At 46.5% G+C, this 144,179-nt stretch overlaps 1 protein-coding gene and 2 long non-coding RNA genes across 4 annotated transcripts; all 3 read right to left on the bottom strand.

Moving 5' to 3' along the window:
- Positions 1 to 1,732: 1,732 nt before the first annotated feature.
- LOC129481844 (uncharacterized) lies at positions 1,733 to 5,090 on the bottom strand. Its single transcript, XR_008657534.2, has 3 exons — positions 5,027 to 5,090; positions 4,770 to 4,884; positions 1,733 to 3,162 (listed from the first exon to the last, which is right to left on the bottom strand). It is a non-coding gene; the product is annotated as an uncharacterized lncRNA (long non-coding RNA).
- Positions 5,091 to 31,657: 26,567 nt separating this feature from the next.
- Positions 31,658 to 42,204, bottom strand: LOC134736831 (uncharacterized). The gene is made up of 3 exons (XR_010121194.1): positions 37,316 to 42,204; positions 34,333 to 34,462; positions 31,658 to 33,008 (listed from the first exon to the last, which is right to left on the bottom strand). It is a non-coding gene; the product is annotated as an uncharacterized lncRNA (long non-coding RNA).
- A 4,017-nt stretch (positions 42,205 to 46,221) lies between these two features.
- Positions 46,222 to 142,943, bottom strand: LOC134736830 (uncharacterized). Of its 2 annotated transcripts, XM_063640598.1 has the most exons (3): positions 142,755 to 142,943; positions 138,047 to 138,182; positions 130,971 to 131,032 (listed from the first exon to the last, which is right to left on the bottom strand). In XM_063640598.1, exons 1-3 carry the CDS (start codon positions 142,859 to 142,861, stop codon positions 131,000 to 131,002), a joined length of 276 nt encoding a protein of 91 aa, XP_063496668.1. In that variant the 5' UTR covers positions 142,862 to 142,943; the 3' UTR covers positions 130,971 to 130,999. The 2 variants fall into 2 exon arrangements, with proteins under 2 accessions (XP_063496667.1, XP_063496668.1); XM_063640597.1 differs by lacking the exons at positions 130,971 to 131,032; positions 138,047 to 138,182; positions 142,755 to 142,943 and adding exons at positions 46,222 to 48,816; positions 50,086 to 50,274.
- Between the last annotated feature and the right edge of the window lie 1,236 nt (positions 142,944 to 144,179).

Here is a 144,179-nt window from a genome sequence, read left to right as displayed (position 1 = left end):
GCAAAATATCTCAATACAGCTGCTTGGGGTGGAAATTAAGAATATGAGGACACGGATCAGTGTAAAAGAAATCACTGAATTGTGGCATTAGGAATTATCTTAAGAATTTGAGAAAGGGGCCCAGCACAGTGGCCCATGCCTATCATCGCAGCATGTTGAAAGGCCTAGATGGGAGGGTCACTTGAGCCCAGAAGTTCAAGATCAGGCTGGGCAATATGACAAAACCCCATTTATACAAAAAATACAAAAATTAGCTGGGCTCAGTGGTATGCACCTGTGGTCCCAGCTACTTGGGAGGATGAGGTGGGAGGATCACGTGAGCCCCAGGAGTTCAGGGCTGCAGTGAGCCATGATCACACCACTGCACTCCAGCCTGGGCAACAGAGTGAGACCCCCATCTCAAAAAGTGAAACCAACCAAACAAACAAAAACAGAATTCGAGAAAAGGAGAAGAGCAAAGTAGAGAGGCAGGAGAGACAAGGGGCCAGAGAGCTGAAAACCGTGAAGGGAGATGGGAGGCTGGAACCTAGAAATGGCCCATGAAGGTTGCTTTTAAGCACAGAAATACGTTTCCCAAAGTTGCTGGTGTTGCTGCAGCATAAATGCTCCAGCTCCCCAAGCCATTGGCCAAATCTGCACACACACAATGCTTTGTGTGAATGTATTTATAATGGAGGGACCTGGAAGTCCATATCTCAGTAGACACAGAAAGAAATGGGGATTGTGCATGTGTGTGGGTGATGAGATGGTCCCGAAACAGAATCAACTCAGCTGAAGCAGGAATTCAGAGGAATTGGACTTCCCATGACCAGCAGAGTGGGTTTGATGCAGCCTAGAACTTAAGAGGCCGAGTTACCACAGTTGACATCTGGGAACAGATGCATGAATGAACTCATGTAACATTCAGAGAGGACCTGATGTGTGGGCTCCATTTGTGATATAGGAGTCAACACTGGCCATGGGATAGAGCGTCAAAGAAATACCAATCGAGGCAGAAGCCGTACGGAGAAAGGAGGCCCTGGCAGGTCTGTCTGTTCCATTGTATTTTGCTAAGGAGACTCAACAACGACTTAATCTACCCCAAATGGGGAGAACTTGTAGGGATTTGCAGCCACAATCAGTCAGCCATGAGCTAGGCAGCCATGCAGATGGAAAACAAAGACAATCTGACCACTGGATTCCTGGCCAGCCTCCTGTGTGGGTCTTCCGGGAACCCAGGGTGACTGGTCCTCTCTGGAGGACAGAGACTGGGCTCAGGAATGGCCAGGAGTGGGACCACCTGCCTGGATCATCAGCCCACTCTCACCTGGGTGCAAGACTGGACTGGCTCTGCTGCCCAGAATTGATTAACCTGGGATTAAAGAGCTAAAGAGTCAATCTTCCTCTCTCTCTCTGTCTCTCTCTCTCTCTCTTTCTCATTTCTATTATTTCTTTCCTAGAGCCACAGTTCTGAGAAGGCTGCACCCTCATATCCCATCTGTAAATCTTCTAGCTAGACGTCCCTTCAATAATCGCATTATTCAATGCGAGGAAGAAACCCAAGATATTCCCCCAAATACATAATACAACATTAATGTAGCTGCTGGGAGACATCACCAGAGATTGCATGGAAACTCTACAAAAGCAAAGCAAATCCAAACAAAAAACCCTCTGCACAAGGCCAAGGAGCTGAAGTAAGTTAAAATGAAACATCGGTAATATTGTTTGGGAAAACAAAGAATCATATAACACATGGCTTCTAAAAGAAATTTATTGAATGCTTTCAAACAACTTGAACAACAGTGCTTGGCAGATTAACAGCCGTAACTGTACCTGCAGGTGTATATCAAGTTCAGACATCTGATGCCAGGTCCCAGGTCCTGGCAAGGCCAGAAGGCCCAATATTAGACATAATCATTCTTGCTTAATGCCTTTTTCAAAGCCCGTGTAATTCATTGCTGGGGTTGTATCTCATGTTTAGGTTGTCTGGCTTTCTTTGTTCTTAAGAAAACAACCAACCAATACCAGCAGGCCAAACATTCTTTAGAATTATGAAACCATAGAATGTTACCACTGGGAGGCATCTTGGAAATTCAGACTCCAATTCTTCTGTTTTTCAGAAAAGCTAACTGGGGCTCAGGGAAAGAAAGCAAGTGGTCTCTTGGGCCAGAGGAAGGAGGAGTCCAAAAGAGGGAAGGGACAGCCCTTGGCAAAGAACCGGATTCCAGAGGGCACACAAAATACTGCTTCCTGGTTCCACACCACCTAGACTTCATGATAACAATGACACCCACTGTGTGATTTTTATTTCCAGTTTATGAAGAGCTCTCAATTGGAATTTCTTTTGACATTCACGATCTGTCTCTAAATGCATGGATATGACCTGCATATTTCAGAGTAGGAAACAAAGATGCAGAGAGATTGGACCAAGATTCCAAGGATTGGGGCTTAGAAGTAAGTTAGCCACATCCTTTACAGTTTTGAGAGTTGAATAGTCACTAGTATGAATGATGACTGTCCCAGGGAAACCAGAGGGCCAAGTCACCCCACCTGTGCCCCAAGCCCATGCCAGTCCCATTCAGCCCTGTGGCTCCCAATCCCATCCTCTACTGCATTTGGCCTCATATTTTTCAAAGCATTTTTATGGTTCTCTTGTGCCAAGTAACCCAGTGAGTTGGGCAGGGTGGGTATGCTGTGCCATTTACACAAGAAGAAATGGAGTGTTCAAAATCTGCTTTTCTGAGGCCATGTAAACCACGAGGACCGTGCAAAGACAAGTTTCCTTAATTCAAATGCACATCCAGGGATCTTTAGTCCTGGGTACAGCGAGGGCACCTCGGGCCTGCTGTAGATCCAGATGTCTTAGCAAATCCGGGGTTCCTTACTCCTGCTCTAGAATTCTCTTTCCCACATACATTTACTCCACCCAGGGAAGAAGAGAGGAAAGAAGTATTTAATAGATCGTAACATATGAGATCCCCCAAAAAAGTGTTTTTAAGTTAAAGAAATAAATGATGGGGGGAGGGAAGAGGGACCTACCTTCAGTTCAGCCTCCAGGCAAATTTCCAAAAGGCCGGCATGTTGGAGTCAGCTCTGGAACAGCAGCCCCACCCCACTGAGTCTTGGGGGAGATAAGAAGGGTCTCAAGTCCCGACAGTCATGCAGCCCGCAGCTAGTGGTCTCCTAAAAAGAATAAAGCCTCAGCTTGGTTAGGTTGGCTCTCTGGGCCAAATGACAACCTGAACTGGGGTCCCCAAATCTGGCAGCCCATGGAAATCACTTGGAAGCAGGGGTTATTCCAGATCTGCGGAATCAGAGTCTGGTTTGAACCAGCTCTCCAGGCAATTCCAATGAGCAGGCAGATGGGAAGCAGGGATTTGAACAAAGCTTCATTACTATTACAATTATGTAAAGTAATTTCTAAAATCTCCCTCTTCTTTCACATGAGATAATGAAAGAAACCCATTTGATACATTTTTTCTACATAAACGATATGATTGCTTTTTTTTACAATGTAGTTTTAGGGAATTTAGGGTCAGGTGTGGGTTTGGGAAGCAAGACATGGGTTGAGACTCTGGCCTTGACCCTAATGAGCAGTGAGACCTCAGGCAAGACATGTGACCTTCCCAAACCTCGGTTTTCTTAACTGTGAAATGGTGGTGATGATTGGATGAGCAGTGCAGGGCTAATGTGAGACTCAAATTAAATAGTTCTTATCAACTGCCTTGTGCACTGGGAGCATTTGGAAAATGGAAGCTTTCAGGAACATTGTCGTGTTGTCTCTATCCTTGGTAATGTGGGCAATTCACAATGTGAAGGGTAATTTTTGCTTCTCTCACCGTATCACCGTGTCAGCAGCCCAGTTAAAGCCAGCACAGTAGACCATAGACTCCCTACACTCTACTCCCAGCCCTGCAGTCTAAGACAGCATCTTGTGGGGCTGAGTCTAACGCAACTGCAGGGGGCACAGATAAGTCCTTTTATTGGGCATTTTCCCCAGCTCAGGGTCAGACACGGATGCTCTTGTGTAACAAAAGAGTCCAGTGAAATCCCCTCCCAAGAGTAAAGTAGGAGAATTGCCATGGCAACCCCAACCTGAAAACAACATATGCATGCCAATGGTGCAGTAGGGGTTCAAGGGCATGATAGGGAAAGTGTTATGGAAGTGCCTCATCTAGACTTTGATGAATGCATGGGATTCGTGCAGGTAGAGATGGCTGGAAGGGCTCTCCGGGTAAAGGAACCAGCACAAAGAAGAGCTCAGAGATGGGTTGTGGTGGGTCTGAGTTAGGGTGGCCATGAGACTTCATCAGACCGGTTGGTGCTGCTCCCACACTTGGGGGAGGGGAAGCATGTCGTCAGCCCTACCCACCCCATGCTGCCTCCGCAGCAGATTGGGGCTGCCAGGGAGCTGGGATGGGCCCTTCCTCATCCATGCAGGGTGTTTCATTCCACAGGATGTGGCCGACCTGAACCAAGGCCACGGCTTTGGCTCTACAATTAAGAAACCACCACAGTTCTGACTCTGCGAACAACAGAGGTGTTTATCCTGAGAGTTATCCAAGTTAGACTGGAGGGTACCTGTATGCTAGAAGGTTCTATGGAGGCACTGAAGAGGGGTGAAGCCACCATGATGTAAATTAAAGGTGACATCCTAGTCATGTGGTCTTTCTGATGGACAGCACCAGAGTCAGGTCTGGATTGGTTTAAAAAAGTGGAGTTGGTTTCAAGGGCCACAAAGAGAGCCTTCATAACTTTAAGACTCATTCCATATGGGTTTAATACTTAACAGTTCCTGAGAGCTAGGTGCTTTGCTTAGGCACTGAATGCATTGCCTTGCCATCCGAAGCCCTGCATTCAAGACCATGAACTGTGAGTCAAATTAAATGTTAAGTGTTCCTTTTTCTGCAAGAAAACGGATGCCTCAGTTGAAGAGACAGGTAAGAAGTGCAGAAAAAGAAAGCAAAGCAATCAGCGTTTCAAGATAACGATCCCATTCCATGGAATGTGGGTTCCAGAGGCAGGCATGGGGTCCAGTCTCATTTACCTTTTTGTCACCTGTGTCTGGTACCTGGAAGTGCTCCATGAACAGTGGTTCAAGGAACGAAGTAAGAGAAACTCCTCTCCAGCTAATGAAAGTGAATGTTTCTGTGGGGATGTGGCAGTTATGAGTGGCAGGGGCACTTGCTTTGTATTTAGGCTTTTGCATTTCCCTTAGCCCTTAAAAGAACATTCTCTAGGTAGAACATTTATCAGGACAGGCCCTATTTTGAGAAAAATTGAACTATTGGCACTTTGTATCAAAAGCACAGGAGAACATGTGGTGTTTGGTTTTCTGTACTTGCGATAGTTTGCTCAGAATGATGGTTTCCGGCTTCATCCATGTCCCTACAAAGGACACGAACTCATCCTTTTTTATGGCTGCATAGTATTCTGTGGTGTATATGTGCCACATTTTCTTAATCCAGTTTATCATTGATGGACATTTGGGTTGGTTTTATTTTTATATTTTATTTAGAATAATGTACATGTATATTAATGAGATTAATTAAAAAAAAAAAAGCACAGGAGAGCTACCATGCCCTCTGGGACAGTTTCATATGGAGGAAGCTTGCTTTCCTGACCCTCAGCAGGGTTCCCCAACCTGGAGTTCACTTGGAGGTGCTCATTAGAATGCAGGTTCCTAGGCCTACCAAACCAGATTCCCTGGGACAGGGCCAAAAATCTGCATTTTAAAAGATAATTTCAACTTTTATTTTAGATTCGGGGGTACATGTTCAGGTTTGTTACATAGACATATTGCATGACACTGAGATTTAGGATGGGAATGATCCTGTCACCCAGATCGTGGGCATAGCATCCAACAGTTGGTTTTTCAACCCTTGTCCCCCTCCCTCCCTCTCTCCCTTTGGAGTCCCCAGTTTCTATTGCTGCCATTTTTAGGTCCATGAACACCCATTGTTTAGCTCCCACTTATAAGTGAGAACATGAGGTATTTGGTTTTCTGTTTCTGCATTTCGTTCCCTTAGGATAATGGCCTCCAGCTACATCCATGTTGCTGCAAAAGACATGATTTTGTTCTTTTTGATTGCTGTGTCGTATTCCATGATGTGCTTGTACCACATTTTCTTTATCCAGTCCACCATGGATAGGCACCTAGGTTTAGTCCCTGCCTTTGCTATTGTGAATAGTGCTGTGATGATCATATGGGTGTGTGTCTTTTTGGTAGAATAATTTTATTTTGGGTATATACCCAGTCATGGGATTGCTAGGTCAGATGGTAACTCTGTCTCACGTTCTTTTAAAAAATTTTTTAATTTTTAATTTTTGTGGGTACATAGTAGGTGTATATATTTATGGGGTACATGAGATATTTTGGTACCAGCACACAGTGCACAATAATCACATCATGAAAAATGGGGTATCCATCCCCTCAAGCATTTATCTTTTGTGTTACAAACAATCCAATTATACTGTCTTCTCTTTTTAAAAAATTCGAAATATATTGGAAAACATGGCTTTTGTTTAGTTTTTTATTTAACTTTTAAGTTCAGGGATACATGAGCAGGTTTGCTACACAGGTAAACTTGTGTCATGGGGGTTTGTTGTACAGATGATTTCATCTCCCAGGTATTAAGCCTAGTATTCATGTCAAGTTCTTTGAGTAATCTCCAAGCTTCTTTCCTCAGTGGCTGAACTAATTTACACTGCCACCAACAGTGTATAAGCCTTCCCCTGTCTCCCCAGCCTCGCCAGCATCTGTCGTTTTAGCCATGCTGCCTGATGTGAGATAGTATCTCATTGTGACTTTGATTCACAGGGAATCTGCATGTCTGAAAGTTCCTCAGATGAATCGAGTGAATACTAACACTTGTGAGCTAGCACCGACTTCTTCAAGCAGCATACCTATCACCTGTGACAGCTCCTTCTGGGGGATGTGGTGCCCACAGGACACAGCCACCTCTCCCAGGACCACCATTTGACCTCTTTCAGTGGTGAAACCATCCCAGCTACCAACAAGTGCAGAGGCAGCAAAACCAAAGTAAACCAGGAAGAGAAGTAGGCAAGACCATATATGTGACTAATAACAAAGTTTCTTGCAAAATAAAAAAGACCTGTTATTTTTGTCTGCAGTGACCCTGACCACACAGTCAGTGAGTGAGCAGGTTTACAAGTTCTTGAAATAAATGTAAGCAGCACTATGGTATAATTATCTTCTCAAAACTGCATTTCATAACCAGAAGACTGGCCTCTACTGGGGCCATTCCCAAGGCACCATCTACCCACCCCTGGGAGCAGCCCCCAGTGGGCTTCAGATAATCCGATCGCCAACCTTTGCAATCAGCTCTTTATTCTCTCCTGTGTTCCCTCACACCACATTCCTTCAGCTAATTGTGGCATGTCTCCTTACCCTTGGCAATTAGCCATTATAAAGAAAAACGTTTCACCTCCTGCAAGAAGCCTTCCTAGATTACAAGAGCGCCAGTTCCTCCCACCTCATCACCCCAGCATCCCCAGTGAACATTTGCAGATCCCTAAGTTACTGAAGCCATGCAGGAAGAATAGAAAAACAATTAAAGGAGAATCTAGAAGCAAATACCAATTTTTTTTCTCTGTTTCCTGGTGGGCTTCAGCAGACGTAGGCTGAAAATGCATAGGCAAGGTGACCTGTGGGCTGACATCCCAGGGTCAGCCTATGGGACATGGATGCAACTTGGTGCAGGGAACCATATTGAGTGCAGGATGCGGATGGGAAAGGATACTCAGGCCTTGTCCAAGGGCTGGGAGGGGTGCCTCTGCCCACTGTCCATGTGTCTGGGCACCTGGGTGATGGAAGATGCCCCATTGGGTCGGGTGACAGGGCTGCCAGCACTGAGCCCCCAGGAGGCTGAAGAAAGCATTTCCCCACCCCACCCCAGGCTCTGTTTGTGGATGTGACCAGGTGACCTCAGAGAGCCGGCTGATCTGGGTGGGTGCAAGGGGTGGTTGTATAAGTTCAAGGTTCTTGCCTCTCTCCCCTCCCCATGGTGCCACTCTGCGGGGGATTTATTGGCATTTTGACAAATCTCAACTTGGTTCACTGCTGCCTCTTCTTCCTAAAGACTTTCCAGGACTTCTTGGAGTGTGGGGGTGTTTTCAGAAGGAATCTGAGAGCACCTCCCCACCTCCCACACACATACGCTCGCCTGCAATGGTCTCTATCATGCCAGGTTAGAGGAACCAGGCATGCTGAGTGACCCGGGCATGTCCCCATGTTTTCAGGAAAACCGTACAACTCGACAGAGAGGCGTTGAAGCCACTCTTTCATGAACGAGTCAGGATGACAGGTGGAGAAGGATGTCCCCACACCCCAGGGTCCCAAGCCCTTCACAGGAGAGATGGGAGCATCCACTGAGCCCTCCCTTAAGAAAAGTCCACCTGCCACTGCAGTTTGGCTTATACCACAATATAAAGTCTAAAACAGCAACTTCTCTCTGAGAAAGCCAACCAGGGGACCCAAGGCACAAAGGACAGGGGGAAGGTACCTAGAATGGCCCCACAGGCCCCCGGCTGCCTTGTGGCTCCAGAGCCCCTGAGGACAGCAGCCCAGGGATGGACTTCAGCGCACTGTCATCCTGTGACTCCCACGCTTTCCCGTGGGTGCGTTCTGGACCTTGATCACAGGCTTCCTCAGTTTCCCCAGCTGTCAGCAAGAACACGGAGTGGGTGATTCTTGTCTGGACCAAGGTATGCACAAAGGTGATTACTATGGCCTCCAAGACTTGCCTACAGCTTGAACCTGCCTCGCCTAAAAGGGCACAGGTTATGGAAGTCACCCTGTGCACCTGCCAAGCCCCAGCCCCAGTCAAAAGTGCTAAGCAACCCTGGGACAGAGCCAACTCCATCTCTCCTTTCAATGCATGCCAGCCACAGTGAATCCCTTAGCTCACTGGTGTCTTCTGCAGCCCCTCTCCATGCCCCGTTCTTCCAGCAGCTCCCTGTTGAGGAACCAAGTGTGCCCAGCCAATTTCCCCCAGCACCCACTCCCTAACAAGCCCTGCTCAGGCTGTCATGGTTGGAACATGAAAGAGTCACCTCCCTTTGGAACTTTTTTTCACTAGCATCATTATAAAACACAGATCAATGTTCAAGAAATCCCCCAACCATGAGGAAATGAAGGAATTGGGGTTCAGTGGCCAGCAATTGCCCTTCCCCCAATCTCTGAACACAGTTAAAACTCAATCAAGTGAAATGCTCAAAAATGAGGAGTATAAGCTCATTTTCCCATCTGGTTCAAGGAAGCCATTGCAGTCTCTGCACATCAGTGGAGAAAATCAGTCTATCTTCTTGCCTTAGCAAGGGCAGTAGAGTCTATATAATTTTTTTTTTTTTTTTTTGAGACGGAGTCTTGCTCTGTCGCCCAGGCTGGAGTGCAGTGGCGCAGTCTCGGCTCACTGCAAGCTCCGCCTCCCGGGTTCACGCCATTCTCCTGCCTCAGCCTCTCCGAGTAGCTGGGACTACAGGCGCCCGCCACCACGCCCGGCTAATTTTTTGTATTTTTTTTTTTTATTAGAGACGGGGTTTCACCGTGGTCTCGATCTCCTGACCTCGTGATCCGCCCGCCTCGGCCTCCCAAAGTGCTGGGATTACAAGCGTGAGCCACCGCGCCCGGCCGAGTCTATATAATTTTATCTTGCTTGTTTGAATGTTGGAGTCTGTACCTGGGGGGTCACATTTCTTTTTTTTTTTCTTTTGAGACAGGGTCTCGCTCTGTTGCCAGGCTGGAGTGCAGCGGTGCGATCTCAGCTCACTGCAAGCCCCCCTCCTGGGTTCAAGCGATTCTCCTGCCTCAGCCTCCTGAGTAGCTGGGATTACAGGTGTGTGCCTGGGGGTCACATTTCTATGGCAATCCCACAAGACCCCGAGATGGTGCCACAGTCGGCTGCTCCCTGGCGTTCATTGGAATGCGGCTGCATTTTCTAAATTCCTTGGTCCACTTGTCTGCCTCTCCTTTGCTTCTTTCTCCACAAAATTATTTGTCCAAAAAAAAAATGTTGAGTTAACTGAGGATTCTGGTTAGCTGTTCTGCAGTTAATGCAGGTGTAATTATACAACACACGTGAACATTGGTCTAGAGCAGCGCCATCCAGTGGAGCTTCCTGTGCTGATGTTCGTGATGCGCCCTATCCGTGCTATGCGAATGGTAGCCACTCACGACAATGGCAATGGAGGAATTGGATTTTAAATTTTATTTAACTTTATTTTATTTTATTGTATTTTCGAGACAGAGTCTTGCTCTGTCCCCCAGGCTGGAGTACAGTGGCACGATCTTGGCTTACTGAAAGCTCCACCTCCCGGGTTTAAGCGATTCTGGTGCCTCAGCCTCCCGAGTAGCTGGGACTACAGGCGCGTATCACCGCTCAAGCCACCACGCCAGGCTAATTTTTTGTATTTTTAATAGAGATGGGGTTTCGCCATGTTGCCCAGGCTGGTCTCGAACTCCTGAGCTCAGGCAATCCACCTGCCTTGGCCTCCCAAAGTGCTAGGATTGCAGGCGTGAGCCACCGTGCCCGGCAACTTTAATAATTTTAAATCTAAATAGCCACATGTGCTTTGTGGCTAGCTTCCTGGATGGGGCGGGAAGGACATTGATAGGCAGCTCACGGGAGCACTGGGCAGGAGGCTATCTAGATTCAAACACAACAGCCCTGTGCTGTCCACGTGTGGTTGTGGGAATTCACTGAGACGACTTAGCGGGAGCCCCATGCTCAGTGTCGGGCACAGTGTAGATTCTCAGGAAAGCAAGGCTGTGTTGTTCTGATGGAACCCAAGCTTTGGGGTCAGCTTCAGCTTCTCCATCCCCCTGGTTTCTATACTCCTTCAGGCTCTTCCTAACTCAGGAGTTGTAGCAGGCTGGCTTGTGTCCCCAAAAAAGATACGTTTAAGTCCTAACCCCTAGTACCTGTGAATGTGACCTTGTTTTGAAATAGGGTTTTTGCAGAATGTGATCAGTTTAAAGGTCTTGAGTTGAAATCACCCTGGATTGAGGGTGGGCCCTCCACCCAATGACTGGGTGCTTTTATTTTAAGTTCAAAAGTACAACTGCAGGTTTGTTATATAGGCAAACTTGTGTCGTGGGGCTTTGTTGTACAGATGATTTCATCACCCAGGTATTAAGCCTAAAACCCATTAGTTGTTTTTCCTGATCCTCTTTTTCCTCCCACCCTCCAAAAGGCCCCATGTGTGTTGTTCCCTTCCATGTGTCCATGCGTTCTCATTATTTAGCTCCCACTTATAAGTGAGAACATGTGGTATTTGGTTTTGTTTCTGTGCTAGCGTGCGAAGGATAATGGCCTCCAGCTCCATCCATGTCCCTGCAAAAGACATGATCTCCTTCTTTTTTATGGCTGCGTAGTATTCCATGGTGTGTATGCACCACATCTTCTTTATCCAGTCTACCATTGATGGGCACTTAGGTTGATTCTGTCTTTGCTATTGTGAATGGTGCTGCAATGAACATTCACTTACATGTGTCTTTATCATAGAATGATTTTTATTCCTTTGAGGATATACCCAGTAATGGGATTGCTCGGTTGAATGGCATTTCTGTCTTTAGGTCTTTGAGGAATCTCCACACTGTCTTCCACAATGGCTGAACTAATTAATACTCCCACCAACAGTGTAAAAGTGTTTGAGAGGGGTTACATTCCTTAGCCTCATCATGAGGACCTGGTTCAGTGAGCAGAGTTGAGGGAAGGTAAAACAGGACCTAGAAATGGCCACAGCTACAGCGCCACCCAAGCTGCCAGGACCAGGCTGGACTCTGCACACAAGGTTGTCCAGGGCAGGGCAGGGCCAGCACATGCCTGGAGCTGCCACCACTGTAGCACAGAACACGGGGTCTTAACCTGGGTGAGGAGTCAGGAGATGTGTGAACTTAGATAGGAAAGAAATTCCATTTTTATTTTCCCTGACTTCTAACTACACATTGGCCTTTTCTTCCATCAGGAGCACAGGCAATGAAGCACACTGTGGGGGACACACCTGTGATTGTCGAAATCACGGATGTTTTCATACTGCATTGCAGCTGTTGCCGGTATCGTCAATGACTTTCATCCTTCCCTCTACTTTGCAATTATGGTAGTTATAAGGCAGACAACTCAATCTTGTCTTAAACTATTAATAAAAAAGCACGTGCACTATCATATCACAGTTGGGGGGGCGGGGTGGGGATTGTTACATCTTGTTACATTTTGTTAGCTGTATTTCAACATACTGGTTTCCTTGGGAAGCCCATGTACTTTATTTCATGCATTTGCAGTCTGAATTCTGAGAAAGAGTCCATAGGCTTCCCCAGGCTGCCACAGGGGTTCATGACACAGAACAGGGTAAGAGCCACTGGCATGGACACTAGAAACCTACAGCGATGCTGTTGTATCACTTTTCAGACAAGCTCTGTGCAATTGGAATTTTTTTAAAGATGCACTGTCACTTGAGGAAGACAGGTGATCTTCCTGTGGCACAAACAGAAGCAAAGAGATTTCTCTTCTTCTCTGTAGAGCAACGCAATTGATAAATGGCCGATAATCTCCACCAAATTGGCAGCAGTAGGCTGCCCAAAGGCAGCAGGCATATTCGTATTTGTGAATTGTTTTACTATGACGCTGTCTCATTTCCAGGAATCAGACGGTTAAAATGATATATTTTTGTGGTTTGGCATTTGCAGCTTTGCTCTGGCTTTGCTGGTAACTGCCAACATCTGCAAATTATTACGTGCTTAAAAAAAATCAACCGCCACCGCAGACTGCCCCCACGGTCCCTGGCTGGGCCAGGCCTCCTGTCAGGCCACAGGGCAGAGTTCTTGGACCAGGAGGCAGCAGGGTCAAAACCTAGGTTGCCTAGGAAGCCCCCAAAGACAGTTATGGATAGAGCTGGGAGCCCGAAACACACGTGGCAGTCTCTCAGTTTCCAGTTACCAGTTCTCACATCATCCACGCATGTGTCTGAGAGACAAAAAAAATCAATGGTTGCCAAAAATAAAAATGCTCCCATATCAAAGATTATCAGTGTCAATGTCAAGAGACTTCTGGTTCGTAGACTCATTTTGTCTTGAGGCCACCAGAAGTGAACTCTGGTTTCTAAATGCAGAAGCAGAGGCACCGGCTGATCACGGAAGATGCATGGAACTGTTCGAGAGGCCCAAGCCTGGTGCTCAGAAACTTGGCAGGATCAAGCATCTCACCCAGGAATTCATCCCCTGCTTGTCTAAGCCAGCTGGCTCTCGTGACTGACTCGGAACAACAGAGCAGATGTTTGCGTGGGAGGCAAGCCTCACCCAACATCTGTCCTGCGGCTGGAAGGCCTGGGTGTTCACAGATAGAGCTGGAGTTCCCCGGTGGGTGGCACAGACAATTAGCTGGTGCTGCGTCACATGTAATCTAATTACAGGGGGAAATAGGCTCAAAAACCGGATGATAAGCAGTGCAACTGTTTCGGGTGACTGTAATTTTTCCTCCGTTAATTTTCTCCATAACGCACGTGATTGTCATAAGGGTTAATTAAAAAGAGCGTGAGTGGCCTCATGTCACGTGTAGCTGGACCAGAAAGTGTTGAGTACCTGCTCATGCGTGCAAGGGAGGAGGGAGGAGCACATCACTGAACTTCACATGAAATTGAGTACCCAGGACTAGAGACAGTAGAGGGTTTTGGTGAAATCGGATACACATTGCAAAGCAGCACACCACGATAATCCAATTCGGATATACTCAGATGGACTGTATAAACAAGGAGAATGGAAGGCAAAAGGGTGATTCCAGGGAGGCTTCCTGGGGGAGGTGAGCTCTTCAAAGAGGTGATGTGCACAGGTAGAGGAAAGAAATAGGAAAAAAAAAAAAAAAAGAGCACTAGAGCCAAGGACAGGGAGGATCACAACCATAGAGATAAGGATCCAAAACCATGAGGTTAGAACCTGAAGACAAGGAACCAGACTCAAGGAAAAAGTTTCCTTCAAAGACAACGGCTGATGGGTGCAAGGAGGTATCGAGGGATAGAGGATGCCCAACCCCAAGCTATAAGCAAAAGTCCAACAACTGATATCTCTTGCTTGCAACCCATCTCAAAGCCAAGCCTTGTGTAAATATCACCCAGAGTGGCCAAGACACCAAGTGAGCAGAGCCTGGTGACATCTAGGATTTGCACATAGCAGGTGATGAATAAACCCATGCTGTCTGACTTGGGGACTTTGACCTCAGGCTCATCACCTCTATTATTTGTGGATGGAGTCAATGATAGAGTTCGTTCTCGCTTGTTCATGAACTGGCTGGTGCATCATTCTAAGCAATGCATAACATATCTGTTTTTGAAATGTTTTTATATGCGTCTCGGATCACATTAAAATTACTTTGCATTTTGAACCATACAACAACTGATGGGGTTGGGATTAGGGAGGGGACAACTCCAGCCCTTCCTGCACTGAAAGAACGGTTGTGCAAGCCACATGTTCTAAGAGGGTGGAGGCATCCTCCTACCTAAATACCAGACTGGCATCAGCAGCTGCAATCCCCAATCTAGTTGCCTTGCTGACAGTCTCTCAAGCAATTGTTTTAATTTGAGACTTCATAATGACAATCCAAAGCTCACTTGATTATGATCATCACTGACGAAGGCATTATTCAGAGTGTAGCAAATAGATAATATAGCTTTATCTACACAGCATCACTCAGAGTGTGACAAGTAAATCATATGGCTTGATCTACACACACACAAACACACACACGTGAAGTCAGGAGTATCTGACAGTGCAGTTCTATGTCCCCAAGCCTGTGACGGGTGTGCAAGATAGCACCGTCCTGGGTCTGGCCCAATCCACGGGGGTTTGCATTCTGGGTTTGTTCATCCCCTGGGCTTTCTCTGCTTCTGTGGATCCCACTCCAGAGAGTGCTGGCATCGCCTCTTTCTTCAGGCTCTGAAGCCTCTTTCAATTCAGTACTTGAAATTCATTGCAGAGAACCCTCAGTCGTTTTGTCTGCAATCAAGTGACGGTGACTGCATTAGCCCCTGGGGCTGCCATAACAAAGCACCACAAACGGGAGGCTTAAAACAACAGGAATTTATTCTCTCACCGTTCTGGAAACCAGAATTCTGAAATCAAGCTGTCGGCAGAGTTGGTTCTCTCCAAGGACTGGGAGGGAGAATCTGTTCCCTGCCTTGCCTTTAGATTCCGCTGCTTCCAGCAGTCCGTGGCTGTCATAGGGCCTTCTCCCTCTGGAGTGTGTCTCTGTGTCTGTCCTCCTCTTCTTGTGACATCACGAGTCATATTGGAATAAGGGCCCACCAGACACCAGCATGATTTCATCTCAGCTAACTGCATCAGCAGTGACCCTATTTCCAAATAAAGCCAAATGCCGAAGCAGCAGGGGTTAGGACTTCAATGTATCTCTCGCAGGGACACAATTGAACCCACAGCAGTCAGTCAAATATGTAGTCCTCATTAACCATACATATAGGTCTGCTTTCTGCTGTGTCTAACAGATGCGCTTTTCTGTCCGAGGTTGAAAATTAAGGCAGCTCCCTCCCTGCCAGGGTACCCCACGCACAGGCCGCTGCCACAGCTGGTGGTTACTAGAAGTCTTTCATACTCTTCAGTCCTGCGACAATAATTTCGTGTTTCCATGCACCCATATATAGACCCTAGCGCTTTTGGCAGGAAGAGAAGAATTTCTAAGTTGAGGCTGTTTAAAAGTGTCTCCCCAGTGAAGGGTCACCAGATTTAGCAAATAAAAATACACGACACCTAGTTAAATTTGAATTTCAGATAAACAATGAATAATTCTTCAGGATAAGCATGTCCCATGCAATATTTGGAACACACTTACACTATAAAAATTACGAAAGTTCATGTTGCTGGGTGTCCTGTATTTCATCAGGCAAGGCTACACTGCCGGCACCAGCAAGTCCTTGAAGTGAGTCTCCTGATCCTTCTCCACCCCCACCATCAGTCCTGGCTCCATCTGCCCTAGAGGCTGAGGGCTTTCTATGTAACCCCCATGGAGACAGGGCATTATAAGATACAAGGATGTGCACAGAAAAAATCACAAGATCTATACATCTGGAAAGGGGATCTTTATTTCTTCTAAAGGATTACAGCCTGCAGAGTGGCCATTCTGACAGGCTGGGAGACGCAGCCTCTGGCAGAAACAGCTGGCAGGCACCTGGAAGGAGGGGGCGTTGCGGCAGGAGCCTCATGCTGAACTGAGTTGGCCAAACATACATATTCAGGTTCCAGGAGGAGCTATGAATATTCACAGAGAGTCCTGAGCCATGCCCCCTGAACATGCACATTACATGTGTCCCATGTTCACTTTGGGGTGGAGGCTTCACATTTAAAGGCATTACAATGAGTCCCTACACGTCAAAAGGTGAGGCAGGGACTCGAAGGCGTACAAGTGTGCAGCTTCTACAATCAGCCTGAACCAGGTCTATGGTTGGTGGTCTCTTACCAGGAGCCTGAAATCAGCCTCTTGTCCAATCAAAGCTATGGTCACAGCTGTGGAACGGGGTCAGCCAGTGTCTGCATGTGGATGAGCTGCAGTCGTTTGAATCTTGCTCATCTCGGGGCCGGTGCGTGTTTAGCTGCTGGAGAAAAAGATGCTGTGGTGTGAGAGCAGAGTCCGTTCTCTAAGTGTAGAGTGTGCAGCTCAACCCTTGCCTGGAGTGGCCTGAGGTGCTGCTTATAATTTGGTGTCTTATTGCCATGAAGAGTCTGTGCTGTTGGTCTCGTGGTCTCTATTTTAGCATGACAACCGATCATCGTGGTCTAAACTACAAAAGGGAGGGACTGTGATGAAGCATGTCCGATAGCCCATCCCATCATGGCTGGGAGCTCAGATTTCAGGTTTCTCTGGGGTCCCCTTGGCCAAGAGGGGATCTGTTCAGTCACTTGGGGGACTTCAGATTTTATTTTAGTTCTAAAGAGTAGCGAATGGGGACCAACATGGAATTTAAAATGTGTAGCAGGTAATTCCCAAAGTAAACCACTCCGTGGACATGATTCAGATCTGACTCCACGACAGTGCTGTCCCCTCCCCTGCCACCGTACTCCTCAAGGAGCTGGACGCGTCCTCGCAGGAGCGAGAGCTGCCTCATCCACACCCACAAAGAAAGAACTCAGCTCACATATTTCCCTGCAAATACAGGGGCTCTCTATGTAATTAACTGACAAAAACGTGGGTGGAATTGCAGGTTTGGAAATGAAGTATAAGGCTCTATAACTCAGCCTGGCCCCACACACACAAGCCGTCAACTGACACCTGAGCTGGACTAAAGCGGGAAGGGGGCTGGTCCCTGGTCAACACACGGTGAACCCAGCAGCCGGTACACACCCTGCTCAGCTGACATGGGCTCTGCAGAGAATTCCAGCTCCCTCTATTCCCCACCCCTCACACACAAAAACCTCTTATCCAGTTTGAGAGAGGTGTGTGCATGCATGTATGCACGTGCGTGTGCAGGCATGTGTGTGTGCCTAATGAAAAGCAGCTTGTTCAGAGTTAGTCAAAGGCTTTGGGAATGAAACGCGGCTTTAAGTCCTTCTACAGCAGCTCTGAGGGGAGGCGTGTGTTGGTCAGAGCATGAAACCAGACGCCCGGAACACCGCCCTGCCAAACCCACCCGCAACTCTGATGCAGGAGCTCGCACAGAGCATGACACGTTTCTCCGGGTTTGTTTTTTCTTTATCTACAAAGAGGTAGAAGGAGAAGGGAAAAGGATAGGCGTCCTAAAAGTCTTATTACTGCCCAAGAGGGTCACTGGAATTGACTCAAGTCAGTGAAACGCTTTGAAGATTAACAGGCCCATATAAATGTTAATTTGTTATGAGGTTTCTGCTAGGACGTTAAACAGAGCAGGGAAGACTTGCCTATAAAACACAGCATGGAGTCCTTGGTTATAACTAGTGCCTATAAAGGTCTCTGTATTGGATTCAGTCGAGGGCCTGGCAGGAGGGCAGTAAGGAGCCATTCCAGCTCCTTTTAGAGGCGAAAGTGGAGCTGTGGACGAATAGCTTCATCAGAACAGTCACTGCCTGGGAAGCAAAACCACAGAATGAAAAGCTAGGGACAGTCCCCTAACGTTGGGGTGGGGCAATTAAAGGGAGCCGCCTTTGAAGAGCCCTGAGTCCCTTGAGGGGAAGGCGGCAACAAAGTGCCGCTTGTCCACCATCACCTGCAGCATGCTTTCCTTAATGAGGACAAGACCCAGGTGGCTCGGTCACTGCAGCTCCCTGGAAGGGACCCTCAGGCCCCCAAACTGGGAAGTCCCCACCTTCTCGCAGACTCAGGATGCTTCTTGTGGGAAAGCACACCCACACTTACAGTGACAGCTGTCACGCTGACCTCAAAAATCCTCTAGGAAAATCAAAATTACACCAATTCACAGGATGTTCCCCAAAGTTCTAGCTTCCCAGACTGGAAAACAGCGCGACCCAGCTGTGGTCCAGAGGTCCTGGTGACCTGGCAGCGACAGAATCTTCTCAGGCTGCCTCTGTGCTGCCCTTCTGTGCTGGGATGCACCTGTTGGGGGAAGCTGGGATTAGGAAACCCAGTGGGTGACCAGGGAGAACTCAAGAACCAGCAAAGAAAAGCAACAACAGGCATATTCACATTTTAAAACGCTTCAGGTGTAGTTTACATACTCTGTAGAGGTTGGTAAAAGTTACACAAATTATGCAAATACCGTGTGGCCCACCTACTGTCATGGGCAATATTGTGCCCCCACAAAATTAATATGTTGAAGCCTAACTCCCAGTTAGGGGCGACTGTATTTGGAAGCAGGGCCTTTAAAGAGGTGATTAAGTTAAGATGAGGCCGTTTGGTGGGCCTTAATCCAATCTGACTGGTGTCCTTATAGAAAGACAGAGACCCCAGGATGCATACAGGAGGGGCCTCTGCAAGCTGAGGGGACTCAGGAGAAAGCAAACCCACAGGTGCCTTGACCTTGAACTTGTGACATTGAGCTTCCAGAACTGTGAAAAATAAACTCTTGCTGTTTAAACCTCCAGTCTGTGGTCCTTTGCCGTGACAGTCCCAACAAACCAACACAAAGACAATCAGAGAGCCAGAGGCCACGGGGCTCCCACCGGCCTGGGTGCCTTAGGCAACACGCCCCATCCCTGGGGTCCTGGACGCACCAAACCCACCGCTGGCTCCTGGATACCACCTCACGACCACAGCTCCATTCATCCAGAGGCCAAGTGGGCAGCCTGAGGCAATAAGAAGAACACTCACTGGAATGAGCCGTTCAGGGCTTTGGGATCCCCTCCTCCAGGCAGCCTTCTCTGGCTGCAGCCACCCTCCTCTGAGCCAGGTACCCTGCACTACTCCTCCAGGCTCTCAAAGAACCCTGGAGTCCCACGTATCGGAGCACTTTCCACACCGTGTGCTGACTTCCTGGCTCCCAGAGCCCAGCCCCAGGAGACCCTTGTTCTGGGGCACGTTTCTGCCTTTCCTTATCCCTGTCTTTCTCCTCCTCACTCAGCACCTGGCCCTCGATGAGCAGGGTTCTCATATTTAACAGCTGTCCACTGGTCATGACACCTGGTGCTGGAGGGAGCAGGAGCACGGGCACTGAAGCCTGCCGGGGGCTCCGGATGCTACTGAGCGGAGGAGGAAAGGTGTCTTGGCAGAGTGCACAGTGTGTGTGCTGGCCCAGAGGTGAGCCGCAGCAGCTGCGGTGGCTGGAGAAGTTCAGGAGGATTGTGGAAAAAAGCAGGAGGAGGTGGGGAGGGCTTCAGAGGGGGCTGGAGAGGTTGGTAAGGGCTAGGCCACCAAGGACCCTATGAGCAGTTCAGGGCTTTGGGATCTACTGAGAAGGGAATGACCCTAGGGGTTCTCTGCAGGTCGCAAGCCCTCTGGCCCCCAATGGCCAGGAGTCTTCAAATCCCATAACCCCCACCCATGGTATTCTGTCCCTAAGGACGTCCATGGATGAGAAGATTGGCCTTCCAAGATTCTCCATCAACTCCTCAGTGAGGCTTCAGCAGCACTGAGCCCAGCAGAGACTTCTGTAGCACCCGAAAGCCTCCTTCTGGCTTGGAAACCTCATCTGATCTGCTGTATCATGCGTCCCTGCCCTCTCCTCTCTGGGGCCCCTTTCCTTCCATCGTCAGGGGAACTTGCTCCCCTGAAAGGAGAGGGCCAAGATGGGAACATTGTGCTATGTCAGCAGCCAGACACACAGCCCCCTGAGCTCCAAACAAAAGAAGTGCCAGGACCCAGGCACCTTTGTCAAAAGACAGCCAGTGTAGCCTCTGCTCCAGGAAGGCTCCAGCCTGTGGCCTGTGGGGGTGAAGACAAGCTCCTGCACAATCTGGCCCACTGGATATAAAACATCTATTTGACTCTGGAGAGGAGAAAATACATCACATTGCTAAGATGTCCTTGGTTGCAGTGCATGGCCCAGGGAGAGGTGGGACAATTCATTCCAGAGACCAGCATGAGTGAGGAAGTTGACAAGGACAATGTGGGGCTTTCCAAACAAAAGAAGGAAGAGGCCAAGATAGGGATTTGGTACACTTGGCCAACAAATGGAGGAAATAATCATTTCCAAACCATTCTTGAATGTGCATTTCATCCGTATTTATAAGAATGCAAGCCTGCACACACTTTCCACCCTGTGTCGCCCCGTCATGGGCAGGGACTTGGTTTACAGACTTCTATATTTGCAGATGGCATCTCTCGTGCACATATATTTTGCATGTACTTTGACACAAATAAACCTGGTTTGGTTTTAAGAAATTTTAAGCAAGTGATGTAAAAATATTGAAATAAGATGCTAAGGTTTATTTGGAGTTCTCCTAGGATGCCGAAGAGGTGGAAAGAATAATTTCCAGAATGAAATTATTCCTCAAACATGTTAGACATTATATCAACTCTAGCACCACGTTATGTATACAGCAAGAGGTGATAATATCTGTGATTGGCTGAATTAATTAATCAATCATAGACATTCAACAAATATTTATTAAACAGTTAAATGAATAAATGAATGGAGGCAAGGGATAGGATTGGTGCATTTAAGTTCACATGTTAACGAACCCCCATAATAAGCTTCAGTAGTTGTGCAATTTGTTATTGGCATCCTAAGTTCTGAAATGCAATATATTCTACATTTTCTCCCCCTTATTTCCTTTCCCAAAGTTTCTAAAAAATGAAACAAAACATCCGTGTGCACGAGTGATCCCTGGCATCCTGCCATAGTCCACATTCCTTCTCTCTGAGACTCTCTCTGATATTCAGTTCTTGGCCTCCACTTGTCCCCAGATCATGTCCAGATGGCTGCAGGCTCCAAATGCCCAGAAGTCAGCTAATCCCGGGATTGGCGACAAGCCTTGGCTCTGGGCAGACCTCTTACCTTTTCAAGAGCTTCTTCACTGGGTCTTTGATTTTATTTCACCAACTCTGTGTGTCAGGACAGGCATGCTCTCGTATTCTCTCTCTTTCATACAGACACACACATGCACGAATGTGAACTCTTACCCCACATGCTCATGCTCACCTCGTCCAAGGAACCCAGGGTCCTGGCATCCGGAGAATGAGAGCTCCCAGGGCCACTGCTGAGGGTCAAGGCTGAAACCAGCTCAAGATTTCCTTCCCCAACCAGTGCCGTCCCTGTCCCCATGCAGGGCAATGGTCCACCCGTTCCCAAGAAAAGGCCTCCCACTCCCTTCGTCCAGTTCCCCGCCCCTGGCCTGTCCTCATGCTCGCTCTGCTGAAGTTGACACAGGCCTCGCTCCTGTGCAGGGGTGGGACGCGGCGGGGGAGCTACATTTAGACAGGGAAAGGCCCCCAGGCTTCTGAGTGTGCGTCCACACAGACAGGCCTCTGGGACACATTCTGGATGGCTCTGGGCAGATGGCTGTGTTTCCTCTTTTTTCCAGAAAAAAATTCCAGACGACGCAATGATCACAAATGCCAATATCCTAGTAATTGATAGGACTGGATCACACCGTGAAAAGCAAAGACGCCCCACAGGCTTTATATACATGTGCACCATGCATGCTCTCTCTGTCTCTAGTTCTGTCTCTGCGGTCCTGTCTCAATGCTCTGTTGGCCTCTGTCTCTCTCTGTAGCTCTGTCTCTCTCTGCCTGTGTTCCCCTATGTCTCTGTCTCTGTCTCTCTCTGTCTCTGTGTGTCTCTCTGTCTCCCCTCTCGCTCTGTCTGTCTCTCACACACACATCCCTCACTGTGCGTCCAACTCAGCTCAAGCCCATCTCCCTTGCACTTCCTATAAGCCCCTCCTGGAATGGCCTACCCAGAAGGGGCACTCAAAAGTGGGGGTGCATTAACTTTCAGAATATCTGACCTTGCCACATGACCTCAGCTGGACTCTGGGTCCAAGCAGGGAGTGGAAAATATCCCCACGTGTAGCTGAGATGAGGCCTTGGAGTTAAGAGGTGAGCAGAGGAGAAGAAACCAGAGAAAAACATTAGAAAGAAGAGATTTGGAAAACTTCCTTTCATTCAACAAATGCTTGCCATGGCCAAGCACCTTTTGTGTGTGAGGTGCTGTTCTAGTCACCGGGCCTGTGGCAGGAAGGATGAGACAGCCCACCCGCAGGAGGCTGACTAGAAGGGAACAGCCTCGGGAGACAGACGAAAGACAGGAATGAAGCGTTGGGCACAGCCAGCAGTAATACATGCAGCAGAAGAATGAAGCAAGGTGAGGGAAGAAAGCATAGGGAGTGCCTGCAAACTTAAGCAGTGAATTCATCCACTAGGGCTGCCATCACAAAGTCTACAGACTGGGCGGCTTAGACAATACACATTTAGTTTTTCACACTTCTGGAGGCTGGGAGTCTGAGATCAAGGTGCCGGCAAGGTTGCTTTCTCCTGAGGCCCCTCTCCTTGGCTTGTAGGTGGCCTCTTTTCCTCGCCAGGTCTTCAAACGGTCTTCCCTGTGTGTGTGTCCTAATCTCTTCTTATGACGACACCAGTCGGATTGGATTAGGGCCCACCCCATGACCTTCTTTCATCTTAATTACATCTGGAAAGACCCTATCTCCAAATTCAGTCACATTCGGAGGTGCTGAGGTTTGAGGCTTCAGCCTACGGATTTTGGGGGACACGATTCAGCCCATAACAGATGTGGTGCAAGCCGGACACCCTCTGTGTGGACCCACAGACCCACTCTTCCTGCTTTTCCTCTCTGCCCTTTGCCCCAGGACACCGACCTACAAAATGCATTTATGACTCCCTGCCTCCTGGCCCCATGAAGCGGGAGCACATGAAGACATGGTGAGGAGGGAGGAGGGTGTTTGTTCCTGGCCCCTCCCTGCTTGCTTGCTTCAGGTAGGCGGCATCCCTCTACCCTGAGGCAATAGCACCTGTTAGGAGACGCACCTGCTCCATCCAGCTCTCTCCCCAGGTTCTGCTGATGATAACTGCTGCCTCCCCTTGGCCCTTCAGACAGAGCACTGGTAAGGTCTCCCCACTGTTTCTAGACCTGGGGTGTTGCGACAACCTAAACCCTGCCCCCAGCTTTGTAATAGTACCTTTACTAAATTCTACTCTTAAATTGCCACATCTTAGTGGGCCATCCGACCAATAGAGGGGGATCAGGCAGGAAGAATCAGAGAAAGAAATGGGAAATCAAGAAAAAATGGTGTCCCAGAAGCCCAGATCATTTCAACAAGTGGGGTATGATCTTATGATAAGAGTTGCAGAGGTTAAGAACTTGAAGAGAGGCCATGGATGCAGGAAGATGTGGGGCCCAAGCAACCCCAGTGGTTGGGGCAGTGGAAGGCAGGATGCTCATCAAAGCAAAATAAACTTAGTTAAGGAGAAGTAGGGGCAGATTTCATAGTCAGAAAACACACAACAACCTTATCCATGCCACAGTCCACATTCAACAAGCACCTGTTGCCTTGAAGCCCTCATGACTCCCCAGTCCTGCGTGTAGGACATCCATGAATATGTGTGCATGTGTGTTTGTGTGTGCATGCCTATATGGACACATACACAGACAAATGAATGACCTGTGATATGGGGTTTTATTCCATTACTGTATATAGTATACAGATATCTAACTCCCAGAATGCAAGGCTGAGTAATAAATATTAAATAACAATAAATATTAATCTAGCTTTGACAATAAAGCCTTATTTATGAAAGCCACACCTCTCCAAAGATGTTTTATATTACTCCTTAATTTATGATACAATCTTTATATTTTTGTTATTTGGTATTAAAGCCCTTTCTTTTTTAATAGATTTTATTTTTAAAGCAGTTTTAGGTTCACAGCAACACCGGCAAAAAGCATAGAAAGTTGCCATGTACTCCGTCCCCGCCACCCCACACAAGCCTCCCTCATGATCAGTATCCCACACCATAATGTCCAGTTTTAAAATATGCTTCAACCCATTTAAATAACCACAGAATGTTCCCAAAATCTTCCTGACAACAAACAGCATGAATACGTGCCTACTGGCCAGGAGCGAGAACAAAGAGGTTGAAGACTTTCTTCCATATTGTTCTCAAAGCCAAGACTTAGGCCTACAGCAAACATCCAGCCACCTCCCTCTGCCTTGGCCGTTCTGTCTTGATAACCACAGCTGTACACTTCAGCAGTTTCAACCACTTACTTTCCAAGCCTACGAAATCTTCCTTTTGCTCCAGTTGCAAGGGGGAGGCATTGGCTAAAGCAAATCATAGTCTCTGTGGGTATGCCTGGGAGGCAACAAAACGCAATAGCTGAATGCCCCCATCCCCACAGAGACAGAACTATAGTGGCCTGCCATTCACTCACACTGCAGAAACATCTTTGTCTAAGCATAACATTGTCCAGCCAGTTACAGGAACAAGTGACTTCATCTCAAAGTGAAAGTTAAAAAGAAAAAAAAATTAAAGGAAACTGAGATCTTTTGGCTCAACTAGCCAGTCTTGCATCTGGAACTAAAATCAGAGGCCAGCCTCAAAAATGGACAAAGGACTTGAATAGATGTCTCTCCAAAGAAGGCATACAGATGGCCCATAAGGACCTGAAAAGACCTGCAACATCACTAACCATTAGGGAAATGCAAAGCAAAACCACCATTTACTACCGCTTTTCAACCATCAGGATAGCTAGTGGGTTTCTTTTTTCCCATTCCTTTCTTTAAAAAAAAAAAAAAAACTTTTATTTTAGGTTCGGGGGTACCTGTGGAGGTTTGTTACATAAATAAACTGATGTGTCATGGGGGTTTGTTGTACAGATTATTTCATCACCCAGATACGAAGCCCAGTACCCGATAGTTATCTCTTCTGCTCCTCCTTCCTCTTCTGCTCCTCGCTCTTCTGCTCCTCCTTCCTCCCACCCGCCACCCTCAAGTAGACCCCAGTGCCTGTCGTTTCGTTCTGTGTTCATGAGTTCGTATCATTTACTTCCCACTTATAAGTGAGAACATGTGGTATTTGGTTTTCTGTTCCCGTGTTAGTTTGCTAAGAATAATAGCCTGTAGCTCCATCCATGTTCCCATAAAAGACATGATCTCATTCTTTCATATAGCTGCATAGTATTGCATGGTGTATATGTACCACATTTTCTTTATCCAATCTGTCATAAATGGGCATTTAGGTTGATTCCATATGTTTGCTATTGTGAACAGTGCTGCAGTGAACATTCGTGTGCATGTGTCTTTAAGGTAGAATGATTTATATTCCTCTGGGTATATACCCAGTAATGGGATTGCTGGGTCGAATGGTAATTCTGTTTTTAGCTCTTTGAAGAATAGCCGTATTGCTTTTTACAATGGTTGAACTAATTTACACTCTCACCAACAGAGCATAGGAGTTCCCTTTTCTCTGCAACCGTGCCGGCATCTGTTATTAAATTTTTTTACTTTTTAATCATAGCCATTCTGACTGGTGTGAAATGGGATCTCATCGTGGTTTTGATCTGCATTTCTCTAGTGATCAGTGATGTTCAGCTTTTTTTCATATGCTTGTTGGCCACATTTATGTCTTCTCTTGAGAAGTGTCCATTCATGTCCTTTCCCCAATTTTTAATGGGGTTGTTTTTCTTCTGTAAATTTGTTTAAATTCCTTGTAGGTGCTGGATATTAGACCTTTGTCAGATGCATAGTTTGCAAATATTTTCTCTCATTCTGTAGGTTGTCTGTTTACTCTGTTCATAGTTTCTTTTGCTCTGCAGAGGCTCTTAGGTTGAATTAGATCCCATCTGTCAACTTTTGCTTTTGTTGCGATTGCTTTTGGTGTCTTTGTCATGAAATATTTGCCCATTCCTATGTACAGGATAGGATACCAAATATTTTTTTAAAAGAAAGAAAGAAAAGAAGAAGCGTTGTCAAGGATTTGGAAACATCAGAACACTCGTGCATTGCTGGTAGGAATATAAAGTGGTACAGTGTCTGTGGCATGGTAATTCCTTGAAAAATTAAACATGGAATTACTACATCATACAGCAATTCCACTTCTGGATATCTACATTAGAAAATTGAAAGCAAAGACTTGAACAGATATTTGCACAACAATGTTCATTATTCACAATAGCCAAAAAGTAGAAACAGCCTAAATGTCCATCGATAGATGAATGTGATACATACATGTAATGAAATATTATTCAGCCTTAAAAAGAAATGAACTTCTGACTCATGCTGCAACATAGATGAACCTTGAGGATATTATGCTAAATGAAATAAGCCAGACACAAAAGGACAAATACTGTATAATTCCATTTACATGAGTTACTGAGAATAATCAAATCACAGAGACGGAAGATGGAACCGTGGTTACCAGGAGATCAGAGGAGGAGGGAGGGGGTTGGTGTGTCGTGGGTACAGAGTTTCAGTTCTGCAAGACAAAAAAAAGTTCTGGAGATGGATAATGGTGGTAGTTATGCAATAGTATGAATGTCTTTAGTGCCACTGAATTGTACACTCAAAAAGGGCTAAATGGCAAATTTTATGTTAGGTATTTTACCATGATTTTTTTTAAGTTCACCCCTTTTTGCACCAAGTCTTCCCATCAGAGCAGGGACAGGCCAGGGAGGCTGCCTGTGTCAGAGCCACAGGGGACAGTGGTTTCAGGTGGGGATGGGTCCTGGAGACAGGGACAGCCTCATTCCCTCCTATCCAATGTCTCACCAGGGATGACACGCAGCTAAGTGGTGGAGCCAGCATCCAACCCAGAGACACTCATCTTTATCCACCTTCTGCTGTCTCTGCCCACAAGCCAGTCTCCACCACTGTGCTGAGGTCCGTCTGCTCAGGCCCAGGCAGATCAGGCACCATACCTTCGTCTCTGTTCCTAGGTTCAATCTTTGCCTCAAATGCCCTTGGGTCTGTCAAGCTGGAAAAAGAACATCTGAGAAAGATATCGATGGCTGACAGCAGGAAAATCAGAAGTATCTTTGCAAATCAGAAAATAAAGGGAAAGACCTCACAGGTGATACACTTTCTACAGACACTCAGCTTTGTTTCCCTACTCTTGCCCCATCATTGTTCATTCCTGGCCCAGCTCACCCTCAGCACCAGGCGGCACAGCCCAGGAGTGAAACTGCTCCTCACTTGGACAAGCAGGGGGGACGTGCAATCCACAGAGCCCCCAGTTTATTTGGCCTCCTCATAGGTTTCTGCTGCAGCCTGAGTGAGGTTTACATTTACAAGAAGACCCTCATTCTCGATCTTATAAGGTCCTCCTGGAATATTCCAGACAGGAATGGAGCTGACAAGATGCTTGGAAGGGTGAAGGGCTGCATGAAGCCACCTGTCCATTTCCCCACCCTGAGACAGGGTCACAGTGGATGAGCACCTGCTTTTAGGGACATTGGAGGTGGGAAGTCCATTGTCACTCCTGTGTTGACATCACACGCTAGAAGGGAGTCCTGTTTCCTCTCCCTGAATCCCTCACACTGCAAGGAAGTTATTTCCTCGAACTCTTGGGAAGGAGGGGAACTCCTGGCCACCAGCCTTTGTTTAACAGCCCTTCCTGTTGTCAAGGAGTGATGCCCCCACCGCCCCCCGGCTCTGCTGCAAAGCAGGTGATTTAACTTTGAGTCATCTGTGTGACTTCTCAGAAGCCGTAGAGACTCACCATGGCCTGTCACAATGGGAAGACAGCTGAGTGTGAGGCACATGGAGACCCAGCCTTGACCATCACTGGGGAGGACGAGCTCAGGAGAGGAGTGACTGGGAGGGAGGAAAACGCAATAGGACGGTGGCTCCGCAACTTGAGCGCCACAAAATCCCCTGGGGCCTGTGAGAACACAGATGTCGGGGCACCTCCCCAGCATTTCCGATTCAGGAGGGCGGGGCAGGGCCTGAGAATCTGCATTTCCAATGAGTCCAGGGTGGCGCTGAGCCTACTGATCTGGGATTGAATAAGGATGCCCCGTGCTGAACATTTCTGGAAGGGACCCACCCACCCTCTACTGCCTCAGGACCAGCCTTGGTGCCCACCCTCCTCCATCCCCACCTTCATGGCCACAGCAGGGCTGAGTCCTCCCCACACCCACCAGCCACCCCATCTCTGCTGCTGCTGTGCTCTGCTCCTCAGACAGTCCTGGGTATTTCCCTGTCCTGCTCTGCTCTGCATCTCTGAAAGCTGCCCAGGGCCTACACCTTTGGCAGGGGCCCTGACCTCCGTAACTTGCCAGTTACCTGCTCCTTATAAAGCCCCCACCTGCAACCTGACTGACAGACTCCGGGATTCTCGTACCTGCCTGTGATGTGTTTCCTACCCAGCCTGACCTCCCATCTGCAAAGCCCTCCCATCCTTGGATGCCCAGCTTCACATCCTCCAAGGACTCTCCTCTTTAAGACTTTCCAACTCCCAAGCATTAAAAATACCTCTTTCTTCCCTAGTGCCCACAGAGCAGTAACTGTTTCTCAACTATGACTTCTTATGAGTAAAACATTGAAAACACAGATAGATTCCTGTCTCTACCAAAAACCTTTAAAAATTAAGAATTAGCTGGGTGTGGTGGCGTGTGCTTATAGTCTGGCTACTCTGGAAGCTGTAGCTGGGGGATCGCTCGAACCCAGGAGTTCAAGGTTGCAGAGATGGTGCCACTGCAGATTGAAACCCTATCACAAAAAAAAAAAAAAAAATACATAAAATAAAATAAAAATAGGTAGATGATTGATAGATATGAAAGTATGATATAGAGATATATGCCATACTTCATTGTTATTGAGAGTATGCTTTTGCAAACTCACCCCCTACACACACTGCCCCACCTCTCCAGCCCGGATCTGGAATACATCCCCAGGCAGGAGCTCCAATAAATCACTCATCTATGTTGTATTATAGTAATTGTTTATACATATATCAACATAAATTTACATGTATTGTTACTATTTGTGTGTACATATGCTTATGGTAGGCAGAATAATATCCTCCCTGCCTCCAGCAAAATATGACAAAATAGGGCCATCTCCTAATCCCTGGAACCCATGAATATGTTACTTTCCATGGCAAAAGGGACTTTGCAGATGTGATCAAGGTTGAGATGGGAAAATTCTTCTGGACTATCCAGGTGAGCCCAATCTAATCACGTGAGCCCTTCAAGTGGGGATCCTTTCCCCGATGTGGGCACGGAGAGGTGTGGGCATGGAAGGGTCAGAGACAGAGGAAGGGGCCACCAGCCCAGGGGCAGGAAGAAGCCGGGAAGCACAGGAAAACAGAATCTCCAGAAAGGAGAGCAGCGCCGCCACCTTCACGTTAGACCCAGGAGACCTGGGTCAGACGGCTGGCCACCAGGAATGTGAGATATTAAGTTTGCATTGTTTTAAGCCACTGTGTTTGTGATAAGTTGTTAGAGCAGCAGCAGAACTAATACAGCATGTGCGTGTGTGTGTCTGCATACACACGTGTGCACTTATAGCCCTGCTATGCCAGAGTTCTTGAAGACAAGATGCATGCTCAAATCACCTTTGTATCCCTTATGGAACCCAGAAGGAACCATCACAGTGTGAATATATTAGTGTAATTCCACCCATATATTAGTAATTCTTAAATGACACAGAATATACATTGACAGGCGCTGACATTCATTTCTAAGCCAGGAAAAATGGTAATGAGGTGCAAAGAGGAAACCTGTTGCCCTGGAGCTTATCAGAATCTCTCACCTCAGAAGAGGCTTTCTGGGAGACGTCATGGCCCAAATCAGGCCACAAGGAACTGTGTCTCTGGCCTGTAATTATTTCCTTTGATAATGATGAGCTACACTCATGCTGCTGCCAGTAGAACCCTAGAGCCGCTGCACCTCCTTCCAGGGCCTCCACCTCCCACTGATCCGGCCCAGAGGCAGAGCAGCAGCTACAAGGGCCAAGTCACAGCATGGGGCATCAGAAGACCCCAGGCTGGGCCCTGCCCTCCAGCCCCTCACCCCTCTCCTTGCTGAATCTGGAAGCCAGCTAAGTCCAGGCAGGTGGTTGGAGGGATAGAGAAGGCCCAGGGAGGTTCTGGGTGCCAGACGCAGGAGAGGAGACCAAAGGCAGGGAGAAGAGGGTGTTCCCAGGACGGAGATGCCCTGCTGGGAAACCCTGACCCCAGCCAGTGGCCAGGATGCCAGCTCTCTGCTGAGCCTAACAAGCCTGGTCACAGATACAGCATCGAAGCCCCAGTCCCAACCAGCTGGGCCAGGTGTGTGATGACATCAAGGCTCTAGTGACCCCGCCAGGTGACCAAAATCAACCTCAGGTCTGGGATAGTCACTGACATGATAAATACTGAAAGCCGAGCAGGTAAGATGAAATGGGTGGGTGGTTTCCCTTAAAGAGCTACTGAAGGGTTGTCCAAGCCTTTGACAACCTTCATCTGCTGAACAATTATTGGTTGCATGGTTGGTGTGAGCCAGGTGTGGATGCAAAGGTAAGCAGCACATTCCCTGTCTAGTAGGAGGCAGAATAACTAAGATTTCTTGGAAATAAAATCTGACCAAGCTCCTAGCACCTGCTCAATAATCTTAGCTCTTTTATTTACATTTATTCAGTCTCAGATTTGCTCCCCGCTTCCTGTCCCCATCCCTCAGCTTTTTCTTTTAGTGCAAGCATCTAGTCCTTCCCTTGATACCAATGCAAATAACCAAGACCCTTCCACTCACATAAGACCCCATCTTCTTCCACTGCTAAAGAACTCTTGACTGAGTACAACATAAAAGACTTAAATTATTTTCGGTTTATCTACATGAAGCCTGGCACTCTAAAATTTCCAAAGGATATAGAGTTGCTTTGTGACCTTTTGCAACTTCCTTTCTTTGCAAACCAATACAGAAAAAGGTGTCCATCCTTCAAGCAGCCAGTTAGGTGGTTGATAAATACCCGAGTTCTAAGAAAGAGGGTTACCAAGGGAAGAGGTAACTTCTGCACCTCCTCACAAGAGTGCAGCGTGCATGGGATCCTAATTTCTGAACCTGGGTCTTCCATTTCTAAGTCATTCTAATGGCAGATATTATGAAAATATTCTCACTCCCCCACATCGCTCAGAATCTTCTTGTCATCAGATAATGTCTCATAGAGGAAGGAGTCATTTTCTGGGAGCTCTAACCACAAAAAACATCTGGAGCCTTCTTAGAAACCAGGGTTAAAGGCCAGGGTGACGAACATTTGGGATGGTCACGTCATTCCTCTCCTAGCTTTACGTCAGGGAAACATGTGGTACCACAGTGTGATTCGGTACCACAGTGTGATTCAGGGCTGCGTGTGACATCAACCTGCATGCTCTGGGGGCATGAGTGTGCCCTTAATAAAAACAAGCCCTCAAGAGATGAGAACCAATCTTTGGAGACACCAGCATTAAATGCCAGGAGCTTGGCCGTTGGCTGTAGGAATTTCCCAAACAGCAACATGTGTTGCAGATTTTATTCCCAATTTAGAATGCGCTTTTAAATAAAGTCACATTCTGAGGTTCTGGTTAGACCTGAATTTGGGGGGGACATTATTCAATCCACTTAGCAATGTCCTGTACCCACCTCCTCTGCCAGGCCTCTCCTGCAAACAAGCAGGAGTCTACCTGTCACCTTCTGCTTCCTGCCCCCATCCCTCAGCATTTTCTTTTAGCGCAAGCATCTAGTCCTTCTGTTGATACCGACACAAATAGCCAAGACCCTTCTATTCGTGCAAGACCCCATCTTCTTCCACTGCTAAAGAACTCCTGGCTTAGTAGAACATAAATGACTTATATTGTTTTTGGTGTATTTACATGAAGCCTGGCACTCTAAAATTTCCAAAGGATATGGATTAGGGAATGGGATGGCGGGATGAAAGGACATCAAGTTTGACTCCGTCCATACTTGGGGAACAACTGCAAAGTTTCCTGGGGTCTCCATAGGCTGGAAAAGACATGTTCCCAAAGTTACACAGCCCTCGTTGCTCAGAGATTCAGTCTTGCACAGAATGTCAGGCAACCAGTTTTCCAACTTCGGGTTTCTAAGTTGATTTCTTCTCAAGTCCTATGCATCTGTCTATTGGAAAGTCCTGCAGCTGGGGTCAGATGTCGCGGCTAGGCTTCAGGACTTTATCACATTGGGTGAGCCCATGGGTCCTCAGTCAGAGATTCCAAGGTAACATATAGAGAGATGAGGGTAGAAACGTAGCTCACTGTGGCAACCCCGTGACCACCGATGGGGACCACCACAGTGAGAGTGCTTGCAAGTTCCACAAGCTACCCATCCCTTCCTGGTCAGATCAGAACGCCCCAAATGACTGTTGAGACGCACTCAGTGGGTCGTAAAGGCAAGTGGGTGACAGCAGATCACAGCCCTCCAAGAGCAAGGTTCTCTAGGAAGGAATGATCCAGAGAACAGAGTGGGTGTCAGATGACTTGGGAGAAACACTGTTCCATGCAGTTGAGGAGATTCAAGACCTAAACTTGAAGAGCTGAGTCAAGTATGAAATGGGGCTTCTGTTTTTCCACTGGGTTTATTCAAACAGTGGGTCCCCTGCTTCTTCCAGCCCTTTCTGTGGTCAAAAGACATCATCAGTCATGTACTTTCTGTTTCCTCTGTCCTGCTGGCCCCCAGGTTCCAGGGAATCCTTCTGCCCTCCAGCGAGATGACACCTGATGAAAAAAAAAGAATACTGAGTCAGTTCAAGCTGTGTGCATCTCCACGGCACAGCTAGCTGCCCCAGGAGACTGCTCAACTCGCTTTGTACTTGAAACATTTCTTTTTTTAACCTAAACTAAATTTAGGAGCTAGCCAACAGAATAGAATAACAGGAAAACTCACGCCAAAGCCCTGGCACCTCCCACCCTGTCCCACCCAGCTTCCAGCTTCCTCTTCCCTCAGCCAAGAACCCTGACAGCCTGACCCTGCCGGCAGAAGGTCCTGTATTTCCCAGCAGCTGATGGCGAAGATTCAGAGCCTCACACTGGAGCCCACCCTGCAGAGCTCCTTCCAGCTAAGTAACAGGGGCCAGGGAGCTGTGCACAGCCCATGGCCCCTCACAGAGGGGGATCCCAGGCAGAAAAGGACTCAAAATCCAAATCTGGCCACTCACAATCCCCTTCCTGCATTTACTTCCTCATTACCCTTACAGGTATAAAGAGAACAGAAATGTTTCTGTTTTAGCATAATGTTTCTTAGACAGGTTGTACTCCACGGGTGTGAATTTTCTAGAAAAATGTTTCCATTTTATATTTCCATTCAGTTGACAATATAAAATTTAAAAATTAGTCTACTTTCATAAATTCACAATTGAAAGACAGTTTTGTAGAATAAGACTAACACAGTGTTTTACAAATGTGAGGAGAACCCATTGTTTTTTCCCCCTTTAAATGGGATCTAAGCATTACTCGAATTTGGAAGAGAGAAAAAAAGCAGCGTTAGAATAGAATCGATAATCCAGTGGTCCTCAAGGTGTGCTCTTGGGGCCAGCAGCGTCAGCATCACCTGAGAGCTTGTTAGAAATGCAAACTCCTGGGCCTCACCCAGATATTCTGAATCAGAACTCTGAAATCCGCGTTTTAACACGCCCTCCAGGGAATTCCGACACAACCTAAACCTGAGAACCGCTGTTGCAATCTAATGAATATTCAAATTGTTATGCTAGAACCTGGAATTCTAGCATCTCTTACCACATATTTTTAATTGAACCTAGGGCGTTTCTGCACATATTTTCACCTGCCACCTATTTCCCTTTGGAATGGGTCCCTTTGACCTATTATATGATGCCTCGGATCCCAAGAGAGATTTCAACACAACTCCTGGAGTTGCTGTATGATGGAGTAACTACTATTCACAAGGTTTGCATCATTCGCTGAGCAGGTACCAGACACCAGCCACTGCGCAAATTCATTTAATCCTCCCAACAACCAATGGGATTTAAAATAACAAGCTAAAAAAAAAAAAAAAAAAACCAACAACAAAAAACACTCCATTAACCTCATGTCACAGATGAGAAAACTGAGGCCCAGAGAAGTTAAGCATCTTGCCCAAGGTCACACAGCTGATTGGGACAGAGTTAGAGCTGGAGCTCACATTGCCTGGTCTCCATACTCACAAGATGTTGACCCTGTAGGAAAGAAAAATTATCTGGGATGCTTTCTAGAACAGGATAGACATCTAAACCTCTAGGGACTTCAGAGGCAATGAAGTCCACTCCTCCATTTCACAGATGAACATACTAAGGTCCAGGGGTCTTACAGGGCAATGGTACAGGATCCCCCAGCTGGCCGCAGCAGAACCAGGACAACCCTGAAGTCTACCATACTGTACTTTTCACGTAGAAAAGCCACAGGCCCTGGGTGGCAGATGGAGAGGACAGGGCTTAGGTCCCGCGTCCACAAGTACTTGGCTCCGCTTCAAAAGCTTTCACGGTTCCCAAAATGCAAGAACTAGAGGCCTGACCTAATGTGAACAAAGAATTTTTGAATTCTAATTAATAATGAGCCACATAATTATCTTCTTTGGAGGAGCATATTTAACAGGAATAACTCCAGCGCTAATAAATCAGTTTTTTCTAAGGAAGTCACGACTTTTCCCGCCTTGTCACCTCAGAGAGGATTTCTGCTGTAAGCTGTTTGAGCCTGTTTCTGGTTTCTGTGAGGCAGAGAAGCCAAACTGTGCCGGTGGAAACCTGTCTCTTTTTTTCTTTTTCTTCCTCCGCCACCCTGTTGCTTGTTTTCAGGTGCTCTTGGCCCCCGGCCCTGTCCCGTCTGTGTGTCTTCTGCTTTTACGAAGGGTGAGTTTCCACTGTTTCCTCTGTGATGCTCAAATATGATTTGCGTCTACCCCTCTCCCTGTGTCTGGAACCGGTGTTTGAGCCGTAACCATTTCCACAGCCTTGACTATGTCTCCCTAACAAAATATACCTTTGAATAAATAGCCTTATTGTGCCACCACCTTGGCCTCTTGAATGACAGTTTCTTCTCATGTGATTACAGTGTAGCTTTCACTGGAGATTTGTTTTTCCCAAAACAGCCTCTGGGATAAAACCCCTCTGGCCCTGCTGTGGGGTCACTGGTAGCAACATGCCTGCCTCGTGCCCACTTCCACACAAGGCGTGGGGCCACCAGCCATCATCCCAGCCCTCCAAGAGGCCTTGTATATTCCCTGGGAAGACAAGGCATGCGCTGAATTCAGGAATATAATGCATCATTCAGTAACTTCAGTAATCCCCATCCTGGGGGAGCCACAGACCAGGGTGAGAAAGTACAGAATGACAACAAGGTGTCTAGGAACTCAGGTGTCCAACAAGCATTGTCTGAAATCTGAACAAATCTGATTGACTGTTTTGCAATAAATATGTAGGTGCTATTAAGGCTAGCAAAACCCCAATTGCCTTAAAAGGGTCAATAATTTATTTATAACACCTATTTGACAATAGTTATCTTCTCAACCAACAAATACCAACCTATCCCATGAGTCTTTAAGAAGTGTTGACACCACAAAGGACCCTTATTCCAACACCGGGAACCCCTGATCCAAGCAGTCTGTGTCCTGGGAGGTGAAGGTGTGGGGGTCACCTCAGCAGGGCCTGGGGAAAGGCTCTTTGTCGGGAGGGGCTTCTCACCTGCTTTTGTGCGGGCAATGGGGTGGCAGTGGGACTTAGGTAAGTGGGTGGTGAGTGGGCAGGGCCCACATTCCCCAAAAGGGAAGAGACTGCGGAGGTATGGGGGAAGAAACAGACTGACCTCAGCTTTTGTTCTGTCCTCCTGCACTTTCTTACTAGCAGCTGCAGGTCAGAAAAGGGTGTTTGTTCAGGGCTGCTTGAGTGGGCAACGAGCTGAACCTCTCCGAACATGGCTTCCTCTTCACAGCCTCCAGCACCCACGATCTGGTTCACTCCCCTCCTGGCCAGCCAAGACCAGTCAGTTAGAAATACAGCCCCCAGGGCCAAGGCTGATGCTGGCCCAAGGCACTCGCTGTGTGTTCCGCCCCAGCCCTGTCAGGCCAGCGCCTCCAGTAAGGAAAAGAGACTTGCTCCATGGAGCTTGCAATGTGTTTTGGGATGTGAGGCAGGGATTTAGAGAGGAAGTTGGATCACCTAAAATGCCGACAAACAGATGTACCTTTGCACAAACAATGCCAACATACTGGCAGGATTAAAGTCATTCTTGTGGCTGTGAAAACATTTTGATTACATAAATAAAATAGTGCATCCCCATTGCTGACCTCCAAGATAAGGAAAGCTTGCCCCAAGCCCATAAAATAAGAATATTCTTTTGAACTTGCCAGACCTAGAGGCTGGCTGTCAGGGCTCCTGAGGGGCCCTACCGGAATCAGAAGCCATCCTAGCCGGCTTCGGTGCCCTCATTCCCGATGCAGCCTCTTCCTGGGGGGACAATTGAGAAAACCCAACCCGAACCAGGCACTGGTCTCCACTGGCTCCCTGACCTTACAGCCAGGGCCACTATCCTGGGTCTTAAGGCTCAGTGGCACCAGTAGCTTTACCTCCAACAGCCAGACCCCGCTCCCAGTCTCAATCCTTGCTCCCCATGGATTCCAGGATGGACACAAGCTCCGGAGAGATGTGCAAAGCCCTCCTAGCTCTGGCCTGCTGGCCTCCCAGGCCACGACTACACACACCCTCTCTCCTGCCATCCCCAGGCCTCCCTGCAGCTCCCCTAGCCAGGCTTCCCTAGCTGGTGTCCCAGGAGCCCGGCCACTTCGCCTGTGCTGCTACTGTTGCACAAGTTCCTGCCCCCGGTGCTCCTGGTCAACACACCCTCAGCCTTTGCATTCCACGTTCATCCACCCCTTGGTCACTCCACAGCTCTTTGTGGCCCTGCCCTGGGGTGGGTGCTGGGGGGTATTGAAGAAGACAGAGGCTCTGGGAGCTCATGAGGCTTATGATCTATTTTACTAGAGAGAAGCTGAACAGTTACACATGTTGCTATTTAGTGACAACTGGTATCAGCGCTACCTCGGAAAAGAAGGCTGAATGCAGGAAGAGGATGCCAGGCTGGGGCGCTGAGGAAGGGGTGGCGTGTGGGCCGCGGGAAGGCATGAGGGGCTGTCCTTCTGGAACAGGAAGTAGAACGTTCTGAAGGGCATGTCACACGTTCTTCAAGCTCACTCTGGCAGCCACTGGAGAATGGACGTAAAGGAGCCAAGGATGGCACCAGGAAGTCACGGGGGCCGTGTTTGCTGCTGTCCAGGTAGGAGATGGTGATGGATGCCCTGTCCCAGGGGGAAGTTGTGGGGGCTGATCCAAGTGCACAGAACAACTCTGTGCTGTGGGAGAGGGAGGGGGTGTATCCTTCAAGATTCTCCAGGAAACTTAACCTAGGAGACACAGATAGATAGAGATGTATTACAACGAATTGGCTTGCATGATTAAGGAGGCAGAGAAGTTCCAAGATCTGTGGTCAGCAAGCTGGACACCCAGGAGAGCTGAGGGTACAGTTCCCATCTGAGTCCAAAGACCTGAGAACCAGGAGAGCCCAGAGTGTAGGTTCCAGTCCAAAAGCTGCAGGCTCAAGACCCAGGAAGAGCTGGTGTTTCAGTCCTAGTGCAAAGGCAGGAAAAAGCCCATGAGCTAGCTCAAAGGCCGGCAGGCAGGAGTAGTTCTCTCTTACCTGGAGGAGGGCCAGCCACGTTCTACTCAGCTCGGGACCCTCAGCTGATCTCATGAGGCCCCCCCCCCCCACCTTGGGGAGGACAGTCTACTTTGTGCACTCATCACCTTAAATGATAAACTCGTTCAAAAACAGCCTCACAGAAATGCCCAGAATCATGTTAGGCCAAATATCTGGGCACCCCATGGCCCAGTCAAGTTGCCACATAGAATTATTCATGGCAGGGAGTTATGGAGGTTCTGAGAAGCAGTGTGGGGAGGTGGGTGCAGGATGTGCAGACACACACACAGGTGTGGAGCTCAGACAAGAAGAACGAGCAGGGGTACAGCCAGGGCAGTACAGGCATATGGAGGTTACTGGGGCCCCAGGAGGCCATGGAGGCCCTAGAGGAAACAGGCTGGAGTTCAAGGCACATCCAGGACAGAGCCCTGAGGACCCCCAAAGACCCCACTGCTGGAAGTTTGAGCAGATCGGAAGGTGCTGGAGGTAAAAGCACCTGGGAAGGGGCTGGGGTGGGACTGGCCCAGGTGGGTCAGAGGGACCCCGTGCAGTGGGGCTCTACACCCAGCGCACCTACCACTGACCCCTCATGCACCTGCCCATTCACCCAACAGTACAATTCGAGGAGCGAGTGAGAAAATCCTCCTCTCCAGCTACCTGTCACCCTACCCCTAGTTTCCCTAGTCTCATTTAAGGAAAAGCAAACCAATTTCCTTTATAGAATGTGCCTGTAAGGCAACGTGACACACAGCTTACAGCAGCCACCAGCAGACTTCACTCATGCCATAAGTGGTGCCCTCTGCCACGCTCTTGTCCTCAGAAGCCCTGAGCTCGCCCACACAGGGCACTTCAAGATGGGAGGGGAGCGCCCGTTCCACCGACAAAGTTAGATGAGTAAGACACCTGCTGCAACCTCACCCGTCACACACACACACACTCATGCTCACACACGCTCACACTCACTCACACTCATGCTCACACACGCTCACACACACACTCATGCTCACACACACTCACACTCATGCTCACACTCACACACACTCGTGCTCACACTCACGCCTGCACACTCACTCATACACACTCTCACTCTGGCGTCCATACTCTCAGGCTGATGCTCACCAACATACACATATGCACTCACATGCACACACACACACACGAACACCTGCACATACACTCACACATACACAATCACACTCACTTTCCCAATATACACATACACATTCTCATTCATGTACCACATGCACACACACATGCACACTCAAATGTTCACACATTCACACACACCACATGCACACTCTCAAACGCTCACACATTCACACACACCACATGCACACGCACACCACATGCACACTCTCAAATTCTCACACATTCACACGCACATCACATGCACACACACATCCACAATCTCAAACACTCACACACATTTACACACCCCACATGCACACTCGCAAACTCTCACATTCACACACACATCACATGGACACACACATGCACACACACACACGTACACTCACATGCTCACACACATTCACACACTCCACATGCACACACTCCTCACATATCCCCATGCTTCCGGCCACACCTGCCATTCCACACCCATTCCCTGTGGCCTGAGAGCCTGTCTGCAGGAGAAGGGGCCTCCCCCAGTGCACAGGGAGTGAGGGAGGCTCAGAAGGCCAAGCCATCAGCAGACCATTTACGGGACCCTTCCAAAGCCGCGGCTCATCATAGAAGTGGCAGTGAAACGCGGGATAAATGGAGTGAGAAGGTGAGGCAGACACTAAAGAGAGGCTCTAAAGGGAGACACGTTTCATAGGAGACTCTGCTGCCTCAGGGAAACACAGCAGAAGGCAGGACCAGGGTGCAGCCTGTATTAGTCCATTTTCATGCTGCTGATAAAGACATACCCAAGACTGGGTAATTTATAAAGAAAAGAGGTTTAATGGACTCACAGTCCCACGTGGCTGGGGAGGACTCACAATCATAGCAGAAGGCAAAAGTCACATCTTACATGGCGGCAGGCAAGAGAGAGAATGAGAACTATGCCTTTTTTTTGTTTTTTGTTGTTTTTTGAGACGGAGTCTCGCTCTATCGCCCAGGCTGGAGTGCACTGGCGCAATCTCGGCTCACTGCAAACTCTGCCTCCTGGGTTCACGCCATTCTCCTGCCTCAGCCACCCGAGTAGCTGGGACTACAGGTGCTCGCCACCACATCCGGCTAATTTTTTTTTGTTGTATTTTCTTTTTTTAGTAGAGACGGGGTTTCACCATGTTAACCAGGATGGTCTCCATCTCCTGACCTCGTGACCTGCCCGCCTTGGCCTCCCAAAGTACTGGGATTACAGGTGTGTGCCACCGCGCCTGGCCTGGTTTCCCCTTATAAAGCCATCAGATGGCAAGAGACTTATTCACTACCACTAGAACAGTAAGGGGGAAACTGCGCCCATGATTCAATTATCTCCCACTGGGTCCCTCCCACAACACATGAGAATTATGGGAGTACAATTCAAGATAAGATTTGGGTGGGGACACAGCCAAATCATATCACAGCCCTCCACTGTCAGGTGCCTGGCGCTGTACAGACGTGGGAATCCAGGCAGGATTCTCTGCCTGAACCTCTCTCATGAAGACAAGGAGGGAACACACAGCAGGGAAATCCCAGGGACAAGCCAGGTCGTGACTTTGTGCCCCTAGTGAAAGAAGGAGCCGTTCATTTCATTCATTGTGAGGCGGTCTATGTGCAAAAATCATGTGAGCACCATGATTGTCAGTGTTTTAAATTAATATTCAAAAATGAAAATAATAACAGATTAGATTATTTTGGATTTGGACTTTTTGAATTCATTTCTCTAGCATTTTCATTTCACATATTTTTTAAACTTTTAATATTGAGAGAAGTATGAGCCAATTATCTTTTTCAGGCAATCACAGTACTGGCGTTGTGTCTCCGCAGCTGGGGGTTGGGGCCCTGGATTCAAAGCATCCATCTGAATACATTGTCACCCATGCATCCTGAGAGAGACAGCTTCATAGAATGGAGGTGTGTGGCCTGGAGGCCCCAGGTAGGCCACCGGGCATGTTTTCCAAGAAAACCGAAACTTCTGACGGGATTACTAACATTGGGAGATTTCCGTTTCTTGGACGCCAGTGGAGGGGCTGTACCCGCCTTAAAAGAAATCACGTGAGCCTCCACTAATCAGCAAACAAAGGAGAAATTAAGGTTCTGCCCACTTTTGTGGTTTTTGCTTTTCTGGAAAGTTTACGTTGTGCATCCTTAAGTCATTGCATAACACGGTATTAATAAGCAGTTGACTCAGAACTCCGGAGGGTTTCTGAGCTGGTAAAGTCCATTGCATGTTACTAAGTCTATTCTTCCTCCCAGAATAAAATCTTCCATCTTCTCTGAGTTAGGCCTTCCTCACCAGAACCATTTCTTTTCTCATTCAGCTCTCTGAGGTTTTCTACTTATCATCCAACTGTAGTATCCACTGATAAATTACACAGATTCACAATCCAGCCACTTATTTTGTTTCCTCCTAACATTTGGAATAAGCTACTTCCTGCACCAGAGCCTCTGTCTGTCATGCCTTTACTGGATCTTATTTTGGGGGGCTGACCAGTTGCCTAAACCCACACGCACCCTCTCACCTGGGTTCTCAAGAACTTCTATTTTGGACATCCACCAAAAAAAAAAAAAAAAAAATCTTGTTAAGTAAGATGAACACTTACCTGATGGCAGAAGCCTGTTGTGCTCATCAAAACTTTGAGATAACCAGGGTTCCTGGAATCTAAATTTCCTACATAAAATAGCAGAATAGCTGATCAAATAAGAGTCAGACAAATAAGGTTCAACTTTGGAATCAATAAATGGGGCTGGACCCACTCATTCACCTACATTCAAACAGCAAATAGGCTGGGTATGGTGGCTCATGCCTGTAATCCCAGCATTTTGTGAGGCGGAGGCAGGCAGATCACGAGGTCAGAAGTTCAAGACTAGCCTGACCAACATGGTGAAACCCCGTCTCTACTAAAAATACAAAAATTAGCCAGGTGTGGTGGCCTGCTCCTGTAATCCCAGCTACTCAGGAGGCTGAGGCAGGAGAATCACTTGAACCCGGGAGGCAGAGGTTGCAGTGAGCCAAGATCGCACCATTGCACTCCAGCCTGGGCAACAGAGCGAGACTCCGTCTCAAAAAAAAAAAAAAAAAAAAAAAAAAAAACAACCAGCAAATACCTGTGAGCAGCCACCTGGGCTTTGCTGAAAAGTTCTCCCACTTCTGATGAGGGTTTGTCTCTTTTTAAAATTTCATGTACCTAAAAAGTGAATTGATCACAAGAGATTGTATCCAATGAAAGCCCCTCTCCTGGGAATGTTAAGGGGAGAAATAAGTTTGAGCATAGAGCTGCAGGCTCCTGGGGAAGGAAGTGCTCAGTTAGTACAAGGCAGCATGACACTAACATGAGGCTGAGGTTACTCTGTAACCACTGGCTGACTACAGTATCAACATCCATACAAAGACAGTAGCAGATTAAAGGAGGACACACATGGCCTGCCCTCAAGCTCATTCATAGCCCACCAAATCAACTTTTTGTTCAGCTTCTTGACTTTTCACAGTCTGCTGGCTTCAAGATGTTTTCCCTGGCCTTCTTCTAATGCCTCTTCCCTAATCCCAGGTAAAATTATTGAGGGGGATTACTCATTCAATATATATGTAAGTTATTTGAGAAAGTTTATTAAGGCACAGTGGCTCACGCCTGTAATCCCAGGACTTTGGGAGGCCAAGGTGGGTGGATCACAAGGTCAGGAGTTCAAGACCAGCCTGGCCAAGATGGTGAAACACCATCTCTACTAAAAATACAAAAATTAGCAGGGCATGGTGGTGAGTGCCTGTAATTCCAGCTACTTGGGAGGCTGAGCAGAGAATTGCTTCAACCTGGGAGGCGGAGGTTGCAGTGAGCCAAGATCGTGCCACTGCACTCCAGCCTGGGTGACTGAGCTAGATTTCATCTCAAAAAAAAAAAAAAAAAAAATGCTATCCACAGTTGGATAAGTACAAAAACATTGTCCCAGGAAATGAAGCCAGTGATTAGGGTAGGGGTTGGCAAGTATTTTCTGTAAAAGCCACATAGTAAATATTTTCAGCTTTTACTGGCCCATTTGGTCTTTGTTGCAACTGCTCAACTCTGCCATCAAAATGCAGGCAACAGCCGTGGATAATATGTAGTGAATGGGCATAAGCATTGTCTTAGTTCATTTTCTGTCACTTAAAACAGAATGCCTAAAACTAGGTCATTTATAAAGAAAAGGAATTTATTTCTTACAGTTATGGAGGCTGAGAAGTCTCAGGTCAAGAGGCCACATCTGGTGAAGATCCTTTTGCTAGCTGGGACTCTCTGCAGAGTCCTGTGTCCTGTGGTGAGAGGACTCAAGTCTCCCTTCCTCTTCTTACAAAGCCACCAGTTTCCTTGCCATGATAACCCACCAATCCATTAACGCATTAATCCATTAATCCATGAATAGATTAATCCATTCATGAGGGCAGAGTTCCCATGCCCCAATCACTTCTTAAAGGCCCTATCTCTCAATATAGTGATGTTGGGGACTAAGTTTCAACATGAGTTTTGGAGAGGACATTCAAACCATAGAAGTGTGTTCTAATGAAACCACGTTTATGGATGCTAAAATGTAAACATATAATTTTCATGTTCCACAAAATATTGTTCTTCTTTTGATGTTTTCCCACACTATTAAAATATAATACTATGACTAGCTTGTGAGCCACATGAAGAGAGGCGGCAGGCTAGATTTGGGCTGTGGGCTGCAGTTCGCTGGCACCTGCTCTAGGGCCACTCTCTCAGTAACAAAAACTTCATACATTCACTTCTAATAATACGCATGTACATGTGACACTACTCAAACGGTGAGCAAGCTAAGACTGAAGAACGTTATCAGTTGACACTCCAGAATTTTATTGCTGAAATCCTTCAGTGGATCATCTTATAAAGTCCTGGGAATGCATGCTGAGGCATCTGACCTAGAAAATAAGACGAGAAACTCCTGTCAGATTTGAGTTTTCTGTTAGCCCACCGTCTCCAGAGACAAAAAATAATAATAACTGTGGTGCATTCAACATCTCAATCTGAGATGTTTTAGTAAAATGAAGGCATGCCCGCATGTATTCACAAAGCCTAGAGGTGAGAAATAGAAAAGATCTCAGTATTTCAAATCTGAGTAGCGCTGTGCTTGTATCATTCAGCTCAAAATCTGCAGAAGCACTTGGACCAGTTAAAACTGTGCAATGGGGTCAAAAGTTCAAATATTTTATCTCGATCGAGAAGGAGGATGTGGGATGATGTGGGATGCCCTCCATCCTCCCCTCCCTTTTTTCCTGGAGGGTTTGAAACCATCTCAATTCATTTTTTTCCAAAGTCTGACAATTACTCAGTGGGTCATCCTAGCCTTGGAAAGAGCCATTCCTGGATGCCATGGAAATTGTCTATGGGGGATGCCTCCTCAGCGATCTTCTGCAGCCTACATCTGGACCAGTCAATAATCTGAACCCTCAGCTTCCTGGATGTAAATCTTTCCCCAGACTAGCTGAGAACTAGGGGTTGACTCAAGAATGCACTAAACAATTCTTCCCCCACTACCCTGTACCTCCACAATCAAGAGTGTTAGGGGCCAGGTGCGGTGGCTCATGCCTGTAATCCCAGCACTTTGGGAGACGGAGATAGGTGGCTCACTTGAGCCCAGGAGTTCGAGATCAGTCTGGGCAACATGGCGAAACCCGTCTCTACTAAAAATACAAAAAATCAGCTGGGCGTGGTGGTGGGTGCCTGTAATCCCAGCTACTCAGGAGGTTGAGGCAGGAGAATCACTTGAATCTGGGAGGTGGAGGTTGCAGTGAGCCGAGATCGTACCACTGCACTCCAACTGAGGCAACAGAGCAAGACTCCATCTCAAATAAATGAAGAAATAAAATGAAAATGAAAAAGAGTGTTAGGAATAAAGCCTGTCAAATCATCATTACTGCTCCTAAGCATCTCTGGGTGCTTCTGAAATTGCTGTTAGGCTATTTGCAAGACGCTGAACATTCCAGAAAGTGTGGTAGAGCATTGAGAATTTCCCTCAAGGACTGTAGCTGCAGACCTTGCTCTCACATGCAAGGTGACCACGTGGCCTGCACATTCCAGGACAGTGCCTGCTGCAAACAGTCTACCCCTTTACCTTTTACATAACTGTACTCACCGATCAGGAAAACAGACCTTGATCAGACAGAAGCGATGGTCATAATCTCTCTGCAGATGGACTTTTAGCTACATTTCTTCAAATTGCAACAAATGTAAATACAATCAGTCATACACACTCTATGCTACCTCCTTCTCCCATTTTAGGGTGTTGAGAGCCCAAATTAATCACGGTTGGGTGGGGCAACTCACACCTGTAATCCCAGCACTTTGGGAAGCCCAGGTGGGTGGATCGCTTGAGTTTAGGAGTTTGAGACCAGCCTGGGCAACACGGCAAGACCCCATCTCTACAAAAAAATACAACAATTAGCCAAGCATGGCGGTGTGCTCCTGTGGTTCCAGCTACTCAGGAGGCTGAGACAGGAGGACTGCTTGACCACAGGAGGTCGAGGCTGCAGTGAGCTGTGATCACACCACTGCACTCTTGCCTGGGTCATAGAGTGAAATCCCATCTCAAACGAAAAAAAAAAAAGTCACATGTGAAAACTTCTGGAGAGTCCAAAGACAAACACCATAGCTCATGGGCCATTAAGACAATCTGTGCAAATGCTCAATGAACCAATATGAAGATAGAAATCCTGGTGAATTGTATATGTATTCCAGAAGATTAAAATCAGGAAGGCAAAGGAAAATGGAGAGCTGGCACTTGGCACCCATGAAAGACCCACTCTCCCTGCCCTGCCAGGTGGCATTTCTCCTTCCCACCCTCAGGATCAGCCTGGCATCAGCGATTATCTCGGCCCATTGAGGCCTGGATGCTGCTGGCTGATTTTTGTCTCTCCAGTCAGGAGCCAATCACAGGCCTCCTGAACCTCCAGCACCCTGGCTCACCCAGGACAACAACACAGATCAACTCCCAAATAAATTCCTCTCTGTTGTCCTGCAATGTGCTAATTGCCCATAATGAGCACATCATAATAATTAAGGGTGAGTACGCAAAACCTTTGAGTGAGGTAGCAATCCTTCACCCACGAATTGCAAGGACTTTCCTAAATCTTAATTAAAGAGCACACCAGCCACCTGAGCTAAGGCAGAGTTCTCCCACTTTCGAGATGGGGAAAACGGAGGCTCAGGGTGGCAGGTTTCTTATTCTATTCCATAAGGCACACTTGTACATTTTAATTGGTTTAAGTGCTATACATAACCTATAAGGAGTTTGTTAAATAAATTGCTTAGTCGTTCCAAAGAATGCTAGGTAGTTGTAAAAATTCATGTTTTGAAGACATGGGAAAATGCTTGTTATGGAATTTTAAGAGAAATTAAGAAAGGTAAGTGTTGTATTTGTAGGACGGTCTCGGTCGAGTGTGAAAATACGCGTGCTGGTGTGTGTTTGTGTGTATCAAGGGTAGATCATAAGGTTAACACGGGTTCACAGTTTCTTGGGTGATTCAAGATGAGTTTTCATGTTTTCTATACTTTTTTGTCATTTCCAGATTTTCTACAATAAACATTTAATCTTTTATAATAAGAAAAAAAGATACATGTTTTAAAGATTTTTAAAGGTATTTTAATTTTTTTAAAAAAAGATATTTTAAAAGACTTTCCTATTCTGTTTTAAATCAGGCTCCTTGGCCCTCCCTTATTAACTCTTTAAATGCATGCAGGACATTTGCTCGGCAGCCCTCTTCTCCTGGGTCACCTGGACTTGGGTTTGTGGTGAATTGACAAGCATGTCATGGGGGCGGGACTCCTGCTTCAGGGGACACCTCCCTGGAATTCACTCAGAGGGGCTGGGAATATCCAGCAAAGCCTGAGGATGCAATGTGGGGCCAAATCCCAGGTCTCCATCCAGAAGGGCTCAGGAGGCCCCATGGCCCCTGCTCAGAGTCCATGGAGTGACCTTTGCGGCCACGCCTTTCCAGGAAACGGACGTGTGTGCCGGGCGCCTCCTTCTCAGCCCACCCAGCTGTCTGGTGGTCAGGGAGAGGAGAAAAGGCAGCCCCAACATCAAAGACATAGCAACTGCCTGGTGACATCCTCCCTGGCCAGCTGGAGGTGTCAGCTCCAGGCCGGACTCTGTTTCCTGCTGCGAGGGCAGCTGCTTCCCTCTTCCCTTCAACTCAGAGGTAAAAGGTTCGCACCATCCTGAAAACGCCACCCTCCAGCCTTTGACTCCCACACCCTAAACAAAGCAGCAACCAGATATCATGAACCCAAACTGAAACCGACTCCCCCCAAGGATGGGTAATGTGGAGGGACCTTTGCCCACCAACAACATTTTCCCACTACACCCCAAAAGGAAGGAGCCATCCTCCCTTAAACACCTTCCGATCTGACCCCGGATGCTCAGGCCGCTTGGCTGTTGCCGGGTGCAGGGGCAGGGACGCTGAGAGGCTCCGCATTGCTCAATGCCTCTGAGCACAGGCTGACTCTCTTCACAGCAATCTGGGGAATTTGGGCTGTTCTGGGGTGGAGCTGGGGACAACAGTGTGTGTTGGGCAACAGCAGCAGCCTCGACTTGTTCTAGCTTTTGGCTCTGCAAGGAAATCCAGGCAGACTGGGACTGAGGAAGGCTGGGTGGGTGGGCAGGGCTGGTGACATGGGGAGCAAGGTGGTGGGCCACCCCGTTGACAGACCTCTCCAGGAAAGAAGCGCTGTTGGAGCTGGGCCTGGGTGCAAAGGGGGAGAGGGGCTGAGGCGCTCTGGGAGGGAGCCCTGAACACAAGCTGCGGGGAGGAAGGGAGGAGGAAAGGGGACGGGCCTGGGTCCCCCTGTGGAGGGCTGAGCTGGGGACAGGCACAGAGCAGAAAGGAAGCCATCTACCCTTTAAAACGCCTCCAAAAAAATAATCCCGGGACTCCCTTGTACCTTCCAACTTGCCTGTTGGCATCTGTTGAGTGTCTTTCGTGTGGCGCTCAAAGAAGAGAAACACAGTCTGTGCCACGACGGGCTGGCCAGCTGCGGGCAACCCTCCCATTTGGAGGGAAAATGAAGACTGCAGGATGGTGGAGACAAACGTGGGGGCCTCCTGGCCAGCCCTCTTTTCCCCTGCTCCAGAAAGCACTATGAGAATTCCTCGAGCCCTCTCACGCTTATAGCTTCTGACCCACACCTGGCTGGTCTTCCAGGTGGGTCCAGTTCTTTCCTCTCTCCCAGCACCCACCCAGCCCCCAACATGCATCCCCAGGATCCACCAATACCACGCCTCCAGCTCTGCCTCTGGCGCCCTTAGGTTCCATGTGAGGGTTCCTTCGGCACGCGCTGTGGAAGCTGCGGTTCAGGAAAGCCTCATTCACATGCTCGGCAACCGCACGCTGGAAAGCAGCCAGCAGCCCCAGGAGCCACACTTCACCTGATCCATCCACAAAATGGGCTGAACGGATCCAAGGCAAGAGAGCCAGGTCCAGCCGCCCAGCTGGCCAGACCTGTGCACTCGGTAGGGCACGATGTCAATCATAGCCTCGACTGTTGTTAATCCCACAGACAGGTGGATTTTGGTCCCAAATTTGTGACAGGCACGAATCACGGAGCTGGGAATCCGGAAGACTTGGATTCCCACCCCGCTTCTGGCTCGCGATGCTGTGGAACTACAATTCAGCCTCCACTTCCTCATTTATCAGAAGTTGTTGATGAGATGCCTTGGAAATTCTTGCCAACTGTAAAATCAAAGAGATGGCAAGGACAAACCACATGCCTTCAGAAACTGCTTCTCCAGGCACCTGCATGCTCACTCTCTTACCCATGCCTCCACCCCTAATCCCCCCAATGCCCCAGGAGGGGGCTGGGTGAGTGCTGGGTGGCAGTGAGACCCAGTCACCTTGCTGGTGAGCAGGTGAGCCAAGACCCCACCCAGGGCTGCCATCCTACTTCCCAGTCAATCATGCATACGGGAGATAGATAAAGCCCTAAATGCTCATTTGGAACTGCTTGAGAAGAGAATATAATTCATGGGCCAAAGATACAGAAATGTCTTTCCTAATGGGAGGCAAGCTGGTGGCACCTGTTCTCCAGGGCCTAACACCCTCATTTCCGCCTCTCCAGTATCTGATGCTATCAGAGGATTTACTCCCTCTAAAGGCCAACCTGAGACCTTCACTTAGCTCAAAATGTGGTTCAGGGAGAGAAACTAACAAAAGAGAATGGGAGTGGGGGGAAGAAAAATCATCTTTTTCTGCCACCAAAGAACAGCTGCAAACATAGAGAACGTGAAGCAGCCAGGAAGCCGTCGTGGCTGGTGTGAATTCAGTCCCAGGGGAATCGGCTGCACTGAAGTGCTGAGCGAATGCTGCCCAGAGAAAGGCGAGCCCAGCGAAAAGGCAGGCCCCTCCCAAGGTCAAGGCTTCCTCCATTCGGAGGGGACCTTCCATCGCAAACTGCACGCCCCCCCCCCCCCGCCCACAGTGTCAGGCTGCAGCATCAGGAACAAAACCAGCAGCCCAGAGGCGCAGGCGGTGCCCAGGCCCATGGGAGGGTTAATTAAGGCTGCCCTGAACTGCATACCTGAGTCTCAACACTTGGGCTGAACTGCAGACCTGAGTGCCGAGGACACGGGGCCAAAAGCCGAGCAGGAATGTGAGGCTGCCCACGCGGTCGCCTTGGCCGGCGGCCACGGCTGACCTGGAGGGGTGAAGGCCTGGGATGCCATTCCTCCATAGGAGACTGCATTAGCCCGGGCTGGAGGAACGCCAAGGCCATGACCCACAGAAGCCCATGTGAGGCTGAGGCCCAACCCGGCCCATCTTCTCAAGCCTGGCTTGGCCCCTGCCTGCGACAGCCTGCTTGGTCCCAGAATCAGTGTGATGTGATCAGGAAAGGCGAATTTCTGCTGTGTACTTCACAGAATATCAGACTCAGAGTCCCTGGGGCTGCCCCAACAAAGTAACACAAACCAGGAGGCTTAAAACAACAGAAATGTATTGTCTCACCTTACTGGAGGCAAGAAGTCCAAAATCAAGGCTGCTGTCCCTCTGAGACTCCAGATAGAGCCCCCCTTGCCCCCTCTAGCTTCCGATGGTGACCATCAACCCTTGGCACTCCTCAGCTGGCAGCTGCATCGCTCCAATCTCTGCTTCCATGATCACACTCCATGCGTGTGTTTCCAAATCACATTTTCCTCTACCTATAAGGACCAGCCATATTACATTGGGACCCCACCCTAATAACTTCCTCTTTACTTGATCACATCTGCAAAGACCCTATCTCAGCATCACTCCAACCTCTGCCTTCGTCGTCACAATCCATGTGTGTCTGCGTCTCCACGTCACATTTTCCTCTACTTATAAGGACAAGCCATATTAGACTGGGATGCACCCTAATGACCACCTAAACTTGGTTACATCTGCAAAGACCCTATCTCCAAATAAGGGCCTGTTTCCAAACACCAGGGGTTGGAACTTAAACACATCTTTTTGAGGGACACAATTTGACCCACAACAGAATTCTAACACTTGGGCTCAAAAGAAAGAAAAACGTTACAGCTCAAAAATGTTTATGAAATAAGCGTTATTGTTTAAAAATATAGAGAAATAGCCTGAAGATACATCATCTGGAGCTTTCATTTGTTGGACTATTATGCGGTCACTGAAAACTATTATTGAGAGACAATGGGATGAGGTGACAATATATTTCTAACAATCTTAAGTGATACCTATGGTGAGGATGATGTGAAAACGTCACGTGAATAATGAGGCCAGGGTGGGGAGATGAAACCGCTGTGGAGGAGTTGGGAGATTATGGACAATTTTTCTCATTATATTTTTTATCTTAAACTTCTTCGTATTTAATATTTATTTATATATTTATTTTTAAATTAATATTAAGTGTATATTTGTATTTAAATATTTTTAAATTAAAAAGAAAGGGGAAAAGGTGAGCTTCAGCTTACACTCAGCAACTATAGGATTTGAGAAGGTATTAACCTCTACACTCAGTGTTTTGTTTTGTTTTGTTTTGTTTTGAGACAGAGTCTCACTCTGTCACCCAGGCTGGAGTGCAGTGGCATACTCTCAGCTCACTGCAACCTCCTTCACCTCCCGGATTCAAATGATTCTCCTGCCTCAGCCTCCCGAGTAGCTGGGGATACAGGCATGCACCACCATGCCTGGCTAATTTTTTGTATTTTTAATAGAGAAAGGGTTTCACCATGTTGGCCAGGCTGGTCTTGAACTCCTGACCTCAGGTGATCCGCCCACCTCGGCCTCCCAAAGTGCTGGGCTTACAGGTGTGAGCCACCCACACCCGGCCTGCACTTAGTTTTCTAAGTGCACATCGGGCGAAACATATGTCCCTTCCACCTCTGAGGGCAGTTGGGGTACTGACACAGCTGAAATGAATGTGTTAGGCCATTTTTGCATTGCCATAAAGAAATATCTGAGGCTGGATAACTTTTTTTTTTTTAAAGAGGTTTATTTAGCTCACAGTTCTGCAGGCTGTACAGGAAGTGTGATGCCAGCATCTGCTCAGCTTCTGGGGAGGCCTCTGGGAGTTTTCACTCATGGTGGAAAGCAAGGGGGTGGGGTACGCACATCACACTCGAGAGCAGCAGCATGAGAGAAGACGGGAGGTCCCAGACTCTTAAACAACCAGATCTCACGTGAACTGAGTGAGAACTCACTCATCACCAGGGGGATGGTGCTAAGTCATTCATGAGGATCCACCGCCATGACCCAACACCTCCCACCAGGCCCCACCTCCAACATTGGGGATCGAATTTCAGCATGAGATTTGGAAGGGGCGAACATCCAAACAGTAGCAATGTCCTAAGGATACAACCCTCCCATCCCCCCAAGAACTCTATAGCATTCTAATGAAACCGTTCGTCCTTCATGTTATTACAGGGCAAGTCCGCATTTCCATCATTGTCCTTTCAAATGCTTGAGCAAGCCCAGTGATCAATCAATACTACTGACAACAGGAAGAGGAAGAGAAGGACAAATCTGCGATATGAAGAGCACGAAGTCAAAATGAGTCCAACCACTGGACGTGGGTGTCATTGGCAGAAACTTCCAGAAGCTTGGTTCAACGTTACCTGCCACAGACTCAACCTTAAGGCTTTGAGCTGCTACAAGACCTCCAAGAATTCTTTCCTGGCACAATTTCACTCATTTGCCAAGTTCTATAGCATGGAAACCTGCAAAGCCTCCCCATCTCATCACCACTATGTGACCCATTCATTCCACACTGGCCTGTGGGGCGTCCATCCAGGGAGGCATGTAGCGTGGCCAGGATGGAGTGGAGGACATCTCAGAGTCCCTGCCCTCATGGGCTCCTGGGACTGTGAAGGGGACAGTCAACAAACAGAAGAGTGCTGGGAGTGTCGAGAGGCGATGATCACCCAGAAGAAAAGATAAGGTGAGAGGGGAGCCCAGCCCAGGGTTGAGCTCACGGGGGTGGGACGTTTGCACAAAGATGCTGTGAAGTGAGGGGGAGCAAGAATTCCTGTACTCAGGGGACAGAGTGTCTCATCCAAAAAGGACCAGCAGGTGCTTCCAGGAACATCAAGCAGCAGGTGTGTCTGGGGCAGAGCAAGTGAGCAAGACAGGGGAGGAAAGAGGCCAGAGGGAGTCCAGGGCCAGAACAGTCAGGGCCTGGAGGCAAAGGTCCAGACTCTAGATTTTATTCTTCGTGAGAAGGGGGCCACTGTGGGGTTTTGAGAAGGCAGTGCCACTTTTTTTTTTTTTTTTTTTTTTAATAGAGTCTTGCTCTGTCACCCAGGCTGGAGTGCAGTGGCATGATCTCAGCTCACTGCAACCTCTGACTCCTGGATTCAAGTGATTCCCCTGCCTCAGCCTCCCAAGTAGCTAGGACCACAGCTACATGCCACCACGCCCAGCTAATTTTTGTATTTTTAGTAGAGACAGGGTTTCACTATGTTGGCCAGGCTGGTCTCAAACTCCTAACTTCAGGTGATCCTCCAGCCTCGGCTTCCCAAAGTGCTGGGATTACATGTGTGAGCCACCACAACCAACCAGCAGTGTCACCTTTAAAGGGATATCTCTGGGTTCTGTGTAGAGAGCAGCTGAGGGATGGTACCCAGAGTGAGGCAGGGACCAGGGCAATAGCTGTGGGGTTGCTGAGAGGGGGCAGACTCTGGACAATTGTTGAGGGATTTGCACAGAGCATGCCAGGATTCAACAAGCCCAGCATGTCCACCTTTGGAGCCATGACCTCAGGGAAGCCACAGCAGGGCCAGAGCAGAGGAGAGAGAAGACACACTGGGATCCATCAGCACCTCTGCCTCCGTCTATTATTTTCTGAAACTCATACTAGTTCCTCTTGAGGGGTTGTCATGTAAAATACAGGATGTCCCACTAAATTTGAATTGCAGATCAACAGTGGATAATTTTTTAGGCATAAGTTATGTCCCATGCAATATGTGGGATATGCTTACACTGAAAACTTGTTTCAGTGTAACTTACACTACCAAGACTGAGTGCTTACCATGCACCCAGCACTGTGTCCACATGTTCAGCACTTCATCTAATTCCACAGCCCAGAGGATTACATTTTATTACTACTGGTTTGCAGATGAGAAAACTGAGGTTCACAAAGATATGCCAACTTACCAAAATTACACAGGTGGGCATAATAGTAGCTAACACTTACACACCACATATAAGCTCAGGCATGGGTCTAAATGGATCTCACTTAATCCTTTTTCACAGCTCTATGAGAGAGGAACTATTATTGAACCCATTTTACAGATAAGGAAACTAAATCATATTGGTGTTAAGTGGCCCAGTCAGGATTTGAACCCAGGCAGTGTGGCTGCAGAATCTGTGCTCTTACCTAGCATCTTAAACTACCACTGAACCACTTCTGAGGCCACCTCCCCACTCTTAATGAAACAACGTTAATGCACAAGAAACACTCACAGAGTCCTAGTGGCAGGAATGTGGAGAGCTCATTGGAGTGCTATGGAATGGGGCAAACTGACAACAGAGGAGATGGAAATCATTGAGGATTGGGGGAACCTAGGGAGGGTTCATGGAGGAGGAGGCAGACAAGTAGGATATCTGAACAGTTGGAAGATGTGGCAAAAGGGAGGCTGACTAAACACCATGTTAGGAACTATAAATACATAAAATAAATATCACTGATTATTGAGTTCTTCATATAAGCCAGGTGCTGTACTAAGCTTAGAATTTATCTCCCTCTAGACTGGGTAATACAGTGAGACTCCATCTCTACAAAAAATTGAAAAATTAGCCAGGCATGGTGCTCATGCCTGCAGTCCCAGCTACTCAGGAGGCTGAAGTGGGAGGATCCCTTGAGCCCAGGAGGTTGAGGCTGCAGTGAGCTGTGATTGCACCACTGCCGTCCAGTTTGGGTGACAGAGCAAGGCCTTTGTCTCAAAGAAAAAAAAAAAATACCTCTCTCAGTCCTGGAAGTCAGCCCCAAGGCAATATGGTCCCCATCTTGCACACTAGAAAACTGGGGTTCAGGGAGGCCAAGCAACTTGCCTGAGGTCACCCCATCAGGAAGAGACAGACGCAGGATTGGAACCACCATGGCAACTTCAAAGCCAATGCCCCTGCCATGTTTCCTTCCCTCTTGGCATGCCTGGAAGGACTTCCATCCCTAAAGTCAAAAGAGAGGCACTTGCAGAATGGCTGGATTCAACAAGGTCATCATGGCTTCTGAAAGAGACAGAGCAAGGGGATTTGCTCTAAGAAATACGGCCTCCATCTCAGAACCCTGCAAAGATGCCCTTCCTGGCTGTCTGAGCAGCCTTTGCTGCCAGGCCCTGTTGGCAGAGGAAAGGTGAGCCGCCTGCCCTGGGTCAGGGAGAGCTACAGCCCCCTCCTTGGGCAGAGAGTTCACCCAAGAGAGAAAACCTGGGCGGAAAATTGCATCCAGGAAGAATAGAAGAAAGACAAAGGAAATGGCTGCCTTCTCCCCTGGGCACCCGCCCCCAGGGCCACCACCTCTGTTGCTCACAACTTCATCCATTCCTTTCCTTGGGAATCCACGGGTGTTCCAAGAGCTCTTTAGTGCAGTGCTTCAGAGCTTTGACCTTAGGGCAAGATTTGGCCACTGTAAGCAATTTGATGACTCCATTTCGGTTTCTAAAAACCTTCTGGGGGCAAATGCAGAAATAAGTACAAAAAAAGTGAACAAACCTGGAGAAAACCTGCCAGCCTGGAAGAGAGAATGGATGTGCCTATGGGCGAGGCCATCCATACTCATGATGACCAGGGTAACTGTGAGTCACAGATTAGAACTGGGGCAGCTCTGGGTGTTAGAATGCAACATGGAAGCATTAATGAATCCCACCATTCAGCTGGGATTCCAGAAAAATGGAGTTTGGCAGATGCAGACTCCTTGTCTAAGACTTCTTTTAGGAGCCCTCCTTGCATTGCAGTATCTTCTATTTGCTCCATCAGCCCTGGGCTCTCAGTGATTCGAGGGGTCTGTGTGAGTGGTTCCAGACCAGCTCAGTATGTTACTAGGTTGTATCATCAAGCAGAAGCCTGCAGCTTCTGTAGCAGTCTCTGCGCTTTTTCTCGATAGTGAGCTATGATTAGGGTGAGCTCAGAGCTGAAAGTCAAACAGATGGAACCAATCAGCCTCAGATTCCAAAGCAGCTGATAAAAACATAACGTACCAAAAAGAATGTTGGTCACACAGGAAGGAAGCCACAGCCCCTTGCCGTCTGCATTAGGGAGGATTTTAACTTTTTGCTAGTTAATTTTGTAATTTTTTAAATCTTGTATAAGATTGTGCACCATTTGAAATAAGAAAAAAATCTTTAAAAAAACTTTTTAAAGGAGATAAAGATAATGAAAGAAAGGAGCCTTGAGGACAGTAATTGCCAAACCATACTGCTGAGTTCAATGCCTGGGTGACAGACATTTTACCTGCAAAACACATAAGGTTTTCCTTCTTAGTAAACTCATGCAGGCTTTACTATTAAAACACAGAAGCACTATCGCAGGAAGGACATTGACGTAAAGTGCTTTCAGGGCCCTCGAAGCACGGACTTTAATCAATTTTCCTGTGTCTACTGAAGGAGGTTTCAGCTCTTTGGTTTAAAATAACCCAGTGGATGGCCCTTAATTTCAGAAATTGTTCTATGCAGTTTTTTCTCAGCAGGATGCAGAAAGCAATCCCCACTGTGGCTGAGAGGAGAGCGGGCCTGCTGGGCTCCACGCAGCGGCAGCCAGTAGTCACCTCTGGATCGGTTCCTGGCTGGGGCCCATTGTCCTGACCTGCTGGTCCCGCACCCCACAGAGGAAAGTTACTATTAATACCCTCTTCAGGTCCCTGCAGGAAGCTCGGCCTTCTCCAGATGCCACTTAGGAGTCAATCCTTGTTCCAGAGAAAGAGAGCACAGAACGCAAACTTGCGTCAGGTTGAAGAGGCTGGGGACAGGGGCATCCCAGGCTACTCATCCACAGGTCATCGTCGCTCGGCTCCTGAAGAGCACGTCGTCGTGGAGGAAGGACTGATAGAAAACATGCTCTTCTGGCTCCAGACCCACACCTCACTGGCTGCCCCTCGGGCCTCTCCCATCACTCACCTGCAGGGCAACTGCCTCCAGCCCTCACCTGCATCCCTGGGATCCTGCAGCTACATCCTCCCTGGTCTCCCAGCTCTGCTCTTTTGAGCCTCCACACGGGGCCCAGAGAGATTTTTTCACGAAGTGAGTCAGGTGGGAACCACCCAAATGTCTGTCACCTGATGCACGGAGAAATAAATTGTTGCCTATCCACGTGATGGACTATTCCTCGGCCATGGCAAGGGAAGAAGTGCTGGTCCACGCTCCGACGTGGATGAACTGAAAACATTCTGCTGAGGGAAAGAAACCATCACAAAAGGCTTGTAGGATTCCATAGATGTGAAATACCCAGAATAGGCGAATCCACAGACACAAAAAGTGGTTGTCAGGGGCTGGGGGGAGGGAGGACGTGGCGTGACTGTGCATAGACTAAGAGTCTCTTTTTGGGGTGATGAAAGTGAGCCTGTTTTTGGGGTAATGAAGTTCTGGAATTAGAGAGTGGTGATGACTGCACAACATTGTGAATCTACTGAATTAAACACTTTAAAAGCACTAAAATGGTGAATTTTGTCTTATGTGCCTTTTATACCAACTTTTATTACTTTTTTGAGGCAGGGTCTTACTTTGCTGTCCAGGCTGGAGTGCAGTGGCGTGATCACAGCTCACGGCAGCATTGACCTCCTGAGCTCAAGCGATTCTCCCACCGCAGCCCCCTGAGTAGCTGGGACTACAGGCGTGCGCCATCATGCCTGGCTCATTATTTTATTCTTTGTAGAGACGCGGTCTCTCTATGTTGCCCAGGCTGCTCTCAAACTCCTGTCCTCAAACAATCCTCCCACCTCAGCCTCCCAAAGTGCTTGGACTGCAGGCATGAGCGCCAATTTTTTTTAAAGCCAGAACATGACATCACTTAGCCTAAAACCCACCAGACCAGAGGCTCCCCCATCTCACCCTAAAACCTCACCATGACCTACACAGTTCTCTCAGTGTGCTCTCACGCCTGGCCACTTCCCTGGCACCTCCTACCTCCACTGTTCTGTCCCCGTGCTCTTCAGCCACGCTGCCTTCCTTGCTGAACCTTGAACTGCCCGAATACACTGCTGACTTGGGGCCTTGGCGCAAGCCATTCCGTTTGCTAGAAACATCTTCCCTGGGTCTTCCCACGGCTTCCTCACTCCATCAGGCCTCATCTCAGAAGCCAACTTCTCTCACACGCTGGGCTAAAATGCCTCCCTCCCCTGGCCCACTGCTCTCCTGTCTGGCCTTCTTCCTTTACTGTTGGCAACGCCCCTCCTGAACTCATACACTTGTTCACTAATGTATGTGGTTGTTTAGAGTCTGTCTCCCACACAGCAGATCAGCTCCGCGAGAGCAGGGACCAGGTCTGGTTTTGTCCACTGCAGTATCTCAGTAACCAGGACAGTGCCTGGTACATGGTGCCGAATAGATCCAATGACATAGCACCGTTTATGTCTAAATTGTAGAAAACCAGGCCGGGTGCGGTGGCTCACACCTGTAATCCCAACACTTTGGGAGGCTGAGGAAGGTGGATCACCTGAGGTCAGGAGTTCAAGACCAGCCTGGTCAACATGGTGAAACCCCGTCTCTACTAAAAATACAAAAATTAGCCAGGCATGGTGGTGGGTGCCTGTAGTTCCAGCTATTTGGGAGGCTAAGGCAGGAGAATCACTTGAACCCAGGAGGCAGAGGTTGCAGTGAGCCGAGACGGCACCATTGCACTCCAGCCTGGGCAACAGAGTGAGACTCCGTCTCAAAAATAAAATAAAATAAAATAAATTATTAGAAACCATATTTATTTTGAGTATTGATATTATCAAGTAAGATCGTTTGTACCACCTACTACAAGAGACTCATAGACACAGCGTTATGGGGTTTAAATAAAGGAAAACTTTTCTACCTTGGCATGAGGGGGGCTCAGGGTAGAATGGAAGCCAAGGTGTGTGGCTAGGTAGTCCCTGGGCTGGGGCAGGACACAAGAAGGAATTCATTCGCTCAGGCAGCAAGGGAGTATGATGCTTCCCTGTGCCCTTGCTGACCCTCATGATCGTCTTTAAAGCTTACCAATTATATTAGGTGACAGTGACAATTTTTATTAATTAACACTTCTTCAATTGCTAGTGAGGTTGACTGTTTTTCACATGTATATGTTAATCGTTTCTATTCATTCTTACAGTTATCTGTAATTATTTTCATTGCCCATTTTTCCACTGGATGTTTGCAGTTTGTTAATTTGTTGAAAGTGTTCTTTATTAAGACACTGATGCTTACACACACATTTATATACATATGTGATACACATATATAGCATATATAGCAAGTTGAAATTTCTGGTTTATTATTTACCTTTTCATTTTAACGTCATCTTTAGATATGTAGTCAAATTCTTTTTTTATGCTGTTCTTTTTGCTTCTATATCTAGAAATGTCTTAACTCTAAAAATAGATCAGTATTTATCCTTTTTGTAACTGTTTTTATAATACAAGAGTACAGAAGATGAAAACTTTTACTTATAAGTAATAACTTTGATACTTGTGGAATTAATTTTGTTATATAGAACAGCCATATGTACCAAGAATCTTTTAACAAGTTCCCACTGTTAACCCAGCAATTCCATTTCTGCAACCCTCTGCAAAGACCTGTTTCTCAGCCGGGCACCCCCGAGGCATAACATGAGAAGTAGCAGATGAGATCTGAGGCCTTAGGGTCCCCAGGGCTCATCTCCCTGGACATCCATTGTACTGAAAGCCTTTGCAGGTAGGGCTAAATTAACGACTCATTTAACGGATTCGTAATTGAAGACATTATTTTAACATTAAAACAAATCAGATCACTTTCAAGAAGAAAGCAACATTCTCCTAAAATTCTAAGAAAAAGGTGAAAACCTCAAAGCTTCTCTTTGGGGGATACACTTTGGCAAGATGTTGGAGAATCACTATCCACACCAACAGATCTGAGATCTGCACCGAGATTTATTTATTTACAATGCTCACTGCAGCATAATTGTTGAAAAAAATGGACACAATCTAAATATCCAACAGTAGCAAATTGGCTCAATCAATTATGATATGATTTCATAGGATGAACAGGGTCCATTGAAACTGTTTCCATGAAAATAATTTTAGTTGCAATCACTTTTTTCAAAATCTAATGTGATCATGAGAACATATTAGAAAATATTTCGAACAGGCAGTCAGCCGAAAGGCTGCCAGTGACAGAACAGCTGAAGGCGGTTATTTTCTCCTCGATACTTTTCTGAACTTCCATTGGCTTCACAGTGACTTTATGATTTTCTACGCAGAAGAAGAAAGTGTGGGGTTTGTGGCTGCTGTTTGGTTTGGCAGCTCGCTTTGTTTTTGGAAGAGAAGTGGAGCGGAGGGAGCAGCGCTATTCGTGTAGAGGGCCTCGGGGAGACGCCTGGGAACCGGGCCCCTTCATGCCTTGTCTGCATGTTAGGAATAGAGACATGTGAATATTTTTACATCAGTTTTAACATCTTTGCAGGCCCGTAGGTTGGAAATAGCTGGTCAATGTCTGGTGCGTCCCAGCATGGGAGGCGCGTCCCTCTCCAGCCCCATGCGACATTCTCGGGGTTGACTTGGGGTCACAGTTGTCTGCTCCCAGTGTTTGAACAGCTTCATTTCCAAAATGGGTCACTCACAGGGCGGTGTGTGATCATGTGTGCGACGTGGCTCTTCGAAGCCGTTTCCCAGTTGGGAAATCTTCAAACACACACAAAGGTCGAGTCTGCTGTCTGTCCAGCGTTGACGGTGCCTGCCACACCTCACGTCTGCACCCTCTCCTGTCCCCGCCTCCGGGCCTTCTTCCCATAGCCAGGTGTCACAGCCAGGACTGCCGCCTCCCGATCAGGCAGTGCACAGCCCTGGGATCCCCAGGGACACAGACCCAAGGGAAAGTGAGCCCCCAAACCTGCCTTCCAGCCAGCCTGCTTGGAGGAAATGCCCTAGCTTTGTTGAACACTTAATTACTTAATAAATATTAGATGATACCATTCTCCACAGAAAAAAAAAAAAAAAAAGATTAAAACCCAGAGAGAGATGGGCAAGTCAGGAAAACAAGAATAAAGGGGATTATTCTTCAAGGTAACAGGATATGAAGAGAAGTGCCCCCAGGCTGGTCCGCTGGAGCATTTAGGACAGCAGAAGAGAGGCCTGAAATTCACCCTCATCGCTCCCAGCTTCACACACAACCTGGAACTCTGGGGGAGATGGGGAAAGCCGGGGGGCCGCCCCTGTGGCCTGGCTGACCCAGGTCTCATAACAGAATGTGAAAGACTCCTTTATTTATAATTCTCAGTACTCCCAAGTTGCAAGCCCAAATTTTACCTATGGGTACCTTTTGACTATTTAAAGATGTACCAAGCACACAGTGGAGAAGCATCACAGGTGGAGCCCAGGGCAAAGAGCTCAGGCCTGAGTGAATCAGCACCATCTCCCACCAGCTGTGTGACCTCAGGTAGGAGGTTCAACCTCTCCATGCTTCAGACTACACAGCCCCCAAACAGAAAGAATTGCCAACCTGCCTCACAGCTATGGTCAGGGTTAAATGAGGGCACATCCAGGAAGTGCTGAGAGTGGGGCGCATCCTGAGCCTCACAAAGGTTGGCAGCTGTGATTGTCTTGTTTGGATGCTTGGGTCGTCATCGTCATCATGATGATGATTATCCCCATTTCGCAGCAGTGAAAACAGAGGCTCAGTTCAGTCTGATTCCAGGGCTCCTTCTTTCTCATCTCCAGTTTGCCTCCACCAATAACACCCAGTGGGCACCCCAGTATGAAATTGTCTAACTCCTTACCTTCTTCACTATCTTTTTTCTTTCTTTTTCTGTCTCCTTTCCCCACTCTCTTTCCCATCTGTAAGCCAAAAACCCCAACATCTAGGAAAAGCCAATCTTGAAAAAAGTCATCCTCCCACAAATTTGTGCCTCCAGCCCAGACCTCTCTCCCAAATTCCCAACTGACATGTCCAACAGTCAACTCCACACCTCAGCCTCAGCATCTCACACTCCCTTCGCCCAAGACTAAACTCCTGCTTTCATGTCCAACTTGCTGCCTGCAAAGATCTCCCCATCCCCAGTGACACTATCCTTTTGGCTGTTCCAGCCAAGAGAGCCCTGGAGTCCCTGTCCATTCTCCTCTTGCTCTCACTCCCTCCTTCCCCTCTTCCAATTGGTCAGGAAGTCCTGCTGGCCCTTCCTTCAAAGTAAACCCAAGAGCCAACCACTTATTATCCTCCCGCTCTGCTCGCTCCTGGATTCCTGAACCAGCTTCCTGGCAGTCTCCTAAGGTCAAGTGGTATCTGTCTTCTACTCAGCCTCCTGTGTGGCCCCCATATCACTCAGTGCTAACTGCAGGGGCCTCATCATGGTCTCTGAGACCCTGTGTGATGCCTTGCCCACATCTTCCCTCTTCCATCCATGCCTGCTGCCCCCACCAGAGTGGCCTCATTGCCCCAGCTCAGGGGCTTTGTCCTAGCTGCTCCTTTGCCCTGGAACTCACCTACTGCAGGGAGCTGTTTGGCTTCCCGGCACCTCCTCTAAGCTCATATCCCACCTTCTTTTCCCTCTGTGGCCTACCCTGACCACCTGCAGTGGGTTGAATCACGTCCTCCCCAACATTCATGTGCATGGGGAGCCTGTCATTGTGACTTTATTTGGAAATAGGGTCTTTGCAGATATAATTAAGTTAAAGATTTTGCGATGAGACATCCTAGTTTTAGGGTGAGCCTTAAATCCAATGATCGGTGTTCTTATAAAAAGAGGAGAATACACACAGAGATACAGAGACTAGGCCATGTGAAGATGGGGACAGAGACTGGGGTAATACGGCCACAAGCCAGGGAGGCCTGGAGCCACTAGAAGGTGGAGGAGGTAGGGAAGGATCTTCCCTAGAGCCTGCAAAGGGAATGCAGCCCTGCCAGCAACTCGATTTTAGATTTCTGGCCTCCAGAAGTGTGAGAGGATAAATTTCTGGTGTTTTAAGTCACGCAGTTTGTGGTGCTTTATCAGGGCAGCCCTAGGACCCAAGTCCACTGTCCTATTGAACATCGAAGCCTGTCCCACCCCTCCCATCCCAATAGCCCCACATCTTCCTGCCAGTCTCTGCCACTTCTTTGTCCTCGTGCAGGTACCACTGCTGGCACGTGCTGTCATTTCTGCCCAACTGTGTGTATTTTTATCAGCTGTCTCCCCACACTGGGACTATGAGAGCAACTTCTTTGTCTTGATGAGCCCGGCAGGTCACAGGGCTGAATCAATATCTGTTCAATCAATAATGGAATAATAAACAAACTCCTAAGGAATTGGAAAGGACCAGAAAACCCTTTCAGAATCTACATGAACTCTCCATCTTCCTCCTCAGCCACCCTTCATTTAACTTCATCAAACTGACAGCCAGCTTTGAAAGCTAATGCTTTCTAGTTTTTGTTCTATTGAGTTTAGCGACAAGCATTGCAATAGTGATCGTATCTACTATACTTCCCTGCACATTCCCTGTGTGGCTGGTAGAATCAATCAGCTCTTCTACAGCAAGATGGAAGAGTGCTTGTCACTAAACCCAGGAAGCAGAGGTTGCAGTGAGCTGAGATCATGCGACTGCATTCCAGCCTGGGTGACAGAGCAATACTCCACCTCAAAAAAAAGAAAAGAAAAGAAACACTGCAGAGAGCTGTTGGCGGAAAGAGTCTCCCCGTCACGCCCCCTCCCAGGCTCCCCATTGCGTGGGATCTAGTGTGGTGCGCTGTGCCCCACCCAGCACAGGCGAAGAAGAGAAACTGATCTTACCGGCTTCTCAGGGTCCTTTCACAACCACACACCTCAAAGAAGGATAAAGCCATCCACCAGTAACCCCAAGTCACAGTAAGAGGTGCCCTTACTTCAGAGCTGACCTAGCCTCTGGGAGCCAACAAGAGCAAAGAAAGCCCCAAGACCCGGATCTCAGCCCTTTGTCACTGGATGGTGTCCTCCCAGCCTGCTCACTCCTATGGGACAGGGGGCCAGGAGCAGGGGACAGCTTCCCTCTAAGACCTGCACAAAGAACACTAGGAGGGCATTTGGGGAGTGAGTTGTCACCTACAGATGAGAGGTTGAACGAGCTCACTGGGGCTTCCCTTGGCTCCAGTTCACTAAGGAACATGAAATGCTCTAGGGAGCATGGAGTACATACGCTGGGAAGAAAACGTCCCCAGCAAAGCAAGGAGAGCCAATGCCATCATCGAATGGTGACCGGAAAGGCTAACATCCATTTACACCCAGCAAGTCAGGCCGCCTCGGAGCCCTCTGCCTGCCCCAGGCCGCTATTCCCAGGCCAACCCAGGGCCTCTCCTTCTGGTGCAGGGGTTCTCAAGACGGCGCCCCCTCCTGGTTCCAGGTGGGCAAGGGTCAGGCCCTCCTACCTGGGTCCCTCAGTCCTGTCCACGTTGCAGGATCTCAACCTCAGCCAGGGGCCTGGAGGGGCCTCTTGTGGACACTCATCTATACCCTTGTCTCCTCTCTAGCTCCCCCACTTTCAGCCTACAGGTTGACTCATTGGGAAATGATTCCTACGTCATTTCCTGCATCCTCTCTGCTTTATGGAGAATCTGTGATGTCTGAACAGGAGGCCTGGCCCTGGGGCCTGTCTCTGACAACATCCTGACTCCTCTGAAAGGTGCAAATGACATGTCCTGCTCTGCAGAACTTCTGTCTTGGCTGGGCTGTGGTAGCCAAAGCCCCTGGGCTTCATGTTCTTCTAGAGAAGTGCCTGCCATGCCCAGCCTAGAAGGCTGGCTCCCAACGCTAAAAGGAAGCTTTTCTCTCTTAAGAACTCAGCTTTGTAAATAAAAGCTTCCTGTGTCGTTATTATTGTTCTTTTAGGTAATTTTTTTCAAGTTGGCATTTTGAAATAATTTCAAATTTACTGAAGAGTTGCAAAAATAATACAGAAATGTCCTATATAAACTTTGCCTACTTCCACCAATTTCTTAAAATTATTAACACCATTGTTAACACAATCATCCCGTCTTACCCTCAGTTTCACTTTCTGAGGTTTCAGTTACCCGCCATCAACTATAGTCCAAATATATTAAGATATTTTGAGAGAGACAGAGGGAGAGAGAGATCATATTTACATAACCTTTAGTACAGTATATAGAGATCATATTTATATAACCTTCGGTACAGTACATTGTTATAATTTTTCTATTTCATTATTTATTATTGTTGTCGATCTCTTACTGTGCCTAATTTACAAATGAAACTTTATCATGGGTATGTGCATATAGGAAAAAAACATACAATGTATAGGGTCCAGTACTCTCCGAGGTCTCAGGCATCCCCCGGGGGTCTTGGAACAGATCTCCATGGATAAAGAGGGCTGCCATATTTGAGGAGAGGAAAATGCATGAAGTAACGTTTCCAACTTTTGTCTCATCAACTAAACTGAAACTTTGACACATGTCTATGTAATAGAATGAGAAACATGTGCTTCTGCAACATTTTGAAAGTGACGCTTTTCTGTCAGTCCCCAACCCTTTTCTTTCAAGACTCTTATGCTTGCGATATCTACAAAGCCCATATACATTCCTCACCTGCATTTAAAAAGCCACTACTATCCATTCCTCACCCTTTGTTGCTTGAGAGCTTCCCCAGAGATGTAAGCCAACCATGCCACCCCTCAGAAGCTAAACAGCACCTCCTTCTTGTAGGAGCTCCTTTAGGGGTGCCTCGGGCTCCAACCTGATGGATCTGCACACTCTGGCACTCTCTCAAGGCACGTTCACAGCACATGAAACCCATCCAAAGACAACTATTAAAATTCCAAAATTCCACCCTCTGTCCAACAAGTTTCTGAACACTTGGTCTCTATGCCTTCCTGCTAAAAACCAAGCTAAAGAGACGAACCATGGATCAATAGAGGTTTGCTTTGCTGAGCCAACTAGTGAGGACTTGGGTTGGTGCCTTTCTGCATTTATCATGGTCACATGGTCATTAAGGGTGACATTTGTTAAAACTGAAAAGTCATTAACCCCAGGGGCAGGTTCACAGTGGGGCTATTCCCTGTCTAGAAAAATGAAGGGGCTTTAGTTAAAAGGATTTGAGTTGCTTGCCATCTGGATTTTATTTTGCTTTTCTATTATTTTTAAGCATATTTAATGTTTGAATGGGTAATGCATCTACATGGTATCAAAAGTATAAAAACGTGTACATATGAGCAGTTCCTTCCCTTTCCTCTCTCACAGTCACGTTATTCCCACCATGGCCGATGAGTTTCCATTCTTAATAGACGGTTTTAAAAGTCTTCAAAGGTTACTACACAAATACAAGCAAAGGTATACTCCCGCCCCCACCACAAAGACTGGCACTCTATAAAACTTGCTCTGTGTCTTCATTTTTTATTTAACACTACTTCTTGGAAAATTTTCCCCATTGGTACAAGAAAACACATTCTTGTTTGTTTCAGCCCTATTGTATTCCATTTATATAGACATCCCACAACATACTTAACTAGTCTTCTCTTAGGGGACAATTACGCGGTTGCCAACACTTTGCAATTATAAAACGACGCAAATCTATGTGTCAAATGGTATCTGTTCACTAGCAACTAGGACGGTGCCAGAGGAGGGCATGGAAATGGTAAACAAATCACATGCAGGGGGACCCTCAAAGGCTGTGTCTCAGTTGTGAAAAGCAGATTTTCATCAGGCAGCACACATCTGTACTCCATTTTACACTTTAGATGGAGCTAAAGATGTTTCCCTCTCCACCTGAGTTCTGCCAGAAATGTGTCTGAGAATTTGCCCCCAGTCCAAGGACATGAAACCCCTTGTTCCCAATATACAAGCGTGGAGGGGCACCACAGATTAAAGTAAGGTCAATGTTACCAGAACAATAAAAGGGCCCGCCAGCACCTTTAAATTTCCACTAATACTTTATTATTTTTACTTCAAACCCTTTGTTATGTTAAGAGACAGCAAATTCCAAAGAACAAACTAATTTTAGCCAGAGAGAGCACAGGCAACATGCCTATCCGGGAGGAAGTGCTCAGGAAATGATAGCTTCAGATAATACACCACCCATATCCTACTTCCTATAGTCAGTAAAAAGAGCACTAAAAAGTCCCTCAAAACACACAAAGAAACACTAAAAGGAAAGTCCAATGCCTGCAGCCCACCTCAGTTTCCCTCAATCCCCAATTTCTAGGTTAATGCTCCAAGATCACAGCCAGACTTCAGCCCCAGGCCTCACCACAGCACTAGATGTTGCTTCTAGAATCAAGGCTTCTAGAACTGAGGCACTACATCGAACCTTCAGAAAGGCCAATGCCCGTGGTTCTCAAAGTGTGGTCAGGCCAGGGACCCCTGGGAGTCCCCAGACCCTTTCAGGGCCCCATAAGGTCAAATGATTTTTATAATCATACTAAGATGTTATCTACCCTTTCCACCCTTACTCTCTCAGTGTGCAGCGGAGTTTTCCAGAAGCTTTGTGATGTGTGGTAGTGCAATAGATTGAGTACAGAGGCAGATAGGAGAATCCAGCCATCTTCCATTAAGCCAGCTGTTAAAGAGACTTGAAAAAATGTAAAATAATACTGCTCTTCTTATTAGACCATTTTGTCCTTCGAAATTTAGGGTTTTTTAAATAAAAATGTTATTTATATCAACATGTAATAAGTTTATTATGTTAAATGAATTAATAAATGTTTTTAAATGTCTTAATTCCACTTTCTAATTCAGTTAAAAAAAAAAAAAAAAATGCTCAGCTTACCATAATACACACACACACAAAAAAAAGCTCTTTGGTGTCTTCAATAATTTTTGAAAATGTAAAGGGGTCCCAAAAACAAAAAGCTGAGAACCACTGCCTCTAGAAGAAATGAAGGTATGCTGATGATCACCTCATTACCGTGAAGTGCTAGGGGGTCAGTGGGCCTGCTCTCTCAGGTCACTCTTCCCTTCTTCATTTTCTTAGCACACAGCACAGTGCCTGCCCAGGGTGAGTGTCCCATGCATGACAGAGGAAGGGAGGGATGGGGTAAGGAAAGCAGGAAGACCTTTCCATTGATTATTATTGAATAGCACAACTAAGTCAAATCTAGGAAAACTCTCTGAAAGTAAATGGCAAGTTATTCTGGGTGCTCTGCTTACCCGTGAGGAAAACAGACAAATGGAAAGAGGTGTGGGGATAGATGGGGAAGAGGAGGGAGGGGTACATGTGAATGGAATGTTCACCACCAGCAGGGATTGCCCAGCACATCTGGCCCACCCCTCTTCCCATTCACTGCTCTACAAAGAGCTTCCCCACATCACCCACCACTACCCCCAGCACTGGGCACCCAAGTGTGTGCAGCTACCCGGGACCACCCTTCACACCACACACACACATCCTCACCTATGTCCCAAGCATTGAATCCCTGCCCAGCAGCACCACAGCTGCAGAACAGAGCATCTGTGCCAACTTGGATTAAGTGTCCCCATGTGCTCTCAGCCTTCTGCCCCATCTGCACCTCCAAAGCAAGGCCGGAGGGCTGCTCTATCCACTCACCCACCAATGCCAAATATAGATGGCTTTCTTGTGTGGCCTAACGGATCTGAAGTGATATCTTCTTCTTGTCTTTGCATCTCTCTCATTCCTAATGAGAGTCTCCTCATATGCTTGGGTATTTGGGGAAGGTTACCTCTCTTGTAAATTACCGTTTATATCCTTCACCCATTTTCCCATTAGAATTCCTGCTTTCTTTTATCAATGTGTAGGTATTTCTCAGATATTCTTGATTGATTTTAGTTATGGACATAACCTTCTGCAAGCTGACACTCTCTCCAAATCCATCATCTTTCCCTAACTTTGTCTTATGGACAATAACATTTTAGCATTTTTTTATAATATCTTTTGCATTTTTGTTCCCTAATCCTTTCCCATTCCTAGGACCAAAGATATCATTCTACATTTTTTCCTACTGAATTTATGATTTTACCTTTCACTTTTAGGTCTTTAGTCCAGCTGGTGTCAAAGTTTCTAATGAAGCATTTTTTAATTACAAGACAAACAGGGCAGTAGCCGATTATAAAATCTAGGCATTTCCTCAGCAGTCATGACAGGTAGAGGGTCATGGTTTTGAGCCTGTACCTCTGGGGATTGCCCTGCAGGTGTGATGGCTAGCTTCATATGTCAACTTGCCTGGGCCATGGGGAGCCCAGATATTTGGTTAAACGTGATTCTGGCTGTGTCTGTGAGGATGTTTTGAATGAGATGAACGTCGGATTCAGTAGGCTGAGTAAAGCAAACGGCTCCCTCATGCCAGTGGGCCTCATCCAATCAGCCAAAGGCCTGCATAAACAGAAAGGCTGACTTTCCAAGAATAAGGAGGAACTCTTCTCTGCCTGGCTGTCTTCAAGCTAGAGCACCAGTTTTTTCCAGCCTTCAGACTCAGGCTGGAACCACATCCTTTGTTCTCCTGGGTCTCCAGCTTGCCTGCTGCAAACCTCCATGACCACATAAGCCAACTCCTTATAATAAATATAAATCTCTTCATTTAAGGAGCATATGAGACATATTTATACACACACACAAGCGCGTACACACACACACAGAGAATTTGTCCTGTTTCCCTGGAGATCCCTAATACAGTGGATATATTCAAAATTCAAGTGGCTGATGGCACTAGTGATGATGATATTTGCAATTCTGGCTGGTGGCACCAGAGAGGATACTTTAACAGAGCTGTTCCATTCAGACCACCTGGAAGAACATTGTTGTCTTACCATGAACAGCCCCGCTGAACACCACCATCTTTGGGCTCATTTTGGTCCATAGTTTCCAATAAAAACGAATGCAGGTTCATATGTGTTAGGAATGGATGTCACCTGAAACACATCTGTTTCAATAACCGGTGCCTGCAGTCACTAGGACCTGGGCGAGCATTCTGCACACTTCATCCTGTGGTCTCATTGGTGGTCTAAGTTCCCATTCAAGCCTCAATGGAGACACTCCAGGAAATGCTGAGACAAGACCAGTGAACACAGAGGGACACATCACACCTCAAGAAGCCTCCCGAAGGTCACTGGCCAAATTTCCTTCCAGCACCAGCTTCAAAAAGCCATTCTTGTGTGACTTTGAGCCCAGGCTTTGCTGGGGAAAATGGTGGCATCTTGACTTCTTTAAATCCAGCTGAGGCAAAGTCAGACCCACTGTCAGAGACTCTCACTATTAAAGCCGTAGCCAGATGTCAGGTGGAGTTCCCCCTTCCCCTCAGGCCTAGATGAAGTGGGCCTAAACCCCCAGCTCCATGTGGACTGTGGCAATACCAGGCCCTTTCCATCATCTCCAGTGGTTCCTGAGGTTACAGCCTCAGAGTCCCAGTGCCTGGACACGTGCTCTTGTATGCACTGTCTCTGTCTCCATCTGTGTTGACCTGCCTGGAACACACAACCTAGATCTATATATATAACTATATACAACTATATATATAACTATATATATAACAATATATGCATAACTATATATATAAAATATATATAAAGGAATATTATTCAGCCCTAAAAAAGAACGAGATCTTACAATTTGCCACAACATGGATGAGCCTGATAAGCCAGACACAGAGAGAATATTGCACGATCTTACTTATACGTGGAACTCAAAAAAATCATATTTTATATATATATATATATATATATAAAATGTTTCTTTATCCCTTCATCCATTGACAAACACTTGGGTTGTTTCTGTATCTTAGCTACTGTGAATATTATTCACAATGGCATCTCTTCTCCTAAGGATACTAACCCTATAAGATTAGGGTCTCACACTTAAGACCTTGTTTAACTGTAAGTACCTCCTTAGAGGCTCCAAATATAGCCACAGTGGTTGTTGGGGGTTTAACAAATGCATTTGTGACGCACAAACATTCAACCCACAACATGGTCTTTTACCACTTCATGCTACCTCTCTGCACCAATATATCAATGTGCAAAAGTGACATTAATATTTTAGGTATTTTCAGTCACAGCATCCTAAACTGAGACTCCGGTCTTCAATGACCTAAACAGTTTTTCATTTAAACTTTTTTTGTTTAACTTTTTCTTATTTATGAAAGAGAGATATTGGAAACACTCAGATGCAGGAATCCAAGTTAGGAAGATAGAGCCAATTGTTTGCTTGATGATTTCCAAGAATTCTTTGTGCCTTTGAACCTCTCTTTCAATTCTCTAACAGTTTTAGATATTACAAATATTTTCTCCCAGTCTAACACTTGCCTCTTCATTTTATCTAAGGTTCCCCATCTTGGACAGAAATTCTTCATTTTAATGTGATTGATAGGATACTGATGTGATCAGGACAGATGCATTTGGAAGGACAAAGAACAACTTGCAATTTTCCTTTGCTAGGGTAACCCCCACAGTGCCAGCCATGCCCAGTAAATCTATTCCACATTCAGAACACTGTAGACTTAAAATATTCCCAAAAGAATACTGAGACTTCAAATCAATGAAAGACAGGAACAAGAGGAAAATAAGACTTGCTCCCAGCTGTGAAAGACATAATCTTCTAATATACTCCTTCTCTTGCAAAGCAGAAATCATTTTTCTCAGTTCATCAGAGTCATAGGGGTTCTCACCACAGGAGAAACTTTGAAATGCAAGGGGTGGGACTTCACACGGCCACGTGATTTCATGCAAAAGCTCCTGGGATTCACAGATAGGCAGGGCCTGATTTTTTTTAATTTTTTTAATTTTAATTTTTATTTTTTTATTTTAGATAGAGTCTCACCCTGTCACCTAGGCTGTAGTGCAATGGTGTGATCTCGGCTCATTGCAACCTCTGCCTCCCAGGTTCAAATTATTCTCCTGCCTCAGCCTCCCAAGCAGCTGGGATTACAGGTGCCCACCACCACGCCCAGCTATTCTTTGTATTTTTAGTAGAGATGGGGTTTCACCATGTTGGCCAGGCTGGTCTCGAACTCCTGACCTCGTGATTCACCTGCCTCAGCCTCCCAAAGGGCCTGATTTTTACATATGGTTGAAGAGGAACCCAAGAAGCAGCACCGACACGACTGGTGCACTCAGTTCTATGCAGAGCATGGAACCACACACAAAGGTAAACAAGACCCAGCCTGCCTCAGAGGGTCCCTGGGTCTCATGGGGAAGGCAGGTGGGCAAACGAGTAAATGAAACATAGCAGACTTCACTCTGGAGAAACAAGGGGCCATGAGAACATGGCAAAGGCAACAGCTCCCAGTCAAGAGACCCAAAGATGCTTTCAGAGGGAAGGGAAATCTGAGCTAGGTTTTGAAAAATGAAAGACAACAAAGAAGAGTAGTCCCACCTGTGGGCCTTGGAACAGATGGACACAGTGCAATCCAGCTTCCAGAACTTTCCATGTGTGGGGTGAGGAGGCGAGGAAGTCGTGCCTCACAGTGTCTTTTTTTTAATATCTTCAAGTTTTTTTTTTCTACTTTTTATTTTACCTTTTTTATTGTGGTAAATTATACTTAACATAAAAGTTATATCTTAAGCATTTTAAGTGCACAGTTCAGTAGCATTAAACACATTCAGGCTGTTGGGCAGCCATCACCACCATCCATCCACAGAACTTTTTCATCACCCCAAACTGAAACTTGTATCCATTAACCACTCCCCTTTCCCTCCCAGCCCCTGGCACCCACCATTCTACTTTCTATCTCTACGGATTTGACTGTTCCCGGAACCTCATATAAGTGGAATCATATATTTGGTTTTCTGTGATTGGTTTATTTCACTTATCATAATGTCCTCAAGGTTCATGCATGTTGTAGCATGTCAGCATTTCCTTCTTTTTCAAGGCTGAATAATATTATTATGTGGATTGACCACATCTTGCTTCTCCATTCATCTGTCAAAGGACACTTGGGTTGCTGACTTTGTGCCTCTTCCGCAGCCCCTCTGTACTCATCTGAGGAGGTGACTATTCCAGGAAATGCTCCAGAACAATTCTCTGCAGAATGCCTCAGGCCCTGGCAGCCAGAAAGGACATCTGAGTCTTCTCTTCCCGAGCAAGAATGCATTTCAAGGAGGGGAGGTCAGATGACACGGTACCAACCCACCTTCTGAATGTCCCAGAGAAGCCATTGCCAGGCAATATTTTTGGGACCTCCATGAGCAGGGAACAGCATTTTTCCCTGGAGGTTATTAGCAGGCTCAGTGCAATGCAAACATCAGATAACAGCATTGCACTCTATAAAGTGTGTGTGTGTGTGTGTGTGTGTGTGTATACATGTGATGCAGACTGGCACCCAACAGCAAAAGACCTCCATGCAGCCTGGGCCACCAGGCCACGAGAATGACTCTCTAGGGATCATGCATCCCAAGAGCAAGCTCAATGCTCCCCTAACTGGACAACTCCCACCCACCCCCGGGATGAGCCAGGATGACTGTGCCATTGATACCTGGAGCAGGAATTCAACCTGAAGATCTAGGGGTAGGGGTGGAATTCCGATGGAGGGAAGAAGAGTGAAGTGTTTAATTGGTGATCAATATATGCATATTAAGAACAAACAACTACAGTATGAGGTGGAATACAAAAATTCTCATGAATTTGTGCAGAACATGAGAAAGCATCTATCTGTTTAAACAGCCTCCAAGGACAGTGCCATATTGGTACCAGAAAGAAGGAACGGTCCTGCTCCTTTATTCCTTCCTCTCCTGGCCCCTCCCCTCCCTGGAGACAGGTAGGGGGAGGGGAGAGGAGGAAGGAGCTTATATTAGTCTGTTTTCATGCTGCTAATATAAGACATACCTGAGACGGGGTAACTTATAAAAGGAAGAAGTTTAATGAACTCACAGTTCCACATGGCTTGGAAGGTCTCAAAATCATGGCAGAAAGCAAAGGAGAAGCAAAGGTATGTCTTACATACATCTCATGAGACGTATTCACTATCACAACAACAGCACAGGAAAGACCTGCCCCCATGATTCAATTACCTCCCATCAGGTCCCTCCCACAACACGCAGTAATTATGGGAGCTACAATTCAAGATGAGATTTGGGTGGGGACACAGCCAACCCTTATCAGAGCTATCCTAAGTAAAAAGACAAGAACCAACCCCCCATTCCCAAGGCATATTTTCTGTCTGCAGCTGGCCCTGGAAGAAAAGAATCTTCTATTTTGAGTGAGGTGAGGAGTTTTCATGAGTAGATGGGGCTGGACATACTAATTACTGAGCAGAGAGAGACTTTATGGAGAATGAAATGCCCAGAGAATGTTTGATGATGACAAAGTCACCAGAGGAACTAAGGAAACTGCCTTGATTTCAATCAAGCTGTCATGGAAGAAGAGCTCATCTCATGGGGACAACATGCAGAAAAGAATCCAGTGGTTTCCCTGTAGCCTATAAGTCCTGTCACTCACTGTTCTGGGAAAACCCTCCCTGGCCTGCAGGCTGGTTGACGAGTTGTTTGGAGGTTATTAGGGAAACTCTTCAAGGTGGGGCTTTCAGAGAACAGGAGCCACAATAGGGCCTCCGAGCTCAGGAGCCACAGCCATGATTCAGCCTCTGATAGTAAATTCCCTAGAGGGATAAAAAGATAGGAGCCCTGGAGGGGATGATTGTTAAAGTCATTCTCACATGCAGTTGACATGCATGAGGTTGCCTGATAAAATACAGGACACCCAGTTAAAGTTGAATTACAGATAAACAATGACTAATTTTTTAGTATTAAGTACGTCCCAAATATTGCAAGAAATATATCCATAAAAAATTAGTCATTGGTTATCCAAAATTTAATTTGAGTCATCCTATATTTTTACAGTTTTACTGAGTTATAATTTACATACTATTCAACCCTACCATTTAAAGTGTACAATTCAATGCTTTTTAATATATTCACAAGGTTGTGCAACCATCGCCACAATCAATTTTAGAACATTTTCATCAGCCCCAAAGGAATCCACACCCATTAGTAGGCCCTCCCCACTCCCTATGCCAGGCCCAGCCCCAGGCCCTGACATCCACTAATCTACTTTCTGTCTCTAGAGATCGGCCTATTCTGGACATTTTGTATAAATGAAAGCACACAACATGTGGTCTTCAGGAGTGGCTTCTTTGATTTAGCATATGTTTTTTCAAGGTTCATCCATGTTGTAATATGTATCAGTACTTCATTCCTTTTTATTGCCAAATAATATTCCACTGTATGAATACAACAGATTTTATTTATCCAATCATCAGTTGATGCACATTTGGGTTGTCTCCACTTTTCTGGCTATTATAATAAAACTGCTGTAAACATTTGTGTTTAAGTTTTTTGTAAACATATGTTTCATTTCTCTTTATATATATATAAAACATATATATATAAAATATATATAAAACATATATATATAATATATATAAAACATATATATAAAATATATATAAAACATATATATAAAATATATATAAAACATATATATAAAATATATATATAATATATATATAACATATATATAAAACATATATATATGTTTTATAACTGCAGCGAGGCGCAGTGGCTCATGCCTATAATCCCAGCACTTTGGGAGGCCAAGGCAGGCGGATCATGAGGTCAGGAGATTGAGTCCATCCTAGCTAACACTGTGAAACCCCATTTCTACTAAAATACAAAAAAAATTAGCCGAGCATGGTGGTGGGTGCCTGTAGTCCCAGCTACTTGGGAGGCTGAGGCAGGAAAATGACGTGAACCCGGGAGGCAGAGCTTGCACTCCAGCCTGGGTGACAGAGCGAGACTCCATCTCAAATATATATATATATACACACACGCACACACACACACACACATATATATTCTCGCTAGCAACGTCCAAGGGTTCCAATTTCTTCACATCCTCACTACATTTATTAGTTTCTGGTTTTTTCATGACAGACATCCTGGTGGTGTGAAGTGGTATCTCATTGTGATTTTGATTTACATTTTTCTAATGGCTAACGAACATCTTTTCATGTGCTTATTGGTCATTTATGTATTTTTTTTATTATTTTTTTTTAATTTGAGACATAGTCTTGCTCTGTCACCCGGGCTGGAGTGCAGTGGCGTGATCTCAGCTCACTGCAACCTCCGCCTCCCAGGTTCAAGCGATTCTCCTGCCTCAGCCTCCTGAGTAACTGGGATTACAGGCATGCACCACCACGCCCAGCTAATTTTTTTGTATTTTTAGTAGAGATGGGGTTTCGCCATGTTGGCCAGCCTGGTCTCGAACTCCTAACCTCAGGCAATCCACCTGCCTTGGCCTCCCAAAGTGCTCAGATTATTGGCATGAGCCACCACACCTGGCCTGTGTATCTTTTTTGGAAAAAAAAGAATCTACTCAGATCTCTTGCTTGTTTCTTAATTGAGTTGTTTATCTTTCTGTTATTGATTTTTAAGGGTTCTTTATATGTTCTGGATACTAGACCTCATCAGATATATGACTTGCAAATCTTTCCTCCCATTCTGTGGGCTGTCTTCTCATTTTCTTGATGGTCTCCTTTGAAACACAAAACTCTTTCATTTTGATAAAGTCCAATTTATCTATTTCTTGTTGTTGTTGTTGTTGTTGTTGTTGTTGTTTTGAGACACAGTCTCGCTCTGTTGCCCAGGCTGGGGTGCAATGGCGCACTCCAGCAACCTCAGCCTCCTAGGTTCAAGAGATTCTCCTGCCTCAGCCTCCCAAGTAGCTGGGATTACAGGCGCCCGCCATCACGCCCAGCTAATTTTTGTATTTTTAGTAGAGACAGGGTTTTGCCATGTTGGCTAGGCTGGTCTCGAACTCCTAACCTCAAGTGATCTGCCCGCCTCAGCCATCCAAAGTGCTGGGATTACAGGCATGAGCCACCACACCTGGCCTTATTGTTATTGTTTGTGCTTTTGCTGTCATAGCTAAGAAGGCTTTTCATGACCCGAGGTTATAAAGATTTACTCCTATGTCTTCTTCTAAGAGTTTTACAGTTTTAGCTCTTACACTTAGGCCTATGATCAATTTTGGTATACGGTGTAAGGAAGAGGTCCAACTTCATGCTTTTACATGTGGGTGTCTGGTCGTGCCAGCACCACTTTTTTCAGGCATCTGCTAAATCTGGCAACTCTAGGCAGAGGTTTAGCAACTGGAACAAGTGTAGGGCCTCTGTGAGCATCACTGGGTTAGGGTTGATCTCTTCCAGGAAAATGTTCATTCTCTTCTTTCCTCTCCACATGAATCCACATCCTCCTTCAGCCCTTGGCCTTAAACATTACGTGTGGGCTGGAAAGGAGAGACCACTGGGCCCAGCCTCTGGCGGCATGTGATGACAGTGGTGCAATTGTTAATTTTATGATATTGACGTGGCCTTCATTGGAACCAGCTCTTGGCTAGGGCTCAACTATCTGGACTAATCTTCCAGTCCACTTCAAGTTTGGAGCCTAAATCCTGCAACAGCAACTAAAATTTATGAATGTTTCTTCTTCCTGGAACCAAGGCCCCTGGTCCAGGTCTCCTATATCTCCTCCATTCCCTTTTAAGTTGTGTCCTTAGCCACGATGACAGGCATCAGAAGGCTTTCTTTCCCTCTGTTCAGGGCCTCTGAACCGAGCCAGTGGCTGCTCTTCCTGTCCTCTGCCACCTTGGTTCACAGAAATCCTCTTCCAGTCCCCTAGGCCATCGGCCAAATTGCACAGTGAATTCTGCCTGTGAGAACTTAGAGAAACACTTGTTGGAATGTGTTCATACAAGCAGGTGTTGAGGCTGCTCAACAGAATGTCTGTGAAAAGACCCAGCCCCCATTGCCTATGCTGTCCCCTGCCTGGCATTGAGCCTGAAAGCCAACCGGGCAGTTTACTTTAAGGCTCAGTCTTGACATGGCTCATAACTTTCTTCTGAGCCCATGAAGTTACTTCCCCAGACCAGCTCTGTCATCTGTGCGAGATGACTTATCCATTAGCAAGGGTGAATAATGCCTAAACACATCACTGGATCTTCCCCAAGCCCCACTAGGGTATGGAGAACAAAGAATAATCCTGCCTGCAGAGCTGGAATCAGGCAATCACCCACAGTGCCTTGAGTCCTTGATTCATCCCTGGGAATCATGGCTGAACATGCAGCCCAGGCCCATCCAAAACTCAAGGGGTGGGGAGGGACAGCTACACATTCCAAAGAATTTGTGTCAACAGAAGCCTTGGTGTCTCAATGACCCTCTGGGATGAAGGCAGAAGAAGCAAAAATAGATCAACCTCCTCCATTAAAGAATGATTATTTTCTTCCTACCTTCACAGTGGGAAACATACTATTGAATTTACACTTTATTAATGAAATCTATCATCAAGTTTACCTTTACTATGTGTATCAGGTTCTACTAGAAAAACAGATCAGTTTCATATATATGTGTGTGTGTGTGTGTATGTATACACACATTCTGATCATGTATATACATATCTATATATACACACATACACACATAACACATATGTACATACACACATAAACACATACACACAAATATATATTACTATTATGTATATAAATATATATAAAATGTATGTTATATAAATATATATTAAATGTGTATATACACACACGCATTCTGATCATGTATATACACATCACACACACATACACATATATACATACACACACATAAACATACATACATACAAATACATCTATTACTATTATGTATATAAAATATAATGTATACTTTATAAATATATATTAAATGTGTGTGTACATATACACATTCTGATCATATATATACACATCATACACACACATATAAACACACACACACATATACACGAATATGTATTATTATTATGTTTATAAATATATATATTTTAAATATATATTAAATGTGTATATCTATGGATTACTTTTTTATATATGAATATATATTACTATTATGTATATATATAATGTATATTTTATAAATATATATTAAATGTGCAAATGTGTGTGTATAAAATATATGTAGAGACAGAGGAGAGAGAGACTGATTTCAAGGACCTGGCTTACATGATTGTGGGTCCAGGCCAGGCAAGTCTGAACTCTGCAGGGCAGGCCGGCAGGCTGGATACCCTCAGGCAGAAGCTGACACTGCAGTCAGCAGATGGAATTTCTTCTTCCACAAGGAAACCTCAGTTTGCCTCTTAAGGCCTTTCCACTGATTGGCTGAGGCCCACACAAATTATCAAGGATAACCTCCTTTACTTAAAGTTAACTGACTGCAGCTGTTAGCCACATCGACATCATGCCTCCACAGCAATGCCTAGACCAGGGTTTGATTAAACAACTGGGTATTGCAGCCTGGCCACCTTGACACACAGAACCAACCACGGCGCCAGAAATGCTTCTCTGTTGTTGGATAAGGTGCACGGTTTAGATGAAGCAGCTGAGACACACACAGGGTGCAGAACCCGCTAAGTGACCCAACGTAACGCAGACATGAAAGGCTGAACTTGGAAGACTTGAAGGAATTATGAGCCAGAGCCCTGTACCAAACTTGCAGAGAACTCAGAGCTCACCCAAAGGTCCTCAGGCCAGGGCCAAGCATCGGCTCCCACACGCCAAATCCCACCCACTTGGGGTCTCCTCTTCTCACTACCCTCCCAGTTCTGATCATGTCTGCTACCAGCTTAAAACTTCTCAACCCAAATTCCTTTGCCTGAGACGTGAGAGCACTCAGACTCGGTCTTGGCCGGCTTCCCCAGCCCCCTCTGCTGCTAAGGTTAGCCCCCTTGACTGAGGCAGTTACACTCCAGAGTACATGTGGGGTCCCCCACACCCCGGCTCTGCTGCGTCCCAGCACCTTTGCACATGCTGTGTGAATTTCCCCTGAACACTCTTCTGGTTTTGATATGGAACTCTTATATTATCCTCAAAACCCACCTTAATCATCACTACACCTGAGAAGCCCCCACACCCTCTCCACCTAGAAGTCTCTTTACCTGACCTTAGCCCCCACTTGGGCAGGTGAGGGGCCCCTCCTTTGTGCTCCACCAGCTACATCCCTCCATCTGTTCAACATTCCTCTGTTCTTACCACAGTGTGATAGAACGATGCCTTTATAGTCAATAAGCTAAGATCGTAAGAAAACTAATTCATGCCCTTTCCTTTTTTATGGAATGAGAGCTACTATAGCCAGGGAGTCAGCAAACTAGAGCCCACAAGCCAAATCTGGCCCACTGCCTGGTTTTTTAAATAAAGTTTTATTGGCACACAGTCACACCCATTCACTTACATATAGTCCATAGCTGTTCTCAGGCTAGAATGGCAGAAGTGAGTACTTGCCCAGAGGGCCAGCAAAGCCTAAAATACCCACTGTCTGGCTCTTTATAGAGAAAGTTTATCAATCCCTGCTATGGACTCATCAGTGAGGTGATAGCTGGAAGATGAGGGCGGTGCCACTTCCCAGGGAAGTAGATACTTGATAATGAATGGGATTTCCACCGTGGTACACAGCTATTTCATGACGGTTGCTCAACAGTTGCTCACCTAGAGAGGGCAGACTCGCATGCACATGTTCAAGCTGGGAATGTCACCCTGTCAGGAACAGCAGGAATGGCGGCATGCTCTTTGGGTCTGGAGTTCCTCGCACTGAGGGAGTTGTAATAGCTGTGGGGTTTCCAGGACTGCTCATGAAGATTTCACTAACCCTGGCTTTGCCCAAGGAGTAAGTCCTTCATGGAAAAGGCCCTGGAGACAGAGTCTTGGATCCGGGAGCTTCCAATGTTTCTACGAATCTATGCAAACATGGCTTAACTGCTGGCTCAGTTCTTATTGACTTGAGGGCCTCAAGAAAACTCCAGGGAAGACACCAGTGAATTAGAGGATCTTTCTCAAAGACTTTGAGATTCTCAAAAATCTGATGATGAACTGGAACATGTGACCATTTCATGGTGCTAGAGGTTATGGAGAAGGGGAGACCATGATTTCACTCCTCAAGGAAAAATCAGCCCATGGAGGGTCAAGGAAGAAAGGGACAAACTCCTTCTTCCTCTACCATCTTCAGATACCCAGGTCTCTGGGGTGGAGATAGCAAGACCTGGGGTTGGCTATGTCTTTGTAACCAGGGGCCCCATGAGTGGGGTTGTCCTCTCCAAAGAGCCTGCAAGTCTGCAGTGACAGTAGCCAGAATCCACACAAAGACCCATTCCAATGTCATTTTCCCCACTGGAAGGGGCTCTGCTTTCCAGGTTAGTCAATTACTCTTGTAACTGCAAGTCGGAACAAGAGCTCCAGGGGAGATCTTCATTTGGATGCCACCCCAGCATAATTGTAGCTGAATGCTGACTTGAGGTTCCAATTGTGAGACAGAGCCACACCAGCTGTGGGCAGGTCTCAGAGAACTCAGCCATCCCAAAAGCTGAGATTGGTCAGCATTCCCAGCTTAGACATGCACAGGTTGGTCTGCCCTCTCTAGGTGGGCAACTGGCATGAAATAGCTGTGTACCACGGTGGAAACTCCATTCATTATCAAGTATCTACTTCCCTGGCACAGTCCTCATCTTCCAGTCTATTCAGAAAAATTTCCCCAGGATTCCAAATTATTTGCAGAAACTGTGGCCATTTATCACATCAATGCCATCTGCTCCCAAGGTTCACACAACGGAATCTGGCAAAATCACACACTGCTCAAGAGTGGGAAAAAATATTCCATCTTCCTCTTCCCCAAGAGAAACGAGAAATGACACTTGTTTTTTCCAAGACACTCACTCCAAAGGAGTTACAAAGGATCCAGAGAGATTTCTCATCAAAGGGACTCAAGACAATGACAATCTCTAACATAACTGAAATGACTGATCTACCACTCAGAAACTCCTTAATTGCCTTGACCGCTCTCTACCCTTGCTTCCAGTAATTTCGTTATTATTATTGTGTTGGTTGTTTCGGAAAACATCTCAACATGTTTTCAACAGTTGTCATGGAGAGCTGGCATCATAAGGACTTCCTGGAGAAAAATTACCTCAAAGGCTCATGTCCTCCACACACACCCCCAGCACACACGCAAGGATTTTGCAGGAGAAACAGGAAGGAACTTTGAAGACAAAAGTATTGTGATGTGATCTATAAATTCATTTCTTTCTTTTGGCACTCATATGGGTCCTCACCATCTGCCATCACCTACAAATTATTGGCTTTTATTACAATGTTATGATTATACATGACAGCAAACACAAAACTTTAACAAATTAACAACGCATAATTAACACAACTGAAACGTGATTGAGAAACAGCTGCAAACCAAAGCTCTAACCAGTAAGGAAAGGCACCAGAGAACGTGTCTACATGCAAGTATTTAGCAACATCTTTGTATTGAGACTATTTGTCAGCTCAGAGGCACAGCTACCTGCCAGTATCAACAGACATTTTCTAACATCTAAGCAGTTGTAGAGAGAATGATTACTGAAAAATCCACAAAGTCACCCAACAAGGACGTACAAATTCCATAATGTTGGGCGAAACAAAGCATTCTGCATTGTTCACAAATAGATACCTGCATAAATCATTCAATACTGTTCCTTTCAATCATCAGGATCATCTTTGTATTTGGAGTCCAGTGAAAAGTGAAGTGTGTACAAAAGCACATGGAACAAAAGAGCACCAAGATGTCACAGGTGGAAGAAAATGGAATCTGTGCTCCAGGACTCTGCAATCTCTATTAACAACATTACTATTCAAAAAGTTTGTGAAAGAAAGTGCATTAATTCCAAAAGCCATTTGTTCTCTCTGACGTGATGGAGCTTTGAGGAAAGACATCTAATAGAAGAGAAAAGATCAGAAGAGAAAAATCAAACAATCGTGTTTGTGAAGCATGCCTCCCTTCTTAGATCTTTCTAACGTTTAGGGCAATACCCAGCCTTTCTTTCCTTGTTGTACTTCCACCCATGTCCCCCTCTTTGGAAGACAGGATCACCAGCAGGTGCTATGATTTTCTTTGGGACCCCTTCACTTTCTTCTCTTTACTTCCCATCTCACCCCTGACCATTCAGGCCTATTGCCTAATCCCATTTTTAATTTGCTTTCACTTTTTTTCTCTTCCTTCCCTTTGAGATGCTGCTTGGAATATTTTTCCTTTTCAGTATTCTCCTTTTAGAAATTTAGAACATTCGCCTTTGAAGTCTTATCTGCAATTTTTTTCCTCCTCATTAAGTTCCAAGTTCCACTGGAAAACTAGGAGAGAGGAGCAAGTGGCAGATGACAAGAATATTAAAAAGGACTTAGAAACAGAAAATGCCACTCTCACAACAACCAGAATATAGAAAAATCGAGCTCATGTAAGCTTCCTAGATCTTAACTGCACTGATGTGAGGCAAATTGCAAAGTCACAGAATTCCTGCAAAGGAAAGAAAAATTCTCTTCTCACAACATAGAGAGGGGTTTGGTGTTATTGAGCCATGGTGCACCTGTGTGCTAATTTTAACTGCTCCTTTCCCTCCTGCCCCCATGCCCTTAGGAGCATGTTGAAGACTCAGTAAGATGAAGGAGGAGCCCAGACACTCCCTCCTGGCTCCTTTTCCAGCCTCGCCTGGAAACCTCCTCAGAGACTCTGCAATCGTTGCCCATGCCCACCCGCCGGACACTCCTCTTCCCTCTGTGCTCATCCTGCGAACAAAATGCTTCAGGAGCATGGCTGGCAGCACTGGCTAGTTGCCATCAGCGGGGAGGGCTCCTGGTGAGCCCCCTCTCTCCTTGCCAGGTGTATTGCTTTCCTGCTGCTGCCATAACAAGTTCCCACAAACACAGTGGCTTACAACAACACAAATGGATTATCTTGCAGTTCTGGAGGCCAGATATCTGCAATGGGAAATACTGGGCTAAAATTGAGGTGTCAGCAGGGCTGGTTCCTTCTGGAAGTTCCAGGGGAGAATCCGTTTCTTCACCTTGACTGATTTTCTAGACAAGGCTGCCTGCATTCCATGGCTCCTTCCTCCTCCTTCAAAGCCAGTAACAGCAGAATCATATCAACATGAGTTGGCACATGCAGGAATCATTGTGGGGTGGTAGGTGTTTTCATGCATGTGATGGCTTCCACGTGGTAGAGAGAGTTGACAGTAGCCCTTAATTTCTGATTTGGGCAACTGAGATGTGAGACAGGGGATACAGGGAGAGAAAGGGACTTGATGAGAGTAGGTCATAATAATAGCTAGCATTGGCCAGGCATGGTGGCTCACGCCTGTAATCCCAGCACTTTGGGAGGCCGAGGTGGGTGGATCACTTGAGGTCAGGAGTTTGAGATCATACTGGCCAACACAGTGAAACCCCATCTCTACTAAAAATACAAAAAATTAGCCGGGTGTGGTGGCAGGCACCTGTAATCCCAGCTACTCAGGAGGCTAAGGCAGGAGAATCGCTTGAACCCGGGAGGCAGAGGTTACAGTAAACCAAGATCATGCCACTGCACTCAAGCCTGGCAACAGAGCGAGACTCCATCTCAAAAAAAAAAAAAAAAGAAATAATAGTTATAATAATAATAGCTAACATTTACCTGTTCACTCATTCATAAATACTGATTGAGGGTTCTGTGTGCCAGGCTGTGTTTTTCCAGGCACTATGTAGACAACAGTGAACAAGACAGATGAAATCTCCAAACTGGGAGTCTTCTGCCAGAATCCATGAAACTATGGCAGGCCCACTTGTTAGTTTGCAAGTAAGGTAAACTCTCAGACAGCTCACAATTCTTCACAATGCTTTTCAAAAGTGTGTAACTTAAGGCCTTTATACAAACACGTTAAATCTGGTCTATGGAGTCTGCCTAAACACTGGGAAAGACTTTAATAACAAAATATTAATTTTACAGACCTTCTCACTGAGTTGAAAAGCAATGGAATCCCAAGGAAACATAGTAGATGCTAACTTACTATCCTCTGATTCCGTGGAAAGCTTATTTGCCATTTCTGGGATAGTTTGCTATACCCATTCTCAGGTTGGCCAGGATGACAGAGAATGCCTTGTTCACATCTATTCTTGTCACCTGCTGCTTTGCTTCCTAGACACACGGCCAGACCAAATTTCCCACTGTCTTTTGCAGATGGGTGAGGGCATGACCATTCTGGCCAATGGAGTAGGTACAGAAGGAACTTATGCCCCTTCCTGGTCTGGCTCATAAAAAGCTTCTGTGGGGGCCGGGCGCGGTGGCTCACGCCTGTAATCCCAGCACTTTGGGAGGCCGAGGCGGGCGGATCACCTGAGGTCAGAAGTTCAAAACCAGCCTCAACATGGAGAAACCCTGTCTCTACTAAAAATACAAAAAAATTAGCTGGCGTGCTGGTGCATGCCTGTAATCCCAGCTACTCGGGAGGCTGAGGCAGGAGAATTGCTTGAACCTGGGAGGCAGAGGTTGCGGTGAGCCAAGATCGCGCCATTGCACTCCAGCCTGGGCAACAAGAGCGAAACTCCGTCTCAAAAATAAGAGCTTCTGTGTGGTCTTTCATGCACGTACTCTCCTCCCACATTCACCAGCTGAATGGAGGAGATGGGAAGGCCCTGGAAAATGGAACCACCGTAAGGCAGAAGCCTGGGTCCCTGAATGATGCTGTGGAGTAGACTTTCTCCCCCGCAAGTTTCTGCCATCACTTGGACTTTACATGAGTAAGAAAGAAACTCCATTGTACTGAACCACTGAAAAATTGGGGTTGTGTGTTACAGAGGTTAGCCTATGCTGACTAACTCAGTTTCGGTATGTGGACCTCAAGTTTGTCTCACACACACATACAAATATATACACATAGATCAATGACACAGAAGCCACACAGACCGAAATGCCAGGACACAGCCACCACCTATGATCATGCTTAATCTTCTCTCAATTCTTGCAAGCTCCTCTCACGCACTGAGAAATGTCCCAGATTCAAGCATTATAATTGCTGTTATCTTTAGCAAGTTATTAAAGTTATATAAGTTATAAAGTTCTATAAATTATATAAGTGACCACTCTTGCTCATGGAAAAATACCATAAAATCATGCATGGTTGAGGAGGCTCAGATTATCAGCAAGACGAGACCCTGGAAATATCAACCCTCCTCATACATACTGAGAATTCAGTGTCTGTGAACTCCATTTCGGGGACTTATGCCAAAGAGAGTTCCTTGTCACTTTCCTTATGGATCAAATGACCCCCGTTTTGGAAGCTTCAGGAAACAGCCAGCTAAGGTGAGAATGCAGCCAGCCTCTCGGTCCGAAAGGAAGACTTTGGGCTGCTTTGGGGTTTGTTTAAACCAGGCCCCTTTGTCAAAATTCTGTGAAGCAAGACCCACCTTTGTGGGTAGGAAAGAGTCCAACCCAATGCATGGATTTTAGTCCTGCCTCTGCTTTCTCCTTTTCTAACCTGTTGCTATTCAGGGAATCTTTCTAAAACTGGATAAAAATGTAATGCAGCAAATGCTTATCCAGCATATGCAACGTGCAAAGCTCCAAGTTCGGCACTTAGAAAGACACTAAGATGGGGAGCGACATGGCCCCTGCCCATCTATCTCCCCAGGGTCTCTCCTTCTCCACTCCCAACAGTGCTGGGAGGTAGACAAGGGTTGCTGCCCCATTGAATGGATGAAGAAGCTGAGGCTTACAGAGCACAAGTTGTCTGCTGAAGATCACAAGGATCGATGATGGCAGAGCTGAAACCAAACTGCAGATCTGTTGGGCATCCAGTCCAGTTCCACGCTACTCCCACCTCACTGCACACACATGGAAACTTTATTGCAAACACTCCAAATTATGTTCAATCACTGGAAATATCAAAATTTGAGACCCACACAAATTATATCTCAACCAACAACATTCAACCCAGGGGAAAGGCAGTTAAAGGGTATTTTATACACACACACACACGCGCGCACACACATGCATGCACACACATACACACACACATTCAAATATCAAAGTTTGAGACCCACACAAATTATATTTCAACCAACAACATTCAACCCAGGGGAAAGGCAGTTAAAAGGTATTTTACACACACACACACACACACACGCGTACACACATGCATGCACACACATACACACACACTCAATCCCTCACTCCACCTCTGAATTTCCTAGAGCATCATTCCACTCTGCCCTTTGCGAGGCCCATGTTTGTAGCCTCTCTTGGTGTGGAACCACAGGGATAAGTCACAACGTGTTCCCTCCCTGAATAAATCGCCTGTCAGCTGACCTGCAGCTAGAATTTCTCGGTGACCTGTCCCCAGCTGGTCCTGCTGTGACAGCCGCAACTTGGGATTCCTATTTTCCCTGGGAGCAGGTGACAGCTTGCAGGCTTGCTGAAAGACACCCGTCCCAGCCTCGATGGGGCATCTGCAGGGCCCTCACCTTCCTCTGCAGGGTCCCCGATCCTCCTGCTCATCCATTTCCCCTCCAGCACCCCCAGAGCAGCCTGGAGCCAGCCTGCAATGTCAGACACAGGCAGCAGGTCACTCAGGCCCATGCACAGAACCTGCTGTCCCATCTGCCTGGGCTGTCCCCAAGGCACAGGGGCTGGGGACATCCACCAACAGGGGGGAACCCAGAGGAGGGGCCCATAGAAGCCGGAGGACCAAGCACGGCTGACCAACAGGCACAGGGACACAGCCTGTCAGCAGTACCTCTGTTGTCTCTCTCAGTGTTTTTTGAAGGACCACTTACTGCTCAGCCCATCTTCAGTCCCTTTCCAGATCCCACCAACAGGGTTTAAGAACCTTTGCTATTTCTGCACCAACAGTTTGATTTTCCAAACTTTGAGGCTTGTGATCAATGTGTCCTGATTGGAACCACCACTGCCACTCCCCATCAGCTGGACTGAAAGGCACCTCACTCAGAAGGAGCTAAAATCCACAGCTTGCAGTGTGACAGAGCTGGAGGAAGATGTAATAGAGGAATCAACGCATTTTCGAAGCCATTTGGGGACCATGGTATGGTTCAGGCCATAGAGTCTCAGTCACCCCACGGAGGAGCTCATCAGTGAGGCTTCAGAACAGAACGAGGCCTTAGCTCACTGGCTGGGTTCACATGGCCCCACCATCGTCCTCAGAACAGAAGCAGAGGACAAGGGATGGAAGAGAGCAGCTGAGCGTCAGTGTGACCTGCTCTGAGACTCCCCAGACCTGGCGTCTCATGTGACCTGAGGGACAAGCCCTCTGCCCACCTCTCACATGGCCAGGCCACCCCCAGCTCTGCGTGTTCACGCTGCTGTCTACACTTGCAGAGCTGCCGTCATCTGAAGGCATCACCCACTCCTGCTAGATGGGACCGGATGAGCCACCACCAGGGGACGAACTTCCTGCATCCCCATGTGCCCCTGGACAGTTTCCACACCGCTGGCCTCCCCAGGTATGTAACTCCACGCATGGGCCGACCTCACCTTCCTAATGAGACCTGGTCCCTTGGGGCCAGGACAGTGGGGCCACTTCCTATAGCACAGCGCTGGTCAGACAGGACAGAGGTGACGAATTCCCAGGCAGTGAGCCCCATTTTCCTTCCCCTCCTCACCTTTCCCAGAGCCTGGGGAAGCCTGAAGGCCACGGCCCCCCTCTAAGGGGTCCCCACACGAGTCCCCATGCCTGATCCCAGACGTTCCACCCACAGCCACCCAAGGCAGGCATGGAGGTAACCAGCACCCAGGAGCTGCCTGGCCTGAGGCCTCCAACACACAGGCTCACCAGCACGGGGAGGGCTGCAGGCCAGCCCAGCCCTGTCGCTGCAGGCAGAACATGAGACCCACAGGAAGGCACCAGCTTTAGGGCGAGTCAGACTGAGAGTCACACAGTGTGGGCAGCTGAGGCCACGAGGCCTCAGGCCATGTGCAGGGATCCTGGATGAGCCTCCACTCCTTCCTGCCCATACCTGAGACGAAAGAAGCTCAGGGTAGCAGCAGTCTCGAGGCGGTAAGGCGAAAGCCAGCAGGGACGCTTGTAGGCAGCTAACACAGTGAGAGCAGAAACAAATACTCAGCCCTCTGTGAGCTGCCAGCTTCACGGGAACAAGATCCTCTCCAAGGGATCTGGAGAGGCTGCGTGTTCCGCACATTAATCCCCTCCATGAGACCTGGTCACCTTTCTCCCCCTGAGTTCCTGAGCATCACAGTTGGGGAATCTGGGCAGGGCCCTGTCATCACCTAAGAAAATCGCTGGACCATGACAACCTGCAGCTCGCTAACCCCATTCTGCATTCATCTCAGCCTTCCCTTACCGCCTGTGTCTTAGGTAATTTGCAAACATCTTGCACCCTCGCTTTCACCAGATCCTGGACTTAGAGGCAGTGTTCTTGTCCGTAGACTTGTGCTCCAATGCTGCACGCCCACCTCTCCAATGCTATTCCACCTTGCTCCATTCCCTCACCTCTCCAGCCCCATGTTTGTGGTGCCAGCAGCAGTGGGGAAGGTAGGAGGGAAGCTGGTGCATGGGGACAGGCAGCAGGGCTGCTGGATGGAGTGTCCCAGTGTGTCACACAGTGGCATCCAGCTTCCACCCTCCGAGCCAGTCAAGGTCAACCAAGAGCCACCAGGTGTGATGTCCAGAGATGGAGAAGAATGGCGGGAGTGGCAAGAGATGTAGAGGGATGCGGAGCCTTCTCAGAGTGGACACGTCTTTCTCACTTCTACCTCATGACAAGTGCCCAAAAATATTGTACAGGTGTATTCAGAAAGAGTAGAGAGCCACTGATGTGAGTAGTGGCGGTGAGCATTAAATGCCACACTTACCTGCAGAACTAAGGATGAGTGATGGTTATGATAGAGAGAGTCTGACAGGCAATGGTGTTATGCTCTGAGAGTGAGATACAGAACAACCCTATCGAATGGTGGAATGATGGGAAGTGCATATAAAGAGTAGAATAAACTTCCGATTGCCTTACAGGTATTAACCAGGAATAAAAGGATGTTTTTCAAATCAGATGCTGGAGAAGAGGTAGGAGAAAGAGAAGAGGTTAATAGCTGCTTTCAATATTGCTCACAATAGGGAACTGAGAGACCATAGGCAAAAAGAAAAAAGAGAGAGAGGATGGGTATTATATACAAGTATTAATAGAGAGGTAACCAAAAATATACACCTTTCGTGGTAGATTTAAGACAGTCATATAGGCTGGGTACAGTGTCTCACACCTGTCATCACAGCACTTTGAGAGGCTGAGGTGAGAGGATCACTTGAGGTCAGAAGTTTGAGACCAGCCTGGGCAACATAGTGAGACCCTGTCTATACAAAAAACATTTTAAATTAGGTAGCCATGACAGTAGACACTTGTAGTCCCAGCTACTCAGGAAGCTGAGGTGGGAGGATCACATAAGCCCAGGAGTTAAGAGGCTACAGTGAGCTATGATTGCACCACTGCACTCCAGCCTGGGTGATTTTTTTTTTTACAGACCCTGTCTCTAAAATATATATATATTCTTTGCTACTTCTTTGCTGGGTGCTGTGGCTCACTCCTGTAATCCCAGCACTTTGGGAAGCCAAGGCAGGAGAATCACCCAAGGCTAGGAGTTTGAGACCAGCCTGCACAATGTACCAAGATCCCATCTTTGCTAAAATAAAAAAATTAGGTAGGCATGATAGGCAGCTCTATAGTCCCAACTACTTGTGAGGCTGAGGTATGAGAATTGTTTGAGCCAAGGAGTTCCAGGCAGTGAGCTATGCCACTGCACTTCAGCCTGACCCTGTCTCTTAAAAAGAGAAAAGAAGAAAGAACATGGTGGAAGTGAAGTGACATTCTGAGACTTGTGAGGTTAGGCCATTAGAACTCTTGCAGTTTCTGCCTGGCCCCACTGAACATGCTCTCTAGGAGCCCTAAGGCCAGGTAAGGAGTCCAAGCACTCTACAGGTGCTCTGCCTAAGCCTCAGCTAAGCCTCACCCTCTGGCATCCACTTCGAGTCACCAGACATGTAAGTCACCAGCCACTCAAATATGCTAAACCAACCTATTCACAGCTGAATATAATTAAGTGACTTCTGTCCAGGACTCCTGAAACAGAAGAATCACCCCACCAGTCCCTGCTCAATTGCCTGGCTCACAAAATCATCTGTCAGTATGAGCTCATGATATATTTGATCTGAAAGGAAATATAAACTATCTTTAAGAAGATACTGTCCCCTGAAAAGGCCTTGAAATGTATCATCAACCCAGCAGCACTGAGCACTGTTGTGCTGCACTGTGGTCTCTAAATACCATTTCCTACCAAAAAGAATGGGGCTGCCTGCAGGAATGGCTGATTCCAGATCTGAAAATGAAAATACACACAATGAATCTAAAATTGTGTCATCCAGAAATCAAAGAAGCTACCAAACATTACTGGGGCATGCCAAAAGAAATCAGTTCATCTGAATAAAATCTTATTCATCAAAAATAAAGGCCAGGCATGGTGACTCATGCCTGTAATCCCAGCACTTCGATAGGTTGAGGCAGGTGGATCACTTGAGGCCAGGAGTTCGAGACTAGCCTGGCCAAAATGGTGAAACCCCGTTTCTACTAAAAATACAAAAATTAGCTGGGCATAATGGTGCACACCTGTAATTCCAGCTACTTAGGAGGCTGAGGCACAAGAATCACTTGAACCTGGGAGGCAGAGGTTGAAATGAGCCCAGATGGTGCCACTGCACTATAGCCTGGATGACAGAGGGAGACTCTGTCTCAAAAAAGAAAAAAAAAAAGATATAATTTAAGCATCAATAAAAATAATAACTACAATAGGCTGAATCCATAGGTTCATAATAATATTAAAAAGCTCACTGCTCACAACTGGAAGATGGTCATGAACCACATCACAACTCTGAAATTGATAAAGAGAAAAGATAAGGCATTTACTAATCTTTGCCTTCACAATACAAACTGCAGGATAACAAAAGAATTGATGGGCGAAAGGATTCCAATTAGTAAACAAAGAAGGGATGATCTAATGTCACATTTTGAAACTCCTAATGAATTCATGGATCAAGGCAATGGAAACCACAAGAAAACCTGAGAGAAGCTGGCATTAAATACTTCCTGATAGAAGAGCCCAGCAACGTCTGTGAAGTCATCTTAATACTCAAGAATTTAAACTCGAATCTGATCAAACCTCTAGCTCCAACTACTAAAGTTTAGGAAAAGCAAGGCATAGAGAAACATGTTAGACAAAAGCATGGCACTACAGGAAGTTACAAGGCAAATGCGTCGATTTTTTCAATTAATAAATTACCATACAACCAGAGAGGGACTTATGAACCAATTTAAACAAACTAACCTTGTTTGGATCCCAATTCAAACAAATCATTCAAAAAAAATTGTTAAGACAATTTAGGAACTGTAAACACTGACTAGGTATTTGCTGATATTTTAAAAGATTGTTTTTATATGAGATAACAGTATAGTGGTTATTTGTTTTTAAGCTCTTTGTATTTTCCTTATCTTTCAGATACACACTGAAATATTTAGAGATAAAATTATCTGATTCTCGGAAACTGCTTCAAAACAATTGGGGAAGGGCAAAGATTAAAGAGGTTAGAAAAAACAAGATTGGTTAAATTGATAATTTTTGAGGCTCGGTGGTCAGTACATTTGCTTCATGATAAATGGCTCTCTAACTTGGTATATGTTTTTAAATTTTTCGTTAAGTTTTTTAAAAACCATGCTGACAAATAATTTTCAGTAACGTAGAAAATGCTTATGACACAATATTACGTGGGAAAAGGCAGGAAAAAATATCAATATAGTAAGACCCAAGCTATGTAAATCAATATGTTCAATGCCCAAATGTTCGCAGTGGCTATTTTGGGTGGTGGGATTATTATGGATAAATGTCATTCTTTACACTAATTTTCCAACTTTCTGTTAATACAATGGGCACATATGACCTGGCGAATTAGGAAAAACAGACAGTTGTTTTAGTTTTTAAGAGTAGGTGAACTATGAGCCATTTGAAATAATACTCTTGAGTCTTGAGTCTTGAGTGATGTGTTTAGGTAACATCCTCTCAGAGGGAGCTGGCACCACCCCAGGGTGCCTCTTAGCACCTAAAAGTCACATCTGGTGTAAGATGGCAAATGTGCCACTCTGTTTCTGAAGTGCCATAAACAAAGGATTGATACATTTATGCTTCCACTCAGTATGATCAAAGGAATGAAAAAAGTGCAATAATCTCACATATTTGATTCCTCGGATGTCCCCAGAGGAGTGCAGCTTGGTAAATGACTATCACTAGGTAATCACTGTTCTAGAAACTTCTGTGCCAGAGACAACTTGGGCGTCTTACTGTTTTTGTTCTGTTGCAAGACGTGACCCAGAGGATTACGAGCACTCCTCTCCTGCCTTTCTCCACAGGAAAGCAGACCGTTAGTCCCTCAGCAGGGCGGAGCATGCCAGGTCAGGGGCTCTCTCAGCAGACATTTCCTCAGAGGCCCGAAGCCCCAGCACCACCCATAAGCAGGGCCTTGCTTTCCAGTGGAGTGTTTGTGTAAAAGGAATTTTTATGCCAGTACCCTCTTAGGAACCTTTCTTTAAAATCATATGAAAGAAATGCAGAGAGAGATCTGAGTAAATCCTATATAACCCACAAGCCTAGAAAGTTCCAGAAGCATTCAGAATATTAATACAGCCATCATCAGGCCTTTTCCTCTCCCATGGAGTCATTGGCTCCCTGGGAGATCTGGCTGGATAGTTCTGTCCATAATCTCTTAGATTTCTTGGTGGTTTTGTTTTATTTTATTTTTCTTCTTCTTGATATCCCCCCTGAGGATGATTTGACCTTTCTGGTAAAAATCTTAACTTGGGAATTTCTTGGATTTCCTGCCTGGAGATTGTCACTCCAACATCTCCATATCGCATCTGCACATCTGTGTGGTTTCCAGCATTTGTACTTCATTCCGTCACTCCCCGGTGGCTCTCAAATGTCTTCTCCAATCTCAACAAACCGCCCTCTGGGGCTGTAAGCTCCATTTTTATCCATGGGAAAATAGAGACACCAAGAGGACTTGGCGAGGAGCGAGTTCACCCTTGTCTGGACCCTGCTCCAGCCACGCTAGCCAGCCTCAGCGAGGGGCACCCACACACACAGGCCCAGTGCTCCACTCAGACACCTAAGGAGGCGGAGGCTCCATTAACACACCCTCATCCTCACCAGGCTTCCTTCTTTAGCCACAGGTGTATCTGCCGTGACTGCATCTACCCCAGCATCAGTAGGCAAATGAGCCAAAGGTGCAATGCATGGACTGACCTCCACGTAGATTTCACAGGATGGAACTGCCATTTACAGGAGTCCTGTATATGGGAATCTAAACTTACCCATGAAAGGCAGAAAAGCTTCGGGAAATCACTCTTCAGGAAAGTAGAAGAAGAACTTAGATAACCCACCACCTCCCAGAGTGCACCCAGATGGAATGGATGTATCCTTTGTCAGGCTGAAAAGTCTGAAGAGAAGTTCCCTAGATCAGAGCCTCTCACCGGATTAAAATCCAGAGGCAGATTCAGCAGGTCTGGCATGGCCTGACATTCTGCATGTTAATAGCCCCCAGTTGATGCAGATGCTGCTGGTCCTTGCAGCCCACACTTTAAGTAGCAAAGATTTAGAGCTGAGCTGCCCAATACGATGGCCACTACCTACTGTGGCTGTTGAGCCCTTGAAATGCAGCAAGTTATAATTAAAATGTGCTGCAAGTATAAAATACACACAAGATTCTGAAACTATTCCAAACAATAGATAAAGAGGGACTCCTCCCTAACTCATTTTATGAGGTCATCATCATCCTGATACGAAAACCTGGCAGAGACACAACAAAAAAAACATTTTAGGCCAATATCCCTGATGAACATTGATACAAAAATCCTCAATAAAATACTGGCAAACCGAATCCAGCAGCACATCAAAAAGCTTATCCACCAAGATCAAGTCAGCTTCATCCCTGGGATGCAAGGCTGGTTCAACATATGCAAATCAGCAAAGGTAATCCATCACATAAACAGAACCAATGACAAAAACCACATGATTATCTCATAGATGCAGAAAGGTCTTTGATAAAAATTCAACACCCTTCCTGCTAAAAACTCTCAATAAACTAGGTATTGATGGAACATATCTCAAAATAATAAGAGCTATTTATGACAAACCTACAGCCAATATCATACTGAATGGGTGAAAGCTGAAAGCATTCCCTTTGAAAACCAGCACAAGACAAGGATGCCCTCTCTCACCACTCCTATTCAACAAAGTATTAGAAGTTCTGTCCAGGGCAATCAGGCAAGAGAAAGAAATAAACATATTCAAATAGGAAGAGAGGAAGTCAAATTGTCTCTGTTTGTAGATGACATGATTGTATATTAAGAACACCCCATCGTCTCAACCCAAAGTCTCCTTAAGCTGATAAGCAACTTCAGCAAAGTCTTACGATACAACAGCAATGTACAAAAATCATAAGCATTCCTATACACCAATAATAGACAGAGAGCCAAATCATGAGTGAACTTCCATTCACAACTGCTACAAAAAGGATTAAATACCTAGGAATACAACTACAAGGGACGTGAAGGATCTCTTCAAGGAGAACTACAAACCACTTCTCAAGGAAATAAGAGAGGACACAAACAAATGGTAAAACATTCCATGCTCATGGATAGGAAGAATCGATATCGTGAAAATGGCCATACTGCCCAAAGTAATTTATAGATTTAATGCTATCCCCATCAAGCTACCAATGACTTTCTTCACAGAATTAGAAAAAACTACTTTAAATTTCATATGGAACCAAAAAAGAGCCTGTATAGCCAAGACAATCCTCAGCAAAAAGAACAAATCTGGAGGCATCACGCTACCTGACTTCAAACTATACTACAAGGCTACAGTAACCAAACAGCATGGTACTGGTACCAAAACAGATATATAGACCAGCAGAACAGAACGGAGGCCTCAGAAATAATGCCACACATCTACAACCATCTGACCTTTGACAAACCTGAAAAAAACAAGCAATGGGGAGAGGGTTCCCTATTTAATAAAAGGTGTTGGGAAAACTGGCTAGCCATATGCAGAAAACTGAAAGTGGACCCCTTCCTTACACCTTATACAAAAATTAACCCAAGATGGATTAAAGACTTAAATGTAAGACCTAAAACCATAAAAACCCTAAAAGAAAACCTAGGCAATACCATTCAGGACATAGGCATGGGCAAAGACTTCATGGCTAAAACACCAAAAGCAATGGCAACGAAAGCCAAAATTGACAAATGGGATCTAATTAAACTAAAGAGCTTCCACACAGCAAAAGAAACTATCATCAGAGTGAACAGGCAACCTACAGAAAAAGAGAAAATTTTTGCAATCTACCACCTGACAAAGGGCTAATATCCAGAATCTACAAAGAACTTAAACAAATTTACACGAAACAAACAACCCCATCGAAAAGTGGGCAAAGGATATGAACAGACACTTCTCGAAAGAAGGCATTTATGCAGCCAACAAACATGAAAAAAAACTCATCATCACTGGTCATTAGAGAAATGCAAATCAAAACCACAATGAGATACCATCTTACGCCAGTTAGAATGGCCATCATTAAAAAGGAAACAACAGATGCTGGAGAGGATGTGGAGAAATAGGAATGCTTTTACACTGTTGGTGGGAGTGTAAATTAGTTCAACCACTGTGGAAGACAGTGTGGTGATTCCTCAAGGATCTAGAACCATAAATACCATTTGACTCAGCAATCCCATTACTGGGTATATAACCAAAGGATTATAAATCAGTATACTATAAAGACACATGTACATGTATGTTTATTGCAGCACTGTTCACAACAGCAAATACTGGGAACCAACACAAATGCCCATCAATGATAGACTGGATAAAGAAAACGTGGCACATATACACCATGGAATACTATGCAGCCATAAAAAACAATAAGTTCATGTCCTTTGCAGGGACATGGATGAAGCTAGAAACCATCATTCTCAGCAAACTAACACAGGAACAGAAAACCAAACACTGCATGTTCTCTCTCATAAGTGGGAGTTGAACAATGAGAACACATGGACACAGGGAGGGGGAAAATCACATACCAGGGCCTGTCCGGAGGTGGGGGACTAGGGGAGGGATAGCATTAGGAGAAATACCTAACGTAGATGACGGGTTGATGTGTGCAGCAAACCACCATGGCACGTGTATACCTATATAACAAACCTGCACATGTATCCCAGAACTTAAAGTATAATTTAAAAAACACACACACAAGATTTCAAAGATAGAACGAGACAAAGAAGATAAAATTGTTCACTAATCATTTTTATATCAAATATATGATGAGATGATATTATGAATATATTGGTTTAAATTAGCTATGGTATCAAAATTAATTTCACTATTTTTTTTTTTACTTTAAATACTGGGATACATGTGCAGAACATGCAGGTTTGTTACATAGGTATACACGTGCCGTGGTGGTTTGCTGCATCTATCAGCCCATCATCTAGGTTTTAAGCCCCGCATGCATTAGGTATTTGTCCTAATGCTCTCCCTCCCCTTGCCATCCATCCCCCGACAGGTGTGTGATGTTCCCTTTCCTGTGTCCATGTGTTCTCATTGTTCAACTCCCACTTAAGAGTGAGAAAATGCAGTGTTTGGTTTTCTGTTCCTGTGTTAGTCAAACGACATGAATGAAGCTGGAAGTTCACTATTTCTTTTTTACTTTTTAACATGTGACTACAAGAAAACTTTCCATTATAAAAACACTCCATATTTCTATTGGTCAGCACTGATCTGCAAGACTCTACAAGCTTTAAAGCTAAAATTCTTGAAAGTGCTCTTAGAAATGGTTTTATATGCTTGCCTTCTCCTTGGAAATATACACAATTTATCAGCCTGCCAAAAAGGTCTTATCCATCCACCTCTTCTCACTAGGAAGTAGCAAGAGAAAGGGCTAATCAAAGCCAGATAACCTGTCCCACACAATGGCCAAGGCTTCCTTTGAATAATATCATGGTGGCTTTTGATTTTACATAGCCAATTCCAGATAAAAGAGGCCCGTCCTTGTTAAAATGACTGTTAAGTCCATTCAACATAATATTATCTGAAGACCGACTATCGCTCCTATTTCTGATAAAAGCAACAAATGTGGTTAGAGTCCCAGGCTGATCTTTTGCTTGATCAACACAATCCAGTCCATTTTTTTCCTAATGATGACTTCTTTTCTTTCAGCTGAAATGTCTTTCTCATTAGCAGACATTTTTGAAGTAGAGGGGTTGTTTGTTTAAGGCTTCAAGACCGAGGCAAACATTTGTTATAAGGCTCCAAAGGAATTTGCAAATAATTTCCATCCATGATTTCCAAAGCCACAGGCTGCTTGTATAACATTTGTGCAAAATGCGGGGGCTGCTCCCATGAAGCAAGCATTGCCAGAAATGTTTACTCTGCAGGAGTAAAGCTGTGTGTTTGTCACTCTGTTTGAAAACTTCCACATGGCAGCTCAATGGGTGGAGTGTGGAATAGACACTCCATGGATGGCCACGGAACTCTCCACGCCTGTGTCCTCTGATGAACTGCCCTTGCGGGATTTGACACCTCTTGATTCATTGTGGCTGTCACCTCTTTGAATTGTCTTCAGTTAAGACTGATTACACAAAGGCCAGGTACAGAAGGGTTTTCCAGCTCTCTAAATGCAGGCCATCCCATGAAGTTTAAGAATAGAAAAGCCCTGAACAGTCATAGGACAATGTTATGGCATAAATTGTGTCCCCAAAAAAGATGTATTGAATTCCTAACCCCTGATATCTCACAATGTGACCTAATTTTGGAAGTAGGGTCTTTCCAGAGGTAATCAAGTTAAAATGAGGGTATTAGAATGGGCTCTAACCTAGTATGACTGATGTCCTTGTAAAAGGGGGGAATGTGGACACAGACACAAAGGAAGAACTACACGAGGAGACACCGAGAACCATGAGAAGATTGGACTTAGGCTGTCACAGCCAAGGAATGACTGGGGCAACCAGAAGCTGGGAGAGGGGCCTAGAACAGATCTCTCCCTACGGCTCTGCGGACCTTGGATTTGGTCTTCTCTCCTCCAGAACAGCAAGAGAATAAATCTCTCATGTTTTCAGCCACCCAGTTGGTGGCATTTTATTGCAGCAGCCCCAGGACTAATACAGACTTGAATTCTAACAGTTCCCATGACTTTCGGGGTTTTTTTTGCCATCATTCTCACATGCCATCCCACCTTGGTCCCTTAGTATGCGTCGGTGATCTGGGGGTGACCACATATAGTCGCAGCATCTTAAAAATGCATTCTATAGGTTGCCACATTTAACAAATACAAATAGAGGATGCCTAGTTCAAGTTGAATTTCAGATAAACAACAGATAATTTTTAGTATAAGTATTTAGTATACTATTTGTAAGTGTTTAGTGTAGTATTTACTATAAGTAATGTCCTTCAGACATACTTATACTAAAAAATTTTCTGTTGTTTATCTGAAACTGGATGTCCCGTATTTTATCTGGCAACCTAAATAATAAGCATCTTTGAAATACTCTAAACTCCCTGGAAAAGACATGCATTTGGTGCCATGAGGCGGACTGGGAGAATTTCCATGAGGCTGGGCCAAAACACAGGGTTCATTGCTTGGCATCAGCTCACTTCTGCTTCCACAATGAGAAGCAGAAACTTAATTCCTCCAAGGAACAATTAATTGGAGTAGAAAGCTTGATTCTTGCATTTCCTACGTAGGTCACAAATTTCTGTTGTTGCAATGTACCTAATACCTATGTTGTGGTTCAAAATGTAGCATCATCTTAATGCATGTCCGTAACTGAATTGTTCCGCCTAAAATGAGTGTAATCACCCTAACCCTAAACTATTCACAACAAACAGGCGAGCTTCAGGGGTGCCTGACCCACACAGCCACACAGGGCCTTGTGCTCAGGACCCCACACTTGATTCAAAACTCTGCAGTCACCGTATTAAAATTCTCAATAATTTCTGAGCAAGGGGTTCTGCATTTTTATTTTGCACTGGGCCTCACAAACGACGTCACTGGTCTGAGGACAGGTGTACCTAATAACAGGTAAGCTGCTGCACAAAATGCTTCCATCACTGAAAAGTGACAGATGCCTCAGCCTATTCTTTGCTGAACTCGCTTCTAAGCAACTAGAGCCCTTTGGCCTGGCACCTCTCCTCTGCCACGTGCTGCTGTCTCCAGCATTGCTTTAATTTAATTAGTGTCTGGCTGGTTGAAAAGACTGTTTTTGATTCTGTGTGTGCTGAATGAGCTGTTGTCTGGATTCTCTTCCAACTTGGCCTTGGGAACACCCAGTGTCGAATCTGCTGTCTTTGGCTCTGTAAGACTGTGGTTTTTAAAGGACAATTGTTGCTCATAGCAACTTGAAGGCTGGATGGAGACTTGCCTGAAGCCCCATAAACCAGCAGATTTGGGGCTATTTAATTTCCCACCAGTAGCTGATTCCAAAGGTGTGCTTGTGTGGAACCAAATCTCTCTGCCATCAGCCACATTTATTTTCTAATCTCCATTTTTTTCCCTCCCTTCTCATGTACAGGGTTCAGCTTTCTTTCCCCTCCTCTAAAGTTTTCCTTCCAAATTCCGCTTATCCCTTTCCTTGTCCTCTCCCTGTTTGTAACCCATCCACTATTCCACATGCCCCTAGCTGACCCACTTTTTGCCCAGGTCTTTCTCCAGGGGAGAAGAACCAAAAGACGAGATTCAAATTCATTTTGCTGCTCATTAATGTCCCTTTTACAGGTCTTGACAAGGGCGATGAAACCAATGCCTAGAGGAAGAAATTTCAAAACTTGTCTTTCCAGTTCCATTCCAGTTCCCCACCAATGTCTTCGGTGATGCCGCCATGCAAAGAGCATCAGGAAAGGAGCATTGAATTCTGGCTCAAAGTCACTTTTCTGTGACTTTGGCTAAGACACTGAAACTCTCAAGATCTTGATTTCCTCATCTACAAAATAAGAGTGCTCAATTACATAATGATCTCACAGAAACCTATAATTTGCACACCAAAGTTATAACCATTAATTATCCCACAAAGCACAGCAGGAATTTTCTAAATCTGAGGCTCATGATCCACTGTATTAGTCAGCAATTGCCGTGATAATGCTACGTAACAATCCCAACTCTTGTGGCTTAGAATAACAAACATGTATTTCTTGTCTGATGGGCCAGAGATCTGATTTGGTCCAAACCCATCCAAGGATGTCTCTATAGCCCCAGCATGCTCCAAAACACACATGACCCTTGAAGACAGGGAGCCCTGACCTTGTTCTTGGTTCTCTCATTGCTGAGTCCAGTTGGATCTGTTTGTCTCCAATCGGGGAATCTGCCCCGATATTCACATAGGTTCTTTTCTATTTTCCCTAAGCATTGGCCAGCTTGAGAAATAAAGGGACAGAGTACAAAAGAGAGAAATTTTAAAGCTGGGCATCCGGGGGAGACATCACATGTTGGCAGGATCCATAATGTCCCACAAGCCACAAAAACCAGCAAATTTTTATTAGAGATTTTCAAAAGGGGAGGGAGTGTGTGAATAGGTGTGGGTCACAGACATCAAGTACTTTACAAGGTAATAGAATATCATAAGGCAAGTGGAGGCAGGGCAAGATCACAGGACCACAGGACTGAGGCGAAATTAAAATTGCTAATGAAGTTTTGGGCACCATTGTCATTGATAACATCTTATCAGGAGACAGGGTTTTGAGATCAATCGATCTGACCAAAATTTATTAGGCGGGAATTTCCTCTTCCTAATAAGCCTGGGAGCACTATGGGAGACTGGAGTCTATTTCACCTCTGCAGCCTCGACCATAAGAGATGGCAATGCCCAGGAGGGCCAGTTTAGAGACCTACCTGCAGGCACACATTCTCTTTCTCAGGGATGTTGCATGCTGAGAAAAAGAATTCAGCAATATTTCTCCCATTTGCTTTTGAAAGAAGAGAAATATGGCTCTGCTCCGCCCAGCTCACCAGCGGTCAGAGTTTAAGGTTATCTCTCTTGTTTCCTAAACATTGCTGTTATCTTATTCTTTTTCAAGGTGCCCAGATTTCATATTGTTTAAACACACATGCTCTACAATTTGTGCAGTTAATGCAATTATCACATGGTCCTGAGGCAACATACATCCTCCTCGGCTGACAGGATTAAGAGATTAAAGTAAAGACAGGCATAGGAAATCACAAGAGTATTGATTGGGGAAGTGATAAGTGTCCATGAAATCTTCACAACTTATGTTTAGATATTGCAGTAAAGACAGGCATAAGAAATTATAAAAGTATTAATTTGGGGAACTAATAAATGTCCATGAAATCTTCACAATCCACGTTCTTCTGCCATGGCTTCAGCCGGTCCCTCCGTTTGGGGTCCCTGACTTCCCACAACAGTCTCCTTGGGATTTTGATTTGTCTTTGATCAAGAAGGGTTAGGCTTGTGCAAACAGCAGTACACCCAGAATCTCAATTGTTGACGTTTGCCAGACAACGCCTTTGCCCGGGGCCTGGGGCATCGGCCACAAATCTGTTCAATTAATACCAATTGACCAAATAACCAAACTGGCCAAACTAACAGACTGCAGTGTTTTACAGGATTGCTTAAGAACTTTAACAGAAATGTTTTAACAACATTAACAAGACTTTGGTTTCAATTAATAAATATATAGAAACACATATTTTATCATCAGTAACTAAAATTGTAGTATTTAGCACTGAAGTTCTTTATATTATGCTAACATCTAAGAGACAAAAAAAAATAAGCTAATTGATTGGCCTGGTGAATAGATTTTAACCCAAGACACCATGTACAGTTACACAGGCTGTGTACTATACCACCTCAAGAACTCTATGTGCATAGCCATGATGTGAGTGTGCCTCCAAAACTGCATAGCACAGCAACCATGGCTTCAACAAATTCACTCCTCCCCAACCGAAGACCCCTGTCTTCATATTAATTGCCCATTTCTCTGTGACCATGGACTTTTTCTCTGATCATTCCCCAAAGCCATCACCATCCTGTCCTTTTCAGAACCCCATAACAAAACCCTCTTTGTTAATGCATTTCCATTCTGTTCTCTGACTCCCCTGCCTGCTTATGCCCAACCCCACTCTGCCAAGAAATGTATGCACATCCTAACGCGGACATGTTGTGCAAACAAGTCTTTTACCTAAGAGCTATTGCAGGTACAGGAATCCAGCACCATGAAGGTTGGAATGGGGAAGTTTACCAGCAGCAGATGGGGCATACCTGATGGAGAAATTCCAAAGAGGGATAATAAGACTCTGCCTGCCTCCTTCATGGAAAAATACTCTGAGGTGGAAATGTATACAGTGTTCCCATAAGGGGCTTAGAACCATCATAAATGCATCATGCACAGATACAGCATAAATGTGGGGATGGGGGGGGTCACAAGTGGCTGGTGCATCAAAGATTCCCAGGCTGTAGGTGACACTCTGGGATGTCATCATACCACTTAGCACCCCTATTATTCTTTTTAATTAAAATGAAATTCACATAAAATTAATCATTTTAAAAGGAACAATTCAGTGGCATTCAGTATATTCACAATGTTGTGCAACCACCACCTCCATCTAATTCCAGAACATTCCAGCACCCCAAAAGAAAGTCTCATACCCATTAAGCAGCGACTCCCCATTCTCCCTCCCCCATCTCCCACCCTGACCCTTGGCAACCACTAATCTGCTTTCTGTCTCTCTGAATGCCCCTATTCTGGGCATTTTATATAAATGGAATCGTACAACATGTGACCTTTTGTATCTGCCTTCTTCGACTTAGCATAATGTTTTCGAGATTCATCCAGTTGTAACGCGTGTCAGTCCTCCATTCTTTTTTATGGCTGAATAATGGTCCAATACATGAAAAGATTACATTTTATTTATCCATGCCTCCGATAATGGACATCTGAGCTGCTTCCACTTTTTAGCTATCATGAATAATGCTGCTACAAACATTTGTGTGGAACTATTTATTGAGTGCTGTTTTCGGCTGTCTTGGATATATACCCAGGAATGGAATTGCTGTGCATCTTCATCATGATATCCTCTCATTTTTCCAGCCTTTATTCTGAATCTTTTTAGAGGGCAAGGAAAGCAAACTTTTCCTGTAAATAAGCCAACAGTAAATATTTTAGGCTTTGCAAGCCAGATGGTCTCTGATGCAACTACTCAACTCTGCCTTTGTAGCATGAAGCAACCACAGACAATCCATAAAAAGTTTATTGTTCTTCAATAAAATTTATTCACAAAAACAGACAAAGGGCCAGATTTGGCCCTCAGGCGGTGGTTTGCCAACCCCAGCTCTAGGACAAGCCCAAGTGGATGCAGCCTTTTCCAAGTGCCCCATTTCACAGGAGAGGCACCTCCTCCAACCCAGCTTTCTATTGCCAGTGAGGATGAGCAAGGGAGACGGACTTAGTCTGTGGCAGAAGAGAGTTGAGGAATTACCTTTAAAACTGATTATGAAATATGTGAAATCTTGGGATGTGCTTCTGCTATGAACAGCAGCGTTGTGCTCTCTGCTGATGTTTAAGAGTTAGGCTACCATCTTTCAGGTGGTTTTTGAGAATAAAAGTTTGATGAGTACCTTGACCAATCTCTCAGTGTCCTTTCAAACATTCACCCTTTCTGAGACTTATCAGGGGAGAAAGGGTCACTCATGCTCAAAAGCTCATTCACCCAACAAGCATTTACTGAGCCTTTACTGTATGCAGGCACTATGCTAAGTCCTCGGTATTTAAAATGATGCATTTCTGGAGGTTTTCTTTGGCAAGTTGGCTTGGATACCTCTAGTAATGGGGAGCTCACTACCTACACAGGGCATCCTACCCCATGGCTGTGCAGTTCTTTGCTCCTCAGAAGTACCTAAACCTCACCAGTATGCTTACACACCTCCCTCCCACCAGTCAAATATCAACAGGCACCCCCACCATAAACAGGTACACAGAGAACAGGTGAGGAAAGGAGGAAATAGCAAGCAAACAAACAAACAAAGAAACACTGGCTGCAGCTCTTCTTACTCCTGGTGTTTCTAAAAAGCAGAACAAAATCAATTTCACACCCAAGACATCTTGAAATGTTCCCAAACTTGGGCAAAGTTGACAACTGAATTCTAAGGAGCTGCTTCCCATTAAGAACAGGATATTAGGAAAGAAAATTATCAGAACTCTTTGTTTAAACCATGGTCTCAGCCAGGCATGGTGACTCAGGCCTATAATCCCAGAACTTTGTGAGGCCAAAACGGGCAGATTGTTTGAGCCCCGGAGTTAAAGACCAGCCTGGGCAATGTACCGAGATCCCGTCTCTACAAAAACTTAAAAACTTAGCCAGGCATGATGGGGTGAACCTATGGTACCAGCAGCTACTCAGGAGGCTAAGGAGGGAGGATCGCTTGAGCCCAGGAGGTCAAGCCTGCAGTGAGCCATGACTGCACCACTGCACTCCAGCCTGGGCAACAGAACACAGTGAGACTCTCTCTCAAAAAACAGAAACAAACAAATAACCTTGTCTCCAGAAGAGGCAAATGAGAGGCAGGACAGCACAGAGATGAAAAACACAGGTCTTGGGGCCTGGCAGGTCTGGGTTTGAAGGCTGCTCTTTCCCCCTTTAGCCGAGGGACCTGGGGCATGCCATTTCTTAGAGGAGGCAGAGTTTCCTCAACTGTAAAACCAGGTTAGAATAGTACCGATTTCACAGGATGGCTGTGGGATGGAATGAGACACGCCATCTATAGTGGCCACACAGAGCCACAAGCTATTAGTATGTCAGCGGGCCTTCCCACCTGGCCACTCTCTTGCGGCTAAACAGAAGAAGGTGCAGAAACACCACAGAGATGGCTCATAAGTGCCACATGGGGCTATGAATTCAATTAAAAGAAAAAAATAAAATCTGGAGGAAATGGAGGCAGGAAGAGGTCAGGGACGGGAGAAATGAGGAAAAAGCACAACTGAGGCACCCAAATGCAGAAGCCACTAGAAGCAGCGCCCCAACCCCAGCCCTGCAAGAGCCTCCAAGAAATACTTGGCTGCATCACAGGCTTCACCTCTTCCTGCCCACACGCCTGCAAGATCCTGTTCTCAAGCTGCAGTCTGTGCAGAGTCACAACCCACGAATAAGTTACGAAATCCATTCCAATGGCTACAGCCAGCAATGGATAAACATGAAACTAGAATAGGTCAGAGTGCGTAGCACATCTAGGGGAAATACTGTATTGTGTTAAACCTTTTCAGTAATACGCACATGTGTATACCTGCTTATGTCATCTACATAAGGATACAGGCACACTTACAAAGACTGGAATCAACAATGTCAGCGTGCAGTGTACATAGTGTATGGTAAGAGTAAGTACTGGTCAGGCCCAGTGAGTGGCTCATGCCTGTAACCCCAGCATTTTGAGAGGCCAAGGTGGGAGGATTTGATGAGAACAGGAGTTCAAGACCAGCCTGGCCAATATAGTGAGACTCTGTCTCAAAAAAACAAAGAAAAAGGTGGAAAAAAAAGAGTATTATTCAGATAAACCTTTCCTATGATATATATGTATACGCAATGTATATATCCATACATTCACACATATATACACATGTACGTAGGTATATATACACATTCACACATATATACATATGTACGTACGTATATATACACATTCACACATATATACATATGTACGTATGTATATATACACATCCACACATATACACATATGTACGTATGTATATACATATTTTGTTAAATAGTTTTTGGTTTTACACATATGTATATTGCACACACACAACAGAACATGGGCTTCTTGCTGTGAGTTACAGTCAGGAAGATCGAAGCCGCAGGCTAAAACACCCTTCAGGAGCAGCTCTCAGGGATCCTGAGAGGTGAAACTGCCTGGAGCCCCTGGCAGTTCCATCCTGTGGCTCCACCCTGCTGCCAGGGAGAGCGAGCAGGGCAGGAGAAGCCAGCCAGCAAGGGCTTTCCCAATGGGGAGCAATGGAATGTTCATTTATTTCCTGAAGAGGCCAGGGCATAACATTAATTCTAAATGGAACAATTAAATTCCAATTAAAAATCAATTTTAAAATGTGAAAAAGTAATAGGTACCAACCGATGTCTCTTTGCATCCGTGAGAGTTTCCTTGTCCCCTATGCCAAAGTTATAAGCAAAGCTCGCACCAGAGAAAGTTCTGATTTTTCATGAACCTGAGTCATATTCTCAGGAACCAAGGATTAGAGTATTGATTCTTCCAGTATTCAGCACATGTGATAGCACCCAGGGGGTTATAAATGGCAACAAATCCTGTGAAATATCAGCCCAGAGAATATAATCTTTATTTTACAACACTTACAAAGAGATCCCCTAAGATTTATTTTAAAAATAAGTAACATCATAAAAAGCAATTTTAGTCACCAGCCTGTTACAGCAAAATATCTGAGCCCCAGAATCCTAGGCAGACGCCATCACCAGCCTGTGTGTGATTAGGAAAACGGGGTCTGGTGAGGGTGGCGTCCCACTCAGTTGAGAGGCTCCCCTCTCAATCCCTGTCCATTTATCCTGCTGGGAGCTCTGTGGTTTGGGTCTCTATGTCTTCCTTTTTTTGAGGTGTTCGATTTTTCCCCAAGTCAAAAAGGGTGGCATCCTTCTAAGTTACCAGCTAAGAACATCAAAACCCCCAGGGCTCCATGTCCCGCTGAAGGTCAGGGCGAGGCCTCCACCCCTCAGCACCAGCCCTCCCTCTCCTTCCCCCTCCATAAGAAGGAGGGCTGGGTGCGGTGGCTCACGTCTATAATCCCACCACTTTGGGAGGCCAAGGCGGGCAGACCACGACGTCAAGAGATCGAGACCACCCTGGCCAACATGGTGAAACTCCATCTCTACTAAAAATACAAAAATTAGCCGGGCATGGTGGCACGTGCCTGTAGTCCCAGCTACTCGGGAGGCCAAGGCAGGAGAATCGCTTGAATCTGGGAGGTGGAGTTTGCAGTGAGCCGAGATTGCACCACTGCACTCCAGCCTGGTGACAGAGCGAGACCCCATCTCAGAAAAAAAAAAAAAAAAAAAGAAGGAGGAGTAGGAGGAGAAGGAGAAGGAGGAAAAGGAGGAGGAGAAGGAAAAGAAGGAGGAGGAGAAGAAGGAGGAAGAGAAGGAGAAGGAGGAAGAGAAGGAGAAGGAGGAAGAGAAGGAGAAGGAGGAAGAGAAGGAGAAGGAGAAGGGGGAAGAGAAGGAGAAGAAGGAGAAGGAGGAGGAGAAGGAGGAGAAGAAGAAGAGCACAGGTGCCAGGCAGACATTCCTGGGAGGAAAGCTCTCATTCGAGGGGTCTAATCACAGACCCCCAAAGTGTCCTGTCTGTGGACAGAATTCCAGGAGTCTGGAACTTGCATAAAGAAACGATGACTTTTTTTTCACTAATCTCTAGCTGAACACTAGCGTTTCCTTCCATCGTGAATGTACACAACAAGCCACAGAAGCAAAAACAGTACCTGGCACTTGGTCACCAGTTAGAAATCACAGCTACTTTCATATGACACTACATCTGTTCCAGGAATCCCAGAATAGCGTTCGTGCCCATCACTACATGGAAATGAGAGTAGTTATCAGGACTGTTGTTAGATCTATGAAAAAATTAATTTTTTTTAAAGAGCACAAATTAAAAAAAAAATTTGGCTAACTATATATTAGTGTAATTGATTTCCTTTGTAACCCAGAGTGTTTTCTTTTATACATTTAAAAGCATTCTCCTAATAAGGGGTCCATAGAGATCATGGCACCCAAAGAGGAAGGAACCCCTACCCTCATCAAAAACTCAGCTCACGGGGCTGACACACACAGGAGACCCCTAACCAAGGCTGTGGGCCAGGTGGCTGCAGACTCCGAGAGAGGCTGCGGGGAGATGGCTGCTCCTCAGTCATCCCTCAGCATCTTCACCACATTCACACTTTATAATAACTAAACTGACTCAAAGCGTTTTGTGCAGCAGAAATGGATGATGATAAATGTTTTATTCTCACATAACAGTTTACGGACGGTATGCAAGCCATTGCACTAGAACCCCACAACTGCTAGGCTGGCAACATGGGTATGCTGTCATTTCTTAAATAAAGAAACTGAGACGCAAAGGAATGTAATGCTTTGTTCAGAGTCATTGAACCCATCTGCCGGTGGCAGAGCGAAGCCTCGCAGCTGTCTTCTGACGCCAAGTCCCGGCACCTGGCTAGGCTGCCTCTCCAGGTGCGGGCATACCTTGCACCTGTGGGCATATACTGCGCATGCGCCCTGTGCTGGCCCCGCCCCTCCGGCCCCGCCTTCCACACCCCTGCCCAGCCCCTTGGTATGAACTTAGGTGCATGGGACACCCTGTGACGACGATCATTAGGACACGTATGCACTTGCTTATTGGCCTGGGAGCCCCTTGGATTCTCACAAGCTTGAAGCGCTGCACCCCCATTGTCCCAGTGCTATGACAAGCCATGCAAAGGTAAACAATAACTAATGGTCACAAGGCGGGACGGTCCACTTTCCCCAGAATATCTGCAAAAATGCATGCCAAAGGTAGTAAGCCATTTCCATTTCCCGACCCGCTGCTGCACTTAGAGTCCTCCTGCTTCTCCAGCTGGGTCTCCCAATAAAATCCAACGCCTGGAGAGGGAGGGTTCTGGCTCCTGGCCCCTGTCACTGAGCTGGCCTGGATGGTGGCCTGGTGATGCCAGGGGAGCCAGCTTAATGCACGCCAGTCCTCTCATATCCCCGTGCAGGGAGTAGGAAGGACACTTTCCTCCCATTTTACGGATTCAAAAACAGAGCCCACCAGTGTGTGTGCGAGCCGGGTTGGCACCTGAGTCCCCACCCCACCCCTTGGTTCAGTGTAGGACAAAGAGGGCTCACAGGCTCCACGCCTGCTGCATGAGACTGAATTATCCTTCCTCTCTGTTTTACAGTCATGATTGCCCTGCAAAAGGACTTTCCGGCAAAAACAGCCCTTCGTCCTCTTCCCCTGTCTTCTGACCTCTTAAATTTCCCTCTAGTTTCTGGAACTTCTTTGAAGGGAATCTCCCTGAACTACTCGTCACAAAATTACATGAGGTGGAGCTGGAACATTTTTGCTTAGGATGCAAGATCCTGTTTAAACTGCACTCTGTTTTGCAAGCTCTGGTGTTTAGCCTCTCTAGATCTCTTGGGCTTGTGGGGGTGGGGCAGGGGTGGGAGTGGTGTGACTCACTGCAGCAGGCTGCATAAACCTTATTGGTGCAAGATGAGTGAGAATTCAGGTGCACATATTTGAATGACCACCTGCATATCATCAGCCCTTGGATAGCATCTCTACTTTCTTGGGAGATTGGAGGTAAGGATTCAAAACACCGCAGAGACTTGCCGAGTCTCCAAGCAAGAAAAGAGTCAACAGCAGCTGAAAGTTGGGGGGCAGGGACATCCTGTGACATTCAGGTGAAGTTCAGGACCTAGCCTTGTTGAGCTTGAGCAAGGTCAAAATTTTCCTGACATCTTCTGGGTATTTCCACAGTTGAGAATACCAAATGATGTGGGCAACTTGCTGGGTGCCAAGTACAACATGACGGACAGCCGGGCACTTACTGGACCCATGCTGTACTGCTGTGTGGCCAGACCTGGCAGTGGGAGGTGGGTGATAGCCAGGGCTTCACAAAGAGAGAACAGACATTTCCTCCGCAGTGAAGGCGGAGCTGCCACTCCCACCTTCCCTCCATCTTCTGCCCAGTGTCTCTAACATGCTCAGCACAAGTGTCACCTGGGGTGCTTGCTAAAGATACAGGTTCTAACGCCTGTAATCCCAGCACTTTGGGAGGCCGAGGCAGGTGGATCACAAGGTCAGGAGATCGAGACCATCCTGGCTAACACAGTGAAACCCCATCTCTACTAAAAATACAAAAAAATAGCCGGGCGTGGTGGAGGGTGCCTGTAGTCCCAGCTACTCGGGAGGCTGAGGCAGAAGAATGGCGTGAACCCGGGAGGCGGAGCTTGCAGTGAGCTGAGATCGTGCCACTGCACTCCAGCCTGGGCAACAGAGTCAGACTCCATCTCAAAAAAAAAAAAATAAATAAATACAGGTTCTAGACCCTGTCCCACAGCTACAGAAGCCAGCTTCCCACTCTGGGGAGCTGCCGTTCAACAAGCACCCCCATATGCCCATGGTTCTCGAATACTGATGGGCATCAGAATCTCCAGACACTTGTCAAAATCCATGCCTTTACATTTACCCCAGTCTATGAATCAGCATCTCCAGAAACCAGGCCAGGTGATTCTCAGGCATCTAAAATTTGAGATCCTACTTTGGATGAGTGATTTTCAAAGTGGAGTCCCCAGACAAGCAGCTCCCGTGTCACCTGGGAGCTTGTTAGACAGGCACATTCTTGGGTCCCACCCCAGACCTCCTAAGTCAGAAACTCAGGATGAGGCCCCGCCCTCCAGGTGAGAGCCACTAGAGTAGACTGTGAGCTTCCCAAGGCCATGGACTTGTCCTGGTCACAGCTTAGAGTGTGGTACTTGGTGCTGAGTCAACACTGGGGCTCTCCCTGGCTTCTAAGAGAAGTGAATGAGTTTTCCTCACCACAGACTGCCCAGGAGACCCCACCTGGGCCAGAAGGAGCTGCCTGCTGTCTCCCTCTCCCAGGGGCCAGAATACAGCTCCTTGGGCACCTGTATTTGCAGGGAAGGCTGCTGTATAGGGAGACAGCAGGCCTTGCCCCTAGTTTGGCTAACTTCTCACAGTTCCAGTTTAACCTATCTTGCTCTGCAGCTGCAACAGAACTGCCCCATGCCTTATGCATTTTTCCTCAGAGTCCCAGGAGTGCAATGTCCAATGTGGGGTGTGCTTTCTCTACCAGCTTAAAGCACAGAACAAATACCCCTCTGCTCCTATATGAACATGAACTGCTCATTCTAGTGATGGCTCTGAACAAAGCTGGGGGTCCCCTTTAAGTTGGCTTGAACATTTGCATTTCTGTTCCAGCCCTACTCATTTACAGATAACACACGGAGCCCTCCAAGCCCTTGCCACCCCTTTCCAGTCCTATTCCACTCTTCCCTCACCCTTCCCAGACCAGCTCAAGCACCCCTCATCCGGGAGACTTCCCTAGCCCTTTCCAGCCCTGGCTGATCTACCTGCTCTCCAAAGGTGAAGAAACCATTGCCTTCAGTGAGTATTTGGCACTTTGGGGCTCTCTTGAACCTTTGTCTTATTTCCCCACTAAAAATGATAGTCTGATCAGGGCAGGGTCAATATTTATTGTCTTATTTTCATTCCGTCAAATTACTCAGCACCCCAGAGAGTTTTGATCATGAAGGTGCTCAGTAAGTGCTAGACAGCAGCATAGAGGTCAATCACAAAAGCAAGAAACCACACAGCCACTGCTGCGGATGAATGTCTCTGGATCTGCCTACACCCTTAGAATGGTTCCAGATCAACTGGGCGTCTGTCCAGCAGCCTAGGAGTGAGCTTTGGATCCTTTACAAAAACAAGAAGGCAGTAGTGCCCCCTGAAAACCATGCCTTACAGTTAACCTGCCTCTAAGGTACAGGCCCTTCCAATCTGCTGTTTAGCAGGGAGAAGGGGGCCAGGCGTGGTGGCTCATGCCTGCAATCCCAACACTTTGGGAGGCCAAGGCAGGTGGATCACTTGAGGTCAGGAATTCGAGACCAGCCTGGCCAACATGGTGAAACCCTGTCTGTACTAAAAATACAAAAATTAGCCAGGCGTGGCAGTGCACACATGTAATTCCCAGCTACTCAGGAAGCTGAGGCAGGAGAATCACTTGAACCAGGGAGACAGAGGTTGCAGTGAGCCGAGATCAGGCCACTGCACTCCAGCCTGGACAACAGAGCAAGACTCCATCTCGGAAAAAAAAAAAAAAAAAAAGCAGGGAGAAGGACCTTGGAATTGGCTTCAACAGACCTGTGTTCAAATTAATCGCTACGTATTATTAATATCAAAATAACTGTTACCCTACAGCTGACCTCAGCCACTGCCCTCTGCTGGCCCACTCTGGAAGGATCTGGCTCTGCACCCTGGATTTCTGCCCCTCCTGCACCCTCCCAAGAGGATGCTGCTCCTGCCCTATGTTGGGGGGCATTTGAATTTGGAGATCAAGGAGAACAGCGACGAGAAGAGAAGAAGAGCTTCAGTCACGGCTGGAGGGAGGCATTGGAAAGGAGGTCAGAAGAACGCAGTCAGAGAGTGTGGGAAACTGGAATGCCGGAAGAAGGAGAAATGAAATGAGAAGGGGTGCTGGGGATAAGGTGGATGTACTTCCAGAAGTACAAATAAATGATGGGATTTCCTTTACATTGATCTTTGATTATCAAACTGTGCTTCTTAAACTAAACATGATTCTCAGAGACAGTCATGGCTGCAATGCGGTTACAACAATGAGGAGCCTTTCCTGGCCCTGGAGCTAACTACATCCCACGCAATTGGCTCCGAGATAGGTACTGCTGTCATAATGACTTTGCAGGTGGGGACAGTCAGGCAGACAAGAGGTTGCCCTAGGCCCCACAGCTGGCCAAGGCAAAGTCCAAATTGGAGTTCACGCTGGTGCCAGGTCAGTGCTCTCAGACACTCATGTCCTGTCTTTAGGCAGGGCCAGCCCCTCCCCATGCAGGGCTCCAGCCAGGCTCTCACCCCTTTCCTTAAAAGTGAACCAGATCCAGGACCAACAGCTCGAGACAGCACTCTGGGAAGCTGATCCCCAAGTTGACGTCTGAGACTCAAATTCTCTCTGATTCAACCCCACGAGGAGCCAGCTGGGGTCTGAGCCGGGGCAGCAGGGACAGAGCTGCCGCCGGGGGTCTGCTGCCAGTGGGCACCACCACAGAGGGCGCAGCCTGCGGGCTGAATGGAAACCAGACAGGGGGCACTCCAGGCCCACCGGGCCGGCCATCCGGAGGGTCTGCAGCTAATTAAGACTGAAGGGAGCACTGAATAACCCTTTTGTGGATCAAAAGCACTCTGTTGGAAACCCAGCTGACAACTCCAACAAAACTGACTTCATGGTTTCTTATGAGAAAACTGTGAATACATCGAGGACTGAAGAAGCGCTTTGTTCCAGACCTTCGTGGGAGCACCAGAGATTCAGATTACAAAGCGGCCCTGCCCGGCTGCAACAAACAGTGCCTTGCTGAAGCCAAGGCTGTCTCAGTGTAGGAAAGCCAGAAATAACACATTACACTGAAGCCAGAGCATGGTGTGGCCACGACTGCTCGCTCATGTGCTTCATTTACAGAAAAGGACACACACACCCCACCCCAATCCGATTAGAAGCAGACAAGACTGGAAGGCTGGGCACAAATCACATTGAGCCCCTCCCCCAAGAGGGTCTCCACTGAGCCTGTATCAGGATGGGTTCTTCGGACATCTAAAAGGCAACTGAAAATACAAAGGCTCCTTTCACCTCTGCACTCCAGGCTGCACTCGGGAATCACCCAGAGCCTCAAACACGCCCCATGCCAGGATCCCAGCCCCAGGGACTGTAATCTAATTGACCTGGGTGCAGCCTGACGTCAGCATTTGTAGGAGCTGCCTGGGCGTCGTGAGTTGGATGGTGCCCCCTCCCAGATATGTCCACCCAGAACCTCCAAATGTGACTTGACTGGAATAAGGGTCTTTGTAGATGTCATTAACCCTTTTCCCACTTCCCCAAGAATACTCCTCAGCAGTATTTACCCCAAGATAACTTTGCTACAAAATACCTTGCTTTTATTATTATTTTCAAATCGCTCTAGTGTATTGACTTTGGAAACAAAACACATCATTCCATTTATAGCATTCTGGTTTTAGTAGTGGTATTTCCATGTACAAAACTATAGTAATTCTCGAGTGCTGAAAATGTCAAATCCTAGAAAACGTAGCATTCCTACACGTGATGTTAACATCGTTCTTGAACAGTTATTGGCCAGAGATTCATTTGATGAATCCGATTCTTCCGAAACAGATGATTCTGATGATTTAGACGATTCTGATGTTAGTTCCGTGTAGAAATAACTCCAAGAACAGTTTTTGTATTTTATTTTCACATTGAAAATCCATCAGATTTACTTCAGCCTCAAAGAGCATGTTTATGTAAAAAATGAGTACTGGCAGCGAGCTGCACTTTATTTTCTAAACGGGAAAAGGGTGAAGGTAAAGATCTCTAGACAAGATCATCCTGGATGAGGGCGGGCCCTAAATCCAATGACTCGTGTCCTCATAGGAGACAGAAAAGGAGATCCTGCAGACAAGGCCGTGTGAAGACAGAGGCAGAGACTGGAGTGATGCTGGTTCCATACAAGGAAGGCCAAAGATGGGGGTCACGAGGAACAGGAGGGAGGCCTGGAATACATGCTCCCATGCAGCTGCCAGCAGGGGCCACCCTGCCCACACCTTGACTTTGGCCTTCAGAACCGTGAGGGAGCAAATTTCTGTGTTCTAAGCCAGCAGTCCTCAACCTTTTTGGAACCAGGGACCAGTTTTGCGGGAGACAATTTTTCCACAGACCGGGGGGGATGGTTTCAGGATGACTCAAGGGCTGACACGTATTGTGCACTTTATTTCTATTATTATTACACTGTAATATGTAATGAAATCATTACACAACTCACAAGAATGAAGAATCAGTGGGAGACCTGAGCCTGTTTTCCTCAACTAGACAGTCCCATCTGAGGGTGATGGGAGACAGTGACAGATCATCAGGCATTAGATTCTCATAAGGAGCGTACCACCTAGATCCCTCACAATTCACAATAAGGTTCAACCTCCTATAAGAATCTAACGCCGCCAATGATCTGACAGGAGGTGGAGTTCAGGCGGTAATGGTCACTTGCCCACATTCACCTCTTGTCCAGTACTGGTCTATGACCTGGGGTTGGGGACCCCTGTTCTAAGTCACCCAGGTTGTAGTGGTTTGTTACAGCAGTCCCAGGAAACTCATTCAGCAGGTGGATTTGGGTGGCCCTAATCTAATAAGACTGATGTCCTTATAAGAAGAGGGGATTAGGACACAGACACACACAGAGGGATAACCCTGTGAGGATTCAGGGAAAAGAGGCCTTCTACAAGCCAAGGAGAGAGGCCTCAGGAGGAATCAACCCTGCCCACACCTTGATCCTGGACTCCAGCCTCCAGAACTGGGAGGAAACAAATGTCTATTGCTTAAGCCACCAGTCCGTGGTATTTTGTTAGGTGGCCCTCACAGACTCATACACTAGGTACTTGCTGTATGTTATTTCATCTGATCCTCATGGCAATTTTCTAAGTTGTGTTTAGACCCTGCATGGTGGCTCACACCTGTAGTCCCACTTTGAGACTACAGGAGTTTGAGACCAGCCTGGACTACATAGTGAGACCCAATCTCTGAAAAAATTAAAAATTAGCCAGATGTGATGACACACGCCTGTAGTCCCAGCTACTCAAGAGGCTGAGGTGGGAGGATCACTTGAGCCCATGATTTCGAGGCTGCAGTGAGCTGTGATTGTGCCACTGCACTCCAGTAGCCTGGGCAACAAAACAGGACCCCATCTCTAAAAAAAAAAGGAAGTTGTTGTTTTATTATTATTCCCTTTTTGCAAATGAGGAAAATAAAACTATAAAAGGTTAAGTGGCCCATCCAAACTCACATATATGGTAAATGTCAGAGCCAGGATCCAACCTGGCCTATCTCAGGTCACAGCTGGCACTAGGGCCCCTGGTTCTAGGTGGCAGCCCCTGGATGCAGGGGCCTTCGAGACGGGAAAGTGCTCCCTCCGAGCGGGCAGTCCAGAGCCGGTGATGCTCACTGTTTTGCCACCCTTGGGCCTAGAACAGAGGGCTTTGCACGTCTCTTGCATTGTCTCAGGGCTGTTTAGTCCCAGGTTGAGGGTAAGAGGAAGGAGGAGCCCCCAAGGTCACAGTTGGGGTCCTCAGTGAACATCCAGGGGCAAGAAAACCTCCAGAAGGTGCACCTTCCATCAGCAACCTGGGAGGGGAATGATACGTTTCTATGAAGAAAAGATGCATTCACTTACAACAGGAACTAGATTTAGTTCCCTTTAATAAGAACAATACTGCCCATATTCAATATTGAAATAGGCTGTTTTCCAGTATTTTTACCCAGAGTAGCTAATTTGATCCTCAAAACACACCAGCAAAATAAGTAAAGGAAGAATCTCTCCATTTTATGAGAAAATCTCAGGCTCAAAAACATCTGTGTTTGGCAGGGCGCAGTGGCTCATGCCTGTAATCCCAGCACTTTGGGAGGCCAAGGTGGGCGGATTACCTGAGATCAGGAGTTCGAGACCAGCCTAGCCAACATGGTGAAACCCCATCTCCACTAAAAATACAAAAATTAGGCGGGCGTGGTGGCAGGTGCCTGTAGTCCCAGCTACTTGGGAGGCCGAGGCAGGAGAATTGCTTGAACCCAGGGGGGTGGAGGCTGCAGTGAGCCGAGATCATGTCACTGCAAAAATGTCTGTGCTCTCTGCCTCAGCTTCATCCCTGCAAAACAGTGGTAACACATCTGGCCTCCCGGGCTGTGGGGAAGACAAAATGAGGCAATGAACCCAATGCACAGGCATGGCTGTCACCAAGTAGGGGCTCAGTTAAAGGCCACGCATGACAATGTTGTGCCCAAGGTCTTAGCACTAATTAGAGACAAAGCCAGGACCAAGCCCCCTGGATTCTAGAACTTTCTGTACTCAGCACAACACTCTCTGTGCCCCGCCTTTTTTATGAAGTTGATTCATGAATTCAAAAACAGCCCAACTCAGATGGTCACACTCCCCTGTCCCCTCTCCTCTCTCAGGCCCAGCCCCTGGACTCTGACCACTCCCCACTCTGCTCCTCCTCCTCCTCCTCCCAGCCCTGTCATGGGGAAGGCAGGGCAGGTCCCTGGCATGTGGCTGGCTCCTAAGTGTCAGTTGAGTGATGTCATGAATGAGCAACTACCCTGATTATTCTGATTACTCTGAAGGTTCAATTTTGATTTTTTAATTTCTATGTCTCATAGTATTGCCAGTAAGAAACACAAGCCTGATTTATAGATTAAAAGACAAATCTTCTCCATGGCTCAATAAATATTGACTCATGAACACAAGATAAATACCACTTAGTAAGATCACTGTATGAACAACAAGAGGTTGAACATATACATTAGAGATGCAAGCTAACTCCCTGCATTGAAAAAGTAGGTCATTTTGGCAGGGCACGGTGGCTCAGGCCTGTAATCCCAGCACTTTGGGAAGCTGAGGCGGGTGGATCATGAGGTCAGGAGATTGAGACCATCCTGGCCTACACAGTGAAACCCCATCTCTACTAAAAATACAAAAAATTAACCGGGCGTGGTGGCACGCGCCTGTAGTCCCAGCTACTCGGGAGGCTGAGATAGGAGAATCGTTTGAACCCAGGAGGCAGAGCTTGCAGTGAGCCGAGATTGCGCCACTGCACTCCAGCCTGGGTGACAGAGTGAGACTCCATCTCAATAAAGAAAGAAAGAAAGAAAGAAAGAAAAAAAGAAAGAAAGAAAGAAAGAAAGAAAGAAAGAAAGAAAGAAAGAAAGAAAGAAAGAAAGAAAGAAGGAAGGAAGGAAGGAAGGAAGGAAGGAAGGAAGGAAGGAAGGAAGGAAGGAAGGAAGGAAAGAAAGAAGGAAAGAAAGAAAGAAAGAAAGAAAGAAAGAAAGAAAGAAAGAAAGAAAGAAAGAAAGAAAGAGGAAAAAAAAAAGTAGGTCATTTTGAAGTAATAGTAGAGCAGAAACTCTTTAACATGGGAAGATGTTCATAATAAATTGGTGACAAACACTATGTATACTAGGCCCCTTCAAGTTAGGAAAGATCTACCCCAAATCCTTAGCAGTGTATTTGAGTGCAGATAGTAATGTGGATGTTTTACCTTTTAATTGATCTGTATCTCCTATGATGAGCAAACAATAGTACTTCCAAAACAAAATAGCTTTATTTAAATAAAGTTAAGCAAGGTGTAGTGGCTCATGGCTATAATCCCAGTTATTTGAGAGGCTAAGGCAGGAGGATCTCTTGAGGCCAGGAGTTTGAGATGCACCTGGGCAACACAGCAAGACCCCATTTCTACAAAACGACAGCAAAAAATTAGCTGGACATGGTGGCAAGTACCTGTAGTCCCCGCTACTCAGGAGGCTGAGGCGGGACGATCATTTGAGCCCAGCAGGTCAAAGCTGCAGTGAGCTATGATCGTGCCACTGCACTCCAGCCTGAGTAACAGTGAGATCCCATCTCTAAAAAAATAAAAAATAAAATGTTAAAAAAAAAAAAAAAAAAAAAAGGCCAGCACAGTGGCTCACGCCTATAATCCCAGCACTTTGGGAGGCCGAGGCGGGTGGATCATGAGGTCGGGAGTTCAAGACCAGCCTGACCAACATGATGAAACCTCGTCTCCACTAAAATACAAAAATTAGCCAGGCGTGGTGATGGGTGCCTGTAATCCCAGCTAGTCAGGAGGCTGAGGCAGGAGAATCGCTTGAACCTGGGAGGCTGAGTCAGGAGAACCGCTTGAATCCAGGAGGTGGAGGTTGCAGTGAGCCGAGATTGTGCCACTGCACTCCAGCCTGGGTGACAGCGCAAGACTCCCTCTCAAAAAAAAAATAAAATCTCCTAATCTTCTGTGTCTGTGTGGCAAGCTATGAACTCCTTCTCGGAAGAATGTTTTTAAATGCATTAAATAAAGCATGAGGTGGGGAGAGTTCCAAAGAAAACCAATGATACTAAAACATACAGAATTATCAAACAGTACTTATGCTTCTGTTATAAGAATAGATGGGCTACTTTCACATATTAAATAGCAAGAGCTAGCAGCAAGTCTAGTGAACTGGGCACTTGGAAGCAGCGATGAGCATAGCAGCATCTCTGGATAGCTGTAACACTGTGTGCAGGTATCTAGGGTTTCTGTCGTGACTACGTGGCAGGAGCTGCTGCCACTGCTGTCTGATGCTCGCCCCACAGTGGAAGGAGATGCTAAATTCCGTTACATGTTAGAGTCAGTGAAAAGGAAGATGCAGTTTGTTCCCGTCCAGGCACAAGGACCCTTGAATTTGTCCATGGTTAAGAACAGCTCATCCAGGAGCAGAGCGAGAGGCCGGGCTGCGCGTCTTCATCTCCTCTCCCAGCCTTTGCATCCTCCTGGCTGCCTCGCGTTTCCTCCGCGGGCCTGGCTGAATGCACACACAGGCCTGGGGGAGACCACCGTCAGCTAGGGGCTGTCTGGCTGCAGAGACACATCTTCAGCCACATCTTCTGTAAAACAGTCACTATGGGATGACGGTGACTGGACAGTGGCTCCGTGCAGTCAGTGTCTTTTGCAAAGATTTCCACCGTGTGCATCCTCTGCAGCCAACTCCAGCTGAGGGAGGACGGACCCTTGACGAGTTGGGGCTGCACAGCAGGTATGGCCTGCTGCCTTCACCCCACACCTGCTATCAAATGAATCAGCTCCTTTCCCTGTAACCCCAAGAAAAGCCTCAGAACCCATCAGGGGAAGAAGAAGCTACCCATACAGACAGAGGGAAGGGATACTGCTCCTCATTCCCCACATGGCATAGCCCAGGTGTAGCAAGTGGCCAACATCCATGTAGGAAGCCCCATTTCCCTAGCTGGGAGGGGCCCTGTCCTGGGGAGGAGGCCAGTGGAAAGGACAAAACCATTTTGGAAGGAGCCAAGAGTAATAAAAATGGCAGGTTGCCTGCCTTAGTTTAAACTGAATAAGCAAAGGCACGATCTCATCTGAGTCCCATACAAGGCACACCACTCATAAGCTAACTTTTCTTAGCTTCTCTTTAAAACCCGTTGGCGAGTGGGCTATCCAACCGCGGGCCACAGCTCATGTATGGAGAATCTGTTTATTGGGGAGTCATCTTCAAACCCAAAGAACAAGGCAAACCCTACCCCCAAGGAACCCAGGATAACTCCTTATTTCCCTTTTTCATTCTTAAAAAGTACTTCTCCCAGGTTCCGGTGGAGTGCTGTTCTCATTTTAGAAGGCTGGCTAACTGTGAGCGCAAGTCATTTCTCGAAGCAGTGTCTGTTCTTTTCTTTAATGGAATTGTTTTGTTCATTTGTTTCACTTCCTCTTTGGGGTTCCCAAGGAACATGAGTTCCTTTTTTCCTGGTATTAGAAGTGCGTCAGTTCAAGTATGAGCACATGAAAAGTGAAGAATAAGAGGCTGGCTCCATTGGGTGATGACATGTACCTGCTATGAGATTTGGGAAGCCATGGCCTGTCATTGTTGCTCCCGCATTATTGTCCAGCGTGTCCCCAGAATGAGAGCCAGTCTCTAAAGACATGCCCATGAGCCAGGCAGCACATAACAGAGACAGGGAAGAGGTCCCTTGGGGGCTTTGTCACCTGGAAGAAATCCCAAGGCTTATCCTAAGGACATGGAAAGCTGAAGAACAGAAAGTCACTAGTCAATGGCAGGAGGAGGGCATCCAAGTCCCCATCAGCCTGGAATGCAGCCGACTGACAAGAGGTCAGTGCCACCATCATAGCCCTATGCTTTCTATGCCCCCGGTAGGACTCCGAACTTTCCAAAGGCTTTGAGTGTGAATGATGGATCCTCCCTATGAAGAGGACCACATCTGATGTATTAGTTTACAACATCTCAACATGATTCAAAAATAGATCAGTAAGAACATATTTAGGAAAAAAAATGCAAGTCATCAGACGCAAATGATGACATAGAATTCTTCCCAGGCCTAGATATGCAAACAGAAGCAGTGCAAGGGCCGTGTACACAATCACAGTGTGGGTGCAGATAAGACAGTAATTTCCCAGAGAGCTTTGGTTGATGGAATTCCACACTCCATGACCACACAGCCTACGAGGGAGTAGTCACAATCTCACCCAGAACCACAAATGAGCCTCCTGGTGTCAGTTACCTTCTTTTTCAAGAATGACGCCAAGCTCTAATCCCTCCTCACTGAGTCTTTATGAGCTTAAAGTAACTGCATTTTAAAATCTGTCCCATTTGGACATTTTCCCAAACTCCTTGCTCTCTGTTGGGCAAGGCACGTTTCATGTTGACTATTCCCATGTTCCCCGATTCTTCCTTTCAATCCAAAAGCTGGGAACTTTCTACTTTGACCACCAGAGCTTCTCTGGCAGGTGATTTTCCACTGCTATTTTCCTTGCTGTCCTTCTCTTTAAAAACCAATAGCATATGAATTCAGGATGCGGGGATATCTTGTGTGATGCAGTAACAGGCAGAGTGAGGGGCAGCAGTGGGCTAGCAAAGAGGTGAAGGGTGAAGGAAGGCCTGGGAGCCAGGCAGACCCACCCCTTCCTGAGTGTTTCCTCTGTTTTCTCATCTGGGCTGCTAAGATTAAGGAGATAAATGCATATAAAGCACTGACCCTGCTTTCTGGCCCACGTCAGGACTCTAACCATTGGTTGCACCCATGCTGAGGACTAACCTTGGCCCAGGAAAAGGCTGGAGGAGGCCCACCCAAAAGCAGATGCTTCCCAAGGCCCGGTTACTGCACAAGAGCCAAAAGCACACACCAGATGGGACAGTTTGCAATCGGAGGGGACCTGCTCTCCTAGAAAAGCCACCCTGAAAGCTTTCATTGGCCAGATCTGAGGGTGTTGAGGTTTGAGCCAACTGCAAAGAGGTAACCACAGACCTCAGTTGCCAGAGAAGTCACTGTCTTTTCCAAGCAGCAGAACCACATTCGAATCCCTTGGAGCTTGTCAAGAGCCCTCAAAATCTTACTCTATGCAGAGACCGCCAACAAAAATGTGTCCCCTCAAATTATGGCACAAACTTCAGAGGGGAAGTAATTTAATGCACAGAACCACCCACCAGGGAAGGATAGCGGATAAAATAAGAGGTTCAAGAGACACATGGTGAAAAGTGCCCACAGAGAAATTGTGACACTGAATATTAAATTGCAAAGGATTTGAAGCCCAGATAAACACCATGAGCTAATATCAGCCAAGGAAAGTACGATTCAGTCAATGGAAATAGGCAAACAGTTCAATTAATGTTTATAAACAGGCCTTTTCATCCTTTCCCCCAGAGCAAGAAACTTGAGGGGTGCGTGGCCCACAAGGTGAGGAGACAGTGGCTGACTTGAAGTCTTTGGGCTCCTCTCCAGGCTTCTGGCAAGCAGAGACCATGCCAGGGGGTCCAGAGAGGTCCAACCAGCAGCAAAGCCCACCCAGGTCTCACCAGCCAGGGTACGGGTCACCTGCTGCTTCTCATGTGACAGCTGAAACTCCCAGATACTTCTTTTTTGACTTCACCTACCGTTCTTTGAAAGTGAACTTTTGTTTTCAGATTCTTGAAAATCTGGAAGAGAATCCCACCACAAAACCACTCATCCCTCCAGGTAACAGGCGTTCCACCTGGAGGGGGCAGCGGAGAGACAGGTGTGTCCAGAAAGCCCCAGGGCCCATAGCTGGAGCACAGGAATCATGGAGGAGGGAGTGGGAGAGGGTGCACAGGAGCCCGTGGGCAGACCTCAGGCTGCACGTGCAAGGCCAAGGGGGTGAGTCCCACCCAGGGTAAGTCCCAGGTGGTGCTGGGAGCCCGTGCCCTCCGAGCCTGTTTACAAGCCATGGGCTGCACCCACCTTCCCCGTGGAGGCCCTGGGCTGTGAAAAAGAATTGCTTAAAAGTCAGGATAAGTATTGGCCTGAGGATGTCATGCTCCAAGCAGAACGGGGACTCACTGTCATGGATCAGTTCATCCTCTCCCTGCAGCAGTTAGAAAAGGGGGCACCGATGCCATCATGTCAAACACCAAGATAACTGAAGTCTGCCAAGGTGGGTCCTTTCTCCCACTTTCTAACTTCAGCCTCTTCCTCCCCACGGCCTCCCTGCCCTGGGCCTGCGTGGGGCCCTCCTGCTGACCGCCTCCCTCCCGTCGCCTCTGTGCTGCCTCCCCGACGCCCAGGCCTGTCCCACTTCCCAAGGCCCTCTAGAATCTGTTTCCTCTGCCCGTATCTTTCAACTCAAAGTTCATCAGATCAGTTTATTCCTCCATTGAGGCCAGAACTCTTGCTGCCTTTGAAAGCCACATGTGGTTTTTCAGAAGATGACCTTTGGCAAAAAAACAATTTGTTCCTTTTCCTTTGACCTTAACAAGATATTAGGGAAGTGAGAAACACAGTCGGGCAATGAAGTGGAAGTAAACATTGAGGGGAACTAAGCAAGACTTAGAAGGCTCACATCATAAGCAGTGAACATGACAGGGCACTTTCCTCCCTGGCAACAGTGGCCTGGTCCTGCCTATGGGCTGCATGCCTTTGAGGGCAGGAAGCTATGTCCCCTGGTGGCGGTGGCGGTCCCCAGTCCACATATGAACCACGTCACAACGGCCACCATTAGACACTTGTTCCAAAGCAAAGTCAGCCTCTCCACAAAGACAGCCCCCTCCGATGATGCTCTTCTTCTGCAGAGTAAGGCAGCCTCACACACGCAGAGATTGCTGTGTGATTTCTCCAACCACGGACTGCAGGTCATTGTCAGCATTTCAAAGTGTCCACGAAGGAATCACCTTCATTGAAAAACAAAACCAATAAAACCTGCTTTTTGCCCTTGGTGCCCTCCCTTGCAGAGCCCTTCCCGTTAACGAGCGCTCCTGCAATCACGGCGTCTCATTTGCATCTGTTTTTCATCAGAGGCAGAAGTGTCAGCCCTTTTCCACTGGGGCCAGCAGGTCACTTTGCCTGGGAACAGAGCCGTCAGGGACACCCAGCAATCTTTCCTCCTAATTACAGCGTCTGCGCTAACCACTCCAGGATGGTTCCCGCATAACTGGGGTGAAAATCTAATAGAACACTGTCTGGAGATCTTCCACATTCACCTAAGCCAGGGTGCGGGAATTAAAGTGCCTCTGACATTATGCTCCCGTCCCATCTCCTGCACACTGATTTGCAAAGTGAAAATGATTCTCAGTACAAAACCTGTCTCCATCTGCAACCTGCGAGAAACATCAAAAGAGGCAGGGCGACAGCCTGAAGGTTCCCCAAAGTCCTGCGGAGGAAAAGGAGAGCTTCTCAGGGACAGGCAGCCAGGCGGCCAGCACAGGCACAGCGTGGCGTAGAATTTTTAAGTCTCAATTTGGCGTGTCTTCTCTACAAAGCCTAACTCTCGATCCATGTTATAACACCCTCACATTACTGTTCCCACCTTGGGTTCTCAGAAATCTGTCAATGTTGGTACATGATGGAGACTAGAGTCTCTGATTAGAGGCCAACACAGCACACATTCGCCCCAAATTGTCCTTGGGGTTTCCAGCAGCAGCCCCTGCATAATGATGCTTGGTGTAAACTAACCCAGCCCCACACAGGAAGGCTTTGTGTGTCAGTTACCCCTAGGAAAAGGACAGGGTCAAAAGTCATCCCAAGAGGAAATCTGGCCCCAGCACCCAAGGCCTCCTCTCTCTGTCTCTGGGAAACTCTCATCTAACAAATCAGATATTAGCACCATGAACCCTGAGTGCCACTTAACCTCTGAACTTATCAAACAACACCAGCAAACAGCCATTTACTCCTAGGTTACCCAAGGGTATCTAAAAGAGAAAACAGGAATGAAGGAACAGCTTTTCAGGATCTTGGTGGACATTTTATGGGTATATTTACTTGTTGTTGGCGTCTTTACGGCTTTTCCCTAAAGACTATCATTATGGTAACAGATGGCTTCATCTTTAACTGCTCAGTAAATAAAAGGGCTTTAATTTTTTTTTATTAATCTCTTTTAGGTTTCATCTCAATTATCTTAGGGGAAAAAAAGGTCTCTATTGCATTGACTAGGTCTTTTTAAACAGATTAATTGGCTATGATAAATTTTTCAAAGTTAGACTCAAAATTCACAGAACATGTAATCCAAGCCAGAGCAAATGGTGGCTTTCTGGAAAGGGGCCTGACTTTCTCAGAGGCTCTCGGAATTTGCCATTACACTTTTTTGCTCTTATAGGGAGGGGAAGTAACAAGTCTTCTACCACCTGCAAAGAACTGCTTTCCTTGGTAACCTGGGGATGCGTCCGCCCCTCGGTGGATCCATCGGAAGCAAGTGCCCTGTCTCAGTGTGCAGGATGATGCAGAATTCTTTTGCCTGCCTAGAGCACCTAGCAGGGGCCAGGCTTTCCCTCTTTCATTCTTTTGTTCATTAATGCATCCAGCAAGATTTATTGAGGGCTTATCTTTGCCTAGCACTGTGCTAGGTGCTCTGAATACAGTAGTGGCCTTCACAAAGTCCCTGCCCTCGTGGAGCTCACGTGCTACTGACACAGACCAAATAATACATAAATACAAGGGTCTCCACCCACTGGGCCACAGCCTGGTACTGGTCTGTGGCCTGTTAGGAACGGGGCCACACAGGAGGAGGTGAGCAGCAGGTAAGCAAGCATTACTGCATAAGCTCCACCTCCTGTCAGATCAGCAGCACTCGATTCTCACAGGAGGGCAAACCCCATTGTGAATTGTGCATGCGAGGGATCTAGTTGCATGCTCCTTATGAGAATCTAACGCCTGATGATCTGAGATGGAGCTGAGGCAGTGATGCTAGTGCTGGGGAGCAGCTGCACATACAGATTTTTGTTAGCCAAGAGGTTTGACTGCACAGAGACCATAATAAGTCAACTGCTTTCAGACTCGTATCAAAACCCTCTCAGTGAGTGGCAAGAGACAATTAAGCTGCAGGCTTCATGGTGGCGAGTGAGCTTCAATTGTACAGCTGCATCCAGTGGCAATAAAAGTAGGTCTGAGACAACTTCCCATCTCCATACATTCTGGATTAAAGTCAAGTCAGAATATCCTGCGGTTGCCAGAAAAGCACTGGAAAGCCTGCTTCCATCTCCAACATCCTATCTTTGTGAAGCAGGGTTTTCTGCAGTGACAGCAACCAAAACGAGATCACAAAGTAGACTGGATATAAGCGCCACACTTCAGGCGTTACTGTCTCCATCACCCCCAGATGGAACCGGCTAGTTGCAGGAAAACAAGCTCAGGGATCCCACTAATTCTACATTACGGTGAGTTGCATAATTGTTTTATTATATATTACAATGTAATAATAATAGAAATAAAGGGCACAAGAAATGGAATGCACTTGAATCATCCCAAAACCATCCCCCACGCCATGGAAAAACTGTCTTCCATGAAACCGCTTTCTGGTGCCAAGAAGGTTGGGGACCACTGCATAAATATACATGGAATATCACACCAGGTAGGGAAGAAAAATAATGCCACGGAAGGAGACAGATAGAGTCCTGGGCAGGTTGAGGGTTAGCAGAGAAACCTTTCTGAGGACCCTGAATTTGAGCAGAGACCTGAATGAAGCAAGGGAGGAAGCCAAATAAATATCTGGGAAGATTTTCCTAGACCAAGGAAACAGCAGTCCTGACCACAAAATAAGGTTGTTGTATTAAAGGAGCATCCAATAAAGGTTAAAGAAACAAGGTAGCAGGTGGTGAGAAATGAAGCTGCGAAGATAAGGCCAGGTGATGTAGTTTTTGCCAGCCATTCTCAGGAAATTGGATTTGATCTTTTTTTAATGAAGTTTTCCCTCTGTCTCTGGTGGGTAGCAGCTTTACTATAAAGCACTTAAGTGTGGTTTTCCTCATATCTGTCTTGCTTGGGGTTCAGAGTCCTTTTGGAATCAGTGGTTTAAAGCCTGTCATCTGTTTTGGAAATTTTTTCATTATTATCTCTTCAGATATTACCTCTGTCTCATTTTCTCCCTTCTTCTCCTTGTTAGACCTTTTACTTTGCTTCCTTGTGTCTCTGGCTCTTTTCTGTTTTCTTCATTCTGTGCTTCTTCTAGATATTTTTCTTACTTCAGTTCACTAATTTTCTCCTCGGCTATGTCTAATCTGTATTACACCTTGGGGCCTGAATTCGATATTTTTTCATCTCTAAAATTTTCTTTTGATTCTGTTTTATACTTTCTAGTTCTCTGCCAAAATCCCCAATTTGTATTTATTTCCTTGACCATATTAAGCATGGTTGTTTTAAATCCTCAAATTTAGATATATGTCTCTCTCTCAGCATTGTCTTGTCTCCTCATGCACCAGGTTATTTTGGTTGAGTGCCAGACATTGTATATGAAATACATGGAGATATGGAAGAATGTTACCTTTTTCCAGAGAGAAATTACATTTACTTATGTCTGGAATCTATGGACCCTAACAATCCCCAACCTCCTTAATTCAATCTGGGGTTGAACGAATTCAAACCTGGCTTAATTTATTGCAAAAGCCAGACTATTTTAGGTCAATCTTTACCCCTAGGCTGTACTCTTATGTGGTTTTCCCAATGCAAATACTGAGATAGTTGTGGGGGACGGGCCTCTGAGTCTCAAGTTCCTTGCAGACCCTGAATGCCCATGTCTGTTCTCCTATCCCTGTTGTCTATCAACAGCTCTGTTAGCCTCTCACTCTCTCAGCCACCTCTTCTGAAAAAAGGATGCCTAGGGGAAAGTGGTCACAATGCTGGCTCACTTTTCTGTATTTTATTTCTCTCCCAGATCTTGTCCCTAAAATTCTTCACTGCCTTGTGAACTGTCCAGTGCCTTCAGATATTTTTAATATTTTCTTCTTTTCTAGCTATTCTCAGGAGAAGGATTGGCTTCTATTTTATGTGTGCAGAACAAATTGCTTGCAAAAATAACCCAAATTCTCCACCCCTCCTTCTACACACACACACACACACACACACAAACAGATTATTTATTGCTGGGGCTCAGAGGACAATACCCCAAAGTATGGTGCTTTGATATGCTGAGCACATCTTAATTAAAGGAAATTGGAAAGCCTCAAAGGCTACCGCAGAACCATGGACTTTCTAACCTTCTCTTGTTTCTCTCCACAATTGTCCTCCCACTCAACAACCAAATGCAGGGAGGGGCTCTCTCTGGAATTTTCTTATTTGATGGAGGAAACTTCTTGCTAAAAGAAATTCAATTGTCAGCAGGTCACGGTAGATCACACCTGTAACCCCAGCACTTTGGGAGGCCGAGGCAGGTGGATCACTTGAGGTCAGGAGTTCAAGACCAGCCTGGCCAACATGGCAAAACCCTGTCTCTCCTAAAAGTACAAAAATTAGCCAGGCATGGTGGTGCATTCCTGTAATCCCAGCTACTTGAGAGGCTGAGGCAGGAGAATTGTTTGAACCTGGGAGGTGAAGGTTGCAGTGAGCCAAGATCATGCCCCCGCAGCTTGGGAGACAGAGTGAGACTCCGTCTCAAAAAGAAAAAAAAAAGGAATTCAATTGTCTTAAACTCCCTCACTAGGAATCTTATCGAACAACCAAGAAAGATTAACCCCTAGAGAAGAGACTCAAAGTCTCCACATCCAGACAGACTTTCCATCTATTCTTCTAAGGGCAGCTCTGAGAGATTACCTAAGGGACTGTACATACATAACAAGGCGGCCTTTGCTCACACTTCAGTTCCACCCCTTAATTTCCTATAACTTGTCCCCAAGCTGCTGTTTGTCCGTTGGTCCCATTCAGCATCCAAAGAAAATAATTTACAAACCATTGTCTGGTCTTCAGGCCCATTCATGCACCCTAAAATCACTGACTACCCTCTAAAATTACCTGCAACTCCTCACTTCCCTCCCTGCTATGATGATGGTATCAAAGATTCAACCATCTAGCCTTTCATTGGTCCTCATATTTTGTATGGCTCCCATGCTTACACATGTTAATAAATATGCCTGCCTTTCCTCCTATTAATCTATCTGTTATTAGTTCATATCAGTGAATCGTCAAAGGGCAGAGGAAAAGCTTCCCTCTTCAACACTACATTATAAATTGTAAACATGTTCTGTTTTAATAATATAATATGTACCCCAGAAAATGTACAATGTACACATTATTAAATGACAGAAGGATGGGGAATAAGTAAATATAAATAAAATGTTTAATGGTTTCTGTACCTCCACACTCTGAAGACCTCTGGTCTGGGAACACTTGGGGGGCTGGAGCGCTAACTATTGTGGGGCAGGTGGACTGGGCTAGAGATGATAAGAAGTGTTTAATTCAGAATGTATTTTGAAGGTAGAATTCAAAAGGTTTGCTAATGAATTGGATGTTGGTATAAAAGCAAGACAGGAGTCAAGGATGAATCCTATGTTTCTGGCCATTGCCTGAGATGGGAAGGATCAGGCTACGCTGGGGATCAAGAGTCTATCGTCCACACTGGCATGTTACAGACCCTGAAATCCAAGTCAGTAGCAGGTTTTGCCCCTACAGATCCTTTCCATTCCAGGCATGGAGCTTCCCAGGGACACAGCAGAGGACATGTGTCCCTCAAGAGGGCAGGATTGTTTGTCAAGGAAAAAAATCACTTCTCTCCAACTGAAACTGAACTCATAAGAAAGTTGTGTAATTTTAAATTCCAGCTCTTCCATAAACATTCCTCAAACTCCTCCCACCACTTCCAAACTGTGCTAGCAACAGCTTTAGTGCATCTGGGTGTTTCCCAATCTGGGCTCTTCAGAGTATCCAATGTACGAGTTAATACCTATCCTGTGGCAGAGGATGAGGAGAAGAGAGAAGGAGAAGGAGAAGCTGGAAAGTGAAGAAGAAGGAAGGAAAGGAGAAAGGAAAGAAAGATAGATGAATGGAAGGAAGGAAGGAAAGAAAGAAAGAAAAAGAAAGAAAGAAAGAAAGAAAGAAAGAAAGAAAGAAAGAGACAGGAAGGGAGGAAGGAAGGAAGGAGAAAAAGTGAGAGCAAAGGAAGAGAAGGAGGAAGACAGAAAAGGAGGAAGAGAGAAACAGAAAGAAGGAGGAAAAGGAGGAGGAGAGAAAGAAGGAGGAGAAGAGAGAAAGATAGGAGGAAAAAGAAGAAGGGGAAGAAGAGAATGAAAGAGAAGAAGTCTAAGAAGAAGGGGAGGAAGGGAGAGCAGAAGAAGGGAAGATGGAGGAGCAGGAGGATTCTCATGACCAAGTTTGGAAAATGCTGCAATAAACAACATGCACATGATGAACATGTTTCCTTACTGTGGGACTCCTCAGAGCCTTTAATATGCTATTGCACAATATGACTCTCTAACCAGGATGCAGAGTACGTAGCCATTCCCTGACTTATTGTCTCTGAATGTTTATTAATAGCTCATGAGTAATTTTGTTCTGCTGAACAATTCAGGAGACATTGCTGTAGACCCCAGGTCAACAACTATAGCCCAAAGGCTAACGTCAGCCTGCCATTTGTTTTTGCATTGCCAGAAAGCTAAGGATACTTGCAACATTTTTAAATGGTTGGAAAAATTTAAAAAGAAAAACAAAACTTCATGATAGATGAAAATTACATAAAGTTCAGATTTCAGTGTCCCTTTATTTTTATTGGAATACCGTCTTCGTCAGCTCATGCTAATATAACAGAATACCATCAGCTGGGTGACTTAAACAACAAATATTTATTTCTTACAGTTCTAGAGGTTGGAAATTTGAGTCTGGGGTGCCAGCATGGTTGGGGTTCTGGTGAGGGCTCACTTCCTGGTTTGCAGGTGGCTGCCTTCTTGCTGTGATGAAAAGAGAGCTCTGGTCTCTTCATCTTCTTACAAAGTCACTAATCCCACCATGGGGGGCTCCACCCACATGATCTCATCTACACCTAATTACCTCTCAAAGGGCTTCAATACATGGATTTGAGGGGGACACACTGAGTCCACAGCAACAGCCTTGCTCACTTACCTATCATGTGTGGTTGCTTTTGAGCTACAACAGCAGAGTTGAGTAGCTTGCAGCAGAGACCATTTGTCCCTCAAAGCCTAAAATATTTACAATCTGGCTCTTTACAGAAAAAGTCTGCCGACCCCTGCTCTAGACTTCCCACACAATGTAGCATTAAAATACGCATTGTCATTCTGTATTTCTTCACTGTTAACTCTTACTTCCTCAGCTCTATTCACTGCTCTTCAAGCAGGAACCATGCCCTATAATTTTCTGTTTCTGGCAGAATCTGGCACAGTGCTGAGCACAAGGACAGTGCTCGGATATCTCTGTAATGGCCTTCTTGCCAAGCATCAGGTATTTATTGGGAGGTGACACTTTTCAAAGAAGGTCATTGGGAGGCACGTGGAGAATGGTAGCTTTGAGAAAATATCTCCTGGGAAGACAAAGCCACTCTGTGTTACTTAAGACAAGCAAGGAAGGGTCTGCTGCATGGAAAAAAAAAAACAAAAAAAACAGCATTGAGTGAACACTGGCTTTTATGTATACAGTGTCTTGATCATTTTTCTTTTAGGAAAGAAATTTAAACTACACGATTGAATTACATGGTATATTCACTTCAGAGCATTCAGCGCTGTCAGCTGGGAATAATAGTTATACCCCAGTCTGTGGTTGCTTTGAAAGTTAACTGGAGGAATGGAACAAGATAATATAAATAAAAACTGCTTTGTCAGTGGTTAAGGTGCTATATCAGCAAGTTACGCACACCCTTCTGGTCAGGCCCATCCTAGCATTGGTGAGGCCCAAGGCACGTATAAAAATGGAGGCCCACAAACCACATGGCTAAACACTGAAAAGTAATAAATCAAGTTAACAAGCTGTTCAGTTGTGTTCTAGCCGCCTGCCTTGATAAATATGCCTTATAACAACCTGGAAAACCTAGTTTGAATTTAGAGGTCTTGGGCTCCCAAGACAATGCTGGAATATGGTGGTCTGGGAGGAAATGGCTCTGTCCACTAGCTGGCATCCCACCCCCTCCTTTCTCCCTTTGTTTTCCCCCTGCCCAGTTCTGTCTCACCTCCTAAGAAATAGGCACCTGTGGTTGTGCAGCTCACACGGCCGAACTCCAAACACTCTCCACACACACAGCCATCTCTACTTCATTGCCACCCTTTGGCCACTCCTTGGCTACCCCTTGGGCCTAACAGTACACAACCAGCTGCAGGTTTGCTCTTGGGAGGGATCCTGGGAAGAAGCTGTCTTTGGACCATTTGAGTGGGAATTCCAGGGTCTCAGGTACCAGAAGCATGGTCTAGAAGGGAAGTGAGGGTGGGGTATGTCCTCTGAGCCCCACAGGCTCCTGGCCCCATGGGAGGACAAGGTGAGGCCCTTCTTGTCCAGGCCTCAGGACAGGACTGATTCTGACCTGAAGCTCAGTTATCTCACTAATAATCATCACAGTGACAGCAGCAACGGTGTGTCGAGTGCACCTGCATACCAGCCACTCTTCTGAGTGCCTCGCACTTACTTTACTTAATAACAAAGTCTTTCCTCAACTGGGGCTGTCAAGTGGGAATCTGTTTGCATCTTGGCACGACTGTCACATGAAAGCCAGCTCTCACTGAGGAGGAGGATTTTCTAAGTTCCTTAGCACATGGGGAGCAAGCAGAGAAGCACCAGCTCAGCGAGGTTCTTCCCTGGGGTAGGAGGACTTCCTCCCACAGGAATGGCCCAGCTGCAGGTAGGACGCCAGAAGGCTAAAGGATGTTAGAAACCCAGCCTCTGCCTTGGCTGATCCAGGAGATCCGAGACAGGAGAATGGAGAGCAGGAGCAAGTGACAACCTGACCCCCTGCAGCCCACACCTCAATGGTTGGAGCACAGAGCTTTCAGCAACATCCAGAAAGATACCTGGGAGCCCTGGAGCATCAGGGCCTGTAGCCTGCTCTTCCAGGCATAGAGTAGAGGAAATTGCAGGCCCCAAGGACAGCCCCAGCCTTCAGCTCAGAAAAGGCAGAAGAGGAAGAGGAAGGCACCTAGGAGATGTGAACCTGGGCGAACCTGAGGAAGAATCCGCCTTGGCCTGTGTACAGCACGCAGGGAGTCGAGTCGAGGGGGTGTGGATTGGGTGAGCGTGGTGGGCGGGCTGGAAGAAACCTGGGTAGTGGCAGTGATATCTAGAAAAGTTTTCTTCCCTGATAAAGAGAGGCATGTGAGGAGAAATCGGTCTGACTCTAAACCGGCTGAGTGTGGAGGCGATCGATGGAGCAGCAGCAGCCTTCTTTCAACCAGCAGAATATATGCCTAAGAAGCACCCATCCCACAGAGGTGGCCAAGCAGAAAGACAGCCTGATGCTGGAAGACGCCTCTGAACCCCTGAACCCCAGAAAGGCTGCCTCTATGCTTTAAAATGTGGTTTCTTGCTACTTCAGTCTTTTTTCCTGGGACTTTCCCTGGCTCTCAGTCCAAAGCTTCCAAATGAAAATGAACTTTTTCCTGCCCCTACGTGGAGAGTTTCTTTTCTGCGAAGGGACTCCACGTCCTTGCCTTTCCTGGAGAAGGCAGTGGGAAGGCAAGCAGGTCGCCAACACCCACCACTGTGCCCTGGGAGAAGAAGTCACTTCCGCAGGGACAGTTCTCCTGAACGAGAACAAATACTTGAGAGTATTTAAGGAAATAAAGGACATCTGGTTACATAGCGGCTTTGACGGAGGCAGCAAGAGATGGGTGGTGAAGAAACGAAGAGGATGAACGTGGGGCTGCCCACGGGGACCCAGCCCCAGTGGCGAGTGCTGTTGATGGTGTGGTTTTCCTTCAGAATCCTGGCACCAAGGTGCTGTGGAGGCTGAAGCAAGTCCAGCAAGCTCCGAGCCTTGGGGTTCCATCTGCGTTCAACTGGTGCCGTCTGCAGCACATGAGTAAATACAACATGACAAAAAGAAAAGGTTTTTCTCAGAGCCCATGGATATGGAACTACTAATTTAGAGTCCACGCCATCAATCCCAATCTAGTGACCCAACAGCCATGGGGTGTGGATGCACAAAACCACTTGGATGAGAAACAGGACGGAGGAGGGAAGCCACTAATAAATGCCTCCTCAGGCGCCCGCTCCAGCCGCGCACTGTCTCATAGCCCACCCTGCCCACTGAGACACAAGCCCACTCGCGGCCTTCCCCCACCTGAGGCTTCAGGGGGCTCTCGGGGGCTGTCTTGGCTCATATCGGGCCCAAGTCTGGTCAAAAGTCCAATCTCTACCTCTTGGCATGAGCTGGTTCCTTCCTCGGCTCCTCCTACCCCTGCGCCCACCAGGTGCCACCTTCCATAGATTCTTCTGTTCCCACAGGGTGTGCAAGGTAGCAGGGAGACCTGTGTCTGCCCAACAAGGCCCCGGCTCCTCCAGGGGCCCTGACCAGGTGTGGGCTGAGAACGGGAGCTCCCCAAGGGTGGGCCGCGCTCCTCATCCTCTCGCCAAGCCCTTGCTGAATGAGTGAAGGGGGACTTTGGAAGCCCAGGTCTGCAGAGTTGAGAGAGAACCTCTCTGCTCCCTTGTGTCCTCAAACTCTGCCCTCTACTTCCCGGGTACAGGCCGGACTTCATCTCCCAGCCTCCCTGGCAGCTGAGGGCAGGCTCCTCTTGATGGAATGGGGTGAAAGTAAGGAAGCCATATCCACTCTGGCCCATAAGAAGCTGCTACAGAACCCTCCCTCCTCCCTTCCTCCACCACCCAGCAGGAAGCAAGGGAGCCCGGGGCACCACGGTGGACCACAGGATGAATGACACGGGCCCCCTGGGCTCTCAGCATGAAAGATCCCAAATGTGGGAACTACGTGTTCTAGCAGCTGGCATCACCTTCGCCAACTCAGGTTTTAGGACAATATTGTTTGTGCCCCAATGTCTAACAACACTTTTCGTTAAATAATCATCATCACATCTGATATTTACTGAGACCTTACGAGTTCCAGCCACTAGCCAAGTGCTTTGGCAGGATCTGATTTTTTAGAGCTCACGACCACCCCCGGGATGCAGGTGTGTGGTGTGGGGATCGTTGCAGCCTCCCCACATCCATTCCCTTCCTTCCCAAGCATTGCATTCTGATTAGGATGAGGTTGGCCCTATCCTTAGCACCAAAGATGGACCCCAACTACGTCCAGGGTGGACAGTGTGTGTCCTAAGTCAGTCTCAAGAGCTCTGTTTTGGATGGAGGAGGAAACAACACCTCTCTCCCCAAATATTAATAGGAAGATGTGAAGCCTGGATGCCCTTCGACATCCTCTTGCAACCAGGAGGGAAGCCAACCTGAGCCAATTCATCCAACAAAGCCAATTCATGATGTAGGGCAGGGCACAGGCAAAAGAACCACAGAGAAACAGAACCAGAGCCTGGTGCAATTATACCCCAAGCTCAGCCTGGCAGAAGCAGTTAGTACTCATGAAATATTCCATGTGCTTGCCATGTGCCTTGAGCCACTAGGGCTGCCATACTGAAGTGCCCCAGATGGGGTGGGTTATTGTCTCAGCTCTGGAGGCTGGATGTCCTTGCAGTTAAATTGGAGCCATATAACTAGGTCTGGCCACTAAATTGTAAATGACAGTGGCATGTGTCACTTCTTGGCTAAGGCAGGTAAGAGCCAGTGTGCTTTCCTCTCTCCCCCTCCTACGATGCTCTTAGTGGCCAGGTGCCAAGATGGGGAAAACAAGAGGGCAGGAACCTGGATCTCTGCATCAGGAATGGAGGAGGGTCCCAGCTAGCTGCACTGAACTGTCGGTGAGCAAGAGGTGTACGTCGTGGCGTTATGCCTCCATGCTTCTGGTGCTCACAGTGCTGATTAATACACCTATTGTTCTTCTAAAATCAGGACTCCTAAATTGCCAAGACCAGTAAAATCCCATTATTGTTGAAGCCAGATGAAATCAGGTTTTTTGTTAGTTGCAGCTGAAAGCAACCTAACTCATACAGGATTGTCACTTCTTTAAAATGTAGAAACTAGGGCTTAGTGAAATAGAGTGACTTGCTCAAGGTCACACAGCTAATATGTGACAAAACCGAGCTTCCATAATAATGCCAGGAGTTCACAGTGTGTGGTCCCCATACTGTCTCCCTCACAATCATTCGGGACACGTGTTTAAAAAGTAGATGAACTGGCCCCATGAATACTGATCAGTCCATCTCTGGATAAGGGGCCCAGGACTATGGACTGTCATGAGCTCTCTGGTGGCTGCTGTCTGTTCGAAGTTGAGAAGCTCTGGTCTAAACTGAGAACTCTTCAGGAGGTACGGTGTCACATGTCCCATGTGTGGGGAACTGGTGAAAATAAATCCATTTGAAGTACAAACATGTTTCAGTTGGCCACTCTCCATGCTACAGTGTGTTTGCCAGTGTTTATAAACACAGTTGAGAAAAAGTCATCAAACTTCATAGCCCATGGTCGTTGACATAAACAAAGATACTCTCCACTGAGTTTTACTTTTAACTTTGCCATTAAGATGGCAGCGATCTTAGTTGCAAGAACTAATTGCAGATTTCATGCTGAATTTTTTTCTCATATCCCCAAAATTACAAATTCTGTGTTGAACCAGAAATCATTCATTCAGAAAATATCCTACAAATTATACAAGGATACGGAAGAAAAAATGCCTTGCCCAAGAAAACGTGCCTGTGGGTGCCTGGCACATGGATCATGATCAAGGAAGATGTAGACTGCAATTGTGATACACAGTCAGTGCACTACTGTGATACACAGCCAGTGTACTATAGCAATACACAGCCAGTGCATTACTGTGATACACAGCCAGTGCACTATGACAGTACACAGCCAGTGTACTATGGCAGTACACAACCAGTGCACTACTGTGATACACAGCCAGTGTACTATGGCAGTACACAGCCAGTGCACTACTGTGATACACAGCCAGTGCACTACTGTGATACACAGCCAGTGCACTACTGTGATACATAGCCAATGCACTATGGCAGTACACAGCCAGTGCACTACTGTGATACATAGCCAATGCACTATGGCAGTACACAGCCAGTGCACTACTGTGATACATAGCCAGTGCACTATGGCAATACACTGTCAGTGCATTACTGTAATGCACAACTAATGCATTATTGCAATACACAACTGGTGCCGCCCCAAGGATTGACAATGTACATTAACCTAGAGGCACAAACCATCTGTGAAATTTAAAATTAAGTAAACTATCACATGTCTAGGAATAAATCTAATAAAAGATGTGTAAAACCTCCTAAATAAACTTGTGAACATTGCTGAGAAAAATCAAAGAAGACTTAAATAGAGCGAGATGATATATACACAAAAAAAAACTATTAAGAGAAACAAAAGGCAAGCCACAAACTGGAAGATTTTGAAATTCATATATCCAAGAAAGGACATATTCAGAAAATGTAAAGCTATCTTGCAAACAAATAAGAAAAGGATGTAAAACCCAATTGCAAAAATAGACAACATCAACAGGTAAAAGTTTCAGTTACACAAGATGAATACGTTCTGGAGACCTGCTACACAGCATAGCACCTAGAGTTAACAACACTGTATTGCACATGTTACAATATATTAAAAGGACAGACCTCAGGTTAAGTGTTAGCACACACACACACACACACACACATGCACACACGCACGCACAACACCACAAAGAGATTTCTGGAGGTGATGGATATGCTTCGTACCTTGATTGTGGTGATGATATCCTGGGTACATGCATTTGTCCAAACTCATCCAAATGTACACATTATATACAATTTTTGCATATCAATTATATATCAATAAAGCTTTTCAAAATGGGGTAAAAATAGGCAAAAAAATAAAGATAATACATTAATACAGTCAACTGTTCTTACCATCCACATCTCAGACTTTCCGGGAAGGCAGATGGGGTAGGGGAAGAAACAGTAACGCTGATTCATTTCATCTTGGGCCTCTCTTGATTTGCTGTCCAAACAATACATGCTGGACTTGCAAACTGTACCAGAAAGCCTGGAAAGGGAACGGAAAAAAAGAAACACCCTTGGACAAAACCTCAGCAGCCAAGTTGAGACTCTGAGCCATATGCATGTCTTTGTGTGGGTTGAAATCTATTTTCTCTGGGTTCGATGGATTATTATAACACCCAAAGTTTTCCAAAAAACGTCAGACAAGGTTACCACAGCAATTAAGCTGTCTGCCATCTGCAAGAGGCTTGGCTTAAGGTTTACTGAAGTTAAACATGTTTTGAAAAGAAAAAATTAAGGCTGTCGATGTTTTGCCTATCAGTCAAGCTCAGCAACATTAGGCCTTGGAGACTCTTCAGGGAGCCGTTCTCCCTCAAGGAATAGTTTAGCATTGGCATGCTGAAATTTCAGAGCCCAGGGAACATTTCAAAAATAAATTATGCCTTGAGAAACACTGCACCTAATCTTGGAACTGGCAGAGTAAAAACTTTGCTAAGACATTCAGCCAAGCAATTGAGATTAACACTCTTCATTGCCTTCCCAAACGGCAAGTTATTTAAAAAAAAAAAAAAAAAACAGACCTGAATGTTAACTGAATTTCACATTCTTACTCCACAGTTTCTTTAAAGCAAATACGTGTCTAAAATGATGACAGTAAAACTTATGGTTTAAAATTCTGAGGAGTGTCTGCAAAGTCTTATATTTTTCTCAGCCAGATTTTCTGGCTGAACCAAAGCTTTCCCGAGAAAAGGAGGAGAAGGAGGATGGGTTCCATCATGTGCCTGGAAACATTATCATTCTTTCCAGTTGCCCATCTTTAGCCCAGGGTTACTTTTTATTCTTTCTTGAGAAAAAAATACTCCACGAAGCAAAAAAAAAAACAAAAAACAAAAAAACCATAGCTAAATTTTATCCTCTGAACAAGGGGCAGGGGAGAGTCAATGTCATTTTTCTCCAGGAATGAATGACAGGAGGTTTTCTCATCTTAAAGCAGTGCTGTGCTGGCAAACCAGCTCTCTGGGAGGAAAAACAAAATCCTCATTTGTAGCATTTGCCAATTTCCAAAGTGTAAATAATCCCACCATGGCTAATTTGAAGTTCTCAGTCATTTAACAACCAGATCTCAAAATTTCCAAATATTCAACAATCCTTTCTCAGAAACTAGCTTCAGCTTACCACTCTCTTCAAGCGAATCATTATTATTGCCCATGACATGTTTTATTTATCCAATATACAAAAATAACTTTACCTGGCACTGGAATGCAAGAGAAAAGACAGATGACAGAAAGGGGCTCTGCCATTCAGAATCCTACAATTTAACAGGCAGGGAAAATACACAGTAAAGGCCTCTGAGAACACAGCTGCATATACTACATCTGTTTGGAGAATTCTCCTCTCTTCTGGGCATAGCCTTTTAAGACAGCCCAGATAATGCCAGGCATTGAAATGGCATTGTGATAGTGGAGGGGGTCAAGCATTAGTATGACAGAGGTGATGTGGATGGACAGGAAAGCTCTTATGGATCCATAAGAATGTCAATTGGAATAAGAGTTAGGAGTTACTTTTTTTGCTCCAAAGCTAACAACTAGGTCTACTGGATATAAGACATAAGGAAGCTGATTTCTGCTCAACATAAGAAAAATGTTTTTGTTTTTTTGTTTTGAGACAGAGCCTCGCTCTGTTGCCCAGGCTGGAGTGCAACGGCGCCATCTCAGCTCACTGCAACCTCCACCTCCCGGGTTTAAGTGATTCTCCTGCCTCAGCCTCCCAAGTAGCTGGGATTACAGCCGCCTACCACCATGCCCGGCTAATTTTTATATTTTTAGTAGAGGTGGGGTTTCACCATGTTGGCCAGGCTGGTCTCAAACTCCTGACTTCAAATTATCCACCCACCTCAGCCTCCCAAAGTACTGGGATTACCATCATGAGCCACCACACCCAGCCAAGAAAAAGTTTTCCGGAAAAAAAAGTTGTGCTGTCAGAGGAGGTAAGACCATGAGAAGAAAAATAACCTCTTACAACATTTCTCCCAGTTGATACTATTTCTTACATATCCTTTTGTCCAATTCTCACAATGACCTCATGGTACAGGTACTGGCCACTCCTTTATAGTGAAGAAACTGAGGCACAGGGAAGGTAAAAAACTAACTTCTCTGAGGTCTTCTACAGCAGGAGCAGGACTCAAACCAGGTCTCCTCATTCAAGTAGGATTTTTTCCCTCTCTCAAAATGATTCAGAATATGCCCTGAATTTCAGTGTGTTCCTTGAAAGAGGAACACCTGGTTATGGAAACTGAAGTGCATTCTGCCAGTAGCACCCGGGCCAGGCACTGCACTGGGGGATTGAACTGGACACAGGAAACCATTCTGTGCTACTTTAGATTTCTAGATAAGGGCCCGGTGTAAATAAAAGAGTGTTCTCCTGAAGATGGTCATATTGACCTGGCTAATTTCTGAGAGGGACATTAAGAGTCAGTAAGGGACTTGCATAAACCACCTTGGACGCACTATGATAGGCACAAGAAGGAACAGATGAGTCTACCAGAGATGGCGTGGAACAAGTTTATCCCACTCCTAGGAAAATGTCATGGCAAATACTCTGTATATTCAGCTACAATTCATCAAAAATGAAAGTCATTGATAAAGATCTTAGAACACAGCTCTCGGGAACAATGATTTCTTCTGTAGGGGATCATTAAGGGTCATTGCAGATTCAAGAATTTTCCAGAATAAGGCAAACATTCCTCCATCACAGACAGGGTCCATCACAGACCACTCAGCCACCTGCATCCCAAGCTTTGCACTTAACCCAGGACACAGTGAGACCAGACGCTGGGCTTGGACATTGAATGCATTCTCATGAGTCACTATTGCTTCACAGATATAAATTGCCCTCTGTAGACCATAAGACCTGAATACAAGAAGGCTGTTCGGGTAGTGTTTTTTTGCTGCCAAAGGCACCCCCAGGAGGGATAACAGAGCAGATGTCAGATGCCCCCACGAGTGAACCCTGAACCCAAGACGCACCAGGCCAGCTCAGCCATGTGGTCATTTCCACAGGTCTCTCCTCCCCTCCCCACACTGCCGACCCCCCTGTGTGTGTTGGGAGACACAGCCCCCCTTGGGAGGTTGACATTCCAAGTCAGTGAGTACCACAGCCAAGCTTGCCAACCTCAGCACAGCCCCCTGCCAGGGAACTGTCATTCTAAACACCATGCTTGGGATGGGGCCTCCTGCTGGGGCTGCCCCTGTGCTCCACCCGCAGCCTGTGAGGTAGTGTTTCTATCCAAGGGTTGAGTGTTCAATGAGCGTCTTGTCCTTTCAACAATAGCAGACATGTTACCCTGCAGCTTGGGGAGCTCCGGGCCCTTCGTGAGTGGAAAATGAAACCTCACTGTGAAGGTATTGAATGGCCTCCAAGTAACACGGCAGGACCAGGCCAGAAAGCCAGAGTGTTTTCTGTGCACACATCGTGTGACCCACAACCAGCTCCCAGGGGAAGTGAGAAACCCACACCACACTTTGCCCCGGGATGATGTTTTCCATCTCTCTGGTTTTGGGCATCTGGAGATGATCCCTCTGGTGCCTTGCTCGCTGAGGACAGTGCAGCAGGAATGAGCCACCCACGCAGGCCAATATGCCATCAATCAACGTCAATATTATTCCAAAGTCTCCACCCCCACCAGGAGTGGTGCATTCCAGCCCCTGGGGAGGCAGCAGAGCTGTCAGAACATTGTCAGGCTTTGTGGGGAGTTGTGGTAGCTTTCTACAAGCCTTACCCCAACCCTGGACTCCAGCAGGGCTGCACTGCGTGTTTCCTGAGGATGTCTCAGAAGAGTTCAGTGCTTCTCCAGCGAGGAGCTTAACCCAGGCTCAAGATGCTGCAACCTCAACCCTCCAGGTCCAGGCTCAAGAGCCCAGCACTGGAGCCGACTGTGGATTTTTCATGCATAGCACAGCTTCACGAGGACCTCTGGGCCCCTCATGCACAACAGCCCACCCAGGGTCTTTCCTGTTCCCAACTCTCTTGGACGCCCATGCCAAAGACAAGGGCTGGGGATGAAGGACAGAGGCCAGGAGCACCTCCCCACCACACACCACATTAGGCCTAATGGAATCTCCTCCTCCTTCTCCAAGTTATCTTCTCTTCCATGCAGCTTTTCCCAGTCCCCAGAGTCACTTGTCCTTGGGCCACTGCATACTTCCAGTGCAATTATGCATTTATTGCATTTGACTTTTTTTAGTAGTTACTGGTTGCAGTGGTTGATTTTATTGTTTTTTTTTTTTTTTTTTTTTTTTTTTTTTTGAGACAGAGTCTCGCTCTGTCGCCCGGGCTGGAGTGCAGTGGCGCAATCTCGGCTCGCAGTGGTTGATTTTATATGTCAACTTGGCTAGGTCGTGGTGACCAGTTGTTAGGTCAAACACCAGTCTAGACGTTACTGTGAAGATATGTTTTACATGGGGCTAACATTTAAGTCAACAGGCTTTGAGTATATGTCAACTTGGCTAGGTCGTGGTGACCAGTTGTTAGGTCAAACACCAGTCTAGACGTTACTGTGAAGATATGTTTTACATGGGGCTAACATTTAAGTCAACAGGCTTTGAGTAAAGCAAATTACCCTCCATAATGCGAGTGGGCCTCATTCAATCCATTGAAGGTCATAAGAGAAAATATGGAGGTCCCTGGAGGAAGACGGAATTCTGCCAGGCAATCGTCTTCAGACATCAACTCTTCCCTGGCTCTCCAGCCAGTGGGCCTGCCCTGAAGATTTCAGACTTGCTAGCTCTTATAATTGCATGATCCAATTCCTTAAAAGAGAGAGAGAGAGAAAGGAGAGAGACATCCTATTTGTTCTGTTTCTCTGGAACACCCTAATATACTGGTAGACATATGGGCTCCCCAAATGGATTGTAAGTCACGCAGAGGCCGAAACTGAGTTTCCTCAACCTCTGTGACCCCAGCAGTGCCCAGCCACAGCCAGCCACAGAATGGACCCTCAGTAAATGCATGCTGAGTGGACAGCACATGGTCTAGGCCAGGAAGGGGTGAGGTGTAGGAAGCAGGGAAGTGCAGAGGTGCATACCCTGAATGTGAGGGCCTCCTTGAGTTTGCAGGCCAGGTCCTGGGCCCTGCCCGTGTGGTCTGCAGGGAGAAGTCATTGGTCTACACGCAGTGACCCTGCTGGCCTCTGGGACTCACACTCCGCAAGCTCAAGGGCCTGGTTGGCACCATGGAAAAATCTTGAAGCGCTCACTTGGCATGAACAAGGTCTGGGGTTTATGAGAATCAGAACCTTCCAGAACCCTGGGCTGTGCACTGTTATGCTGAAAGGCCGGTGCTCACTTTGGACCGTGAAGCGCAGCCATGAGCAGAAGGAATCCCTCCGAGCATCATGCCCAGATGGCGGCTCGACCTTTCCCTTGTAATGCATGGCCCCGAGGAGGGGGCTGGCATCGTTCTGCCACAGGGCTGCTCCCCCCAGCAGCCCTAAATGGGCAGACTGTGTGGGAGGAAACAGCCCCCTTGGATTACTGGGCTATAAAACTTCAAATGCATGAAGACTTTGGGTGGCGATCAAAACCCCAGCACACTCCAGGACCTCACCATGCAAAGCTTGCCCCACCAGAGAGTCCCCAAAGGTCCTTGTTTCTCAATACACAGCCCCTGGCTAGGCCTCACATTGGCCCAGATCCTTCCCGGAGCTTTGAACGCAGGTTTTTCTTGAATCCTCAGCAGTCCCCACCCTGCTGCTGTTAGGACAGAACTGCCAAGTCAGGAGCAACGATAAAAGGGCCTCCCCTGCCCTGGTCCCTGTGCTGCAGTGTGGGATGAGCCAGCCTCATGGCCTGTGCAGCGTGTCAAAGACAGAATCTCCCTTTTGCCCTGCCCTCCCCTCAGCACCATAAAATAAACAAGGCCCAGAAGAGGAGTCCAAATGCCTTCTCGTTGTCCCATGTTCACACGGACGCTGCTTAAGGATCTAAGCATATCTCAGAACACAAGAAGCCATGAGTGAGACTCTTGCTTTGTTCAAAGAGCTGTG

Source organism: Symphalangus syndactylus, chromosome 5 (genome assembly GCF_028878055.3).
Source record: "Symphalangus syndactylus isolate Jambi chromosome 5, NHGRI_mSymSyn1-v2.1_pri, whole genome shotgun sequence".
In the NCBI taxonomy this organism is placed as follows: Eukaryota; Metazoa; Chordata; class Mammalia; order Primates; family Hylobatidae; genus Symphalangus; species Symphalangus syndactylus.
This window is presented reverse-complemented; position numbering and strand designations above follow the sequence as displayed.

Bases quoted from the DNA above. Each gene is read 5' to 3' on its own strand.
- LOC134736830 (XM_063640597.1), bottom strand. From the start codon at position 48,341: ATGCATGTTGGGGGCTGGGTGGGTGCTGGGAGAGAGGAAAGAACTGGA.